Raw genomic sequence first — 141,520 nt, 5'->3', positions numbered from 1 at the left:
TCAAATAATTAACATGCAATGTGATTTGAATTTGGAGTCGCCACTAATCATTTTCGGTAGGTTGATTAGAAACCTAAATAAAATAGCGGGAGAAAACTATCTTATTTCCGCGAACCGGAGATTTTGAATTCGGGGGATTTGGTTACGTCGATTTCTCTAACGCCCTTTCGGTACCATTTTCATGAAAAATATTTGATTTGGCAATTTTGATGGATTTTACTTGAAATTCAAAGATGCAATTTTTTTGGTTTTTTCTTCTTTTTTATGGGGATGTAAAACATTGAACTTTGTACAATATACACCATGGGTGATTTAGAAAGAAAGAAAACGCAGCCAATCACGAGTATTTACAAAAATAAATTAACATGTAATAATGCTAAAATTTGGAACACGTGACATGTCTAAAATAAACAGACAAATGTTCAAACCAAACGATTACATTTTTGTAGATCGAGATGGAAATGATTACCTTCTATTACACAAAATCTTACTCACATACACGTTATAGTTCCCTTCAAGATCTCGGAGTTGGAAGAACGCGGCTGTCGTCGAAAATGGCAAGCAATGGCGTTGTTGGGTGGCGAGAGGCGAAATATGTGTCGGGACTCGTCGAAGATGATGCTCGACTAAAACTCTTTTTTTCACTCTCGAATTTTCTCTTCTGATTTTTCTCGAGAACTCTCTTTTTCCTCTCTAAAAATTCCTCTCAAAAACTCTCTCAAAACTCTCTCAATTCTCTTCCACTCCCCCCAAAAACTCTCTACATTCTCTATCACCAAAATTCTCTTCCACTTTCCCTAAGAGCTCTCCCTCTTTTATAGCCAAATTTCTCCACCCTTCATTCTTCATCTTCATTTCTTCACCTTCCATTTTCATCTTCCCTTCTTCATCTTCATTTCTTCACCTTCCATTTTCATCTTCCCTTCTTCATCTTCATTTCTTCACCTTCCATTTTCATCTTCCCTTCATCACCTTCCCTTCTTCATCTTCCCTTCTTCATCTTCTTTTGGTATTTGCAATACAGTCCTCGAAGTTCCAAGTATTTGCAATGCAGTCCCCGAAATTTTAAGTATTTGCACATACGGTCCCTGAAGTTTCAAATCTTCTCGGTGTATTTTTCCATCCCGTGCCTAGTCTAGACGCATGCTAAATTAAGTGTTCTGCTTGCCCAATTATATGCCAATGCAATGTACGCTAAAAATAAATATGTGAGATGATTTTTTTATAATTGTTATGCAAAAAATCGATTAGTCAAAATTTAGGCGTCAACAAAAATCAGCATTCCTATGCTATTATCTGACAAATCTCTTATTTTAATGTAGCACATACCATAACATTGAAATTCGTATTTCATTTTTCTTATTAGAAACTACTGGCATCAACATCCATCTTCAATCCGATATGCACGTACCGCATGCAAATGCTTGTGCTTAGAGGGAAATTAAATTGTATCTACCAAAAAAGGTGTAATACCTAGGCAAATCATTCAAATATAATCTGTACTTAGTATCGAGGACTTGCCTCAATTTGCACTGACATAAAATCTAATGTCAATTTTAACTAGTTAAGAAGAAAATTGAAAATAAAACTAAAAAAAATGCATATTCAAAGTGACTTTTTCATGTAAAAAATGCCAATTTCGGAGAATAATCGACTTCAGTCATCTTTGGCAACGATTCTAATTATTTAATTATGTTCCCCATAACAGAAAAAGATGAGAAACATATTAGATAAAGTAAATGATTCAGATTCTCGAATTTTGATTATGTTACTGGGAATAGATTCGGAGAAGAAACAAGAATTAAAAGAAAAAATTGATCCTTAACAAGATGAACAAAGTGAGAGGCGCTCACTTTGTTCTCTCGACCCAAAAAAAGAATAAAGCCTCGGGGAAGAACGCTCGACCAGCTAGCTCCCTTCGCTCGTCCATCGCTTTCGTCGCTCAACCAACCAGCTCCACCACCACCATACGTAGCTAACCTCCATCGGCTACCAACCACCTCCGATTGCTGCCTGTTGCTGTCTCTAGCAGTCGGAGAAAAAGGAAAAGAAAATAGAAAATTAAATTAAATTTAAAAATACGTTTTTCAACAAATAAAAAAATATTTAAAAAAATCACTAGATTTGTATTGCATTAAAGTATTTTAGCAATATCATTTTTCTTAACAAATTATAAGACATAAATATTTCATGATTTGATTAAATATGAAAGTATTTGAGTAGTACGGATTGGGTCGAATACCGGTTGGTTATCGATTGGGTCGGATATAGGCCGTTAAATTTGTACTACATGAAAATAGATCAAAATGAGTTAAATAGGTCAATATGAGCAAAACCATATTCGACTTGACCCAAACCCGACCCACATGACATCTCTACTCGTCATTCAATTTCATATTTTGTGTTTCAGACCTTTATAATCTTATTTTTTAAATACTTTACAACATTTATGTTTATCGTAACAAGCAATTTAAGTACAAACTTCCGGAGCAGTACCATTAAGTTTATGTTCAATCCATTTCTACATGATCAACACCATCATGGAGCAGTCTAGGGGTTATTCAAACTTATTTCTTAAGCTAATTTAAGTGCAAATTCGTGGCAAAAATATAAGTGCAAATTGTCTATTGAGATTATTTCTATCTTAAGGATATTGCATATGTCTTCATGCTCCACGAAATAAATAAACTAATTATGAACTATGCATGATCTGTATTCATTTTAGTAGTGATGTTATATAGGTTAACTTTATAGTGATAAGATGTAATTATTTGACTTAAATGAAAGAAAATTGAGAAGAGGAATTGTTCTCAAGAACAAAAATTTTGTGCAATTGCCAAACGTATTTCTGTTTTGGGAATAAAAATTTTGTGAGATTACCAAACGCGTTCCGATTCTCTAAAACTCGTATAGGTAACGTAATCAGAAAAAATATTTTTGGGAATAAAGTCGTTGCCAAACACACCCTAAATGCTCTTTCACGTCGACCAAAATGATGATATTCACCCCGAAAATAATTGAGACCAAAATCAGCCAAGCCGGACCAAGTATTGTTGGCGGATCCCCCTGAGGTACGCTCATCGACGAAGAAGCGAAATAAGCAGAGGCGAAGGAAGAAGGATCGCCAACACTCCCCGACGCAAGCGATTGAATCCAGGACAGGAGCACCGAGGACGTCGCTCGATGTTGTGGGGGAGAATATCACGGTCTGGCAAAATCACCCTCGATCAAGGATCGACAGTAACACTACCAGCCAACCATGCAATGATCCATCACATGAATCAAGTCGTGGTCGGGCATGTAAATCAACCAACATTAATCCCACTTGACCAATCATCAACCAAGATGGTCGAACGAGTGGATCAACGGGATTGTCCGTGCATCAATCCATAGACGATGCATGGATCGTATAGCCCGATTCATTGCACGATGCAAGACTCAATCAAAGCAATCCAACGCACGATGCAGGACTCATGCAGCATAATGTTGTGCATCATGCAACAAGCGACCCAAGCGATGGAGTAAACGACCGAACGAGCGAGTGGGTAGACGAAGAGTCACAAGGCCCCTCGCCTCTCCAACCTTCTAGAATGCACACATGGGTATGTCAACAACATCATTCATGTTAGGATAGGTGCACAATCACGGGGAAGTAAAATGAACGAGAAAGAAAAAATTGAGACATAAGATTTTATCTTGATTCGCCCTTAAACTAGGGCTACGTCCAGCAGAGAATTTCACTATAATTAACATATCGTACTTCTAGTTATATTACTCAATTGGAAGCGAAAAAAATTATATATATTAGTAGCTATTCACGAGCCCAAGCCCAAACTACTAATGAAAAATTATGAGCTTAAATCATAAAAACCCTCTAGTGTCCAAAGAGCGCTACCTCATTGAGACCTCCGTCCCCTCAGCATGGAGCGCGACCTACGTACTTTCCTGTCGCAAGGAAGTATGAATCACACCCCAATAATTCCACCCTAGGAGAGCCGACCAACCCCACCAATGCCCAAGGATTTAAACAAGCCAAGCCAAATGAATAAGACGAGCACTATAAGACGAATAGCGAGCATCCAAGGGTCACATGAGATCTGCTCCTCTTGTATTATAAATAGGAGTGAACATCAACATTGTACATCACCTTGAATCACATTATATCAACCGAATATCAATAGAACGTCATCAATTCTTCCTACGGCTTAATCTCTCTCGATTCACTCTCATTCTCTCCGCCAAACGTGAGTTTTTGCGTGTGTGTGTGTGTGTGTGATCGATCCTCGGATCCGGCTTAGCTCGTGCGCTACATCATTCACATTGACATGAGTTGCCGCCCGGTCGTGGTTCAAACACTAGCCCGTGACATTTGCATGTCGTTTATGTTGCTTGGGGTTGTGTTATGTGGTCTTAGGTAGCTGGAAATAGTGAACCGATCATATTGCATATCTCTAATACGGCATAAATTGAGGGTATGCGGATGGAGAACGCTAAGTCGTGGATTCTTGGAGCTTTGTGTAACTAGTGTTGGATGGTCTTCTTTGCGATTGATGCAATGGGATTTGAGACTTGGATAGTGCACTTGGGCGCCCGAGAATGACTTGACGTGGACCGATTGCGATTGGCCTTAGTATGTTTATATTGTTAGTCTAGTTGGCGTCGTGAAACGCTGGTTGGTTAAATTACAAGTCTATGCTAACCGGCAATCTAGATGTGATTGATATAACCTAATTTCTTTATTAGTATTGCGATTAATAACCTCGTAGGCTCGGGGTATTGTTATCTTGTGCTCTAACCGTGTTTGTTGGCCGAATTGTGCTCTATTAAATGATAAATAGATAGTTTAATCATCGGGCTAGAAGTTTTACTTGCTGAGTATTGTAATCACCCCTTGTAGTTTAAATTATTTTCAGACTAGCTAGTATGCCGATTTCTCCACCTTCCGTTACTCGTATCCTTCGTTATGGTGCTCTCGTGGACTTGAGCTACACTTGGGAGGTAAATGATGAGTCGTACCCTCCATTTATGCTTTACGGGAAGTTGCGATGCACCTTGGGGGTTGATGTAGGACTCTTGATAGGTCGAGTTTCATATCGTTTTATTGCCTTTTATAGGCGAGACTTCGGCCACTAGGTAGGATCGCTCCGATCTTCCCTTGCAATTGATGCTAGTGACGACAATAGCAGTGGTAGTAATGATGTTTAGTAGTAGAGTTTGATGGTATTGAATGTTATACAAGCACGCTTTTGATGTTGGGTGCCACGATAGTCTCTTTTTGATGATAGCCTTGAGTTAGACATATGTTGGTGGCATCAATGGAGTACGCCAATGGTTGTGGACAAGATGGGAGTCGTAGTCTTTTTGTTGTTGTTTGTTGTTGTTGACTTTTGGAAATGAATATTGTACATAACCTCGTGTGTGTGTGTGTGTGTATTATCACAATTTATTGAGTGACCTTATTGTGTGTCTCATCAAGGTTAGTAAACCCTATTGAAGGCCATACCCTTTAAGCGTTGTGCCTACGTCCTTTGATTGCACTTTTATGTCTGTATGACCGACTTGTTTGTATAGTCTTCCACATGTGTCGTATTATATTTAATATCATATTAAAGCAGAGAGCGTTAGTGAGGTAACGGGCTAGGGATGTCATAAGAAATAAGACCAATAAAATAAGAATGCTCAGGGAAGACACTCATTTTGTTCTCTCGACCTAAAAAAAGAACAAACCTTAAGGAAGAACGCTCGACTAGAATGCTCTCCTAGCTCGTCCGTCGCTCTCGTCGCTCGACCAGCCACTCCACCACCTCCGTACATCACCAATCGCCTTCAACCGCCGACCACCTCCGACCACCGCCGCTTAGGGGTGAGCAAAAAAGACCCCCGGGATCGGGACCACCCGGACCAGACCCGACCGGGACCGCCCGGACCGGACCGGACCGCTTCGGACCGGGCCGGGATCAATGGTCCAGCTCCCGATTTTAGGGGGATCCGGTCCGGTTCCCGGTTCCTAAAATTGGAACCGTTGATCGGGCAGTCCGGTTCCCGGCTCCAGGGCCTGAAATCAGACCGGACCGGTCCTCTTTTTTTTAAGGAAAAAAAAAAGTAAACCTCACCTTTTTACTTGTTTAGGTTTAGGGTTTCTTTCTTTACGTTTGCGTTACTGCAGCTTCAACATCACCTTATTCTTCTTCTTCTTCTTCTCCATCCTCTGTATTCCCCCCTGTTTTCCCTTGATCATTCTTTTTCTTTTCCTTTTTTCCCCTCTTCAATTCATTTTCTCTCTCACACCAAGCCAACCCTCACGCGATTGCAAGCGATTTTCGACCCGATTCCCGCTCGACCTAAGCACGAAGCTTTCCATACTCGGTGTACGCAGTTGTCTTCCGTCTCTTCGCAACCCGCAGCTCAACCTCCGGTTAGTGCTTCCATGTACTTTTGATTGATCAAGATTGAATTTTTTGTTGATTAAGTGTAGTAGACAGAAAACCTCTCCACTTCTCTCACTACACATGACATGAGTCCGACGGCTCAGTGTCTTCGTCTAGGAGCCCAACCGCTCAACCTTTGTCTCTCACGCATGCGCGCACCTTTGCTCGACACCTCCAAAGGCTTTTCCCCACACGCTCTCTCTCTCTCTCTCTCGATCGATCTCTCGATCCCTCGCTCGTGTAGCTTGGTGAGTCTTTTTCTACGATGATTTGTGCGTTTTCATTCTTTGAGGTGGATTCGTTCTTTGAAGTTGGTCCTCCTTCGCGATCGCTTCTTGTTAATTTTTTGGGAGTCCCGCTTATTTGTTCTTGGGTTAAAGATGTTCGGCCTTATTTTCTGCGATGCTTGCGTGGCCTTTTGGCACATTCTTACCCGCCTATGGTACCGTGTTGGTCGCGATTGCAATTGTGCTGGTACTTTTTGATGCATTAAAAGCGCCGCGGAACCATTGCCATGTTGTTTCTCATAACCGCGAGCGCCTTTTTGGGCTGCCTTTTTTGGTGGAGCGTTCTTTCTTTTCTTTGGCGACTTAGGAATGAAGGCGATGGAATTTCGCGATCTTCATAGTTGGTATCTCTTGCTGATTTTATAAACATACCGTGGACGCGCACATTTCGAAAATTTAATCACCGGATGTTGTTCTTCTCTTAATGAGGATAGGAAGTCCGGTAGTATTAGTCCATAACAGAATGTTTCCGAAGTTGATGGCCAGCCTCTTCAAAACATATAATCCTTGTTTCGCTTTAACGTGCGACTATCCAAGTATGAAAGCGGTCCACGATTACCGAGCTACTAATAGATAGCCCGGTTCTTCTCGCATTTGCTTCACTATCTCAATCCTCGAAACTGCGAGCATTAATATGTTTGGATGATGTTGCATGTCTTGATTTGCTGTTTTTCAATTCTCTCAATTTGATGCTATTCTCATTCTTTGAAGGTTTTGCTTGTGGTGTCTTTTAAGTAGTGGAATTAAAAATCGATCTCCCTTAGCTTTTATAACTTATAATCTGTTTGATTCGGGTGATCTACCTATATGTCAATGGAAGTGGACAAATCCATTGATGAGATGACTTCGCCAATGGACTCACTAGAACATGAAGGTGAAGAAGTCTTCGAAGAGGAAGTCGACACAAATAAGGTATCTCATGGTTGCTCAACTACTACTGGTAAACGAAAATCATCACAAGCTTGGCTTCATTTTCGTAAAGGCAACAAAAATAAGAAGGGAAAAACCGAGGTATTTTGCAAATATTGTGGCGCCATGTATTGGTATTGTGTTACTAACGGTACTTTTGCTATGTTGAAGCACTTGAGTAGATGCAATAAGTATCCTCGAAATATAGATAAGAAGCAAAAGTTTTTTGTCCCACATAGAGTGGATAGGACTCAATTGACTACGGGAAATACCAAGACTGGTAGTGCTAATGACTTGTCAACATGGGAGTTTGATCGAGAACTTTGTAGGCAAATGCTTGTTCGGATGATTATAGTGGCTGAACAACCTTTTTCATTGGTTGAGCGTGTGGGATTCCGTGATTTTATAAACCAGCTACAACCTCTTTTTGATCCCATCTCAAGATTTATAGTGGCTAGAGATTGCATGAAGTTATATCTTGCTTAAAGAATAAGTTTGAAGAATTTTTTTCGCAAGCTTAAGTTTAGGGTCGCACTCACGACCGATACATGGAGCTCAACTCAGAACTTGAACTATTTATGTCTCACTACTCATTTTATTGATGATGATTGGAAATTGCACAAAAGAATCATCAGTTTTGTGGTAATGTCTAGTCACAAGGGCAAGGAAATTGGAAAAATGATTGAGAAATGCATCTACGAGTGGGGAATAGAGAAACATGTGTCCACGATCACCATGGATAATGCTAGCTCGAATGATGTAGCCATTAAGTTTTTGAAAGCTAAGTTTCTAAAAAATAAGTCGTTGATCTTAGATGGTGAAGCTTTACACATGAGGTGCACGGCTCATATTTTAAACTTGATTGTGAGGGATAGATTGCACGAGATACGTGATTCTATTACACGTATTCAAAATGCTGTTAGGTATGTGAGAGGTTCTCCCATGAGAGCTAAATCATTCCAAGCTTGTATTGAGAGTGCAAGGATCGCTTATAAGGGTTCAAGATGTCTTGATGTTTCCACTAGGTGAAACTCCACTTATCTCATGTTAGACACTGCATTAAAGCTAAGAAAAGCTTTTGAGAGGCTAGAAGAAGATGATCCTTTTTTCTCGGCCGAGCTTGAAGATGAAACTCTTAAAAATGAAGATTGGGAAAATGCCAGAGTTCTTATCATATTTTTGAAAAAATTTTATGATTCCACCAACAAGATGTCCGGGACTTTGTATATAACTTCAAATGATTATTTTGACGAGATAGCTGGTTTATATAAAACTTTGAAACAAGCGGCGAATGCTTCGGATGCTAGAGTGAAAGCCATGGGGGTGAAGATGAAGGAAAAATTTGACAAATATTATGGGAGTTTTGAAAAAGTGAACATGATGGTTTTGATTGCGGTGATATTGGATCCAAGAAAAAAGATGAAGTATGTGCGATATTGTTATAAACTAATCTATGATGATGATGAGATAGTAAATGAGAGGTGCGATTATGTGAGGACTTATATGGAACGTTTGTTTAGTTTTTACGAGAAGTCTTGTGGTTCCGGACCTTCCGGCGACAAAAATTCGTGTGGTTAACTTTTAGTTGATGTTGGTGGTAATTTGGGCGGTTAACATGAGGAAGGTCACAAAGATGAGATTGGTCTCATTGTGGATTTCGATGTGAGTTTCGATGGGGATAAGGCATTCGAATACTTTATGGATGAGGAGAAAAAAGTGGTCGAGGGCAATTTATCCGAGATCGAAAAGTATCTTCAAGCTGCACGTGAAGAAGGTCGTACTCTTGACATTTTGATGTGGTGGAATACTGCTGGCCAAAAGTTTAAAATCCTCTCTTTGATGGCTTGGGATGTCTTGGCTATTCCTGTAACAACCGTTGCTTCGGAGTCTACTTTCAGCACATCCGGTCGTGTGCTTGATGGCTATTGAAGTTCTTTGACTCCTAGAGTAGTGGAAGCTTTGATTTGCGCTCAAGATTGGTTGAGAGTGGTTAACAAGCCGGTCAATATGGAGGAGTGCATCGAGAACGCAGAAAAGTTCGAGTTGGGTAAGTCATGGATATATCTTTTCTTTTGTATCTTGTATTTCTTTTGTATATCTAATAAGTGAATGCTCTTACTAATATCTTGTTTTTTCTATCTTTGGATGATGCTTGTTCGGAGCTTACCGGTAAATAGAGTTTACAAGTTGGTGGAAGGAATATATGGTGAGATTTTCATTTACTAATTTTCGCCTCGGTTTTTGCATCTTATTGGCTAAAGCCCATGCTTAAAAATCAGTCCGCAACTCTTTTGCACTTTGCTGTAAGGGGAAGCATTTGCAACAATTTTGCATGCCATGTGATGCATGTGTATGATAGATTTGAAACCATTAGCATAAGCACATTGTCTTAAGTTCTCCAAACCAAAAGCTCATTACTTGTTAATTTGCTGCTATTTGGAGTTTATTTTGTAGGAAGATGTGAGCTGTTTTATTGCTAAATCCCAACTTACAAGTCACCTATACCTTCCCGATCAACATCCTCTTTCTCCAAGTATGATCCCTTTGAGTTCGCTTTCTATTAATTCCATTTCTAATTCAAAACTAATGTACGTTGCTTATATATGCTTATTGCAGGTTGGCCGCACTTTTGTTTCATCCATCAAATATCAAGAAAGGACTTGAAGTTTGGAAATCTTCCCATTTTTCTATTTCACTGTCATTTTGATTAATTTTCCGTGATCAAGTGTACGTTTTTTTTTTTTCCTTTGGGTATGCTTTCAATGAGCTTTTGATGATCATATGGGGACACGTTGACTTGTTGTTGAGCTTTTGAATTTGGACTAGACTCTAGGCAGTGAGCAGCCTCTTTGAATGGTACAAGTAATGAGTTTTTGATGATCAACCTCTTTATTGAAGATGCCTACTTATAAATAGAATTTACTTGTTTTTAGAGCAAGTCAGCACCCTTGTTTGGAGTTAACTTTCCGTTAATGTTCTGCGAGCTTCAAGTCCCGAGCGGTTTCACAAATATGTTTGGAGAACCGGACCAAAAGTGGGAACCGCCCACTTTTGATGAGCTTTCGTAAATTCTTTTTACAAGTAATGAGTTTTTGATGATGACGCCCTTTATTGAAATTTTTTTTTTGGAACCGCCGGGGAACCGGATCCGACCGATGGTCCGGTCCGGTTCCCGATTCCGGGGGTGGCCGGTCCGGTCCACGGTTCCAAAAAGTGAGAACCGGGACCACCAATCCGGTTCCTAATTTTTTATGGGAACCGGACCGGACCGGGAACCGCTCACCCCTACCGCCAGTCGCCATCTCTAGCCGATGGAGAAAAAGGGAAATAAAATTAAAATAAAATTCAAAAAGAAAAGAAAAAACTATTTTTAAAAAAATATAATTTTTTTATTTTTAAAAAATTAAAAAAAATTCACTAAATGTGTATTGCATGATAGTGTTTTAGCAATATCATTTTCTTAAAAAATTAGAAGAAACAAATATTTCATGATTTGATTAAATATAAAAGTGTTTAAGTAATATGGGTCGGGTCGAGTACTGGTTGGGCATCGGTTGGATCGGATATGGGCCGTTTGATTTGTACCGCATGAAAATAGGTAAAAAATGAGTCAATATGGGCATGGCCATATTCGACTTGACCCATACCCGACCCACCTGTTTGACATCTCTACTCGTCATTCAATTTCATATTTTATGTTTTCGACTTTTGTAATCTTATTTTTAAAATGCTTTGCAACATTTATATTTATCGTAGCAAGCAATTTAAGTGCAAACTTCGTGGAGTAGTACCATCGAGCTCATGTTCAATCCGTTGATACATGATCAGCACCATCGTGGAGCAATATAGGGAATTTTTGGCAAAAATTTAAGTGCAAATTGCCTATTGAGCTTACGTTCTTTCTTAAGGATATTGCATGTGTCTTCATCCTCCACAAAATAAATAGACTAATTATGGACTATACATGATTTGTACTTATTAGTGATGCTATATAGGTTGACTTTATAGTGACAAAACGTAATTATTCGACTTAAATATAAAAAAATTGAGAAGAAAAATTGTTCAAGAAAATAGAAATTTTGTGCAGTTATCCAACACGTTTTGATTATCTAAAACTCGATCGAGAGAACAGAATAAAAAAAAATCAATTCCGAACGGATCAAGAGTCGTTGCCAAGCACACCCTAATGTTCTTTCGCATCAATCAAAATGATGATATTCACCTCGAAAAGGATCGAGACCAGAATCTCGATCGAGTTCGAGCTCGTGGTGAAAACACGATCCGGGACGGAAAGCAAGAACTTTGGAGGTCAATCCGGCACCAACCAAACACGTGGGTAAATATAAAACCAGATCGTGAAAAAAAATAAAATTTTATGTAATACGGTATAAAACGATTTCGAACGGGAATCCGTAATTATTTCCAAAGAGATCAAAATAAAATAAAATAAAAAAGGGAATGCGACTTCTTCGCTTCTCCTTTTTCTCAATTATCTCCAAAAAGCGCATCCGCACGTGCGGCGGACAAAGGGAGGGGCCCTCAAAGCAGAACAAAAAACACAATCATTTTTTTTTTCTCTCTCCCCTTTTTTTTCTTTTACAGCTTCCACCAATCACAGTATGCGCTCACACGCGTGCCACACGCACAAAAAAAAAATCCCCATTTATTTATTTATTTATTCTCCTTTTTCTTGAGAGAAAGAAAATTGGAAAATCGAGAAAAGCTAGGGTTAAATACTTCTCTCTCCTCTCTCTTTCTCTCTTTAAAAAAGCTTACGAATCCCCAACAACAACAATTATTCAATCATCATCCTTCGCACACCCACAAAAAAAAAAAAAAATTTACCGATCGAAGAGGAAAGAGAAGAAAAAAAGAGAAAAGAAAAATTCGTCCTTTCTTTCATTTTTAGGGCTCGAAATTCAGATTCGATCGTGTCGCAGCTGGGTTTTCCTTTCTCCCTCTCTCTCTCTCTCTCTCTCTCGATCTTCACGTCTTCCTCTCGCTCGCTCTCGCTCTTGCTCGCGCGTCCAATCCCTTGAGAAGTTTCCATTAATTCACGAGCTGCTGATTCTTCTGTTCCCCCTCTCGCATTCTCGCGGATTCTTCTTCTTCCCCGCAGCGGACGAGGCCCACGCCCTCCCCCACTCTTGCTCGTGATTTTGCGGCGGTGGTGAGTTTGTTTCCTTTCTCTATGCTTCGAGCTCGCGCATGCGGGCTGCTGTTCTAGGAGATGATGTAGTGGGTTGTGTGAGATTGGCGCCTTTCGTTGTTTTCGCGATTGACTCTGGGTGGAATGCCCTTAAAGATGGTTTTTTTTTTCTGGGTCCGGGGAAAAAGAATGCCGGTGGGTGTGTTTCGCTTCTGGAGGTGAATTGGGAGCTGAAGTGTTTGTGTACCGTGGAATTCAGCTTTCTGGATTTTCTTGCTAGTGCAGTTCGGGGGGTTTTGAGCTGTTTTGATTTTTTTCGTCTTGCAGTGAAGAGAAGGTGATATGAGGCACCAACTTTTGCTGAGTTGAGCGTGCTAACCGAGAATATATTGCCGATTGGAGATCAATTTGGGTCCAGTCATGGACACCGCGAGAGAGTCCGGCGGAATCGCGGGGGTGATTCTGATTCCAATGCGGTTCGTGTGGCCTTCTGGCGGTACGAGTGTGTTTCTGTGCGGTTCCTTTAGCAGGCAAGGCTGGAAATCTTTGATTTTGAATCTGAAGAGGAGAAATTTTTTCAAGTGGCTTGATGATGTGTTTCTGCACTGAACTTGATAAATTGGTTGTCTGTTTCTTTTCTTATTTCAATTATGTGAAGATGGTCTGAGTTTGTTCCAATGAGTCCAGTTGAGGGTTGTACCACAGTGTTTCAGGCTATTTGCAACATACCTCCCGGATACCACCAGGTCAGATTGCTATACTATGCTTGCTTCGCCTTGTTGTTATCTGGAATGCATGTTTATATTCTGGCTGTTTGTACCTTCGTGACATGAAGAGAAGAAGGTACGCATTGCTTCACTCTCTTGTTTATATATGCTCTGAATTTTCTGCACCATTCGTTCGGAGATTAGTGTAGAGCTGAAGTACTTTTGTGAAGTTTGATGGTGGACATTGTGTTAGGCTCTCAGCATGTGAGTTTGATCTGTTGTCATGTAATAACAATTATTGGAGTTTTTATGCCTGTAGGAAGTGTTGGATTCATGAGATTTAGATTTTCTGGAGGAGAACACCTGAAAGATTCGTGAATACTTCCACTTGCACATCTCCTTTGTGCTTACAAATCTTTTGGTTGCAGCTGATTTAGATATTCTGAAGGGAGATTTAGAAGTGTAAAATGTGAGGGGAATAAGGTTGATTTGGGAACTTCTCTCCACTAGTATTAACAAGAAGTTCGCGGTGATTGAGAAGTGGATTTCCTTTCTTCTCTCGTTATTGGAAGCATTTTCTATTATGCTAGTATCTTGTGAGTGATGATAAGATAGTCAAGTTTGCGATGCCTATGAATGTGATTATTTAAATTTAACATGTGGTGCATGCGGGACTTGCTGCATCAGCATAATTCGTTTCTCTATGGTTCAAAGATGCAATTTAGCATACTAAACATCTCGCACATCTTTGGTGCAGTATAAATTTTTAGTTGATGGAGAATGGAGACATGATGAACACCAACCTTATGCAACTAGTGATTATGGGTTAGTGAACACTATCTTCTTGACGGCGGAGGCTAATTATATTCCGGGGACTCCCAGCCCAGATATCCCCCCGGTTTCGAACATGGAGGTTGATGACCATGCACGGCGTTTGGTGAGAGCTTGCGACCAACAGCAATTGTTATTCCTCCTGGCTTCTGTTTTATGTGATTTGATTGAAGTTAACTGGCTGTAGGAGCTGATCTTGTGTCTGGGGAAACTCTATATGGAGATTCTTCCTTAGAGCTAGGTGCTTGTATTCAAACAATCTGATGATTAAATTGAGTGTGTGCATTGCACTTTGTGTTTATTTATTTTTCTATTGATATGTGCATTATGTCTTTCAGACGTCCCTTAAGAATTTCAAAAGTATTGGCCACTACCGGTTCTCTCTTTGATACTGAATCTCTTAATTCATGGCTGAAAGGCTGCTCCAATTTTCCTTTTGCTTGTTTTTACATATGCCTACAGGGATTTTTTCCCCTAATATAGCGGGTCTACAAGTAGACTAATTAGCTTTTTGATTAAAGAAAACTCAGGTCCGCATAACGGATGGCGCATTAATTGAGGCTGTACCAAGGATCTCAGACACTGACTTAGTGGTTTCTCGTCACCGTGTTTCTGCATTCTTGACTAGCCACACTGCATATGAGTTACTTCCAGAGTCAGGCAAGGTTTGGTCACTTGATCTCTGGTTATATGCAACTTCAATTTCCATTTGAGCTTTCTTAGTCAAACTTTCTCCAAATATATATATTCATCACAGGTAGTTGCCTTGGACATTGATTTACCCGTGAAGCAAGCATTTCATATTCTATACGAGCAGGTATTCTTTTCCACATCAATTTTCTTGTTCTTTTTTTTTTTTGTTTGTGTGTCTTGGACTGATTGACTAAGGGTATGTAATTGTGGTGTCCTCACATTAGTTAGTAGAGTTTGGATAGGGACAAAACATCCTCTACAGACAATAGGGCATTTTATTAAAGATTATAGATCTCACAGCGTTCTTAAAGTGCTCGTTTTTGGTGATGTCTTGAAGGATCAAAGAGCCAATTTATTTGTGCTTTTCGGACAACTTTGGTCTAGATTTTCATGACAACATTCAAGCTTAGACTTTTTCTGATGATTTGTTGATGCAATGCTGTCAATCATGTCTGTCTTTCTGTTGAAGATGAAGAATCTTGAATTTCTTTGTTTTTGCTTAATGTCTGCAGGGGATCCCTACGGCTCCTCTCTGGGACTTCCGCCGGGGACAGTTTGTTGGAGTTTTAAGTGCGATGGATTTTATTTTGATTTTAAGAGAGGTAAGTACCTAATGGAGTTGAAGTTGATGTTCACTCAACTTGCATATGCTTTTCTAAGCATATTCTTTTTTTTTATAGCATTCTTCTTCCAGCTCCAAATGTTCCAACCAAAAAATTATGCAGATTTATATGTCCTGAGAGCGAGCTTAAGATTTTTCTCTTATCATCTGAACAAGCCACGTTTCATTACATTTGTATTAATCATTCAGAGGATTCAATAAATCTTCTTTCTACCCTGTAGTTTTTAGGATAGTAATGAGTTTCAAATATTAGATGGGCGTTGAAAGTTGGTAGCCCCTGTTGCATGTTTGGCTCACTTTCTTCCTTTTGATTAAGTTTGCCTCAATTTTCATGGTTTCCATAAGATTGTCCTCCTTTTTCAGCTTGGAAATCATGGATCAAATCTGACAGAGGAGGAGCTTGAAACACACACAATAGCCGCATGGAAAGAGGGGAAAGCATACTTAAACAGACAAATTGATGGGCATGGAAGAGCATTTTCAAGGCCTCTTGTCCATGTGAGTCCTTTAACATCTTGGATCATCAGTCTTGGTCAGGACTGCTGTTCTTTGCAATTTGATTATGTTCTTCCTAGATACGCATCTTTTAAATCAAGTTGGTCGGCGATAAATTGCTCTTATACATATATATTTCATGGAGCCTTTCCAGAGCCCCCCCTTTGAGAAGGGACCATATGGAAAAGGTAGAGGAAATAATGTCTATGAAATTGAACTACATGTGAACCTCCTAGCGGGTCATCTTGAAAATTAGCCTGAACACCTGAAAAAATAGTGGCTGGAGTATTGCTTCCTACCAAAATAAGGTTGATGTGAACCGCACGCGATACTTACTAGCAGTCCATCTTCATAGTTTGCCTGAACTCTTCCAGAAATAGTGGCCGGTGTATATGATATCCTTATCTTGTCAGTTTTTCTTTTGCACCATGTTAGGCATATATAGATGGTACTTCCTGATGGTTGGTGGACGAGTGTATTTTTGGTTCAATATGGTGTTCATGAACTAACATTTTCTCTTGCTTATGAGTTCATGTGTCATTGAGCTTTTGATTTGGCTTGTAGAGTGAGTTTGACTGACAGCTCAGATGGATTCAAACCTTGTGTCTTATACATCTTCGCCGACTTTTTTGTTGTATTTTCTTGTTTGATAGGATTATTCTTTTCTGATTGGTTTATCGTGTAGGCTGGGCCATTTGATAGCTTGAAAGATGTCACTTTGAAAATTTTGCAAAATGACGTGGCATCAGTTCCAGTTATTCATTCCTCTTCAGAAGATGGTTCATTTCCGCAGCTACTGCATATGGCTTCTCTCTCTGGGATACTAAAATGTAAGCCACATCTGTTAGTGAGTATGGCAGTAATAATTCCATTTGATTGCTGATGGAATTGTTAGTTTCTTTGTGCAGGTCTTTGCCGTTATTTCAGACATTGTTCTAGTTCGTTGCCTGTGCTTCAGTTGCCAATATATGCAATTCCAATCGGTACTTGGATTCCAAAAATTGGCGAATCTAATGGACGGCCTTTAGCCATGTTGAGACCTAGTGATTCGCTTAGTTCAGCCCTCAATTTGTTAATTCAAGGTATTACCATAGTTTTAAGTAGGTTTAACTGCCCTGGATGATGGTTGTTTCAGTGTGGAAAGTATGCGGTTTCTACTGCCGGTTAGTTATGGGTACATACTTTTCTGCATTCTCATGATAAAAAAGTTCCGCTGTGATATATGCTTTTCGAAACTTTCATCCTACTTAATTATTCAAAGCTGTTGCTAAGAGGTAGACTTTCTCCCTTCACCTGTGGAAGGTTCTTGGAGGTGGAAAAGCCCAGCCTATGGTAAAAGGTTCACAGAGTGCTTTAAGCCATGCTTGTTGTATTTTGTTTGTTATTAACTTTTTAAAAGCTGAAACTATTGTCTGACCATTGGGAAAGTGTTTTACGTCCATAAGTACTTGTTTTGGTTGCTGATGTAATGTGGATGTTCTAGAGGCAAAATATTAATGACTTGTTTTAAACTTTGGTTTGGTTCTTATGCTATGTAACTGTGTGCTTTGACAGCGCAAGTTAGTTCAGTTCCCATAGTGGATGACAATGACTCTTTGTTGGACATTTACTCCCGGAGGTATGTCATTTCTTTCCACCAGGACTACCTGATTTCCTTCTATACAGAGAAACGACATTAGTGGAATCAGTTTCCTCTTTTGCTTTTATGTTAAAACATTTTGCTTTGACTTTGGCAGTGATATCACTGCTTTGGCAAAGGACAAAGCTTATACCCACATTAATCTCAACGAAATGACCATACATCAGGTACTTCTTTCGTTTGTCTTCTATTTAGCCCTCATAAGTAACTAGCTTGTCAATTTTTTTTTAGCAAAGAATAAACCGATCCTGTGTATGCTCGGAGTTGGTATATTTTCGATGATATTATCAGGAAGAAACTTGTTCCAATTGAATGGCGTTCATTTTCTGTCCAGGAGGGTGGATTATCATTTAAGATTTCTTTTCCTTGTGTGAGCCCTGGCTTTGAGTAGTTTGATCGTCTTCTAAGGCTATTTTCCTTGTGTGAGCCCAGTTTTGGGTAGTTAGATCATCTTCTAAGGTTATCTTTGGATTGTTAAACATTGCTTAAGGTGGCAATGCCAGTTGGAGTACTAATCGCTGCTTGATTTGTGTCTCTTCCTGTTAAACAGAGAATCTTTTCATTCAGTTCTTCTGTCGTCCGGTTTATCATTGATAAAACCAAATTAGTTTTTCTTTGAAGGAAAGAGTATCTGATGAAGGATTTCATTACATGTGATTGCGTGGTTATTTTGTACCATGGTAGGAAGTGTTGAATATGCATACAAATGATGGTTATACCCCATTTCAATGACGATTTCTGTTCTCTATTCCATTTTTCGGTCATGCTGGAAGAGTTTGTACTGGGGACAAAGTGAGCCATGTTAAGCCCCCTGCATACTCTGCTTTCATTCATGAATAGCAGTTTTTATAGCTCTTGAGGTTAGGGTTTTGATGGAATGTTTAGGAACTAGGTTGTTGCAGCTGGTTTTCTTGCACTGAATATACTGAGTAGATACCTATTGGTGGGATTCAGTGTGACAGCTGTTGAAATGTGAAGCACCGTAGGAATGAATCTATTTTCAGTTTGCAGTACAGCTTGAGTGCTCTGCCTGCCATGTTGAGTGGATAGGAATGAATCTATTTTCAGTTTGCAGTGCAGCTTGAGCGGTCTGCCTGCCATGTTGAGCGGAACACATGGAAAAGTTCTTTTGTTGGATTGTGAAGTTCTCTTATCAATGCATTTAGGAACTTCTCTTTGAATCTGCCCAAACTTGAAAATTTTTGTTTGAAAATATTCATCTGCAGTGACTTGCTTCTTTTCTATTATTAGGCAGTGCAGTTGGGACAAGATTCCTATACTCCTTATGATCTCAGAAGCCAAAGATGTCAAATGTGTCTGCCCTCTGATTCACTGCACAAAGTGATGGAGCGATTGGCAAACCCAGGTATCTGTGTTTTATCAGTCATATCATGCGAATGTAAATTACCCTAAATAATGAAGAGATAACCCAAAAAAAAAAAAATCATTCATTTTGTTATGAAATATTACAGTAGCAAGAATTAAGTTAGGTTGATCGACCGAGTCTTCCATTTTCCTTAAGAGTCCTTTCGGAGAAGACATTGAGTTTTCGATGTATACATATGGAGAGCCGTGTGCAATGAAAAATGCAAGCATGGTTTGGGAAGGGATTTTTGCTATGTATTTGAACAAAGAAATTATATACTCCATCCGACTAGTTCCGGGTTCGAGTCCCAGGCAACCCATGCTATATGCCTTGCCCTCGATGTTGTAAACATAGTTGAGAAGTGAGTTATGGGTCTGTTGAGCTGCTCGTTGCTTTACTAATATGCATCGATTTGTCAACGCACATTAGTGCACAAAAACATTTGACATGTGTAGAGCGGCTTCATGTCGTGCTCAAGTCTCCCTAATATAAGAAGACTAATCTTAGCTTGTGCTTTTTGGACATGCTTTTCTGGTTGAATTTTTCGAAGAAGGCAATATATGTCACATCTTGTGGAAAATTCAACTCAAGTGTCTACTGTTTTGGTCTACTTGGGTTCTGCAGTAAGTTGGAACATGCCCATGGTTCCCATGTTGTAGTTTTCCTCAGTTGTCATAGGCAGATAAGCTGTTCTTGTTGTCTCATGCCTGTGTTTTGGACAAAGGGAAAATTTGGCTTCCAAATTGATCAGCATGTTTGCCAGATTGGTTTTGGGTTGTGCCCTAGAGATGTAGTTTTATGCTTTGTCTTTTCTCCTCCTCTCTAATTTTTGTAGTAAGAAAACCTTGGGTTGCTTCTTGGACAATTTAAGTATAATTGTCATGGCTGACATTACAGCAAGATCTAAATATGAACTCTGCATTGTGCTAAAAAGGAGATGGCCATTGCTACAGGTATTAGACGACTTGTCATTGTTGAGGCTGGCAGCAAGTGCGTGGAAGGTATTGTTACACTTGGTGATGTTTTCAAGTTTTTACTTGGTTAGTTAAAAGGCAACAAGCGGAATTATCCGGAAAAAGGATTTGTTCCAACCATCCAGAATTCACAATGTCTAGACTCCAATGGCCGGCCATTCTTCACGATGAGACTTACCACGGCTGACTCGATCAAACTACTCTTATTCAATCCTTGAAATTGGATCAGCCTCTTGCTAGCTGGCTTTTTCAAAATTATTTTAGGCTTGAGATGATGGCCTTCAGAAATTGGAGAATTCATCTCTCTCTCTCTCTCTCTCTCTCTCTCTAGATTTGTGGTAATTCCACCCTCCCATGGTGTTTCCTGTCTCCAAAGTGCTGATTATTTATGGGGTTGTATATGTTTTGGGAGCATTGGGGCATGTAATAGTCGGGAAAGAGAAGGAAAAAAGAACGAAAAGCAAATCATATGGAGAGGGACATTGAATTATTAGTCATTGTGTATTTGTGCATATTTTTTATGTCAGTGGGTTCCAGGTTTGTGAATATTTTTGTCGCAGTTGAATATGCCAAGGAAACTATTCAACAAATGAACTGAAGATGCATATGCATATGTGAGTCGATATCCGCCTGCATATCGCGTTGGCGAACAACCTCCAATCTGTGATGTGTAGCATACATTTGTCAATCCAATCGGTCCTAGTATGGTCCTAGTATCTGCATCCCGCATAACGTGAAATTAAGTAGCCATACTGTTAGAAAAGTGGGATGTGGCGAGAGATCGGTACAATCCAATAGGACCTGGAGCCGCTGACAGACACTGAAGTTGATGATATGCCCGACTGTCTAATAGACAAGGCTATGTGTGGGTTTTTTCTTCTGCTTTGCTGGAAGTGGCAATAAGAGTATCATCGGCCAAAAGTTGCAATTGACAAAATCCAAGAATGACCTGCTGATCGAAAGTGGGGATGATATTCTGCATATGACGTGAGTTTGTACTATGACCCACCCAAGTTAAAAGGCAAAACATTTGAATGAAATGGTACTTGTGTTCTGTATGATTCAATGCTGTTATCGTTTGTATAGAACTTCTGAGCTCGCGTAAGCGCCTTTGACCGCTCTTCGCGCGGAATTCGTCAGGACAGCTCCCACTCAATGTAACAGCAGATGAAGAGCAGCTGTGAAGCGACCATCCAATAGTTGATCAGAGCTCAACAAGAAAGGCGAGCCTAAAGCTTCTTCTTAAGGAGCCCTTGTTCACCTTGTACGGAGCAAACCATAGGCGGGTTCCATAGCGCAAGCCACAACTCACTTGTTATGAACAACTTTGTTTGTCAAGAAAGTAGCATCAACTATCGAGCACAAATGCCTATTCCGTTGTCGAACGTTTATTTCACAAGAGCGAGGTCAAAAAGCTTCTCGTTCGCCCACGAATAATCATCAAGCAATTCGTAAACTCAAAAGGGCATTAACGATGATAGACCCCTTTATTCTAGTCCATAAAGTGTTTTCTTCGGGAGCCGGAGGAAATGCACATCCATCTGCGGCTAGGTCTGAGAGAAGAACTCCTTCCAAGTTCCAAGGATGGCGAAATTTGAGTAAAAAGAATTTCTCATAGCTTCAATGCTTTGGACATAACATTCCAATTGTTACCCAAAACATAAAGATTACGCGTCCAGGTGTCGGACATACTATAAGGTTTGTGTTAAGTATCTATTCAATGAGTATTTGTGTACAATTTTTTTTTTTTATATCATTTGCTATGACCCCGCTAGTTTGGGATAAAGGTGATGTTGATATTGATGTAGATATCATTTGTTATTGCCACTACAGTAGTGTTAAAAATAGAGGATGTGAATGTACCTACGGACAACATGCACATGTCGGCGTCCGGATCTCAACCATGAGATAATGCTTACGATAGCATGGGAAATCGGACAGTCTGATCCGCAACCACATAAATCCGATTCGCTAATTTTATCCTATACCAAATTTGGATTAGATATTTTCCAAAAAATCATCCATTATCTTTTGCATATTTTGAGCCCATATTAGGAATTATAGTCTCGAAATCTGCATACAATAACAGCGGAGAGTGGCTAAAAATAACAACCGCCTGCTTATGGCACTGAAAATAATCCCTTATTGCACCAATTTAGTTATGGCTGGAAAAGCCGAGAGAGCACAAATAACTGAATTTGGGCAAGAGGGTCCTCCCAGGACTGGCCACAATCAGCTGAGGAAGTCTCCCTAATGATCTTTGAGATCTGGGATCGATAGAAGGCCATTGTTCTTGAAGAAGTCAATGACCAAGTCGGGTCTCGCGGTCTTGAAGTTGACATGGTCGGACACAAACAACGGCCATTCAGGAACCAAACCACACGACTTCGCGAGGTACGAGACCGTGAAAGAGGGTTGATTCGAGGCGGCGGCGCTGGAGTTTAATCTGAATGTGGGAGGTGAAAAAGGAGGGCGGTGAAGCAGGGTTTGCCAGAGCGAACTTGCAATCTATCTCTGCTTTACAACCACCATGCAGAACATCAATGCATATTACAGCGTCACAGTAGTTGTAACAAAGCACAACCACCTTCAATCTGTCACACTGAAAGAGTGCTGTGTATCAGAAGATTCATTTCAGACTCCCAAGCCTTTGGAGCTATGGTTTCCTCATGCTTTTTGGCACTTTCCTCAAGTTTCTCAATTTGGGAAAACTTTGCATAAATAAAGAAATGAACCGGCACACATGAGCAACTTTAAGGGAGATTATGAAACAATGGACATTGTCCCATGGTTGCACCAGAAAAATGGTAGGCGGCTGTTCTCCATCGATACACAATACAGGTCGAAAGAATCAACAGCCAAGATTCATGGAACCAAAGTCCCCATTGCCATATGCTTCTTCTCCCGATATATATCCAGCAATTCCGGAGCTTCCTCGAGATGAGGGGTCACAAACTTGTCCAGGAAATCTTCTTCCGAAATCGTCAACAGGAAACTCAAGCCAACCTTCGTCTTCATCAAGCCATGTGACGACAAATGTTTGAAAAACAAACATCGGGGACGAATCCGTTTTTCTAAGCTCATGGACATCAACCAAGGATGTCCATGAATATATGATGATTCAAACCCCATTTCCTTGACAAAGAATCCCATCACTGCCATTATTTTTTCCTCGGATAACATCAAGCACCAAGGACTCTTCACAAAAGCACTCATGGCATCATCTCTAGACCAACCCCACCTGCCATAAGCATCGAGTTTCCTCTCCCACGTCGATTCGCTCATCCCCACGACCGCTAACATAGCCACAGCGAACTTTGACATAGAAGGATCATCAAAGCCCAATCCCTTGGTCTTCTCCAGAATTTCCTCAAGGCGATTGTACGACGTCATCAGCGTCCTAGACTGACATTTAACTAACCACACAATGCTCGATTCACGCACTCCATTGTATCTCAAAATCTTGACAATGGGATCAACTGTAGCCTCGAAACCTTGTATCAATATTCTCGGACTGCGTCTAATAGCCACAATCGCGTACTTATCGCCCCCAAGGAAGTCCCGAAGCCTACCGAAATTGGGGATGATGTGCTTCTCTAAGCTCCTCCTCAATACGTAGGGAGCACAAGTGATCATTGTAGCCAGATCAGAGCCGGAAAAGCCGACGGAGCGCAGATACTTCAATTTAGGCAAGAGGGTCCTCTCAGGACTCGCCAAAATCAGCCGAGGCCACTTCCTAATGATACCCGAAATCTGGGATTGAGAGAAACCATGGCTCTTCAAGACATTAATGGCCGCGTCGGGTCTCGCCGAGGTTTCGAAGACGACGCGGTTGGAAACGAACAACGCCGATTCCGGGGACAACCCACATGAATTCACGAGATAAGAGAAGGCGAAAGAGGGTGGATTCGAGGCGGCGGTGGAGATTAATCTGAAAGCGGTGGGCGAGAACAGCGGGCGGCGAAGCAGGGTTTTAGAGAGCGAACTGAACATGGGACTTAGACTGGGACAAACGGCGAGTACAATCAAAACAAAAAAGAATCACGTTCGATTCGACTGACCTCTCTTCTTCCTTCTCTCTCTCGCAGATTCTCCGTCGATGAAGATAGAATTTCCAGTCCCCGAACACGAGACTTCAGAGCTTCCTGAAAAGAGGGCAAGAACAACGAAATCCTAAATCTATTGAAAATTCGACAAAAAAAAAATCTATTAAAATTATAGCAATCCAACCTTAAATCTTTTATATTTATTCTAATTTAATCCATTCAGCTAATTTTTTTCCTGAAATCGCTCACGTGAATGTTAATCCCACTGACGCTGAGATGAATTTTTTTTAGCAATATCATAACAAATTTTATGATTTGATTTATTTAATTTTGTCTCTCCATCTCCCTCTCTCTTTCTTTTATTTTTTTTTTACTTTTTTTCGTTATCGCTGGCGAGCTCGGCGTCGCGTTGGCGAGGGTCGAGCCTTGCCAAGGCAGCCAGGGAGGTCAAACCCTCACCAAACTCGAGCAAGGGCAGACCTCGCTGGAGGCCTCAAGGTCGACCTTCTTAGTTCCTCTTCAAACATACAAAGAAGCATGTAGTCACGGTTGAGCTTGCGGTTCCACATCAGCCTTTGACCTCACGGCCTCTAGCAAGGGCCGCCCTCCTCGGATCTAGCAAGTGTTAGACCCTCGCAGCCCGGGCGAGGCCCGGGCGGCTTCTGGCGAGGGCTCGACGCCCTCTAGCCCGGCCTGGGCGAGGCCAACCCTTGACAACCGTTGTCTCAATCCATGCCACGCCATCCCAACTCCGACAAGAAAAACTAAACCTCTATTTTCAGTTTCAGTTCATTCTTAAAAACCTTCGTGGGAATACAACCTTTTGAATTCTGTTGAAATTATGCCTTCTACTAAAAGGGAATATTCGAAACTACGTGATCCGGAAAAGCTAATAAACCAACATTTCTTGCACAAGCTTGAACAGCGGCCGGTGAAATCAGCTCCGTCACAAGATGGCCGAATCGGTTGCAGCAAATTATAGCATATCACTTCTCTTCTAGCATCCCCCACAAACACAGGCATGCATTAGAAAGGTTAAATGATGGTAACTTCAATCGGTCCGTAGCATCAACGAACACATATCCGTCTCGGCATGAGTCCGAGATATGAGGATTGAACCATAGCAAATGAAGTCCCACTTTAGGAAGCTTTCTGTTGAGAAGGTTGAGAACCTCGACGCCTCAACCGTGTTCCTAACTCCGCAGCAGCTAACAGGATTCAATCTTCAAGAGACAAATCACAAAACAGGATGTGCTTAGAGTTGCCAACCGGTACTATAGTCTGAAAGCTCAAAGGAATCCAGCGACTCGGCGGATTGCTCAGATGCCATCTACAATGCGTGATCCTGCGGTCTTGAAGTTGACACGGTTGGACACGAACAATACCGATTCAGGAGACAACCTACATGAACTCACAAAATAAGAGACGTGAAAGAGAGTCGATTCGAAGTGGCGGCGCTGGAGATTAATCCGAGCGTGGGAGGTTAAAATGGCGAGCAGTGAAGCAGGGTTTGGCAGAGCGAACTTACAATCTATCTTCACTTTACAACCATCATGCAGAACACCAATGCACATTATAGAGCCAGTAGTTGCAACAAAGAACTCAAGTTTTAACCTATCACACTGAAGAGTGCTGTGTATCAGAAGATTCAGACTTCCAAACCTTTGGATATATGGTTTCCACTTTTGTCAAGCTTCTCAATTTGGAAAATTTACGGAATCATGAACAACTTAACTTTCTGATCTTCCACAACAAAGGATCATATAGGCCATACTTTCAAACTAACATTAAACCTCAAGGAATGGTATACAGGAAGCCTACGAATAAAGAACCAACTCAAAAGGGAGAGTACGAAACAATGGACATTGTCCTACGGTTTCATAAAATATGGTAGGGGTTCTCCATCGATACACGACACAGTTCGAAAGAATCGACAGCCAAAACTAGAGACACAAAATAAACACTATGTCTACCTAAAATGAAAGAGGGACAAATGAATTATTCGGTACCTTGTGCTACTTCATGGAACCAGCAACCTCATCGCCATATGCTTCTTCTCCTGATATATATCCAGCAATTCCGGAGCTTCCTCGAGATGAGGGGTCACAAACTTCTCCAGAAAATCATCTTCCGAAATTTTCAACAGGGTAGTCAAACCAACCTTCGTCTTCGTCAAACCATGCCACGACAAATGTTTAAAAACCAAACATCGAGGTCGAATCCATTTTTCTAAGCTCAGCGACATCAACCAAGGATGTCGCAGAACAAATGAAGATTCAAACCCCATTTCCTTGACAAAGAATCCCATCACTGACATTATTTTTTCGTCCGACGACGTCATGCACCCAGGACACTTCACAAAAGCTCTCATGGCATCATCTCTAGACCAACCCCACCGGCTATAAGCATCGAATTTCCTCTCCCATGTTGATTCGCTCATCCCCGCGACCGCTAACATAGCCACAGAGAACTTTAGCGCAGAAGGATCATCAAAGCCCATCCCCATGGTTTTCTCCACAATTTCCTCGAGGTGATTGTGCTGATTTATCATCATCCTAGACTGACACTTAACTAACCACACAATGCGTGATTCACGCACTCCGTTCTCTCTCAAAATCTTGACGAAGGGATCAATTGTAGCCTCGAAACCATGTGACAGTATTCTCGGATTGCCTCTAATAGCTGTAACCGCATACTTTTCGCACAGGAGAAACTCCCTAAGCCTACCGAAATTGGGGATGAGTTGCTTCTCTAAGCTCCTATGCAACAAGTAGGGAGAGGCAGTGATTATTCTCGCCAGGTCAGAGCCGGAAAAGCCGACAGAGCGCAGATAGTTCAATTTGGGCAAGAGGGTCCTCTCAGGACTCGCCAAAATCAGCGGAGGCCACTTCCTAATCATATCCAAAATCTGGGATTGAGAGAAACCATGGCTCTTCAAGGCGTTAATGACCGCGTCGGGTCTCGCGGAGGTTTCGAAGGCGACGCGGTTGCAAACGAACAATGCCGATTCCGGGGACAACCCACATGAATTCACGAGATAAGAGAATGCGAAAGAGGGTGGATTCGAGGTGGCGGTGGAGATTAATCTGAGAGCGATGGGCCAGAACAGCGGGCGGCCAAGCAGGGTTTTAGAGAGCGAACTGAACATGGGACTTAGACTGGGACAAACGGCGAGTACATGTACAATTCACAACCAAAAAAAATCACGTTCGATTGGACCGACCTCTCTTCTTCCTTCTCTCCCTCGCAGATTCTCCGTCGATGAGGATAGGACTTCCAGTCCCGAACCCAAGACTTCGGAGCTTCCTTCTACAGCACATGGAAATCTTCACCTCTCCTGAGGAAATTTACAATAAATAATGCACAACAAATAAGAAACGTTTAAGAAGTTTGGGATTTATATAAGTTACGGATCGAAATGTAAGGGACAATTGTCGAAAGGATAAAACAAAAACAAACAAAAAAATATCTTAAATCTATTGAATTTGTATCAATTCAATCTTAAACCATTTGCATTTATTCTAATTCAATCCATCCAGTCAATTTTTTCCTAAAATCGCTAATGTGTTCTACGTGACTTCACCGACGCTAAGATAAAATTTTGTTAACAATATCATACTAAATTTTATGATTTATTTAATTTTGTCTCTTTTTTTTTATTTTTCTCCAACGAGGGTCAAGACTCCCGAGGGGCTAGCATGGCGAGGGTCGAGCCTCACCAGGGCCGTGAGGGAGGTCAAACCCTTGCCAGACTTGGGCGAGGGCAGCCCTCACTAGGGATCTCGAGGTCGACCTTCTTAGTTCCTCTTCGAACATAAAAAGAAGCACGTAGTCACGGTTGAGCTCGCGCTTCCGCATCGGCTTTGGTCTCACGGCCTAAGCGAGGCCGAGGCGGCTTTTAGCGAGGGCTCGACCCCGTCCAACCCAGCCCAGACGAGTGACATTGAGCCTCGCCTGGCAAACCCTTGCCAGCCACAACGAAAAAAAGGAAAAAAGAAGAAGAGCAAAATAGAAAATTCATAAATATTCGAAACTACGTGGTCCACAAAAGCCAATGGACCAACATTTCTTGCACAAGCTTGAATGGTGGCTGGTAAAATCAGCTCCGTCACAAGATGGATGAATCGGTTGCAGCGACTTATAGCATAGCACTTCTCTTTTAGCACCTCCCACAAACACAAGCACGCATCCGAAAGGATTAATGATGGTAACTTCGATCGGTCCACAGCATCATTGAACACATATCTGTTTCGGCACGAGTCCAATATACAAGCATTCAACCATAGCAAATGAAGTCCCACTTTAGGAAGCTTCCGGTTGAGAAGCTTGAGAATCTCGACACCTCAGGTGTGTTCCTAACTCCGCAGCAGCTAACATGGTTCGATCTTCAAGAGACAATCACAAAACAGGATGTGTTTAGAGGCGCCTGCCGTTACTACAGTCTGAAAGCTCCGAGGAATCCAAGTGATCCTTCTATCAACTGCTCGGCGGAATGTTCAAACACTTACAATGCATGATCCCGCAGTCTTGAAGTTTTTTTTTTTGACACGGTCTGGGATTCGAACACTCGACCTTTTGCGAGAGGAAGAGTGCGCGAAGCAGCAGCGCCACCCAAGTGGGTGGTGACATGCAGATTCAGGAGACAACCCACGGACACCCCAGACCAATTCACGAAGTAAGAGACCGTGAAGGAGGTTTGATTGGAGGTGGTGGCGCTGGAGATTAATCTGTGCGTGGGAGGTTAAAATGGTGGGCAGTGAAGCAGGGTTTGCCAGATCGAATTGACAATCTATCTATGCTTTACAGCCACCATGCAGAACTCCAATGCACATTGTAGAGTCACAGTAGCTGCAACAAAGAATTGAAATTTTAACCTGTCACCCTGAAGAGTGCCTTGCATCGGAAGATTCAGACTTCCAAACCTTTGGACATATGGTTTCCTCAATTCTTTTTGGCACTTTCCTCAAGCTTCTAAATTTGGAAAAATTTCGGGCAAATAAAGAACGAACCTGCATAACACGAAACAACTTAACTTTCTGATCTTATTAAGCCCACAACAAAGGATCATATAGGCCACGCTTTCAAATGAACATTAAACCTTAAGCCAAGGAATGCAGGATGCCTACAAATAAAGAATCAACATAAAAGGGAGAATAAGAAACAGTGGGCATTCTCCACGGTTTCGCAAAATATGGTAGGGTTCTCCATCGATATACACCATACAGTTCAAAACAATCAGCAGCCAAAAGTTGAGATGCAAAATAAGCAGAATGACAACCTTAAATGAAAGAGGGACAACGAATTATTTGGTTCGCTGTGCCACTTCATGGAGCCAGTACCCTTGTCGCCATATGCTTCTTCTTCCGATGTATATCCAGCAATTCGGAGCATTCTCGAGTTGAGGGTTCACAAACTTCTCCAAGAAATCTTCTTCCGAAATCGTCAACAGGGTAGTCAAGCCAAACCGGTCACCCAGAAGAGTACTGTGTTACAGAAGATTCAGACTGCCAAACCTTTGGATATATGGTTTCCTCATTCTTTTAGGCACATTCCCAAAGCTTCTCAATTTGGAAAAATTTTGCGCAAATAAAAAATGAACCTGCATACATGAGCAACTTAACTTCTTGATCTTATTAAGCCTAAAATCAGGGACCATACAAAACCTCAAGGCAAGGAATACAGGGAGCCTACGAATAAAGAACCAACTCAAGGGGACAGTACGAAACAATGGACATTGTCCCATGGTTGCACAAGAAAAATGGTAGGCAGCTGTCCTCCATCAATACACAATATTGTTCGAAAGAATCAACAGTCAAAATGCGACACAAATAAACAGAATGACAACCTTAAATGAAAGAGGGACAAGCCAATTATTTGGTACCCTGTGCCATTTTACAGAACCAGAGTCCTTGTTGCCATATGCTTCTTCTCCCGATATATATCCAGCAATTCCGGAGCTTCCTCGAGATGAGGGGTCACAAACTTCCCCAGGAAATCTTCTTCCGAAATCGACAACAGGGAAGTCAAGCCAATCTTTGTCTTCGTCAAACCATGCGACGACAGATGTTTAAAAACCAAACATCGAGGACGAATCCGTTTTTCTAAGCTCAGTGACATCAACGTAGGGTGTCGCAGAAGAAACGAAGATTCAAATCCCATTTCCTTGACAAAGAATCCCATTACTGTCATTATTTTTTCTTCGGATAAAATCATGCACCAAGGATACTTCACAAAAGCACTCATGGCATTATCTCTAGACCAGCCCCACCTGCTATAAGCATCGAATTTCCTCTCCCATGTCGATTCGCTCATCCCCATGACCGCTAACATTGCAACAGCGAACTTTGCCTCAGAAGGATCATCAAAGCCCATCCCCTTGGTTTTCTCCACAATTTCCTCGAGGTGATTGTACCGATTTATCATCACCCTAGGCTGACACTTAACTAACCACATGATGCTTGATTCACGCACTCCATTATCTCTCAAAATCTTGACGAAGGGATCAATTGTAGCCTCGAAACCTTGTGACAATATTTTCGGATTGCGTCTAATAGCTGTAACCGCATGCTTTTCGCACCGAAGGAAGTCCCGAAGCCTGCCAAAAGTGGGGATGAGATGCTTCTCTAAGCTCCTAGTCAATAAGTAGGGCGAGGCAGTGATCATTCTCACCAGGTGAAAGCCGGAAAAGCCGACAGAGCGCAGATACTTCAATTTGGGCAAGAGGGTCCTCTCAGGACACGCCGAAATCAGCCGAGGCCACTTCCTAATCATATCCGAAATCTGGGATTGAGAGAAACCATGGCTCTTGAAGGCGTTAATGACCGCTTCGGGTCTCGCCGAGGTATTGAAGACGACCCGGTTGGAAACGAACAATGCCGATTCCGGGGACAACCCGCATGAATTCACGAGATAAGAGACCGTGAAAGAGGGTCGATTCGAGGAGGTGGTGGAGATTAATCTGAGAGCAGCGGGCAAGAACAGAGGGCGGCGAACTAGGGTTTTCGAGAGCGAACTGAACATGGGACTTATGGACTGAGACAACGGCGAGTACAATTCACAAGCAAAATCACATTCGATTCGACTGACCTTTCTTCTTCCTTCTCTCCCTCGCAGATTCACCTTCGCTGAAGAGAACTTCCAGTCACGAATGATCAAAAAGACCCCACAGTTTCCTGAAAAGAGAGTAAAAATTTGGCAAAATGAGACAAATGATACGTCAATTTTGACCGATGTATAATGGAGTCGCTCGACTTTTAATTTAATATATTTTATATAATCCACAACAACAAAAAACTATATTGAACATCATTAATAGCTTTGAATATGTTAGAAATCTGGACATATGATAATTACATAGTTACATATTAATAGTTGGAGAATTACATTGTATATTGGGTCAATATTCAAAGGTCATTTGTATTATTATCCCTAAAAATAACGAAGAATAAAATTACACCAACCAAGTAAGGATGCTTTGGTCATTGGAACTATGATTGACATATAATAGGATACAGTGAGATACCAAGTTCTCCCGACAATAAAAGTGGATATATTTAATAATATCAAGTGTTTGGTACACTTCAAGATAAGATTATAAGTAACAAAGTATCCAATTAAATTAATTGAAAGCTAAGGAAAAATCCTAGATCTAGGAATTGTGGCCATCGCCTCCACAATGGCCATGATCTACTACGGCAACCACTAATACCGCGATGTAGCAACGATGCAAATCGGTAAATTTGAAGCCGTGACAAAGAGAATGGGCGGGGATTTCAGGCGACCACCAGAATTGTCCATGCTTCATCTCAAATTAATCAAGATATGCATGGTTGACGATACGAAAGATTTACAGGCTCTTCATCGCCATCTTCCCCCTCTTCCATAGAGAAGTTTAGTACCTCCATGAGGATTATAGTGTCGTGGCAGAGTCCTGATTTTGTCCACAATGATATTGATCATTACCTCAATGAGGTGGTGCAGGCGAAGCCACAGTTCTAGCCACCAATGTCTGAGGTGGTGCCAGCATTGCTTTCATTGAGGGTTAGACCCTTGATTGCTTCCACCCTTATCTATTGCTGGTTAGACCCTCATGGCCTCTAGCGAAGGCTTGAGCCTTGCTAGGGGCTCGACGAGGCTCGACCCTTGCCAGGCCAGCCTTGGCAAGGCCGACCTTAGGTAGGGACGGGGAGATCAATCCTTGCTCGGTCAACCATCGCTAGCCACAATGAAAAATAGAAAAGTAAAAGAGAAAAATAAAAAATTCAAAAAAAATTATTAAATTGTTCACGTCAATCAGACAGGTCCCACGTAGGTGGATTAGCTTCCATATTAGTAATTTCTGATATTATACCTAGATAAACTGAATTAACACAAATACAAAAGGTTTGGGACTACGTTAGCAGAAAAAAAAAAGGTGTAGGATGGAATTAACACAATTGCAATAAGTATAGAATTTTTGTTGGTAATTTTCCCTAGTTCTAAACTTTTTCATGTTTTTTCAATTGAGTCTATCCTATTAATTTGTGAAAAATCGCTAACGTAGATAATTTTATAATATTCTAGTATATATTTTTTTTATAAAAAGACAAGGCTATTTCTACCCCTATATGGCTAAATCCACCCAATTTTAACCAAAAAGACAATCTCCCTTAATCTTCAATTGAAATTTAAGTGGTGGCCCTAAATTTATCCATTTTCTTTCTCTTTCTAGTTTTTCTATTGTTATGTAGGATCTAGTTGCAACTATAACTAAGAATTTCACATGTTCTGCTTTTGTATATTGCGAGCGCTATATATATATTAACGTTAGGTTTTCCTTTCACAGAAGCTAGTTTCGTAAAAAAAAAAAAAACTTTGAAGAAACCCTCTATCAAAAAATAAAACCACACTTTCATTTTTCAACGTGAAACTCTACAAGAAAATGCTCAAAAAAGAAATTTTTTTCCAATGCCAGTCAAATCTCATCATTTTGGATTGACAAAGGTAATATCATCGATCAAGTTTTTATGAATAAAAGTCAAAATGCCTTATTGTGCATAAGTTTTTCACGGCAACGATTTTTTAGAATATTCCTAAACATTCCTTTAACGTATCACGTGCTTTGTGTGAAAATATCTCATCAATAGGAAGGGAAAAAAAAAGACATTCTTTTATGTGGTAAGTGGGAGACTATATATATTTTCCAGGAAATTTCTCTATACAATAAGAATTGTTTCTATGGAAGTAAAATCTAAATAAAATAAAATATTGCATTAGATAAACACAAAATATCCACAATAAACAAAGACAAAACATGTGAGATGCTTAACTATGACAACTAGATCCTAAATAGAAATAGAAATAGAAATAGAAACAAATAAAGGCAAAAAAAAAGATGGACTGGGGACAACCATTTTAAGTTGCAATTGCATGATGGAGGGAAATTTTGTCTTTTGAGTGAAGAGCAGGGTGTATTAGTAATATACAGGGTAGAAATAGCATCGCCCTTTAAAAAAAATACTTATTTTTTTATTTTATTTTATTTTTCCTTTCGTTTCGTTTCTTTTGTTCCTTTCTTTTATTTTCCTTTTTCCTTTTTTATCTTTTATCTATTTCCTATGTGGCACAGGCCTGCGATGACTTGAACGTAGAAAGAGCTAATTTCGAAGACAGTCCGTGCGATTTTATGTGGTAAGAGAATATAAATCACTGATGAGGTCGATACTAATCAAATCGGATGATGAAATGATTCAGTTTGGGGAGGCTAGCCCAAGATCCCTAATTGTAAGCAAGGGCTTTGCGAGTCGAGTCGAAGATATCTGATGGTGTGACGACCGCAGTTGCCAGATCGAGTAAAGATACCATCTCCATTGTTGACGTTCACTGGTTTCGTGAAATAGACTTGGAGAACGATGAAACAAAATGGATAAATCGAACACATAATCATGTTTTTTCTTTTCTTTCACTTTTCCCGTTTTTTTTTTTTTTACCCTTTCTTCTACCTCCAGGCGACCTGACCAGATCTACGCGCTGCACCCACTACGCCACCTCTATTCAATCCCGAGTGTTCTATAGCAACTCCGACAGATTTCAAGCGAATCTAGGCGTCTCTCCGCATCAACAGGTCCCGGCGACCTCCCAGGTGCCGGTCAAGATTTCCAGTGATCCCCAACAAGCCTCTAGTTTCCTGGTGGTGCCTCAACGCCTCATCACTTCTTGTGGCCACACCGAGGCGCTCATCCAGCAGCCTTGCCCGAGATTCTGAACCCGCGACAAAGCATCATTGACGACCAACACGTAGTCAGACACCGCCCATGCTGACCACCGTTGTGAGTATAGCGGCCACCAAGAATCGCTGTAGGCCGCCAAATCCAGCCACGAGCCCATCATTGCCATCCGCCGATTGCAGAGCCAATCCAATCCGATCTGCATGGCGAGGCCAACCTAGCCCAGGCCAGATCTAGGGAGCTCAAGACTTGCCATGGACGGTGAAGCCTGCCCTCGCCAAGGTGGACAGCGAGCATTGGGTCTGCAAGTGGCTTGAAATCAAGTGATCTCGTCACAAGATGGATCAATCACTTGCAGGAACTTATAGCACAATACTTCTCCTTTAGCATCTCCTACAAAGACAAGGAGGCATCCGAAAGGATTAACGCCAGTAAGTTCGAACCCATCTCTTTGCCTTGACACAAGTCCAAGATATTAGGATTGAACCATAGCAAATGAAGCCCCACTTTAGGAAGCTTTCCGTTGAGAAGCTTGAGAACCTCACCACCTCAAGTGTCTTCCTGACTCCGAAGCAACTAACACGATTTGATCTTCAAGAGACATGATCACAAAACAGGATGTGCTTAGAGGCGCTTGCCAGTACTGATAGCTGAAAGCTCTCAGGAATCCAGGTGATCCTCCTATCAACTGCTCAGTGGATTGTTCAGATGCTTTCTACAATGCCTGATCCCACGGTCTTGAAGTTGGCACGGTTGGACATGAACAACACCTATTCAGGAGACAACCCACACGAATTCATGACGTGAGAGACGGTGAAAGAGGGTTGATTCTAGGTGGCGGCACTGGAGATTAATCTGAGCATTGGAGGTGAAAATGGATGGCGGTGAAGCAGGGGTTTGCCAGAGGGAACTTACAATCTATCTATGCTACACAACCATCGTGCAGAACACCAATGCACATTATAGAGTCACAATAATTGCAAGAAAGCACACAATATTAACTGGCTTAAGTATACTACAAGTTTCACTACAAGTGTCAAAACTTGCGTACGGCGCCAAAACTTTCAAAACGATCACTTAAGTACCAAATTTTTTGAAAAACGATCACTCAAGTGTTAAATTTTTTGAAAAACGCTCATTTCAATGTCAACTCCAGAGAGGCACTTCAGCTAAATATAAATAAAAAAAGATCACATCGGATTTTCGGCGAGATACATTAGCTCAAATCGGAGTTGGCGCTGAAGTAAGCGTTTTTAAAAAAAATTGGCACTTAAATGATCGTTTTGAAAGTTTTGGCGATTTTAGTGTACTTCAACCAATTTTAACCTGTCGCCTTGAATGGTGCTGTGTACCAGAAGATTCAGACTTCCAAACTTTTGGATATATGGTTTCCTTATTCTTTTTGGCACTTTCCTCAAGCTTCCCAATTTGGAAAAATTTCGGGCAAATAAAGAATGAACTTAACTTTTTGATCTTATTAAGCCTACGACTCAACTTCAACAAAGGCCATGCTTTCAAATTAACATTAAGCCTTAAGGCAAGGAATGCAGGAAGCCTACGAATAAAGAACCAACTTAAAAGGGAGAATAAGAAACAATGGACATTCTCCAGGGTTTCACAAAATATGGTAGGCATTCTCTATCGATACACCATACAATTCAAAAGAATCAGCAGCCAAAAGTTGAGACGCAAAATAAACAGAATGACAACCTGATGTGCGCATGGGCGAGTGATTCCGTCGGTAGGACTTGAAGGATGGTTCTGATGTGTCGGATGCTCCCACATCGCAACCTTAAATAAAGAGGGATAAGTGAATTATTTGGTTCGCTGTGCCACTTCATCGAACCAGTATCCTCATCGCCATATGCTTCTTCTTCTGATATATATCCAGCAATCCGGAGCTTCCTCGAGATGAGGGGTCACAAACTTCTCCAGGAAATCTTCTTCCGAAATCGTCAACAGTGTAGTCAAGCCAAACCTGTCACCCTGAAGAGTGCTGTGTTTACAGAAGATTCAGACTCCAAACCTTTGGAGATATGGTTCCCTCATTCTTTTTGGCACTTTCCCAAAGCTTCTCAATTTGGAAAATTTTGCGCAAATAAAGAATGAACCTGCATACATGAGCAACTTAACTCCTTGATCTTATTAAGCCTAAAATCAGGGATCATATAGGCCAAGGTTTCAAACGAACATTGAACCTCAAGGCAAGGAATACAGGAAGCCTACGAATAAAGAACCAACTCAAAGGGAGAGTACGAAACAATGGACATTGTCCCATGGTTGCACAAGAAAAATGGTAGGCAGCTGTCCTCCATCGATACACAATATTGTTCGAAAGAATCCACAGTCAAAATTCGAGACACAAATAAACAGAATGACAACCTTAAATGAAAGAGGGACAAGCCAATTATTTGGTACCCTGTGCCATTTTACGGAACCAGAGTCCTCGTTGCCATATGCTTCTTCTCCCGATACATATCCAGCAATTCCGGAGCTTCTTCGAGATGAGGGGTCACAAACTTCTCCAGGAAATCTTCTTCCGAAATCGACAACAGGGTAGTCAAGCCAATCTTAGTCTTCATCAAACCATGCGATGACAGATGTTTAAAAACCAAACATCGAGGACGAATCCGGTTTTTCTAAGCTCAGCGACATCAACGTAGGGTGTCGCAGAAGAAATGAAGATTCAAACCCCATTTCCTTGACAAAGAATCCCATCACTGCCAATATTTTTCCTTCGGACAAAATCATACACCAAGGACACTTCACAAAAGCTCTCATGGCATCATCTCTCGACCAACCCCACCTGCCATAAGCATCGAATTTCCTCTCCCACATCGATTCGGTCATCCCTGCAACCGCTAACATAGCCACGGCGAACTTTGACGCAGAAGGATCATCAAAGCCCATCCCCTTGGTTTTCTCCACAATTTCCTCGAGGCGATCGCACGACGTCATCAGCGTCCTGGACTGACACTTGACTAACCACAAAATGCTTGATTCACGCACTCCGTTGTCTCTCAAAATCTTGACGATGGGATCAATGGTAGCCTCGAAACCTTGTAGCAATATTCTCCGACTGCGTCTAATAGCCACAACCGCGTACTCATTGCCCCGAAGGAAGTCCCGAAGCCTACCAAAATTGGGGATGAGATGCTTCTCTAAGCTCCTAGTCAATAAGTACGGAGCAGCAGTGATCATCGTCGCCAGGTCAAAGCCGGAAAAGCCGACAGAGCGCAGATACCTCAATTTAGGCAACAGGGTCCTCTCGGGACTCGCCACAATCAGCCGAGGGCACTTCCTAATCACACCCGAAATCTGGGATTCAGAGAAACCATGGCTCTTCAAGGCGTTAATGACCGCGTCGGGTCTCGCGGAGGTTTCGAAGACGACGCGGCTGGAAACGAACAACGCCGATTCCGGGGACAACCCACATGAATTCACGAGATAAGAGAAAGCGAAAGAGGGTGGATTCGAGGTGGCGGTAGAGATTAATCTGAGAGCGGTGGGCAAGAACAGCGGGCGGCGAAGCAGGGTTTTAGAGAGCGAACTGAACATGGGACTCAGACCGAGACAAACGGCGAGTACAATCAAAACAAAAAAGAATCACGTTCGATTCGACTGACCTCTCTTCTTCCTTCTCTCCCTCGCAGATTCTCCGTCGATGAAGATAGAACTTCCAGTCCCGAACACGAGACTTTCAGAGCTCTCCTGAGAAATTTGCAATAAATAAGCAAGAACGACTAAGAAATCCTAAAAATCTATTGAAAATTGCCTAAAAAAAAAACAAAAACAAAATAAATCTATCTAAAATTGTATCTAATTTAGTCCATCCAGCCAAATTTTTGCCCGAAATTACTAACGTAAATATTAATCATCTTACGTAACACCACCTATGCTGAGATGAAATTTTTTTAACAATATCATAATAAATTTTATGATTTATTTAATTTTATTTTTTCTCTCCCTCTCTCTATTTCTCTTTTTTTTTTACTTTTTTTCGTTATGGACAGCAAGCTGGGCGTCACGTTGGCGAGGGTCAAGCCTCCCTAGCGACTAGGATGGCGAGGGTCGAGCCTTCCCAAGGCCGCAAGGGAAGCCAAACCCTCGCAAAACTCGGGCAAGGGCAGCCCTCACTAGAGGCTTCGAGGCCGATCTTCTTAGTTCCTCATCGGACATACAAAGAAGCGTGTAGTCACGTTTGAGCTCACGGTTCCACCTTTTGAAATAGGGGAAAATTAGTAGAGTTCTAAATAAAAGGCAAAATATTCGAAACTACGTAGTCCACAAAAGCCAATGAACCAACATTTCTTGCACAAGCTTGAACGGTGGCCGGTAAAATCAGCTTTGTCACAAGATGGATGAATCGGTTGCCGCAAATTATAGCGTAGCACTTCTCTTTTAGCATCTCCCACACAGGCATGCATCCGAAATGATTAATGATAGTAACTTCGATCGGTCCATAGCATCAACGAACACATATTTGTCTCGGCACGAGTCCGAGATATGAGGATTGAACCATAGCAAATGAAGTCCCACTTTAGGAAGCTTTCCGTTGAGAAGCTTGAGAACCTCAACACCTCAAGTGTGTTCCTGACTCCGCAGCAGCTAACAGGATTCGATCTTCAAGGGACAATCACAAAACAGGACGTGCTTAGAGGTGCCGGCCGGTACTATAGTCTGAGAGCTCAAAGGAATCCAGTGACTCGGCGGATTGCTCAGATGCCATCCACAATGCGTGATCCTGAGGTCTTGAAGTCAACCCGGTTGGACAAGAACAATACAGATTCAGGACACAACCTACACGAACTCACAAAATAAGAGACCATGAAAGAGGGTTGATTCGAGGTGGCAGCACTGGAGATTAATCCGAGCGTGGGAGGTTAAAATGGCGGGCAGCGAAGCAGGGTTTGGCAGAGCAAACTTACAATCTATCTTCGCTTTACAACCATCATGCAGAACACCAATGCACATTATAGAGTCACAGATAGTGGCAACAACGAACTCAAATTTTAACCTGTCACCCTGAAGAGTGCTGTGTATTAGAAAAGATTCAGACTTCCAAACCTTTGGATATACGGTTTCCACTTTCCTCAAGCTTCTCAATTTGGAAAATTTACGGAATGAACCTGCATACATGAACTACTTAACTTTCTGATCTTATTAAGCCCACAACAAAGGATCATATAGGCCATGCTTTCAAACTAACATTTAACCTGCACAAGCTTGAAAGGTAGAAACAATGGACATTGTCCTACGGTTTCACAAAATATGGTAAGGGTTCTCCATCGATACACCATACAGCTCGAAAGAACCGACAGCCAAAACTAGAGACACAAAATAAACAGTATGTCAACCTAAAAATGAAAGAGGGACAAGCAAATTATTCGGTACATTGTGCCACTTCACGGAACCAGCAACCTCGTCGCCATATGCTTCTTCTCCTGATATATATCCAGCAATTCCGGAGCTTCCTCGAGATGAGGGGTCACAAACTTCTCCAGGAAATCTTCTTCCGAAATTTTCAACAGGGTAGTCAAACCAACCTTCGTCTTCGTCAAACCATGCGACGACAGATGTTTAAAAACCAAACATCGAGGTCGAATCCGTTTTTCTAAGCTCAGCGTCATCAACAAAGGATGTTGCAGAAAAAATGAAGATTCAAACCCCATTTCCTTGACAAAGAATCCCATCACTGACATTATTTTTTCGTCCGACAACGTCATGCACCAAGGACACTTCACAAAAGCTCTCATCGCATCATCTCTAGACCAACCCCACCGGCTATAAGCATCGAATTTCCTCTCCCATGTTGATTTGCTCATCCCCGCGACCGCTAACATAGCCACGGCGAACTTTGCCATAGAAGGATCATCAAAGCCCATCCCCATGGTTTTCTCCAGAGTTTCCTCGAGGTGATTGTGCTGATTTATCATCATCCTAGACTGACACTTAACTAACCACACAATGCGTGATTCACGCACTCCGTTATCTCTCAAAATCTTGACGAAGGGATCAATTGTAGCCTCGAAACCATGTGACAATATTCTCGGATTGCGTCTAATAGCTGTAACCGCATACTTTTCGCACAGGAGAAACTCCCTAAGCCTACCGAAATTGGGGATGAGGTGCTTCTCTAAGCTCCTATGCAACAAGTAGGGAGAGGCAGTGATTATTCTCGCCAGGTCAGAGCCGGAAAAGCCGACCGAGCGCAGATAGTTCAATTTGGGCAAGAGGGTCCTCTCAGGACTCGCCAAAATCAGCCGAGGCCACTTCCTAATCATATCCGAAATCTGGGATTGAGAGAAACCATGGCTCTTCAAGGCGTTAATGACCGCGTCGGGTCTCGCGGAGGTTTCGAAGACGACGCGTTTGCAAACGCATAACGCCGATTCCGGGGACAACCCACATGAATCCACGAGATAAGAGAATGCGAAAGAGGGTCCATTCGAGGTGGCGGTGGAGATTAATCTGAGAGCGATTGGCAAGAACAGGAGACGGCGAAGCAGGGTTTTAGAGAGCGAACTGAACATGGGACTGACCTCTCTTCTTCCTTCTCTTCCTCGCAGATTCTCCGTCGATGAAGATCGAACTTCCAGTCACGAACGCCAGACTTCGGAAATTTTCACCTCTGCTGAGGAAGTTTGCAATAAATAATGCACAACGAATAAGAAACTTTTAAGAAATTTTGGAAAATTGCCTAAAGGGTAAAACAAAAATAAAAAAATCTTAAATCTATTGAAATTATATCAATTCAGTCCTAAAATATTTGCATTTATTCTAATTCAATCCATCCAGTCAATTTTTTCCTAAAATCGCCGACGTGAACGTCAATCGTCCCATGTGGCTCCACCGACGTTGAGGTGAAATTTTATTAACAATATCATAATAAATTTTACGATTTATTTAATTTTATCTCTTTTTTACTTTTTTTATTATTATGGCCAGCGAGGATCAAGACTCCCTAGCGGCTAGGATGGCGAGGGCCGAGCCTCGCCAAGGCCGTGAGGGAAGTCAAACCCTCGCCAGATTTGGGCGAGAGCAGCCGTCGCTAGAGACCTCGAGGTCGACCTTCTTAGTTCCTTTTCGAACATACAAAGAAGCATGTAGTCATGGTTGAGCCCACGCTTCCACATCGGCTTTGATCTCGCGGCCTGGGCGAGGCCGAGGTGGCTTCTGGTGAGGGTTCGACCCCCTCCAGCCAGCCCTAGCGAGGCCGACCTCACCCAAAGACAGTGAGATCAAGCCTCACTCGGCCAACCTTACCAGCCACAATGAAAAAGGGGAAAAAAGAAGAAGAGCAAAATAGAGAATTCATAAATATTTGAAACTACGTGGTCCACAAAAGCCAATGAACCAACATTTCTTGCACAAGCTTGAACGGTGGCCGGTAAAATCAGCTCCGTCACAAGATGGATGGATCGGTTGCCGCAAATTATAGCATGGCACTTCTCTTTTAGCATCTCCCACACAGGCATGCATCCGAAATGATTAATGATGGTAACTTCGATCAGTCCATAGCATCAACGAACACATATCTGTCTCAGCACGAGTCCGAGATATGAGGATTGAACCATAGCAAATGAAGTCCCACTTTAGGAAGCTTTCCGTTGAGAAGCTTGAGAACCTCAACACCTCAAGTGTGTTCCTGACTCCGCAGCAGCTAACAGGATTCGATCTTCAAGGGACAATCACAAAACAGGACGTGCTTAGAGGTGCCAGCCAGTACTAAAGTCTGAAAGCTCAAAGGAATCTAGGTGATCCTTCTATCAACTGCTCGGCGGATTGTTGAGTCGCTTACAATGCATGAGCCCGTAGTCTTGAAGTTGACACGGTTGGAGACGAACAACACAGATTCAGGAGACAACCCACACGAATTCACGAAGTAAGAGACCGTGAAGGAGGTTTGATTGGAGGTGGTGGCGCTGGAGATTAATCTGTGCGTGGGAGGTTAAAATGGTGGGCAGCGAAGCAGGGTTTGCCAGAGCGAACTTACAATCTATCTATGCTTTACAACCACCATGCAGAACTCCAATGCACATTGTAGAGTCCCAGTAGCTGCAACAAAGAATTCAAATTTTAACCTGTCACCCTTAAGAGTGCTTTGTATCAGAAGATTCAGACTTCCAAACCTTTGGACATATGGTTTCCTCATTCTTTTTGGCACTTTCCTCAAGCTTCTAAATTTGGAAAAATTTCGGGCAAATAAAGAACGAACCTGCATAACACGAGCAACTTAACTTTCTGATCTTATTAAGCCCACAACAAAGGATCATATAGGCCACGCTTTCAAATGAACATTAAACCTTAAGCCAAGGAATGCAGGATGCCTACAAATGAAGAATCAACATAAAAGGGAGAATAAGAAACAATGGACATTCTCCACGGTTTCACAAAATATGGTAGCCATTCTCCATCGATATACATCATACAGTTCAAAAGAATCAGCAGCCAAAAGTTGAGACGCAAAATAAGCAGAATGACAACCTTAAATGAAAGAGGGACAAACAAATTATTTGGTTCGCTGTGCCACTTCATGGAGCCAGTACCCTCGTCGCCATGTGCTTCTTCTTCCGATGTATATCCAGCAATTCGGAGCATTCTCGAGATGAGGGTTCACAAACTTCTCCAGGAAATCTTCTTCCGAAATCGTCAACAGGGTAGTCAAGCCAAACCAGTCACCCTGAAGAGTACTGTGTTACAGAAGATTCAGACTGCCAAACCTTTGGATATATGGTTTCCTCATTCTTTTAGGCACATTCCCAAAGCTTCTCAATTTGGAAAAATTTTGCGCAAATAAAGAATGAACCTGCATACATGAGCAACTTAACTTCTTGATCTTATTAAGCCTAAAATCAGGGACCATACAAAACTTCAAGGCAAGGAATACAGGGAGCCTACGAATAAAGAACCAACTCAAGGGGACAGTACGAAACAATGGACATTGTCCCATGGTTGCACAAGAAAAATGGTAGGCAGCTGTCCTCCATCAATACACAATATTGTTCGAAAGAATCAACAGTCAAAATTCAAGACACAAATAAACAGAATGACAACCTTAAATGAAAGAGGGACAAGCCAATTATTTGGTACCCTGTGCCATTTTACGGAACCAGAGTCCTCGTTGCCATATGCTTCTTCTCCCGATATATATCCAGCAATTCCGGAGCTTCCTCGAGATGAGGGGTCACAAACTTCCCCAGGAAATCTTCTTCCGAAATCGACAACAGGGTAGTCAAGCCAATCTTCGTCTTCGTCAAACCATGCGACGACAGATGTTTAAAAACCAAACATCGAGGTCGAATCCGTTTTTCTAAGCTCAGTGACATCAACCAAGGATGTCGCAGAACAAATGAAGATTCAAACCCCATTTCCTTGACAAAGAATCCCATCACTGACATTATTTTTTCGTCCGACGACATCATGCACCAAGGACACTTCACAAAAGCTCTCATGGCATCATCTCTAGACCATCCCCACCTGCTATAAGCATCAAATTTCCTCTCCCATGTCAATTCGCTCATCCCTGCGACCGCTGACATAGCCACAGCGAACTTTGCCTCAGAAGGATCATCAAAGCCCATCCCCCTGATTTTCTCCACAATTTCCTCGAGGTGATTGTAACTATTTATCATCACCCTAGGCTGACACTTAACTAACCATGCAATGCTTGATTCACGCACTCCATTATCTCTCAAAATCTTGACGAAGGGATCAATTGTAGCCTCGAAACCTTGTGACAATATTTTCGGATTGCGTCTAATAGCTGTAACCGCATGCTTTTCGCCCTGAAGGAAGTCCCGAAGCCTACCAAAAGTGGGGATGAGATGCTTCTCTAAGCTCCTAGTCAATAAGTAGGGCGAGGCAGTGATCATTCTCACCAGGTGAAAGCCGGAAAAGCCGACAGAGCGCAGATAGTTCAATTTGGGCAAGAGGGTCCTCTCAGGACACGCCGAAATCAGCCGAGGCCACTTCCTAATCATATCCGAAATCTGGGATTGAGAGAAACCATGGCTCTTGAAGGCGTTAATGACCGCTTCGGGTCTCGCCGAGGTATTGAAGACGACGCGGTTGGAAACGAACAATGCCGATTCCGGGGACAACCCACATGAATTCACGAGATAAGAGACCGCGAAAGAGGGTCGATTCGAGGAGGCGGTGGAGATTAATCTGAGAGCAGCGGCCAAGAACAGAGGGCGGCGAACTAGGGTTTTCGAGAGCGAACTGAACATGGGACTTATAGACTGAGACAACGGCGAGTACAATTCACAAGCAAAATCACATTCGATTCGACTGACCTTTCTTCTTCCTTCTCTCCCTCGCAGATTCACCTTCGCTGAAGAGAACTTCCAGTCACGAATGATCAAAAAGACCCCCAGAGTCTCCTGAAAAGAGAGAAAAATTTGGCAAAATGAGACAAATGATACGTCAATTTTGACCGATGTATAATGGAGTCCTCGACTTTTAATTTGATTAATATAATTTTTAAACTTTAACTCAATTTATAATATAATTTCTGAATTTTTATGTTTATTAATATGATCCTTTAATTTTTAAAATACGTTCAAACTTAATCTGCGAACTTGAATCAATGGAATAACTATATTAAACGTATTTCTTCAATTCAAGATTAAGTTGAATATATTTTAACAATTCATAGACTATATTGATTAAATTAAAAGTTGAGAGACCATATTGTACATTGAGTTAAAACTCAAAGACTATATTGATCATATCAATAGTTTGGGGACTACATTATATATTGGATCAATGTTCAAAGGCCATTTGTGCCATTATCCCTAAAAATAATGAAGAATAAAATTACACCACGCAAGGATGCTTTGGTCGTTGGAACTATGATTGACATATAATAGGATACAACGAGATATCAAGTTCTCTGGACAATAAAAGCGGATATATTTAATCATATCAAGTGCTTGGTAGACTTCAAGATAAGATTATAAGTAACAAAGTATCCAATTTAATTAATTGAAAGCTAAGGAAAAATCCAAGATCTAGGAATTGTGGCCATCGCCTTCACAATGGCCATGATCTACTACAGCAACCACCAATACTGCGGTCCAACAATGACGCAAATCGATAAGTCTGAGGCCATGACAAAAGAGAATGGGCGGGGATTTCAGGCGACCACCAGAATTGTCTATGCTTCACCTCAAATTAATCAAGATCTAGATTATTGACAATACGAAAGATTTATAGGCTCTTCATCACCATCTTCCCCCTCTTCCATAGAGAAGTTTAGTACCTCCATGAGGAATATAGCGCCGTGGTAGTCCTGATTTTGTCCACAATAATATTGATCATTACCTCAATGAGATGGTGCAGGCGGAGCCACAGTTCTAGCCACCAATGTCTAAGGTGGTGCAAGCATTGCTTTCATCGAGGATTTATCGAGGGTTAGACCCTCGATTGCTTCCACCATATCTATTGCGGGTTAGACCCTCATGGCCTCTAGCGAAAGCTTGAGCCTTGCTAGGGGCTCGACCCTCGCCAAGCCAACCCTAGCAAGGCCAACCTCACATAGGGAAGGGGAGATCGAGCCTTGCTTGGTCAACCATCGCTAGCCACAATGAAAAATAGAAAAGTAAAAAGAGAAAAATAAAAATTATAAAAAATTTATTAAATTGTTCACGTGAGCGCATACGGTGCCACGTAGGTGGATCAACTTCCATATTAGTAATTTCTGACCAAAATTAGCCGGATAAACTGAATTGATACAAATGTAAAAGGTTTGGGACTACATTAGCAAAAAAAAAAAATAGGTGTAGGATGGAATTAACACAATTGCAATAAGTATAGGATTTTTATTGGTAATTTTCTTGAGTTCTAAACTTTTTCATGTTTTCTCAATTGAGTCTATTCGATTAATTTGTTGAAAATCGCTAACGTAGATAATTTTATAATATTCTAGTATTTTTTTTTTTTAAAGACGAGGCTATTTCTACCCCTATATGGCTAAATCCACCCAATTTTAACCAAAAAGACAATCTCCCTTAATCTTCAATTGCAATTTAAGTGGTGGCCCTAAAATTATCCATTTTCTTTCTCTTTCTAGTTTTTCTATTATTATGTAGGATCTAGTTGCAACTATAACTAAGAATTTTAACCTATATATATATATATATATATATATATATATATATATATATATATTGAGGATTGATTGTAAATCTGCAAAGGACATTTTGCAGAAAGATATTTTAAATATTGCCTCTAAATAGATTTTTGCACGATGGCAAGACATCCTCTCCGTTTTTGACTTTGACATTGAATTTATACACGGGGATTCAAACTCTCTTCCCGATTTTCTCACACGCGAATTTTTACGGGGAAAGAATCCTCAACCATGCCCCCTAGAAAAGACAAAGGCAAGAGCAAAGCTCCTGCCCCGATAGAAAACCAAATAATTCCCGTAAAAATGACCCCCATTCGGAGCTGGCTTGAAGCCACCCGGTCTTCGGAGAAAATTGTGACCCAGCCACAACCAAAATTACCTTCCGGACCAGGACAATCATCCTCAACCAAAATTTTGAAACCAACAGGCTCGGGAGAATCACCCTCAGCCCTTATCCCTTTTGACAAACTTGCTATGATTCCTCCGGAATTTTTGAAGCAACCGGGATACGAAGTAGTGATCCCAGAAGAGGTACGATCTCCTTCACCTTTGAAACCAAAAAATATCTCAAGTGAGGTGGTTCTTCCGACTTCGCTAACCCCTCAAAAGACTGCTAAAACCAAATCCAAATGGTTCCCCAAACACTTGGAGAAAATTATATATATATATATATATATATATATATAGGTTTTCCTTTCACAGAAGCTAGTTTTGTAAAAAAAAAAAAACTTTTAAGAAACCTAATATTAAGAAACCCTCTATCAAAATAAATAAAACCACACTTACATTTTTCAAGGTGAAACTCTAAAAGAAACTGCACAAAAAGAAATTTTTTTTCCAATGCTAGTCAAATCTCATCATTTTGGATTGACAAAGGTAATATCATCGATGAAGTTTTTATGAAAAAAAGTCAAAATGCCTTATTGTGCATAAGTTTTTCAAGTGAACGATTTTTAAGAATATTCCTAAATATTCCCGTAACACATTACATGCTTTGTGTGAAAATATCTCGTCAATAGGAAGGGAAAAAAAAAAAGAAAGACATTCTTTTATGTGGTAAGTGGGAGACTCTATATATATTTTCCAGGAAATTTCTCTTTCATTTAAGAATCGTTTCTATGGAAGGAAAATGTAAATAAAAATAAAAAAATAAAAAGATATATTGCATTAGGTAACACAAAATATCCACAATAAACAAAGACAAAACATGTGAAATGCTTAATTATGACAACTAAATCCTAAATAGAAATAAAAATAGAAATAGAAATAAATAAAGGCAAAAAAAAAAAAAAGATGGACTGGGGACAACCATTTTAAGTTGCAATTGCATGATGGAGGGAAATTTTGTCTTTTGAGTGAAAAGCAGGGTGCATTAGTAATTTACAAGGGTAGAAATAGTGTCACCCTTTAAAAAAAAATTACTTATTTTTTATTTTATTTTATTTTCTTTTATTTTCCTTTCCTTTAGTTTCTTTTCTTCTTTTCTTTTATTTTCCTTTTTCCCTTTTTTCTCTTTTATCTATTTCCTATGTTGCACGGCCGGCGATGATTTGAATGTAGAAAGAGCTAATTTCAAGACAGACAGTCCACGTGGTTTTATGTGGTAAGAGAATATAAATCACTGATGAGGTCGATACTAATCAAATCGGATGATGAAATGATTCAGTTTGGGGAGGCTAGCCCAAGATCCCTAATTGTAAGCAAGGGCTTTGAGAGTCGAGTCGAGTCAAAGATATCTGATGGTGTGACGACCGTGGTTGCCAGATCGAGTAAAGCTACCATCTCCATTGTTGACGTTCACTGGTTTCGTGAAATAGACTTGGAGAACGATGAAACAAAATGAATAAACCGAAGACATAATCATGTGGATAAATCGAACACATAATCATGTTTTTTCTTTTCTTCCACTTTTCCTTTTTCTTTTTTAACCCTTTCTTCTACCTCCAGGCGACTGACCAGATCTAGGCGCTGCGTCCCCCAACCAAGGGGAAGCTAATCCGCAGCACCCGCTACGCCACCTCTATTCAATCCCGAGTGTCCTATAGCAACTCCAACAGATTTCAAGCGAATCTAAGCATCTCTCCGCATCAACAGGTCCCGGCGACCTCCCATGTGCTGGTCAAGATTTCCAGTGAGCCCCAACAAGCCTCTAGTTTCCTGGTGGTGCCTCAACGCCTCATCACTTTTCGTGGTCACACCAAGGCGCTCGTCCAGCAGCCTTGCCTGAGATACTGAACCCGCGACAAAGCATCATTGACGACCAACACGGAGTCAGACACCGCCCGCGCTGACCACCGTTGTGAGTATAGCGGCCACAGACCAAGAATCGCTGTAGGCCGCCAAATCCAGCCGCAAGCCCATCATCGCCATCTGCCGATTGCGGAGCCGATCTGATCCGCATGGCGAGGCCGACCTAGCCCAGGCCAGATCTAGGGAGCTCAGGACTTGCCATGGACGGTGAAGCCTGACCTCGCCAAGGTGGAGAGCGAGCATTGGGTCTGCAAGTGGCTTGAAATCAAGTGATCTTGTCGCAAGATGGATCAATCACTTGCAGGAACTTATAGCACAATACTTCTCCTTTAGCATCTCCTACAAAGACAAGGAGGCATCAGAAAGGATTAATGCCAGTAAATTCTAACCCATCTCTTTGCCTTGACACGAGTCCGAGATATTAGGATTGAACCATAGCAAATGAAGCCCCACTTTAGGAAGCTTTCCGTTGAGAAGCTTGAGAACCTCACCACCTCAAGTGTCTTCCCGACTCCGAAGCAACTAACACGATTCGATCTTCAAGAGACATGATCACAAAACAGGATGTGCTTAGAGGCGCCTGCCAGTACTGATAGTCTGAAAGCTCTCAGGAATCCAGGTGATCCTTCTATCCACTGCTCGGCAGATTGTTCAGATGCTTTCTACAATGCTTGATCCCGCGGTCTTGAAGTTGGCACGGTTGGACATGAACAACACCTACTCAGGAGACAACCCACACGAATTCAGGACGTGAGAGACCGTGAAAGAGGGTTGATTCTAAGTGGCGGCACTGGAGATTAATCTGAGCATTGGAGGTGAAAATCGATGGTGGTGAAGCAGGGGTTTGCCAGAGGGAACTTACAATCTATCTATGCTACACAACCATCATGCAGAACACCAATGCATATTATAGAGTCACAATAATTGCAAGAAAGCACACAATATTAACCGGCTCAAGTATATTACAAGCGTCAAAACTTGCGTACGATGCCAAAACTTTCAAAACGATCACTTAAGTACCAAATTTTTTGAAAAACGATCACTTCAGTACCTAAACTTTCAAAACGATCATTCAAGTGTTAAATTTTTTTAAAACGCTCATTTCAATATCAACTTCAGATAGGCACTTCAGCTAAATATTAATAAAAAGACGATCACGTCGGATTTTCGGCGAGATACATTAGCTCAAATCGGAGTTGGCACTCAAGAAGCGTTTTTCAAAAAAATTGGCACTTAAATGATAATTTTGAAAGTTTTGGCGCTTTTAGTGCACTTTAGCCAATTTTAACCTGTCGCCTTGAATGGTGCTGTGTACCAGAAGATTCAGACTTCCAAACTTTTGGATATATGGTTTCCTTATTCTTTTTGGCACTTTCCTCAAGCTTCCCAATTTGGAAAAATTTCAGGCAAATAAAGAATGAACTTAACTTTTTGATCTTATTAAGCCTACAACTCAACTTCAACAAAGGCCATGCTTTCAAACTAACATTAAGCCTTAAGGCAAGGAATGCAGGAAGCCTATGAATAAAGAACCAACTTAAAAGGGAGAATACGAAACAATGGACATTCTCCAGGGTTTCACAAAATATGGTAGGCATTCTCTATCGATACACCGTACAATTCAAAAGAATCAGCAGCCAAAAGTTGAGACACAAAATAAACAGAATGACAACCTGATGTGCGTGTGGGCGAGTGATTCCGTCAGTAGGACTTGAAGGATGGTTCTGATGAGTCGGATGCTCCCACATCGCAACCTTAAATAAAGAGGGACATGTGAATTATTTGGTTCGCTGTGCCACTTCATGGAACCAGTAGCCTCATCGCCATATGCTTCTTCTTCTGATATATATCCAGCAATCCGGAGCTTCCTCGAGATGAGGGGTCACAAACTTCTCCAGGAAATCTCCTTCCGAAATCGTCAACAGGGTAGTCAAGCCAAACCTGTCACCCTGAAGAGTGCTGTGTTTACAGAAGATTCAGACTCCAAACCTTCGGAGATAGAAGGTTTCCTCATTCTTTTTGGCACTTTCCCAAGGCTTCTCAATTTGGAAAATTTTGCGCAAATAAAGAATGAACCTGCATACATGAGCAACTTAACTCCTTGATCTTATTAAGCCTAAAATCAGAGATCATATAGGCCATGGTTTCAAATGAACATTAAACCTTAAGGCAAGGAATACAGGAAGCCTACGAATAAAGAACCAACTCAAAGGGAGAGTACGAAACAATGGACATTGTCCCATGGTTGCACAAGAAAAATGGTAGGCAGCTGTCCTCCATCGATACACAATATTGTTCGAAAGAATCCACAGTCAAAATTCGAGACACAAATAAACAGAATGACAACCTTAAATGAAAGAGGGACAAGCCAATTATTTGGTACCCTACGCCATTTTACGGAACCAGAGTCCTCGTTGCCATATGCTTCTTCTCCCGATACATATCCAGCAATTCCGGAGCTTCCTCGAGATGAGGGGTCACAAACTTCTCCAGGAAGTCTTCTTCCGACATCGACAACAGGGTAGTCAAGCCAATCTTTGTCTTCATCAAACCATGCGACGACAGATGTTTAAAAACCAAACATCGAGGACGAATCCGTTTTTCTAAGCTCAGCGACATCAACGTAGGGTGTCGCAGAAGAAATGAAGATTCGAACCCCATTTCCTTGACAAAGAATCCCATCACTGCCAATATTTTTCCTTCGGACAAAATCATACACCAAGGACACTTCACAAAAGCTCTCATGGCATCATCTCTCGACCAACCCCACCTGCCATAAGCATCGAATTTCCTCTCCCACATCGATTCGGTCATCCCTGCAACCGCTAACATAGCCACAGCGAACTTTGACATAGAAGGATCATCAAAGCCCATCCCCTTGGTTTTCTCCACAATTTCCTCGAGGCGATTGCACGACGTCATCAGCGTCCTGGACTGACACTTAACTAACCACAGAATGCTTGATTCACGCACTCCGTTGTTTCTCAAAATCTTGACGATGGGATCAATGGTAACCTCGAAACCTTGTAGCAATATTCTCCGACTGCGTCTAATAGCCAAAACCGCGTACTCATTGCCCCGAAGGAAGTCCCGAAGCCTACCAAAATTGGGGATGAGATGCTTCTCTAAGCTCCTAGTCAATAAGTAGGGAGCAGCAGTGATCATCGTCGCCAGGTCAAAGCCGGAAAAGCCGACAGAGCGCAGATACCTCAATTTAGGCAAGAGGGTCCTATCGGGACTCGCCACAATCAGCCGAGGGCACTTCCTAATCACACCCGAAATCTGGGATTGAGAGAAACCATGGCTCTTCAAGGCGTTAATGACCGCGTCGGGTCTCGCGGAGGTTTCGAAGACGACGCGTTTGGAAACGAATAACGCCGATTCCGCAGACAACCCACATGAATTCACGAGATAAGAGAAAGCGAAAGAGGGTGGATTCGAGGTGGCGGTGGAGATTGATCTGAGAGCGATGGGCAAGAAGAGGGGACGGCGAAGTAGGGTTTTAGAGAGCGAACTGAACATGGGACCTCGACTGAGACAAACGGCGAGCACAAATTCACAACCAAAATCACTTTCGATTCAACTGACCTCTCGTCTTCCTTCTCTCCCTCGCAGATTCACCTTGCTGAAGAGAACTTCCAGTCACGAATGATCAAAGGCTCCAGACATTCCTGAAAAGAAAGTAAAAAATATGAACAATCTCATTCTCTGATTTTAATTCTGAGAATAAAAAAAAATGAGAATCGCATTTGGTAACGCAAATAAATTTGATTCTAATTCTGTTTCCAAAATCAGTTTTAGAACAAAATAAAATGAAGTCTCACATCTTTCACTTTTCATTTTCAATTCTCTCATCATTTTCCCTCAACCTAATAAAAATAAAATACAACAAAAATAAAAAAATTCAAAAAAATTGAAATTTTTTTAAAAATCACAAAAAAATTTAGAAAATCTTTAAAAATATAATAAGCTTATATTAGGCTAGTTTGACCTCATTTTCATAAATTTGGGCCTAAATTTCCTAGATTTTATAGATTTCACTCTTCCACAAAAAATGTCACAAAAGATAATAGCATTCAATATATGGATGATAACATATATACTTGTAGACGTGCGTCACAAAATGTGAATATCTATACGTGAAGCTAAAGATAAACGGCCACTTGGATTTAGGACATAAGCTACAAAATGATAGTGAAAGACTTGTACTTCATATTAAGGAGGATAATTTTTTTTTTTGTAGTGGATAATTGGATTATTCGGTTGCTATGTTTTACGTATTTTGGACAACGCAACATTTAAAGAAAAAAAAATGAGTTATTAATATGAGAACTGTCCCATACTTCGATCGAACTTCAAATGTAATGTATTAAAATTTGTGTTTCATTTATGGCATGCTAAAAAAAATAATGTATTTTAAATTTAGTGTGCATTGAAAATTAGTCTTCAATTTAGGATGAAATTTTATAAAGTAACTACATAACTATTTGACTTAAATGAAAAAAATTAGGAAGAGAAACGGTTTTTTTAAATAGAAATTTTGTACAGTTATCAAATGCGTTTCTATTTCAAAAACAGAAATTTTGGACAGTTATCAAACACGTTCTGATTCTCTAAAACTCATCCAGGAACAAAATCAGAAAAAATCATTTTAATCAGAATCAATTTTCCGGAACGGAATGATTACTATGCATAGCCTAACCAACCGAGAAGTACGGTGCAAGTATCAAAAGTTGCGCAGGCGCTCACTATCAATATCGTTTATCCCAATTTCTGATGTTGGGGGAAAGAAAATATGTGATAAAAAAAAATCCAGCAATGAAAAATATTCTTCTAAATATGAGGAAAATAAAATAAGTTTTCTTCATTTTCTTTATCTCTTTGTCTTACGCTTCTCTCTCGCGTGAAAAAGGAAAATCAATTTTCGAAATAAGAAAACCTCCATCTCCATCTCTTCTGGTTCTCTCTCCTCACAGCCTCTACGGTTCGTTCTCTCTCTTCGAACACGAACCCCAGATCCATGAAGCACTTGAGGTCCTCGAACTCGATCTCCGATAGGTTCTTGCTACTCTTGCTCGTCTTCTTCTTCTTCTTCTTCTTCTTCTTCCTCCTCATGGTCCCCGATTTCTTGTTGCTCCCGCTCTTGTTCTGCGACGGCGACTCCTCTATTTCTCCTTCGCCCTTGGTCGTCGAGTGCTCACTTGCGAAGTCCGACACTTCGTTGCCGAAGAGGATGGTCTGGAGCTTCGGAGTGTCCGCGAGGAGGACCGAGTTCGGTGAGAAGGGCTTGCTCTCTCTCACCGATGCTTGAGGCGGCAAGGCGAGCCATCAGCTCGCCGATCGATAGCTATCACGTGAAAGAAGAAAGAATTTTAAAAAAATAAAAGAAAAAAAAAGATCAAAGAAAATAATTAAAAATATTGATTTAAAAAATAAAATGATATTAAGAAATGTATACGGTGAAAATTGATTTTCCTTGCTAAACGACGGAAAATATTTTCGGTTTGTTTTCACATTCCAGCCAAACGCCAAAAATATATCATTTTCCTGAAAAATAACTTCTTGGAAAGTATTTTCCAAAAAGACCACATTTTCCTCAAAATATAAGGAGCCTTAGTGTCAAAAATTTCAAAACAATGACTTTAAGTGCCAAAATCGATGAAAACAAGACTGAAAAGTTGTGCAGAAGAGGCCTTTATTATGATGTCCACGTCCGTGCAAGCGATCCTTGGTCGGCATTTACATCAGAAATTTTTTAAAAATTAGTTAGATGAACTGAATTGGTACAAATACAAAAGACTTAAGACTACATTCTCAAAAAAAAAAAAAAATCTAGAGCTGAATTAGCACAATTGCAATAAGTATGAGACTTTTTTGGTAATTTTCTCAAGTCTTAATCCTTTTCATGTTTTGTTAATCGAGTATATCTATTCAATTTGGACGAAAATCTCTCGCGTGGATGCTGGCCTTCTTATATGGTATGAGCGGCGCTAATATGGGTAACTTTAAAATATTTCTATCATTTTCAAAGCGGAAAACGCTATTTCCATCCCTATATGGCTAAATTCACCCAATTTTAACCAAAAAGCCAAAATCGCCCTTAATTAATCATTTGCAATTTAAGTAGTGACCCTAAATTTATTCACTTTCCTTCTCTTTCTAGTTTTTCTATTTTCATGTAGGATCCAGTTGCTGCTTATAATTAAGATTTCAGGCGTTTTGCTTTTGTTTATTGTGGGCACTATGTTTCCTTTTTAATGTTATATTTTCCTTGCATAGAAACTAGTTTGGTAAAAAAGAGAAGCACTTTTACGAAACCTATTAATAAGTAACCTCCTATAAAAAAAAATTCAAAATAAAACCACTCTTACATTTTCCAACGTGAAACTATGAAAGAGATTGCACAAAAAAAAAAACTCTTTTTAAAAAGCTAGTGAAATCTCATCATTTTGGATTGACAAAGATAATATCATGGATGAAGTTTTTATAAAAATAAAAATAAAAATGCCTTATTAGGCATAAATTTTTCACGTCAATGTTTTTTTTAGCATAGACCTAAATATTCCCGTAGTGTCTTGTATGCTTTGTGTGAAAATATCTCGCCAATAGTAAGAAAAAGAAAAGACATTCTTTCATGTGGTAAGTGGAGGACTCGATTTATATATATATATATATATATATATATATAGAGAGAGAGAGAGAGAGAGAGAGAGAGAAAGACATACAAAATCCTCTTGATATTCATAAAACGGTTGTGCACTATGAGAAAATTGATATATATATATATATATATATATAAGTAAAATGTAAAAATATAAAAGAATATAGGGCATTAGATATACACAAAATATCCACGATAAATAAAGACAAGACATATGAAATGCTTAACTATGACAACTAGATCTTACATGAAAAAAAAAAAAAGGATGGATAGAGTGCTACCACGTTAAATTGCAATTGCATGATGGAGGGCAATTTTGTCTTTTGAGCGAAAACAAGGGTGGATTTAGTCATACATTGTGTGGAAACAGTACCTCCCTTTCAGGAAAAAAAAATTATCTTTTTTACTTTCTGTTATAATCCTTCTTTTGTTTCTTTTCTTCTGTTTTCCTTTTTGCTTTTTTATATTTTATCTTTTGTCCGGTGTGGCACGACCGGCCAATGGTGACTTGAATGTAGAAAGAGCCAATTCCGAAGACAGCCCACCTGAATTTATGTGGTAAGAGAATATAAATCGATGATGAGGTCGACAATGATAAGACCAGATGATGAAGTGATTTAGCTTATGGAGGGAAGCCCAAGATCCCTAGCCGTAAACAAGGCTTTGAGAGTCAAATCGAAGGTGTCGGATGGTTTGGACCGCCGGGGTTGCCGTCTTCCATTGTTGAAGTTGACTGGATTCGTGGAAATAGACTTGGAGAATGATCAAACAAAATGGACAAATTAAACAAGTAAATACGTAACCATGTTTGTTATGTAGTGTCGGGGCGAACTTACAATCTATCTATCTATGCTACACAACCATCATGCAGAACACCAATGCATATTATAGAGTTACGATAGTTGCAAGAAAGCACACAAATTTTAACCGACTTGAGTACACTATAAGTGTCAAAATTTGTGTACGACGCTCACTTTAATACCAAAACTTTCAAAACGATCACTTAAGTACCAAATTATTTGAAAAACGATTGCTTAAGTACCAAATTCTAGTCAAAACGGAAGGAAGACCAATGATCATTCCCGTCAGGTCAGAGTCGGAAAAGCCAACCGAGCGCAGATAGTTCAATTTGGGCAAGAGGGTCCTCTCAGGACTCGCCAAAATCAGCGGAGGCCACTTCCTAATGATACCCGAAATCTGGGATTGAGAGAAACCATGGCTCTTCAAGGCGTTAATGACCGCGTCGGGTCTCGCTCAGGTTTCGAAGGTGACACGTTTGGAAACGAATAACGCCGATTCCGGGGACAACCACATGAATTCACGAGATAAGAGAAAGCAAAAGAGGGTGGATTCAAGGTGGTGGTGGAGATTAGTCTGAGAGCGATGGGCAAGAACAGCAGGCGGCCAAGCATGGTTTTAGAGAGCGAACTGAACATGGGACTTAGACTGGGACAAACGGCATTTGAAATCACTCTCTTTCTTAAAGAATCTCCCTCTGAAAATAAGATGTCCAAGAATCTCCAGTATTTCCCGACGGAGTTTGTGTCCGCCAGCTCGAATGCGCGGTTTCCTTGCAGTTTCAACAGATAAGGAGTCCATAGGATGAAACCCCAATGAGCTACAACCGGGTGGTGTTGATACATGGTAGTAATGTGAAAGATGCACCCGCAAAACAGCTTCAGCAAAAAGTCGATGGAAATCGTTCAGGTCCTTCCCTTGTGGCAGTCCCCTTTGTTTTCCTAAAGCTATGTGAAGACGACATTCGTGATGTACCTTGGATCTTGGCCGTTCCAATTGCTACGGCAGGGGATAAGTCGGGTCAGACCCCTTTCACATTTTAAGGACAGTAAGAGATTAAGCTAGTAACAATTTGAGATTAAGATACCAAAAAAATGTGTTGAAAAGCTAAAAAGCAGCCAATATTTTTGTTTCGTTTCGCTCAAAAGTGTTCCCATTCTGAAAAGTTAAGTAACCATTTTGATTGCAGCCTAGACAAGTACAGTCTGTATTAGGTGAGGAGCGAACAAAATAATTACATAGCCGAGATAAGTGTTTTCGAAAAAGCGATAGTTCCATTAGACTCTTTTCCTGTGATGCACTCTCTTTATTCTTCGCGTTCTAGAGAAAACATCAAGTCGACCTGCCGGCCTCCGAATCTAATGCCTATTCATCAGCTCACGACGAAGACAGCGAGCAGTAAAGCTTCCACTGATTCGCATAATTGCCCATTGCCTACTTACTCCAGCTTATATGTATAAAGAGCTCTGTTCTACAAAATGTCAATTATCTTGAACCATTTGCTTTTCTGGGGAGGATTGTCCATCCTTATGATGTGAGTGCGGCATGGAGAATTATGAAAAAGAACAAAACTCTGATAAGAATTGTTCCTATGAAGAGCGGACAGCTATGAGGCCCTTCTTCAAGCTCTCATCAACGTACCTGAAAAGCAGTGATGACTTTGGCCAGGTTATTGAAGAAGTGAACGACCAAGTCGGGCCTCGTGGTCTTGAAGTCGACATGGTTGGACACGAGCAAAGCCGATTCAGGAGACAACCCACATGAGCTCGCGAATGAGAGACCGTGAAAGAGGATTGATTCAAGGTGTTGGCAGAGGGGATGAATCCGAGTGCAGGAGGGAAATATGGTGGGCAGTGAAGCAGATTCACGTTGGACTGCGGAAGTCCTCATACAGCTCTTGTTCAAACTGCCTATGCCATTGCAAAAGAGGAAACAAGACAATATTTCCTCACTAAGTATTCTTGGCACCCTCTCTCTCCTCGACCGGGCAAACTGGAGTTGTGCTATGTCACGTCTCATCGGAATTTCACGGCTCCAAGCATGACATACCATTTCGAAGGAGCTAGTCTTTTCCTCCCCGAGAGAAATGTCTTTCAGCTCCCGGACGATCGTTTTTGCTGGATGGTGATACCTATAAGTGATCGAGGACCCAGCGTACTCGGAGCACTTCAACAGGCGAATTATCGGTTCTTGTTCAATTTTACAGCATTCACGGCTTCTTTTGTACCCGAATCGTGTCGATTCACATGAGAATCAAATCAATCGGTCAAGGAAAGAAACAATCGGGCACCGCAACGTATAAGATCCTCTATGTGTGCTTCTCTTTTGGATTTTCTGTTGACAAGGATCCAATGAAAAATACCTTTTCCTTAAGTTTATTCCTTTATATGCACACCTTTTGTTGTTTGCCTTCTTTGAGAGAACATAAGCTTTACCTATTTTGTCGTGGGTTTGTATGGAGAGGCTAATACACTCTCTGCAAAATGGCAGTAAAAACCAGTCTAACTCTTGTCCTTTGAAGCAAGTGGGATGAAGCTGATCGACTATATTTGATAATAAGGCTACGTCGACTTCGCGAAAAATAAAAAATTTAGAAAATATTTTTCTAAAAATAATTGTTTATATGTTTGAAATAATTAGTCAAAAAAAAATATTTTCAATGCCGACAACAATTTATGCCTACATATTTTCATTGACGATGAAATTTTTCGTTGATTCATTTTTATAAGCGATGGAGACGATCATGTTTAAGGGAGCGTTTTCAAAATTATTCTTTTCATGAAATAAACGGAGCCGAGCCTCAACGTGGCTCAAAATTCTTAGACACAAAGTGTCTAGATTCTAGGTTTAGATATTGTTGGCTATGAGAAATATGCCCTTCAGATTTGCAAACAGTTCGTGTGGATTGTCGGACTGAAGTTTCTTCCGGTTCATATTATTTACTAGTTTGGGTTTATGTCATCTTATATTAGTAAGAAGAGACCTTTGTTGAAGAAGAGATAAGAACAAGAAGTTACGAGTCAAAGAAGTGCAACAAATATTAATTGGACCACCTGAAAACTTCCCGTTGGCCAGTTGTTCACAAAGTTCAGGGGAATACCCAGAGTTTTATGTTTTACGTTTTACTTATTCTGTTAAGAAAAAAGATTGCGATGCACGTACTTTGATTTTTTTTTCCTTAATATAAAAAGCTTGAAACACTTGGAATGGTCTTATAAGTTGGGTTCTTTTTTTTCAAGACAAAAGAAAGTTAAGTTCGGGGTTAGATAAATTTATTTTCCCCCAACTTGACTTAAAGCTTGATTTTTTTTTTTTAGGTTCATAAACCACCGCCCAAATAGTTTGGGCTAAAATTAAGGCCTATAGATGTTAATGTTGATAAAAGCTCGAAATCAATTGGAGATTGCCTTATATTAATTTGTTGGCATAAAAAAAATTCATCATTTTTAGTACAACATTTGGACTGGTACTTATCAACCTCCGTTAAATTTTTCTTCAATTGCCAACTTTTCTTTACCCGGTTTTTTTTATTTCCGGAATTTGGCACATTCAAGGCCTAAGTTAAGTTACAAATGGTGAAATTACCGACCTTTTGGCAAGGTCCCTTTGCTGCACCATTCAAGGCAGATTTGTCTTGTGCCAGGCTTCTTCTTGTCTTTGTAACTACTTTAGTGCAATGTAATAATCTAGACTTTGGTTCAAAATGCATAATTATGTGTTTAAAACTTTCAGTTATTGTTCAATTGGTCACACAATTAAAATTCCCAAATTGGTATCCCCTGACACTTTAACTCAAATCAAAGTTTTAATAGGCCAAGCTACATGGTAACATTTATCAAATCAGTTTGGAGTCGAAGTTGATTTTTCAACTTAAAAGTCTAGGGATAATTTTTCTACTTTTAGTCAAAGAAGTTATTTTTTGAAATTAGAAAAATTCATTTTGTCAAAATTTAAGAACCATTTCACTGCTATTATGACACATCTTTTTATCAACATTTCTATAAAAAAAATTATTATCGACGGCCGAAAAATTTCTACTTTATTTTTAAACTTTTTAAATTTCTTTAAAAATACTTTTTATTAATTAAATAATAAAAATTTATTTTTTATTTTTTACTCTGATGATCGGAAACGGCAACTCGGCTGTGGCGGCCAACGAAGTGGTCGATGGTTGGCAACAGGGGGCAGCGGTTGGCAGCGGACGTGATCGCTAAAGATTGGCAAAGACAGTGGTTGGTGGTTGGTGGTCGGCAAAGGTCGGTGGTGGTCGCAGCGGCGGTGGTCGGCGGTCATGGGCGGCGAACGGCGGTGGTTGGCTACCCGGAATAGTCGGCCGGTGGCGAATGGTGGAGGTCTACGGTGGGCAAGAACGGGCAATGGTCAAGGGTTGGTAGTGGTCTTGGGCGCCCGCCGATGGAGGTCGGCGATGGGCGGTGGCCGACAACGGTCCACGGTGACAAAGCTTGGCGGATGTGGGCATGATAGAAAAGAGAGTGAGGCGTAATAAAAAGAAGTTAAAGCGAAAAGTACTTCTTGAGTTGGAAAAGCTATGTTTTTTAACTTCTCAAATTGGAGGAAAAACAACTTAAGAAATGAAAATTCACTTCAAAAATGGATTATAAAATGAATTTCTGCTTCAAAAGTTACATTATCAAACAAATTTTTGCTCCAGAAACATTTCTAGATCAAAAATCCACTTCCAAAAGTGTTATCATGCGCACCCTAAAATAATGGCACCGAAGCGAATGTGTCTTTTTTTTTTTTTTTAAATTATGACATTCAAGTGATTAATAAAAGTCACGTCACCGGCTGTCCAGCATCGAGTTAGTGACACTTACATAGTGTCATTTGTCGAGATTATTTTCTTTCAAGTTTGACAATAACATACGTTCTTGTTGTCTGAAACGATGTCCCTCTCAATTGCTGAGTAAACTTTGATATCCCATCCCACCGATCATAACTGACGGAGCGAAGTGAAAGACCGTAGCGCTCGCAAACCTCTCCAAAACCAAGATTTTCCGAGACATTCGATAAACCGTGCTTAGCTAAAGGCGAGGCTTTCCTCCAATTCAACATACTCTCAACAAACAAAAACTGAGGATTCTCTCGAACCCCGATCTCAAACATCATCGGAGAATAACCCGACGGAGTTTTATCTCGAGGACAAATCTCAAACATCATTGAGAAAATTTCCCAAACTAGCTCCCGCGAGACCGAACAGGAATCACACCACTAAAAATTGACTTCTTTTGCAATAGGGCCATCTCCAATCTTCACCTAGCCGAACTCATAGCTGCATTTCCCGGATTATTTGTTTCTTCCCAGGAGCTTAGGAACCATTTCTTACCTGCCTTTCGATCACAGGAGTAACTTTGTTGCGATGCTATGAGAAGGCCAAACCTTATCTGAATCTTGGATCCCGAATCTTGGTCCTCGAGTCATCTGGGGACCGAATCGGGGTCGTGATGGGGCTTCAAAATCAACGAGCTTTGACGCAGAAAGAGCCGATCCTGGAAGATTGAATCGCGCTCTGTCAACAGAAAGAAGTCATTGATGCACGGTCTATCAATGACCGCAATGGGCACTTCAACAAGAAGATTGAACGTGCCTGTGGTGAATACACCCTTGAGATTAAAAACAACCTTGAGCGATGAACTGCTTTGCCTGACTGAGGTACTTGATGGGTGTTGCCTTGGATTTTCTCCTGGATCTTATTCCTAGTGGTGTAAGTGCACTGAATCAAAGCAAACAACTTCTGCTGCTTTTCTCCGCTATTGCAAAGTCACAAATTGTAGAATGGAACTTGGAAACCCCTTTCGTAGTGCGCCTGATGTTGGATTTTGAGTTTCAGGCCCATCTTTTGAAATGTGATTTGGAGCATAAGCAGAGTTATTTGGGACCTTCGTGAATGAATCCGCATGCCTTGGTGGGTATGAAACAGAGTTACATGTCTATTATCTTAGAGGTTCTTAGACTGGTTTTCAGGAATGTTGTCTAGTAAGTACAGGGGTCCAGAAGCCGATGAACCAACATTTTCTGCACAAGCTTGAACGGGGGCTGGGAAAATCAGCTCCGTCGCAAGATGGATGAATAAGTTGCGGCGCTGTATAGCATAGCGCTTCTCCTCTTTTAGCATCTGCTACAAAGACAGGCGTGCATCCAAAATGATTAATGCGGGTAACTTCAATTGGTCCATAGCATCGTAGAACATATCTCTGAGTTGACTGGAGCCCGAGATATCAGGATTGAAACATAGCAAATGGAGTCCCACTTTAAAAAGCTTTCAGTTGAGAAGATTGAGAAACCTCGACACCTCAAGGGTCTTCCTATCTCTTCAGCAGCTAAAATGATTTGATCTTCAAGCAACGTGGTCACAAAACAGGACATGCTTAGCAGCGCCCGCCAGTACGAATAGTCTGAAAGCTCTGAGGAATCCGGGTGATCCTTCTATCAACTGCTCAGCGGATAATTCAGATGCTTTCTACACTGCATGTTCCAGCAGCTTAACAAGGGAAAAGAGGAAACCTTTCTCACTTCTCTGACCAGATAGATGAACATGAATCAGTTGCAGCATTTCCGCCATTATCTTCTCCTCTGGTCCATAGCATCCGGCACACATTGTGTTATGCAAACAACAGTTGAAAAAAGCTCCAGCCTCCTATGAAACGACATCATAGGAAAACCAACATCTGTATCTCAGAAACCTTGTGTTTCCCCATAATTGCACTTTGAGACTCCATAGCCTCGAGGGACAAGTAACTTCAGGTTCAGGATATCAGGGAAGTGTTCAACGCAGCAAAATCCTCAATAGTGACGCATCGAAACATCAGAAATTCAATGGACTAGTATGCGCAGTGACATCCTCATTAAAAGATGCTGTGGATCACTTCTGTTTCAGTACAGAAAACAAGTTTCAACTCATTGATTTAAGAGATGCCGCCAGGCACCGATCACTTCTGTTTCATTTCATTAAATTGCAGGCACAGTTAAAAAATTCCTCTATCAGTAACTGATTAGAAATGGGCTATTCCTCATATATAAGTGAACTTAAAGGAATTACAAAATCAGCAAGCTAGCTACGTAAGTGAATGCAGAGAGAAGGAAGAACCAGGCACGTCCCCGCTAGGCCCAAGCTTCCATCTTTAGTTAAGGGCTTTCACAAAGGAGTATTTTTCCATTGGTTTCATGGTCATCGGAATCATTCAGTTTCACAAAGTACCCAAAGTTCGGATGGTAGAACTAGTACATCCGAACCATTTGCAAGACCGATCTTCTCATTATACAGATCCAACAACTCGGGTGCTTCCCCCAAATTAGCAGTCAGAATCTTCTCCAGGAACAACTTTTCCGACACACCGAGGAATCCACTCAAGCTACGCGTCGTCCTGATCAGACCTTTAGACAGCAGAACACGAAACACCAAACACCAAGGAACAATTCGCTTCTGCAAGCTCATCATCATCATTGTCGGATGCCGCGCCATGTATAGAGGGTCAAGCCCCATCTCATTCACGAAGATGTCCATCACCCCTGTGATTTTACTCTCCGACATCGACATACACCACGGATTCCTCCTAAAAGCAAAGACAATGTCGTCCTCGGACCAACCCCACTTGCCAAAAGCATCGACCTTGCTCCTCCATTTCGACTTGTTCATTCCCCTGATTACCTGCAAAGCCAGTATGAAATTCGTCCTCGAAGGATCGAAACCCATCGCCTTCACCCGACTCACCGCCTCGTTGAACCGCACCTCCGATGTTAACAACGTGCCCGGCTGGAACTGGACTAACCGTCTAATCTTCACCTCAGGCACTCCACAACCCCTCAGAATCGCAATGCTAGGAACAAGCAGCGTTTTAGGGTCACTATACAAAATCTTCGGATTCTTCTTGATGCATGTTTGGGCCTTAGCATCGGATTGAAGCAAACCGCTTATGTATTCAAAAGTGGGTATCAAGTGATTGTCTAGGCTCCTGGTCAGAACCGCCGGAAGAGCAACAACGAGTTTGACCAGCTCTTGATCCGAAATGCCTCTAGAGTGCAAGAAGTCGAGCTTCGTCAAGAGAATATCTGGGCTCGAGACAAGCATCTTGGGGTATCTCCTAAACACGCACGAGATTTGAGTCCGAGACAAACCTCGGTTCCTGAAGACCTCGAGGACCGCATCTGGCCTCGATGGGTTCGCGAATTGCACGATCTTGGAGGCGGAGAGAGCGGATTCCGGAGACAGCCCGCAAGAGTTGATGAGGTAAGAGACCGTGAACGAGTGCGCCTTCTTCGAGGAACTCGAGACCGGCCTGAGCAGCAGTAGGCGGAGAGCTTGAGCTTGAGCTTGAGCTTGTTGTGGAGGAAAGGGAACCGAAGAAGCCCCGAGTCGAAGGAGGGCTTCGCGAGCGAGACGGAGCATGGGCTTTGAATCCGGCGACGGACGGCGAGAACGGGGCACGAGGACGATCTTGATTCTGCTATTTTGACGACGAACCGACCCAGATGTTGTTCCTCGCCCTCCGGTTATGCGTCGTCGTTTTTTGCCCACATCGGCTCATGCCTCGAGCCGGCAAATTTCAAATAGAGTTTCGAGTCTCTCTCGCCTTCTCAAAAGGTCGTACAAGAGGAACTTCGTTTTAAATTCGGGCCTAACTCGCCGACCAACCAAATCTTCGCCCGTCGGCGAGCACGTGCATATCATGTGCTGATTTCCGCGACACGATCAGAGACATACACATTCAAAAGCATTTCTTTCCTTTTGATTTCATCTTCACTGTTCATCATCTTCTTCGTTCTTCCTTATTCCCGAACATTTCAAAATCAAAACAAGCAATTGGCTCACCAGAGAAATATAAAAATGTTTACAAAATATTAAAACGTTATAAAAAATTATTCATGTCGGCGTTGGTTGTGTCAACGTATGATGAATGACGTTCACGTCGGCAATTTCTCGCCAAAACGGCAAAATAAATAGATTCAAAATTGAAGATTTAGGACTAAATTGACAAAAGTACAATAGATTTATAATTTTGTAGATAATTTTTCCCTAGATTTCTTAGTAGTTTTAGTTATATTTGGCTATGTGAAAATCTTTTAATTATGTGTGTTTGCTTTGGCTCTATGAAAATCTTTTAATTATGTGGGTTTGCGTAGTAATGAATGATACGGATTTTTAACTTTGATGTTTCTTTTTCCGAGACCATCGTTTCCAAAAAGTCATAAACCTATTTTACTATACGACGGCTAATTAAGTCATAAACTTTTTAATTTAGTCCTAAACCTTTTAATGATTTTTCAATATAGTCCCTCCAACTAATCCGATCAGAAATCACAATATGGACAAGGGTCTTCCTACGTGGCACGACCACTATTTAACAATTTCATGTCAGAATTAATCAATGGGATTACATGAAAACATATCAAAATGTTTAAGACTAAATTGGCCAAACTGAAGAGTTCATGACTGAATTGATCGCTAAACAATAAGATTTAGGATTAAATTGATCAAATTAAAAAATTTATGCCTGAATTGGTCGCCATACAATAGATTTATTACATTTTAGACGATTTTCCCTACACTTTGCTCCTTAAATGTATTATGTATGTAGTTAGCTTTGCTTCTCTTTGGGTCTAAAATCACGGCCCATTATCAATCGAACCCACAGCCTAAAATCGCACAGGAAATGAACTCGGCCTTTGCCAGAATTCAACCCTGAACGGGCTCGGAGAGGAGTCTTTCATCTTTTGATTCCATTCTACGATCTAATTCCTACACTTTAAATTTCTGGAAGAGTGTGTTTGTTCGAATGGAAGTATTTTTTGAGAATTAATTTTCTGAACTTTCATCCGTTATGCTCGCGAAAATGATTAAGTCAAACGGAAAACACTTGTCGGTTAATGGAAAATTCACGCATATAATTAGAAAAGCGAATTCCTAAATCCAAAGATGCGAAAATATTTTTCGAAATTAATCATCTAAATTTTTTCTAATATTTTTATTATATATTTTTATTTTTCATTTGTTATTTATGATTTTTTTTTTTTCGTTTTCTTTCTTTCTCCGCCGATCGCCTAGCCTCGGCTACGGCCGGCAACCGGCCAATTAAGGAAAACTAACTATTTTCCTGAAAATTGATTTCCTTGAAAGTATTTTCTATTATCATGAAATCTTCCAAAAATCAGAAAACGTCTTCAGTCAAAAATAACGAAATAAAGGAAAACTAATCTAATTAGCGGAGATATTTTCCTTCATCGAGTTATGCAGGAGTCAATTACTGCTAACTGAGAAATGCATAACACCATATGGACGTCATGAAAAACTGTAAATTCAATCGATCAGACGGTAGTAAAGCAATCGAATTAATAGAGATGGTCAACAGTTATCGTTGACGAGTCTTGCTCAGGAAATTGAAATAATACTCGTTCAACCAAAAATGCGTTTGCGCTTCCTTCATAAAGATCATGCAGTTAGTTATTTAACATCCGTGGTCACGTAACAAGACTTCATCCTTTCATAACGATATTTTCAAAGGTTGTCCTTTTCATTTAATGGAAAATTTGATTTTTGTTCCGGTCTGAACGTGGAAGATGATAGACCGAGATATCTCCATTTTGACATCTTCTGTCGGACTTAAGTAAATCCTTAAATTGCTTCGTCTGAGGCCTCGTCCCAATCCCGGGATTCTTTGAACGTAAAATACACAAAGGGTATTCCCCGCCATCGGAAAAGAAAAAAATATGATTGGCAATGGGAAGTGCAGGGCTTGCGAGCACCAACACATAACAAGACTTCGTCCTTTCTAAAAATGTTTTCAAATTGTCCCTTAAAAGTAAAATTCTAGTGGGTTTGGTCTGAACGTGGAAGATGATATCTCCATTTTGACATCTTCTGCATACTAATCGTAAACGAAAGACGTATTAGCATGTGTAATTTTTCATTGATCGAGATTTTCTCCTTTTGCTCCTTGACTTTTCTTTTTCCCCATCCCATTTGTTAGAATATTGACATAATAAGCCATGCCTGATCAAACCATTTAAGCTTTTAAAATAATCAACGGTGATCTTATAAAATCTCACATAGCATTAAAGGAAGAGAACCTTAGTTCAACTCTTCCTGCTCCTTATTTGCCCCCAAACCCCTGCCCTAGTCGCTCCCTCTCTCTATTGTTGTTAATCACACGTACAGGATATAGGGTCTTCGACCATCGATGGCCTCCAAACCCCTACCCAAGTCGCTCCCTCTCTACATTGTTGTTAATTATACGTATAGGATATAGGGTCTTCCATCATCGACGACGTTGAATCTCGAAAAAAAGAAAGAGAGGTCGAGTCGATCGGGAGCAATTAGTTTCTGGTCCGGTCCAATCCCCTCTAAGAACCGGGAACCGTATCGGACCGAACTATGCGTTTCAATGAAACCGCTGGATTATTAGTAGAGGCGAGCAACACGAATTTTAATTTTAATATATAATTAAAATTAAATTTACATTTAAAAACTAAAAAATAACCGGTGGATAATTAAGTTTATATTCAAGTAACAAAATAAATAAATGAAAAATAGTCGGTCGAGTCGGGGTGGTAACTGGAAATCGGATTGAAATTCACCGATTCTAATTTTATGAAATTGAGAACTGGACCAAACCACCTAATTCAATCGGTTCATCTTGCTTACCCCCTAGAGTCGATGTTGAGGCAAGACTCTTGTGTACTCTTGTCTATAGTTCTTGCGAGGGCAGTGGTCGACGGGTGCGTTGCCAAGCTAAGGGTTGAGGAAGGAGAGAGCAGAGTTTTAACATTGGCGATTTGGATTTAGCATCCATGTATTTTTTTTCCTAATATATATTTTTTTTTTTTTGGTCAGAGGCTTGGCTAAGTTGAGCTGATCAAAAGTTGTCTAATTTCTTTTTATATGAATAACATATTCGGACTCTTTAAACTCCTGACCAACTGTCATAAGATCTAGCAATGCCCCACGTTAATAATTATTAAAGATTAATAAAGTGTGCTTGCTTTGGGAAAAAAACTTTGCGATAAAATTAAATGCTTTATGGAAAAAAATTTCAAGAAAATGTTTTCCCGCTTTTCTAGTTAGGGAGTTTGTCTTCCGAACTTTAATCATGCATATTTTCTTTGACCGTAAGTAAAATTTTAGTTGTTAAATCATTTTAAGCAAACCAAATGCGTGAAAATCCGGAGAATTGATTTGAGGAAATTTGTTTCACTCGAGCAAACGCGCTCTAAATTTGTGCTCCTCAAGTGACCCCGAGAGAATGCGTTAATATACCGAGCCGAATCCAGTTTTCGACCGGTGTTTCACAAGATCACGAGTGTTCGATCCATGTTGCGCACACGCGGAAAAGAAAATTACCCTGAGTTGGGAGTAACTTGAGAAGCACTCTACCACAAAAATACACAATGACTATGCCATTAATACAATCTTTCCTTTTGACAAAAAAAAAAAAGGAAAGAAAGAAAGAAGAGAAATACCATCTTTCCTGAAAAGGAAGACAGATCCCTATTCCCCTTTACACTACGGGGCCGCGACCCTCATCGGCGAAATGACGGATCTGTCCAAATATCGGGCCCAGATCTTCGGACACGCAGCCAGAAGACAAGGCCATTTCCGACATTCCACGAGAACCCCCAACCCCCGCCCCCAACCAGAACACCCCAACAGCTCGTTGGTTACCAGTTCTAACTCACAGACTCGTTCGTTAGAAAAACCAAAAAGAGAGAAGCAAAATTTCGATAAAGTAATAATAACCGATCCAGCAGGTCTACTGCTAACTTTTTTTTTATTTTTTAATTTTTTTTTAGGAAACGCCTCCTAAAATTTGGCGCGTACGTAAACCACCGCCACGTCCCCCGCCACCCCAACTCCCCACGCGCGCACGAGTGTGGAAAGATAATAAAAAACGAAGGAAGGGTGTGGGGGGGCCTTCGAAGGAAAAAAGGGAAACCCCGGAAAAGACTCATGAAAAAACTGAAGGGGGGGCAAACACAGCATCAGAGTGATGAGAGAGAGAGAGAGAGAGAGAGAGAGGAACCCACAAAAACCAAAACCAGAACCACCAAAGGAGGGGGAGAGGGCACAGTCCTTGTGTGCTTGAGGAGAGAAGCTGAAGGCTGAAGCAGAGCACAGAACCAGCCAATCCCTCTCTCCTCTCTGTCTCTTTCCGTATTGTCTCTCTGGGTCTCTCTCTGCGGGTCTGTCTGCGTGTGAAAAACAGTAATTCTTGGAGAGAGAGAGAGAGAGAGGGGGGGAGGGGAATTTAAAGGCCACCCGTTTGATCGGAACCATTTGATCGGAACCCATTTCTCGAGCCAGCTGAGGAGCACTTGTGCCACTTAGTGCCGTATTTCTCTCTCTCTCTCTCTGTCTCTCTCTCTGCTGGGTCTGGTTTCTTGAAGATCGTCCTTCGTGTCCGTACAATGGATGGGTACACTGGGGCCCACGAGGGCACGCGGTCGGATCCTTCGCCGGAGTGGCCCGACGACTCGGGGGCCGAGACGGGCCTCGAAGGTGAGCTCTGTCTCCGCTCTGCATTTCGGGTCTCGGAGGGAGGGTGAGAGAGGGAAAAAGTTTGGATTTTTGTGATCGGGGTATGAGTGCGTTGGGAGGATGGGAAATGGGGGTTTGATCCTCGATTGCGACAAAAATGCAGGGCCTATGTGGGAGCTGGAAGTGGGGGGCGGCGGCGAATCCGACCCGGCTTACCCGGAGAGGCCCGATGAAGCCGATTGTATCTACTACCTCAGGACTGGTTATTGCGGGTACGGCGCGAGGTGTCGGTTCAATCATCCCCGTGATCGGAGCCCGGTAACTCTGTTTGGAATTTGCTTTTTGTTGCCATTTATTGTCTTTCAGCTCTGATTTTCGGCTTTCCGACGTGATCACGTGGCTTTGTGAAGCCACTTTGGGGGCGATCTTGTAGTTTGGGGTTATTACTATAATTGATAAGGTGGGATTGTCCATTTTTGTCCAACTTACTAAATTTGATTTTATTGGCGATGGATTTGAAAGTGATCAAAGCATTGTTAGAAGATCTATATGGCTTCGTACAGAGGTGATGACCCTTATAGGTTTGGTGATTGTTGCTATTGAAATGCAGATGTCGAATCCTGCGCAGGTCATAGGAGTGACAAGAGCTGGTGGAGCAGAGTTCCCAGAGCGAGCAGGCCAGCCGATCTGCCAGGTATTCATATACGATCATTTCACTTGTTTAATGTTGCACAACTTAGTTTTCACTAGGAACAATGTTGAAACTCTTTCAGCTCATGCGTTTACAATGTTGAATGATATTTCTTGGTCTTGTTCCAACAGCCTTTCTTCTTCTTCTTCTTCTTCTTCTCATGTCTGACATAGATTATATTTTGTTTTTGCAGTTCTATATGAGGACGGGTACGTGCAAGTTCGGTGCGTCCTGTAAGTACCACCATCCCAGGCATGGGGCTGGTTCCAGTAGTCCTGCACCGCTAAATTACTATGGTTACCCCTTTCGTCCGGTCTGTATTTGAATGCAGCTTAAGATCCTAGTTCTCACATGAGCTGGATTTACTCTCATGCTCACTGAACAGCATCCACGATTGTATGGCAGGGTGAAAAAGAGTGTTCCTACTACGTGAAAACTGGACAATGCAAGTTCGGTGCAACATGTAAATTTCACCATCCACAACCAGCGGGCATACACGTTCATACCCCATCACCGCCACTTCAAGTTGCACCAGCACCTATCCCTGTAGCTGCGCCTTCATCGTATCCAGCAGTGCAATCACCATCTGTCCCACCATCGCAGCAGTACGGGTTAGTCATGGCCAGGTCTCCTTTGGTTCCCTCATATGTTCAAGGCCCTTATGGTCCTATGCTGGTTTCTCCGAGCATGGTTCCATTTCCAAGCTGGAATCCTTATCAGGTTGGTTGATGAAATCCATTTTTCTCTCACTTATGTCAAGATCTAAGCACATTTTAATCAGTTATCTCGCTTGCTTAGGCACCTGTGAGTCCATTAGCCTCTTCCAGTCCTCAAGCTGGTTCAGGATCAAGTTCTGTTTATGGGGTAACGCAGTTGTCTCCTTCTGCACCGGCTTTTCCATGGCCTTATCAACCTTCGCCTTCGTCTCTTGGCCCCTCAGTCAATGGCCGGAGAGAGCAATCATTTCCAGAAAGACCCGGGCAACCTGAATGCCAGCATTACATGAAAACAGGGGACTGTAAATATGGATCGTCATGTAAATACCATCATCCACAGGACATGAATGCGTTGAATGTAAATATTGTTCTTAGCCCCACTGGTCTGCCAATTCGTCCGGTAAGAATCTCATTCCTGCTTTCTGTCTTAGCTGAGATTTCTATGAGAAGTATGGACATAGTTATATTCAAGATTGAGAACAGTTGTGGCTAATGGTGAATCAAGTCTTCTGGATGATTCATTAAGTTTCTTTCTGAAAGAGGAATTGTGGGCATTGAATTAGTGCATACAGATTTGCCAAGTTAGCTATACAAAAAGGAGAGGGAGGAAAAGAAAACATATGTACAAGTCTGAAAGAGGAATTCCTGTTGCACAGTTTTCTTTGGCCTTAGGGCAATTCTTGGTCTACCTATTTCTAGTTGGATCTGTAACTTAATATGCTAGATGCTTTGAGCTCTAAACTAATAAATTTTGTATGGAATAAGATGGATATAATGGTCTTCCTCTAGTAACTACAAAAACATTCTGTGAACCATATAGTGTGTTTAAGTGTAGCTTTAAATCGTTTCTTGTTCCCATGGGTTTTTGCTGCATGTTCAATTATGAAATATTGCTGCATTGACTTATTAAGAGGTATGCTCAACCATCAAATGACATTTCAAAATGAATTATGCTTCAGATAAAGATGGGTAGTTTTGGATCACATATTTTGCCCTGGTCGACTCTTTTGGCCTTTTGAAACTGTTTGAACTGTTCATTGAAGTGCGGATGCCTAGGGAGCTAAAGATGATGGAATTGTTTCCGCTGTATACTTGTGGACAATATGCCATGTTCTTATTTCTGTGTGGCAAATGGACAATATGAAGTAAATTATATATGACCAGTTACACGTTATCGTGTTATATGACATTGAGTATGGGAGATGCTTGCTGCAAGAAATATGTAATTGACTTGCTAGTTTTTGTAACAGTTATAGATGTATGCTCCTTATGAATTTGTCAAGTGCTGTTGAAGGTGCTAACGCTACCGAAAAATATAATGTTCTTCACCTTTTCAATGTCTAATTTGTGATTCTTAGGCGATGAGGACATTTGAAAGGTTTAAACTGTTTGATGATCTTCCATTCAAAGTCACTGGCTCAGCTGCAGTTGCAATTAAGAAGATGCTGTAAATTACTTTATGTAACCAATATTTCAAGGGCTATGGTAATCGTTGTCCAAAATTGCTGTTTCTTTTGTTTAGGAGCTGGGATAGGTACTCCTATTTTGATAGCATATGATTAGGTATTATTCTCACAATAAACCATGGCTACTATTTTGAACGTTGTCTTTGATATCTTTGTAGATCTTTTTGTACTGATTAGTGGAAAGGATGCAACAATCAAAACACATCGGGTACTATATTTTGCGGAAATGTCTTGATTGTTATGGTTTATCTGGGTTTTCCACCCAGGTTGCTAATTGTGGAATAAGCTGCAGGCCACGGCTATTTGACATTATTCTTCTTTTTTCTGCCATTTTTCTTTTGCTTCTTGTCTAGTGTGACCAATTGCTAATTATCTTTTATCTTTTTGCTCCCGTGAGTTCCGATCAAGCTGCATCTGTAATATGTACTGTGTATGTGCCATTTTGTTCATTCACTGCTATTACTTGTCATTGTGCTTATGGCTCTAAAAGTTGCGTATCTACAGTACTTGCAACGGTGAACTTATGTAGCTGTTTCTTTTGCAGGGCGCACCTCCTTGCATGCACTTTGCACGTGGAGAATGCAAATTTGGTCTTGCATGCAAATTTGATCACTCGTTTGCGCCTCTCGGCTACAGTCCCTCGGCGTCTTCTCTCGGAGACATGCCCATCACTCCCTTCCCTGCTGGGTATTCCTTCGGAATGCTCGTTCCGTCATACTCATCTCCAGAGTCGAGGGCCGAAATCATCTTCGGACCCACAGATGATTCTCTGCCCACAAGATCATCTTCAATGACGAGCATGTCGGTTACATCGGTTGGGTCAGCACGTCCAAGTAGTGGGCCTGCGCCCTCCCAAATGCATGATCTGAGTTCCGCAAATCCAGCTAGCTGCAACTCCAAAGAGGGTCATAGCACTGGCTAAAAGAATTGTAGCAGGACTTCTCTGGCTCCTCTCTTTGGCCGACCTTCCACGAAGTGAGAACCGTCACAATTTTCTTATGAGCAATTCATCAGATAGGTGACATTATTTCTTTGTAGCTCTTAGGTCATCTCTCTGCTCATAGGGCCGTACCGTAGTCTAGGTTTTAAATAAGACATGGCCAACCTTCAAAGATAAAGCAAAACCCATCTAGTCATCCACCTTCCCTTGCAAATAACTGCGAAAAGCTTCTGCAGTCAATAGCATACCCACCCGGATTCTACACGTGCTTGTTATTTATATCCGATTCTTTCCCCGAAATGGGAAATTCCGGTCCTTAGGCATTCATTGTGGGAATTGAGTGTGTGCCTATAAGCCTCACCACTGAGGCAACAAGCTTCAAAGTGAAACTCGAGATACGCTTGATCTTTCTAGTTTTCTCTGTTCGTCCTGGGTCCATCTGTCGACCGAGGGCATTGCTGCAATGCAAATTTCTGTAGAGAAAGATGTAACCTTTTGGTTTTGTGCCAATGAAGGATAGACTTGATCCTTTATACTATTTACAATATACTCATACGAGGAATACAATCAAGCTTTGTGATCACTTTACTTTGCGTAGCCTCACAAGATGCATTTTCCTTTATATTTTGATCTATGTTTGTTTCTGTATGTTAACGACATCCTTGTGGCTAGGAGGTTTACTATTCTGCAGATACAGAAATCCTAAAGGGATTATCATTGCCAGTTCTATCTGGCAGAACTCAAATTGACTTCCGGATTTTTAGAGTTACCCATGCAAATAATCCATGTCTACATGTCATGTTCAATCACATTTCCGGCGGTTAAAAAACTTTTGACATTCGGCGGGAATTCGGTCACAGCAGAGATGAACTTGCTCTCCCCTGTGAAGCGGGAAGAAGATTTAACGAGTTCGTCCGTGCCATGGCTGCGATCACGAGCATTCCAACAGAATGTAGCAACTACTTGAAACTAGCGGGTACTCTTGGCGGAATGGGTAGATCCTCTCGCGAACTATGTGAGTTTTGGCGACATGCGATCGACCTTTCCGACCTTTTCGCGAGGAGGGATAACGAGCGTGACGATCTCTCCAAAGAAAGAGATGCGTGCGTGTAGGTCCAACTAGGAGAAGAGGGGGCAGAAAGTTGTCGTGGTCACTATGGTTGAGTTCTAACCAAAAGGAGTTATGTAAATGAGACATGAGTGTACATATCTTCCCGCTCGAAGCAGGTGAGATCTCCCAATGTTCACATTAATTGGCAAATTCCTGATGCGATTGATTATATGTCTACCTAACCATCACATATTGACAGGAATCAGTAGCTAACAATTTTCCCTTTTTTTGGCTGAAAAATCCTGTCTTTCACAACCAAGAAAGCCAAGACATACATCAATCGAATAATCCTCTTGTATGGACATCGGATTTGGACTTGTAGGAGCCAAATCAAAAGTGCGAAAAACTCAATTTTTAAAGGAAGAACAACAAAAACACTGCCTTACTTTTCATGCCTCTACTTTTTTGTAATGCATTTTTCAAGCCTCTAAATAATAGCCAATCATGGAAAGATTGAATTTTAACCCTATTTTTCTCAAGTTTCTCGAAAACCCTCGTCTCTCCGTTCACCACCGTTAGCGACATTATCATCCATCCTCTTTAGCCTTTGATTGTGGTGCAATCCACAACCTTTGTGCACATCATCTCCGATCGCCGCATCTCTCGTTCCAGTGCAGATAGCATTTTCCTAAATGAAGGGACTAAAAACTGATTCATGATGTAAAGTGGGATGTAGAGTCAAAGCTCAAGTTTTGCAAAGATGTACTTTCAAAGTAAAGGTGAGTTTTTGGACTCTGGGTAAAAATCGAAGCATGTTTTTATTTCTTTTGTTTTTGTACTTGCCCAATTTTTAACTTCCTTTTTTTTCCTGGAATTCAGATGAAAGCGTGTAAAGGCGCTACTGAATGAAAAGCACATATGGTCAAAAGCTCATTGTTTGCATGAAGCAAAATGCATGTGCGCACGTTGAGTTCATACAACATTTCAAACCCTTTGAATTTTGTTTGTTGTTGTTTCACTATGCTTTGAAGAAAAGATGTCACCTCAAATGCTAAACAGCCGAAAAGAGAGACTATATGTATCGTGCTTACATGCAAAGATGCTCCATAAACCCTAGCAACTTATATGCAGGATACGAAGCACCAGCCAACCATGTCATAAATCAAACATGGTGGCTGCTGGAGATTTTCCGACGGAAAATATATATCATAAGATGAATGTAATGAGCAATAATTGCATCAAAATAGTCAACAGTCCGATATCTTTTTCCATCAAGCATGGATTACATTAAAGCTTGACGATGATGTGAATTACACGTGCACAGCTACCGAAAGATCCTAAAAAGGAAAAGTCAAATGAGAATTCATGGGACGTAAGAACACGATCAACCTCAAAGCCCGCACACGCTCTTCAAATGACAAAGTCGCATTGCACCTATATCAGTAGAGGGAGTATCCTCCATATTCTACTGAAGCTTCCCCGTAGTAATTTGGCGCAGCTTGAGGAGAGAAGCTGTAGCTACTACTCTCGGCCGCGGTGCGTGAGCTTCCCGCGCACCCCTCTGCGGTCTTCGCGGGCACCGACGGGCCACTGATCACGGAGGCGAGCTCGCCCGAGTCCATCCCCCATGCCGTTTGATCGCTGCTCCAGAGCTCTCCGGCACCAAATATATCACCTCCTGAGTCAGTGACGACATCTTGTGGAAGCGAAAAGTCATCATCCTCAAAGTCTCCCATGAAATTTGAAGCGCTGGAGTAGTTTCTGATAGCATTAGGCTTTGCATTGGGAGGGTCGTCAGCGCTAGCAGGAGGTCTCAAGCAGTTGTCAGGGACAATACAGTTCAGGTAGCCGGAGTTTGAATAATCATCATCTCCCAAGAGGAAGAAGCTGTTACAGTTGCTATCTTGGTTTGCATCAGAGTCATCACATGAGTTGGTGTCAGGACAAGTTTCCTCGTAGGACTGGTGTGGCATCATGGCAGTCTCGTAAGTGCTGGTAGGCTGAGGTGGATTGCTGTGACTGGTGGGTCGGTTCTTTGCTTGACTATTGTTGCTGTTGGCGGCGGCGGCGGTGGTGAAGAAGTGTGAGGAAGGTGTTAGAAGTGCTTGGACCTCAAAGGGGCTAAGAAGAGAGTGAAAGCTATTAGGATTTTGAATTTGGTGATGGGTATCGGAGTAGATGAAGTTGGTCCTTGCTTGTGTGCCTTTCATGGAGAGAGCAGCCCGGTCATAGGCCAGGGCCGCCTCCTGGGCAGTGTCAAAGGTGCCAAGCCAGTGCCTCTCCTTGGTGGCGGGGTCCCGGATCTCCGCCGCGTACCGCCCCCAGGGCCGCCGCCTCACCCCGAGGAACCGACCCGGCTCGGCCTGCTTCCGGCGGCCCCGCCTCTCCCCGGGCTGCGGCGGGGCGGTGTTCCTCTGGAGGATGCAGAAGCCCAGTTGAGCATAGGCTGGCTCAAGGCCTTCTGAGTGTGTCTCTGAGGCCTTGGAGGTGGACATGGACGAAGAGCTTGTAGGATCTTGATCGGTGTCTCTTGGAGTTTTGACTACGGTTTGAACAAAATGGTAGAGAGAGAGAGAGAGAGAGAGGGATGCACTGGAGGAATATACAGCTGAGTTACACTGAAGTCTAGTAAGAGCATGGAGTGGAGAAGAGTTGCACTGAGCTTTTATAAGGACGGGGATGTGATGCCCCATATTAATATATTCTCTTTGAGAGAAGGAAAATGCTTTTTTCTAATGGTATTGTTAGAAGACGATATAATCAAGCTCTGAATTCAATCTTAATACTATTAAATTTCCTCCACCCATCACCCAAAATCTTTTATTCCATTGTTTTGAATCTCACTCACAATTCTTTCAAATTTGCGGATAGCGACTGTGCTAAGGGCTACATTCTGAGATTTATACTCCATTATTGTGTATTTTACATAAAATATATGTAGTTAGAAATAATTGATAATATTGTCGATCATCAAATTAGCAGGTTTTTTGAAAAAAAAAATTAAAAAGACTCTGTTTCGTGAATTACATAACTTATAGATTTAACCACAATAAAATCAAGATTGATAAAATTATGTGCTCTCTGATGAAGTTTAATGTAAGTCTCACTGTATCTTGATATGTGACTGATACGACTGAAAGGTTTTTTTTCCTTTATTTTTTAAGATTGAAGAAACGGACGTGTCGACACGTCATTTGTTGGAAATCTTTCCCCTTTTCCACCCACTGCAAGTTCTCTTCTTTTCTTCCGCCTTCTTCAATCAAATCCTCGGGCATTGAATTATCATAACTTGTATTTAGACGTATGGACAGACTTTAGAATTCCCTTAATATTTCTCAGTTTCTGCCTCGAAAGATTTTATAAGACCACAATCAACTTCTCTAAAAATTTAAGCTTATAGAAAAAAATGTGATTTAATATTTATATATTTCAATAGTACTTTTTAGGTTAAACACGACTGGAGTTAGAACCTCTCACATTGGTCTACATAAGGATAATTATCTAAAACTTGGTAAGGCACCCTAAGATATATGCAGACTATAAGTAAATTTCACGACGCGTCGTCTTTTCTCATGATATGTAAAAATCGTATCTCGAAAAATAAATATTGACTTATTAAATATACTTAATAAGTGCGCTTGTGCGATGCTTGCGTCGTATATTTAAACAGAGAATACCCATTTGCGGATTCAGTTGTTGAAATTCTAAGCCGGCTGCAATTTTTATATATTTAGTACAACATTCTCTCACTCATATGAATAATCATTTGAAGATTAGATAAGATAACAGCTAAAATGTTGAAAGGAGCTGGTTAATGAAAAGTCAATGTACTCATATTCAAGATGAATCTTGGGTAGATAAAAGCCAGGACAAGGAAAAAATTGGAACATGACATGAATTTTTTGTCCACATTCTCCTTGAGAGCATCAAACTTTTGAAATTTCCAACATACTGAAGTCGGTACAGCATCATATTTAGTATTTACTTCTTCATGTTGCCCATGTAGAATCCGCATTTCGTGCACAGAATTTCCCTCAGTCACCCCCTTAAGACATCTTTGTTTGCTTCAGGATTTTCAAAGGGAGCAGTTGAGATAATCTCCAACCAAGACAAAGTATAATCATATTTTTCTATGACATTAAGAAACTTCCTTTTTCTGGACCTCCTCTTGTCCTGTGTCATTGAAATTGGAAACAAACCCCACATCAAATTACAAAACAAAAACAAGTTCCTTTTTCAAAGTGGGGGTCCAAGAAGTCAAAGCTCTAGTGCTGTTTCATTTGTTTTCTTACGGAATTTATCCATGGATGTTTCACAATAAACGAGAATAAGTAGTTGTTTAATGTGCTGATTTTTGTTTATTCCATGCCTTAAAAATGTTGTCATTGGAAGCTAAAATCTTTAGCATTTTTTAAGAATGTGTGAGAGAGCTTAGCAAAAGTCTTTTGCTTAGTCTGGTCCTACCTAAAAAATTCCATGGAAAAGGACATTTTCTAGCACAAAAAAAGAGGAGAAAATTTGAAGGTTTTCAGTGTAAACCTTCTCGACGTTTCAACGACAATCGTAGCATATCAAAACTATTCACATATGAGAATTATTACATGAATGTAAGTACATACTAAACTAAATCTGTACCGTCGAAATTAGTGATCCCATGTGGACCCCACTCGGGTTCCACATGGACCTTATATAATCTTTTCGGTGAAATATCATCTTGTGTATCCTTGGTTACTTAACCCCCTCCCCTCTTTTGATTACTTAGAGTCCATCCATTTCCCTTGCTGAATAATTGTGATAGCATCTTTAATTAAGTTCCATAATGATAGTTCTCAAGAGAGAATACTTCATGTCTTTTGGAACTGCTATTTTTTCATATGCACGTGATCTTCTTTCACCTTTGAGCTCAAGTTTGTACATTGGAATTTGTATATAGCAATTTTCACGTAACAATTACCGCCATTTTTCCTCATTTTTCTAAAAAGTGAGGAGATAAAAAATTAAATGTTGGGGGAAAATGATGATGATAGTTCTCACTTCTCAAGAACAGATGCTAGGTGCGAGAAAATTTTATCACCATTACATTTCCCAAAACTGATGCTTTTGATTGTCATATAATTTTCTTTTTCTTTTCTATTTCTTTAAATTTTATAATATACAATCAAAAGAGAGGGGTCAGCTTATTTGAACTTGATCATAATAAAAGGAGCAGAAAAGGGCTATAGTCAAAAAGAGCAATCAAAGCTCAAGAAAATTATCTTTTTTTTCAAAAGCAAATGTGGATTAAACTGCCCAAACAAGAGGCAATTAGTGGGGCACTCAAAAACCCTTTTTTATATTGAAAGTTCCAACAGGAAAAAAAAAACAAGCATGATTTCATCCCTCCTTTTTAATTAATCTTTCACGTACGTAAATGGCATTGGGAGTTACATAAACTATAGTCATAAATTCTTAGGGGTTTTCATTGGGCCTCTTGTCGTTTCCTGTAAATGCATCTGATGTTTGCCCTACGTACCATCATCAGCGGCCGTGCATTACCCTGACTAAATGATTAAAGCGATATTGATTAAATAAGTCACGTTAACGCGTACGTTAATGACGCTGTTAAGCATACTAAGAAAGTCACTGGAGAAAATATTTTTAGCATAACATGAGTATGATATTTTGTAAAATAATCAAGCCACCGTAGGTAATTGTTTACACAAGCAGTCAAATCATACGTATTATCAATGAAATGAATTCAGTCACTAAAATATAGGAAAAATGACACAAATAATCTCTGAACTTTGGCTTAATGTGAATCTATGAATTTTTAATTTATTCAATGCGGTTCATCAACTTTAACTCAATATGCAGTGTCATTCCTGAACATTAAATTTGTTTAATATAGTCCATGAAATTTTTTATTAATGTTCAATTTAATCCATAAAATATACGAAAATATTCAATATTGTTATTCTATTAGTTCAAATCCGAGATGATATTCAACATTTTTGTACGTATCACATTAGACAAATTAAAAATTTATTGCACGTAAGAATTAAGTTCATGGATCAAATTGAATAAACAAAAAGTGTAGGAGCCGCATTGCATATTTAATAAAAATTTAGAGATTATTTGTGACATTATCCTTTTACATGTGCACAACATGGCCCTCTTAATTTTGTTTATGCACGACATGAACTAGAATCTGTGACCTTTGACTGCTCCACTAAAGATTTCGATTTGGGAAGGGGGACATGCCTCGCATTAACTGAAGTGGACCCGATGACATCGAATGGTCTCAAGAAATACGGGACTCCATATGTAAGAGTCGACATGTAATGAACTCTATAAAAATGTACTCTTTTTTCACTTTATATTAACTTAGATATAATGGTGGGTCTCTTCGCATTATTAAACTCTTTTAAAAACTCGTCATGATTCTGGATTAATAGAGATACGCTTGAGCGATCTAATAAATTGACTTGCTAATGGGTAAAATAAAATCGATACATGCATAAATAGCATATCCCTACAAATTGGCAAAAGGATGTCTAGAGTGTCAATATTTGTGCACGACACTCATTTTGATATTAATATTTTTTTGGATCACTTTTTCTTTTGGTTAAATTTTTTGGATCACTTAAGTGTCGATCTTTTTGAAAAACGATTATTTTAGTGCCAACACCGATGAGTTTCGCTGGAAATCATACGTCGCATCTACGTGGTTCGCCAAAGGATCCAATCAGCAATAAAAAATGTAAAAATCAATAAAGAAATTCCATGTCATATTAAAAAATTAAAAATAAGCTAACAATAGAAAAATAAGGCAAAAATTAAAATAAAATAAAAAATTCCACAGCTAGGCGAACTCTCACTGGACGAGGTTGGCCTTGCCGACCCTAACAAGGCCACGGCGGGGTTTGCCGAGGCCCCCTCCCCCGTCCCCCACCCTCGCCAACCATTGCCGATGATGGTGGGGCAGCAAATTTTTTTTAATCTTATTTTTTTGTTTAATTTTAGTTTTTAAAAAAATTTAATTTATTTTTAAGTATAAAAGTCCACGTGGACTGATTTTTTTTTTAAAAATTGCCACGTAATTTTAAAAAAATTAAAAAAACAAATGACACATAATTAGTTGGCCGAAATTTCTCACCGTTAGCACTAAAGTGATCGTTTTTTTCTCCGATTTGACACTTAAACGAAAAAAAAAAAAAAATAGCGCCAAAGTGAGCGCAAGCACTTCAGGTGTCCTTTTGCCCATAAAAATTTGAAAATCGGCTAAAGGGACTGTTATAAGCAAACTGCTGGGTAAAACTCGCGCTTGAGCATCTCCAGTGACTCATCCTCACGCGAACATTACTCTATATACATGTACAAAGATAGATACTTACGTTGTACTTGACAAACACGCTGTAATTGCAATACTTTCAGAGCCCCTTTTTGGCAAACTGCCCCGCTGGCTTCACGGTATTGCGACTTTAAATGGCGAAATGCATACTTAGCCTCTTAAAAAATTCATTACACAAAACATATCAGATTTAGGAAGATGATGCTTGTAGGTATATAATTTTTGCTAACAAATGGTGGATCCATGCCTTTTCCAGTCACTTGACTACTTTTTGTTATGAGTGGCTATTGAAATAATTAAATATTAAATCATACATTTATCTAACGACTTAAGGTTTTAGAATAGCTGATAATGTTCTTACAAAATCTCACTGTAACTATCCCGAGTCGGTGTTGCTTGGAGTACTTTCCAAGGCAGTATTCAAGTTTAAGGTAGTTTTAAACTGAAACTCCGAAATAGAAAGAGCAAGGTTGGCCACTACCATCACCACGAGCACCGGACAAACCTGGAACTGGTATAAGCATAGAGCTTGTTGGAAGCGTGAGAGGACGTGAAAGTTTCTTCGGATGGGAAGGTTATTGCTGTGAAATTTGCCATTTAAAGGGGACAAAAAAGGGCTGGTCAAGTCCCATCTGGGTAAGGAGCCTCATCCCATAACTTTTCTAGACGAGGAGGAAAGAAATGGAAGTGAAGTAGTGGCCCTCCTGTGGGAAAACCATCGGGGTAGGGGCCAACCATCCGCTTGCTTTCTGTCAAGTTTCTTCTCTTGACAAGAGGGTCAGGAGAAGCTGACAACTTTTTACATCACATTCTCCAAGCACAAGCACACAACCAGCCCCTCCTCCCTTTCCCTCCTTTCTTTTCCCCTCTATCGTTAAAGGGTGCCCGGAATTCTGGGAAAAAAGACAATTTTGTTCATAGGACTTGGACTTGGACTTTGACGAGAAAGATAGAGAGAGAACGAGAGCTCTTGAAAGAACTGTTTTTGAATGATTCAATCTTTGTCAAGATTGAACTTGTGTGGGTGTTTTTCTTGCTCCTTGGGGTTTTCTTCTTTTTTTTTTAAGCCTTTTCATGGTTTCAGTTTCCGTGCTGCTGCTTTTTCTGGTCAAACGCACGCATGTGTCCCTCCACCAAAAGCCAAGAAATCCTAGTGGCACTACCCTATATGCCGGGGTTGTGTCACCCATTTTTCAATTCGGCCAACTTGTCCTCCCCTTTTGGACCCAAAAAAAAAAATAAAATTTGTCCTCCCTTTGCTTAAGCAAACGCCATTGCGTTTTAGTTTGCTCATCACGGGGTCTTACAGGTGCCAAAAGTTGCCTAGTCATTCTCCTCACCGTGAGCATCCACACAAGCAAATTTTAAAGCACTTACTACAACCAAATGATTAAGGTTCTTTTTCCGAGGTATTGAATCTTGACTCCCGTAGTGAGATCGGTGGAATGTGTTAGGAAACCCTTTATAATATTTTTAAAATGGAAAAATCAAATGCTGATGATGTGTTTATTGATCGAGTAAAACCGGATAAAAGATGCACAAACCATTATGCAAATGATGTCCTAACAAGATATGCAAATGTTATGTGTTCTTTATTGATGATGAGCAAAGCTTTAGACGTAGATATGTCTATAAGTTGGAGGTACCTAAGTAGAAGGTAAACAAGCCTAAAATGGAATGTTGGATAAAGTTTGATAAGACCTTGGTTAGGTGAATAACGAGATAGACCTACGATTGTCAATATACTTGAAGGACCTTGGATATTAGCAGTTTACTTCATGAATATCATCACAATAATATAGGGATATCAATGAAACTTGCATGTGAATATTGTCAATGTGTTTGGTATTTTCAGACTCTATGTGAAGTCTATTTAGATTCAAAGAGTATTGAGACTTAGACATCATCATCCGACCAATTCGGACTCATAAAATATAAATATATAAATATATATAGTGATCTCGCTCAAATTTCACATTCAGAAAGTAATGATTTTCAATCTCAAATCTTGATGTTGCAATATAACTCATCAAACAAAACATCTTGATTGATTCACAATATTTATAAAGGCAAGCTAATCATTCCAAATGAAGAGCCCTACTTATGGAAACCTAGTTTTAGTTGTATTGGCGACTGAAGCAATGGGGATTCCAATTTCATTTGTCAACAGCTACTCAATCTCCTTGAAGCATTCGTGTTCAACGGGTTAATTGGAGAATGATCCTTTGAAAACTACGGCGAGATTGGAAGTGCATGAGTATAAAAGGAAACCAAAGTGCTAAAGAGATGAAAATAAAAAGGTCCAAAGTTCAAGAGAGCTATAATCTTTCGTGCTTGTCTTTCATGAGCTTCTTAATGTAACCTTTCTAGAAGTGTTGGCAGTGTAATAGTAGTGCTTGGGTGTGTGATAGTGTGATCTATTAGTTTTAGGTATAAGTAGCACCATCTTTACGTGTAAGCGTTTCAGGTAGAAGCAACACGTATTATGCTATAACTTCAATAACATTTATAGTGAAATTCAGCTAGTGGACTATTAGCGTGCGAGAGTAGATGTAAATTTATACTAAATCGAACCACTATAAATTTTGTGTGCAAATTCTTCTATATCTTAACTCTTATTTTTTGTATTTTGCACGCTAGCAAATTTGATTATAGTACAACCTCTCTTCTCACGTGATACTAATCTTGACTTGTCTAATTCTGCATGTTTAGTGAAGAGTTTTCAAAATCACCTATTCACCTCCCATTGGTGATAGTGCTAGCCACCTCACAACATTTTAGAAGTTCAGTATGTACCTGATTAGCTCGACTTCCATTTTTATAAAATGAGACGGTGCTTTGGAGTTCAATCGATCTTATCACTAATCGTTATGATACATGTCCATTGACCTGAATGGGAAAAAAAAAACAAAAACCTCGTCCTTTTAAATTTTTTTGGTTCTCCCCCACTTAACATCGGTCGTGTTTTTAAGAATTCAATTGACTCGAGCTTCATCATTTCAGCTTTCTTGGGGAGGGATGACCACGAAGGAATTGATTCGATCAATCGAGCAGCGGAAATCAAACTATGCTGGGACTGTCGGAGGTGAAATTGACACTGTGACTCCAAACAATTCTTACATCCGTCGTCATTCATCCGACCCGTTTTCACGAAAGAATTTCGTAATAGCCGCAGAGGTGACGGGCACGTAAGTGGCCAATCGAAATGCTATTCGGATGCTACGCGACACATATCCATCCGAATCGGCCTTCCTCGTCTTCGATTGAATTGTATACTGAACTCAGGAAACTCTTTCTCCAATGATTCCCCAACTAAGAATGACGAACGAGTCTCCACGCTCGAATCATTCGGACCTGATTTCTCGCCGACTCTTTCCGTTTCGGTCAATCAGGGATCGACAACCAAACCCGCCCCTGCCAAACCCCCCACCTCCTCAAAGCCCCATCCCCTAGGACGTGAGACACCCGCCATCAAGCTTTTCGACCCGACGTGACACGTGGATACTGTTGCCACGCCATCGGCCCTCACGTCGCCGGGCCCCGCAGCCTGACGTGTCAGCCCCTCCTCCCTGCGGGGCACCCACCCCCAGATCGTGGTTGTCGGGGAATCCGGTGACGTGGCGCCTTGTACGGCCACGTGTCAGTATGCCAGCCGTGGGATAGGTTATATCTGAGTGCCCCCACGTACGAGGAGGACCAGGAAAGAGGCAGTGAAAATATTCAGAACCGGTGAGGTGCGTCTGATTGATGAACCGGTGGGATTTGACGGCTAGAGATTGTGAAGGTGGGAGAGCGTTACTTGGTCTGGCGGTGGGGCGCAAATCACCGGATTTTGTTGCTCCGACGCCACCCACCCAACGTGCGCTACGCTCGTGCACAGAGGGCGGAAGTGTAGCGTCAAGAAGACAACCTAAACGGAAGGACAAGGCATTTTTGTGTTCGGTTTGAAGAGGAAAAGCCTATGAAACGTTTCGAGTTCGACTAGAGTTTCTCGTGGGTAAGAAAGGAGCTATATCGGACCAGGCCCATCCCTCAAGTGGTCGGGTCTTTGTCACTCGATGGAGGTCCATAATTCCTGTAAAGAGAGAACAACTTATTCGTGAATATGACATTTTTGGAATATCATGTTCCCATCCATCCAAATCAATAATTTTTTCTTTTGGACGAGAGCATACGTGCCTCGCAGGATTTAGTACTTTGAGAATCTTTCAACGCGTTTTGGATGGGGTTTCGAGCATCACTCGCTGCCAACCATTCGTTGGCAGCTCATATAAGATACGATTGAACCGGCGAGAGCGGTTGCAACCGGAACAAACCAAAGCGCAACCGAAACGTCCCCAAGGGAACAAAGTACAAAGGTGGCCCAGTGAAACATAGTGACCTCAGAAGAGAGGACTCATTGAATCTGGGCAGGTTGACATATTGATCTGTCAAACATTGTTTGTCTAACGTGCAGGATCCGACACGACTCTTGGGGAATCGCCTGAGAGTTCCCTTTCCTACCAAGCAGGCTTCCTCGTCGTGGTTGGCTCGACAGGGCAACTACCCCAATGAGTGTATCAGTGCTGTCTGTACTCACTAGCAAGATTCACGTTTCTGCAGCGATCGTTTTCCAGAGCATGTTCACGCTCTGTTGACAACACAATAGTATGAAAGAAATGCTCTCCTCATTTATCTTCTTTGGGTTGCGAAGGAACCATTTGCACCAAAAAAGTGACCAGGTCATTAACACGGAGAAATTCTGATGAAACAGAAACCCAAGACGTTCGCGGGTCATTAGCACACCGATTGTTCTCCTTGGATGCTCATTATAACACGAAAGCAGCTTTTCCAGAAATCATGCTTCCCCCCACTGGAGGTAATGGTGCTTGCCTCGTAATGAGAAGGATCTGGGGTACAACTATTGCTAATGGAATCGTTTTTAGAGAAACACTAACCTACTCTCTTGCATCTGATAAATTTTCTGACTAGACCATTTCATCGGTAGCCCGTCTGGTTAGATGCAGCCCGTCTGGTAGAATTTTCCATGGACCCCCAGTTCTGACTAAAGTAATCATTGCGAGCAAACCAGAAGTTAACTGCTTTTTAGGAAGTGCTGCGCCCCGTCGGACACAAAGATTCGGACAGTCACTCCTTCATGTTGTCACTCCTGGTTTCCATTAGCCAAAAAGTGAATATGCGCCCTCATTTCAGGTTGATGAAGCATCGATTTCATGAGAGTCCTGTTAGACAAATTTGTACTCGAGATATGCCCAATGGGTCATAAAATGCAGAAGACAGACAAGACAATACCTGTAAATCTGCACCCTCGTTTGTACAAATTCTTTTGAAGGCAGAGTACCACTACCACTTTCCTGATGACATACGAGCAGCTGCTTAGCTGTGCGCATAATCCAACTGCAGTGGAGTAATAAGACATGTTTGTGAGGGAAGCAAGAGAATGGCAGGCATAGAGCATCAAATTAGAGTCTTCAAATCATAAACTAAATGAATCAAACATAGTTACCAGATAATAGATTTCAATGGCCAGACAAAGGCAAGCTATTTCCACTGAGGCCATCTAACCGAATCCGTGGATCCCTTGTTTATATTTGAAGGACCAGTTCTCCCAGCAGAATCATGCCACACCATCTCCAACTGACAAAATTTGAAACATAATCCCACTTACTGCGACTCAATTGACAACAACAGAGAATAAAATCTTAGAAATAACAGGATATGTGGGATTTCCGAGCATTTGCTTGAAAAGTCACTTCATCAGATTAGCGAAAGGAAAAAAAGAGAAAGGCTCTTCATTTTCTTGATGGGAATTAACTTCACCCAACCCACAATAATTTCCAAAACTGCATTTGGTACTGGTAACTAGTAATACCTTTTACACAAGAAAGAACATTATGGAACATATTGTCGTTGGGAAGCTAAGTCGACATTGGATTAAAGGATGGGCAAAATAGACGTAAAGAATCTAGAGATTGCAATAGGATGCAAAAGCACTCTGAAGAACGTCAATTTGACCCACAACGGGGCCAAGGTTTGCCATTTTGCATCATCTCTGCATGTTTCAATATTCATTTATACTCCATGCATTATCAAGCTTCAAATGGTTAAAGATGTGAGAATCAGAGAGAATCTAACAGATGTCTACCTCTCCAACAATGACTGTGTCCCCTTCCTTTACGCCTAGTTTCATGAGAGTCTTATTCACACCACAAGCCTCCAAAACGTGCTGGAACCTTTTCTCTGAATCAACATACCTGTTATAGAAAATATTACCAACACTTCTCAAGTGAAGAAATCATACTGGACATTTCATGAAATGGATCAGAAGGCAATATGCAAAGGAAAAGGATTTTCTGCCAACAAAGATAGAACCAATCTAATCCCCACAAACATATATGTCAAATTATCTGGTTCTCAAAGGTACATATAAAAAAAAATACAACATCAATAAGATTTGCAACATGGCTTCTCATAACTCCAACTCCTACAAAGTTCCTAGGTTCCCCAAAAACTTATGATTATATGATTGGACTCTGTCCAGAAAAATTGATAGTGAGTTTGCAATTCCGGATAATTAGTTACTCAAAACGAAAAATATGAACTTTAACTGATTAGTCAGCGATTCAAACATATGTGGGGAGCACATGTGCCAAGAATAAGGGGACAAGTAATCCAATTTTGATGGTATGCGCTCCATTCTTCCTCTGTATGGCAAATCCCAGATTGCCATGACTAAACAAGCTAGTCTCTTCTTAGAGTTGCATTACACAATCTCAATATAAGCACTTAAAAATACACCATGCACAGATAAGATGCTCCAAACGGGGAAAAGGGAAAGAGAACTATATAGCATTGCTTAGCAATGGCCATTGAGTAATCAACATCCTACCTCCAGTTTGTCATTTGAACAAACCGTCGTAACCCAGATCCAATAACATGCCAAGTGTGCGAACTGCTGTCGTGAGTGATTTCAAACTCACTAATTGAAGCACTTCTTTGATCTTTTACCTTTTCAGCTACATGGTTCAGACTGCTGGGATCCACCCAACCTAATGCAAATAAAACTCATCAATAGTCCATAGAGCAAATGAGATGGATAAAAGAAAGATCATAGAAAAATACTTGTTCTGTAACCTTCGCAGGGAAAACAAAATGAGAAAGCATTAACAAGAGACATATAAGAAAAAGTGTGAGATTGCTAGATGGAGAAGCACATGAGGCAACAAGCCTGACCTTCAATAGTGCTCTTTGCTTCCTTACTCCTCTGTAGAACGTCATAAGCAGCAGAAATTACTCGATAAGTGCCTTCTCTTTTCACTGCACTCATACAGAAAGTTTGAATCCTGCGAGCTTCCAGCCTTTCCTTGAACGATGGCCATCTCTCATAGGCCTCTGGAAGATCCATTTTGTTATAGGCAACTATATATGGCTTTTCAGCAAGTTCAGGATTGAATAATTCCAGCTCAAGTCGGACAGCATCAAACTCAAGCTCTGGCTGCTCTGATGATCCATCAACCACGTGAACCTAAGGATCAATTGTATCAGTAACACATCAACTAAGATACAACAGCATCAAGTCGAAATGAGTAATTATAGGCAAGCGTTGACTTTCCATCTCTGTCAATGAATTTGTTTAACATACTTCCCTATGCCATTAGTCATGAGGCTTTCACCTCTCTCTCTTGTCACCTTTCGGGTACATTAGCCATCCGACAACTTTGAAGACAAGACATTTTGAGACAGGTGAAGCATACTAAACAATGAAATGATGCCACACTAAAATGTGAACCAAGGACAGCTTATTTGTACCCAATTTCAACCCAATAAAGCTGAGTCATTTGTGCCAAAAATAATTGGGAAGCACCACAAGGAGACAGGGCAACCTGCTGTTTCAATCCATCAGCAAATCATATTCAAAGAAATCTACAATCTACAGTGAGGTCATGATATGTTTGGCTTCAAAGGTCAAAACCAGAATAGAAATGAAGCATCCAATAAGAAAACTCAGAACCCCCAACTTCAAACCTTCTGCAGCTCGTGGGATCAAATTAATTTCTTGAAATGCAACAAAATAAAATGCAATGCATTACCGCAAAGCGAATCCTCAGTCTTCCTAGGTACTATCCCAGTTGAGGGGGGATAGAAATCGTAAAATTTTTGGCTAGTAACAAAAGACAACGTATGCAGTCCGAAATCATAAAAAGCCCCAAGATACAGACAAATGCATGAGCTGCACAATAGTCTGCTTACTAAAGTGTGGACAACAATGAGAATCAAGCTTTAACAGGGAGCATACCAGAGTAGAGCACCTCTCTGTGTGCCGTAAAAACTCATGACCTAGACCAAAACCTCGGTGCGCTCCTTCAAGTAAACCTGGTAGGTCTGCCACAACCATGGTAGAATCATAGTCAAATGATACTACGCCCAGATTAGGTAGTAAAGTTGTAAAGGGGTAATTTGCTATCGTCGGCTGCGCAGCACTTATCACACTTAAAAAGGTGCTTTTTCCTGCATTAGGAACACCAATAATTCCGACATCCGCAACAAGCTTCAGCTCCAGCTCTAACCACCTGACAGAAAAGACCATCCTTAGCTTCATTCACTTGAGGAAGCCTTTTGAGGAGAACCTTGATTAAAACTACACTGAAGTTAATATGCCCAAATAACAAAGCTCAATAAATCATGATGCACTAGAGCCAGTTCATGATGACATAAGGCCTCCTTTCAGCTATTGCTGGCAAACCAATCTTATGTTTCCATTCCTCAATAATGAACTTCAACATAGAATTTATTGCGTTTCTCCAGAAAATTCAACTTGAAATTGCTATGATTGTGGGTGACTGGCAATTAATCGGGCTGAAGTTTTGGTTCTTTTTCATAGTCATTCATGTGCTTGCTCAATCACAAAGTAGGATACACATTGCTTGTCACTCCCTGAAGGTGCTAACGACATACTTTTTACTGACAAAAAGGAAAAGAAATCAACCCTGGCCAGCACCTGTATTGTACATCGCGTTGCATATACGACTATCCAAATAAGTTTTCACAGCTATTTGTCCACAAAAGTTACATCCTGTGTCAAACCAGAGCAGTTATCAAAAACACCGTGTAGCAAGACAAAATCAATCTGCAATGCTACTAATCTGCCCAAAAGGGAAAAAAAAAAAACATATGAACCACGTTATGGCAAACCAAGTATTTATCAACGATCTACAAAGACATGGTATGGTTTCTGAGATAAAAACTCACATCTCTGGACCCTCTTCACCATTCTCAGCTATCCGAGGCACCTTATTCATCCCTGACTTGAACGAAGCATTCCCTCTCCCTCCTCTACCACCCGGCAACAGCAACGCCTTCTGTCCTGGATTCAATAACTCCAACAACACCTCCTCTTTCCCCGCCTCTCTAACGACTGTCCCAGGGGCCACCTTCACCACAACATCCTCACCCTTAGCCCCAGCCATCTTGCTCCCCTGCCCATGCCTCCCTCTCCCAGCCCTGAAATGCACGCTGTTCCTAAATGGCAACAATGAGTTCATTGAACTGTCGACTTCCAAGTAAACATTCCCTCCTCTCCCTCCATCGCCACCTGACGGCCCCCCCAAAGGAACGAACTTCTCGCGGCGGAATGCCACGACACCATTGCCACCATCCCCGGCTTTCACATATATCTTGGCTCGGTCAAAGCACCTCATCACTGCCGGCACCCCCTTCTCCTTCACTTGAGCTTCCTCATCATCTAATTCATCCTCCGAATCTGCCAAATTCACAGCCTTGCCGTCCTTGAGCCCCGTTTTTTTGCCAGCAAAACAATCATTTTCATCGTCATCATCGCCAACAGTGTAGAGCATTGCCATGACCTTATTACCATCACCATCGTAACCACTAACTATCTTTCCACCGTCAAGCCCTAACACTTCCTCCTCACCTTCAAATTCTCCATAATCACTATCTTCTTCTTCTTCCTCCTCCTCCTCTTCATCGTCATCATCATCATAATCGCCACCATCATCTATTCGAGCACTCGAGTTTCCTTCAAACACATCGAGGGATATATAGTTAAACGCCAAACCCCGATCAGTCCCATCTTCCAGGTCATTATAATCATGTTCTTGGCCTACTTCACCACAGACGCCATCAACTCCAGGATCAACTAGGGCAATGCGGGAATCGGAGAGCTTCACTTCGCTCACGGCATCAATAGACGCGGCCAAGAAGTCCTCCCTGGGAGGGAGGCGAGTGTAGGTGGTCGCCTCGGGCCCGGGCCTCGCCGGAGCGACCGGTCGAGGCGGCGGCTCGCAACGGGTGCGGAGGCCTGGCTTCTCGGACCGCCGGCGAGGGCGCGGAGGCCTGCCGTTGTTGGGGCGCTTTCGGGATGCGCAACGGGCTTGGAATCGTGGAGAGAGACGGATCAGCGGGGACGTCGAGGCCATGGCGGCCATTTGCGGAGGCTTTTTGCAAAGTTGAGGGAGGGAGAGTTTCCGCCGTTCGAAGGAACTCGCGCGGAGGGAAGTGGATAACGTGTCGGAAGACGGCGGATGAAAAAGAGGGGAACTTCTCCAGGTAGCTGGGACTTGGCCATATTCATCAGATGAGATTTGCAGTGACTTCGACTGTAATTCAATCAAATCCGGCATAATAACATATGGTTCCCGAATTTTAGTTCTATTCACAATTTGATCCATGAATTTTTAATTTATGTAATATGATTCATAAATTTTAATTCAATGTTCAATATAGTCCCTATATAATATGAAAAATGCTTAAAGATTCAGGGTAAAATTCTAAATAAGGACATGAAGTGTTTAGATTGTTTAAAAAAAGAATATGATTGAAGGATATTTTTGTCATTTACTTTTTAAATTTACTTATCTATTTTTCTTTAAGCCATTTCTTTTTTCTTTTTCTTTTTCCCCCCACCAGGCCACCCATCAAGAGTTGTGTTACAATATGGTTACTTTTGGAAAGAAGAGTTGTCTTCTCTTCACTTATATATTCACATTATGTAGCTTTTCATTTTACACTTAAAAATTTCATAACTTCAATTTTCGTTTTTCTCAAAGAAAATACTGCCATCTTCTCCAATTGTTTTCCTAGAAATATCTTAAAGAAATATCAGAATTGCTATCCGATATTCTCACCGTGACTTTGTTGTATCCTAAAAAATATTTGCCAAAAACCATTAGCAATGTTATGGGGCCAATAAATCTTTAAAGAGAGTGTTATCATGCCCGAAAATCTGATTCTGTCGCTCATTCCATTTGCTAAATTTCCTAACGATCCCAATTAACTTCTTTTGAAAATGAAGATTTGCGTCCTAATTAATCTCTTTTGGAAATGAAAAGTCGTGTTAGAATATAGTCACTTTCGAAATGAAGAGTTATCTTCTCTTCACGTATATATTCACATTACGACTCTTCTCATTTTACATTTAAAAAATTCAGAACTTCAATTTTGGTTTTTCTTAAAGAAAATACAGCCATCTTCTCTAAGGAAAACAAAACAAGAAAAAAAAAAAAAAAAAGGCAAAAAAAAAAGAAAAGAAAAAGAAAAGAAAAGGCAAAAAATAGAAAAAAAATTCAAAAAAGTAAAGGACAAAAATGCCCTTCAAATATGCGATTTTTTGAAATAATTTAAGTACTTCAGGCTTTAATTTGAAACAAGGTCCACTTTAGACTCTTATTTGAGAAAATAAGAGTACTTCAGCCCCTTTTTTTGAAATTTTTCCAAGATTCGAGGACTATATTAAATATTAGACTAAAGTTTGGAGACCATCGAGAGACTTGCACCTTGGACAAGAGTTTAGGGACATTTGTGCCATTTTTCAATTAATGGTACGTTGGTTTTATGGAAAACTTAAGATTTGGAAAACATTTTTCGAAGAATGATTAGTTATATATCATAGAAAAATTAGTCAATGAGAAAATACTTTCATTGTCGATACCAATTTATGTCTAACTATTTTGGTGAGTGATGAAAATATTTTACATTCATTCATTTTTGCAAGCGATTATTTTTTAAATTTTTTACGCATTCTAAAATTCTATCATTTGCTCCCAAATATTTGCTTTTTGTTACTTTGGTTTGCAATCCTTGATCGACTTTCTACCTTTGAAAGGATTGGAAGATGAAGTGGTGATGGCTCTGCTAGCCCATTTTGCTTTTTCTGCAGACAACACATTGAGGCCAGACCTTGTATTTGCATCGACCGCCCCTCGGAACACCTTCACGTCATCCCGACTCACCCAGCGAGAGGCAACAATACGACAAGCAAAATTACTAAGAACGAAAGCCATATGGATCGGGTCGAGTACGGATCAATTGTGTCTCGTAAGGGATCTACTCGACCGGACCCAACTACATGGCTGGTTGATGTCGGAAATCTTTTGCGGTACAATAGATTATGTTATCGAGTCGCGCATGGATCGCTCAAATTCCGTCACCGAAAAATAAGTTGTAACATACCGATTTACAATGTTTGGCGGTATTTCCATTATGTTATTCTGCCTTTGATCCGCAGAAAGGGAACGTGTAGAACGAAGGTTGCTTCATGCCTCAAGTAAAATCAAAATCAAAGAGCAAAATCTCCCGCAAGCAAACAGGAATTACGCAGGTCAACCATTTTTGCTGATTTGACTACAAACGCCATGAAGATGATGGAAGAAACAACCCAAATAATACATCAAGAAATTCATCTTCACCGGAAAAAGCCTTCGCCGTGCTCGGAAGGAGTCGAGCCGCCGCTCCGAATCTCATCTCATCCCTAGGGGGTGCGGGGGAGGGTCGTCCTGATCATCATCTTCATCTCTGTCCGGCGACCAGAGCACCTTCCCTGTTGGCTCGGCAATGGAACATCACGTGAATGTTCACGCGCGGCCACGGACCGACCGGGACTAGAACCGAACAAGAGCGCACCGCAAGGACATAATCAGCGGTTGCCCGTCCAGGCTAAAGGCCTCCGTCGGGCGCATCGAAATCGGGACACCAAGCCCGAGACTTCCGCCGCATCCCATCGGCTAACCTCGATGCCCGAGCAGCTCTGCCCTCGGGAAACAGCCAACCCATCAGGATGCTCTCGCTGCAACCGCTTCGGCTTCGAATGCGAGCCTCGAGATCCCACCAGGACCAGAAAAAAGCCCCAGATCCACCCGTTTTAGCCGGTAAAAACAGTTTAACGAAACATTCAGCACGAGAACGCGAGCAAGATCGCCTCTTCGGTCGCCCAAACCTCGCAGCCAGAGCAAACTCTCCGCTCTCCCCTCACAAACACCCAAGATCGAGTCCGATATGAACACGATAAAGGGTCGATCTGATGCGGAGAGGGAAGCGAGTTCACCGACCCACGAGGCGATCCCGACGAGAAAGATCTGCACAGAGCGACATCCACAGGCACGGCCTCGTCCTCAAGGGTCCTTTAAACTGCTTTTGCCGGTTAAAACAGGTGGATCCGAGAGATTCTCCGCTCCGGGGCACGATCTCCGAGGCTCGGATTCGGAGCAGATGCGGTCGCCGGCGAGCGAGCTCCGATGGGAGCGACCGTCTCTCAGAGGGCAGAACTGGTCGCCGCCATTGAGGTTAGCGGATGAGATGCGGTGAGGAAGGCCGTGCGGACAAGGAGACTATATATACGCACGCAACGCAGTCGACTCCCAGGGCAGTACGGATGACGCGCGTTTGGAGAAGGGCAAAGAATATCCGGTCGTACCCTGTTTGCCAGATACGGCGCAATCTACATAAGGCAAAACTTGAGAATACGGAGATCATATACGGTTTGGGATGCGAAAATTACACTGTACGGAACGCGGAAATTAATATTAGTTATGAGATATTTTAATTGTGTTATAAATGAGAAATTCTTGTGCATATTAGAATGTAAACATTTCAAATTACAGAGTTTCACAAAAACACGAATTATATCTTTTAGAAGATGGGTTAATTATTACGCAGTTGTGTCAAAATTTAAGGAGTGATTAACAACTTTTTGAAGGTGAGATTCATCGGGGCAACGATGTCAAAGCTCGAGAGAGTTTTGCGCAATTATCTTGGCATAAAAAAGTTTTTCATGACACGGTATCATGGACGTTTAATAGTATGAGTATTTTCAAAATATCATAATCACCTTTTAGATTATTTTTGTATACAATAAGAATATGTTGAGTTTATGGGGCAAAATTAAGAATAAAAAAAAGGTGAAAATGGTTGAGAATCATTTGGTGATTTTGATTGAGAAATGTGAGGTGGAAATTGGAATGATATTTATTGTGTGTTTATTTCCTTGAAAAGGAGGTGATCTAGCCGCACCTTTCGGTACCACTGCATCTAGTACTTGCACTTTGGCTCGGACATTTTCTTTACCCCTTCTTACCTTGAAAAGGCAAGGGCACCTTGCGCTTTAAATCGATAATCATATTTCGGCAAACCTAGCCTCCTCCCCAAATCGTGCTTGCATTTTTTATTGCACATGGCTTTCCTTACGTATACATCAAAAACTTGGTGTCTTCCATTTAACGACATTTGATTGAGAAATATGAGGTGGAAATTGAAATGATTTTTGTAGTGCTACCGTGCTTGTTTCGCAAAAAATAAATGATTTAGAAATTACTTTCCCAAAGTTGATCGTATTTTTTACAAGAAAATATTGTTTCCATTCATGAAAAATCGTTGTCGATGCTGAAAAGAAAATTCATCGACTCATTATTTCAAGAAATAAGAGCGATTATTTTATCAATTTTTATTTTTCACGAAATAAAGAGGGTCTTGAAAATAGCAAAAATTCAAGCGAAAAATTGTTCAAAAAATTTCAGAAAGAATTTCCAACGAATAAATTCTCACTTCTTTTCTTCAACCCCGTGAGAATTCGCAGAGCTTTCTCAAGCTGATAAACGTCGATACATAAACCGAACAAGCTCGCGAGCTGAAGCTGCGATAAATTATCACTTCAGTTTCAGTCCAATCCTCCCATCTCCGGTTCTCTCTCTCTCTCTCGTGTCTCCTCGGTGCAATGCGCTTGGCCTAGGGTTTCCAGTTCCATCCACTAGCGAAGTTCCATTTCGCTCTTGCATGTGGGGCGAGGTCTGATTTGAGCTTCGACTTCGGCCACGACAAATCCGATTCAGGTTCCCTCCCTGCCGCACGCCGCCATGTACAACGGTTCGAGCGACGGTGAGAGCCACGAGGCGTCGCAGAGGAAGATCCCCCCGGCGTCCTCCATGCCCTGGGTCCGTAACCTCCGTCGCTTCATCGGATCCGGTGCCGGACTCGGTTCCGAAGCCTTGATGGGTCCGTTTTATTGCCTTCTCACTTTTGCATTCGTAACTCCGCTCAAGCGGGATTTGGTTTCTCTCTCGATGTAATGCATTCGATACGCTACGAATTCTTCCATGAAACTTCACCAATTGATCTTAGGGTTGATCATGGTGTTATGCATTCAGCTGAGGCATCTTATCTATCCAATATTGGCAAAATTGGAGCTTGTAAAATGGTGAAGAAAAGATTTTGACCTCTCGTTTCGGAAGTGACCTCTTAGCATTCTTTTCAACTCAAGCAATTAATGATCTGCAGGGGCTTTGTGTTGGCGAGAGATTGTATTGTTAGTGGCATGGTGCTTTGGACTTGAAATGTGGTTGATGAGTTGGTGATATCGGATTCTTTGATTTCCCTGTTTGGTATATTTTGTCTTGATTTCCAATAACATTAAAGCCAGCATAGACTCTTCTTTGAATTTAGGGGTAACATGAAAATGAAGAGTAAATGTGACCCTTTTTTCGAGACTAATCTTGAGGTGTCTAATGGACAAGTGGGAATTAGCTCCATTTTTCTAAATGGGGAAGAAAAAAATGTCATGAGCTCTTATTCTTCCTGTTTAGTTTTGAATCTTTCATGACATATCAGCTGCTATGGTATAAAGCCGAAGGGGCGCTCAGCTACTTTGGGTGTAGAGACTTGGCCACAGTTTTTGAAACATGCCTGTTCTGAGATAGTTAAGTAGGATAGATGAAGTTTTTCAACTGTCATCCCTCCATCCTTGAACGGCTTGCATGCACTTGCAAACTATAACATGCAAATGGAGTTGATCATGTTCTTGTTTCTCTCCGTTGTAGAGCTGGAGACCAAGAGGATTTTGCTTGACATATTCAAGGAGAAGCAAAAAAAAAGTGCTGAAGCTGGCACCATTCCAAGTTTTTATAAGAAGGTATGGAATAGAATTATTTTGAATGGCTATACAATTCTTAGTTGTTCATTCCGTAGGTATTTGCATTGTGTTTTGCTTTCACTAGTTGAACTAGTTCCTGGACAGCTGGTTTAAAAGTATAAGGGCAGGAGTTTTCCTTAATTATTGTATAATTTGACTTCATTTCCTTGGTATACATATATTTGTGTGATGACTAATCAATTCCGATTTTCTACATACCCACTTAGAAACCCGAAGAAGGATCCATCAGTCATAGAGTACAGAGGCTTGCAAAATACCGGTTTCTCAAGGTATGTATTTGTTGTACTGGCAACAGAGTTCTTAAGAAATCTAAAGAAGCTTCCAAGTAGTTTGTACTTTTCTTTCTTCATGAATTAACATTCGGATCTTTTGCAGAAGCAATCGGATCTTTTGCTTAATGCAGATGATCTGGATGCAATGTGGGTTTGCCTGAGAGAAAATTGTGTCATCGATGATGCTACAGGGGCAGAAAAGGTCTGTTTATTTGAGCATTGTCCATTTTTGTGTACTTTTTTTTACTTTGCATGACTTTGTCTTCACAGGTCTTCGGTGCTCTTTGCATTTTGTGAATGAAAGTTACTGGTGGGATTTATTGTTAAATTTTGGTCAATTCTTAGACAGAGCAATTCAAATGTTTTCTCCAGGCATTACCCCTTTCTTTCTATTTTATTTATTAATTGTTTACTTGTTGTAACGCTTTCTCATCTCCTCTTCCATGTATTCGAAAGCATGGAGCTTTACATTGATGGACAGCTGTTTTCTGAATCTTACAATATCTTTCTCAGTGGTACTCTATATCATTCATCTTCAAATGCAATTTGAAGATTGTTTTCTCAGTGACAGCTACTGGTGGTATTGCTGATTTTTTATCGTATGCTTAAAGATATTGAGTGAAATGTATGCTCCAAGCAATACCCCCTCCTTTCTAATAAGTTTCTTATTACTTTGTTAGAAAAAAAGAGGTCCCTCCTTGCGCCTCTTTTCAAAAGGTTGTTGCTTTACACGTATAGGCAGCTTTTCTTTTAGTGTTGGTAATGATGGTTTCTGAATGAGTTATAAAGATTCCTTCATTTTCAGATGAACTATGAAGATTTTTGCCATATTGCATCTGTATGTACGGAGCAAATAGGCCCCAAATGCCGACGGTTCTTCAGCCCTTCAAATTTCATGAAATTTGAGAAAGACGAGTCAGGACGAATTGCCATTCTTCCTTTCTACCTCTATGTGATGCGCACGGTATGTCTTACTCATCGATGCCTCCACTGAAAATTTGATTGTCGGTGGAGTCCACTGGAATAGTTGATCGTTACTGTATAATCTGAAAGTGCATAGTGAATAAAAGTAGAAGGCGATTTTGCATTAGCATGGCTGGTGAATTGGTTATTGAGCATTGGCTGTGTAGATATTGACTCCTGCCCTGTGTGTTGGATATGGAATGGTAAGGGATGCAAAAATGCCTATAATTGGACATGAATGCTTAGGATTGATGTGTAGCAGATTATTAATCCTTATCTGTTCTTGCATATTTCTAATGTACTAAAACAATTCTTTTATCAATGAATTTCTGCCTTGTCAAGAAAAGGTAATGCTTGTGGATCATGCTATTCTCGTTAGCAAATTGCAGAGCACAATATTAGGCTTGAATCAGTCATGTAGAACAACATATAAGTCTATCTGTTGCTAAAATATATATGTTCTTTCTTCTTCAGGTTTCACTAACACAGGCCAGAATCGATATGAGTGAGCTAGACGAAGATTCTGATGGTTTCCTTCAACCTCATGTACGATACTGCCTTCATGCTTCTTTTCTATTCTACTTCTCTATTTTGTCTGAGGACTTTTATATTGTAGTGTCATAATGGTATTCGTCTAACTGCTATCGCTTGTCTGGATTTGTGAAGTAGCTGACTGTTCTGGTTTTGTGTTTTAGGAAATGGAGGCTTACATTAGGGGTCTGATTCCTAATTTGGCGCAGCTACGAGACATGCCTGCTGCATTTGTTCAAATGTACTGCCGCATTGCTGCACGCAAGTTCTTCTTCTTCTGTGATCCTCATAGACGAGGTATGTGGCTAGATCTTATACAGGTAGTGTTTATGGTGTCTCCTTTATTGAAGCATGATGGGAGTTATATGTGAATCTACTTGTTATCAAAGCTTTTTTCCTTGTGTTGACCACTGTGGCACACTTGGAATAATCTGTGAGGTTGCTTGAGCATTTCCTTTTTATGTTGGTTACTAAATCCGGTATACTAGGGTATGTAAATAAAATTTCTGGTCGTACCAGTGACCTCTTGTTGCTTGATGATGGTCAAGATTGGCAGTTTTCTAAATGCTACAAGATGAAGTTTATGGATTTATTGAAGTCAGTGTTGACCAATCTTAAATTCCAATTGAATCGGCAATAGTATCACTGTGACATACTAGATGCCTCATGTAACATGACTATATAGATGTAGTGGATTAGTTTTTCTTACATTCTTTTCCATGTAAGGATTGGATATTTGGATGTTTAGGTCTGAACTCTGAAGTTCCTCTTCTGTTAAAAGAAGCTGACTCCGTAAATTCTTTCCAGGGAAAGCATGTATAAAGAAGGTGCTGCTTAGTAACTGCCTTCAAGAACTTATGGAATTGCACCAGGTAGATATAAATGTAGAGTTTCTTGCCACTTTTCAAATGTTCTCATAAAACAGTTTTAAGTTGTAGTAGACTTCAATCCTCCTGTTTTTTCCTGTTTCCCCAGGGCTGCAGACTATTTACTCACCTTTTTTTTGGGAATTCCTATTCCTGATGATAAGAAGGCTTTATCACTTGCACATCCTTTTGCTGTCACCTAGTTCTCATTTTAAGTTGGAGAAGTTCTTTTGTACTTGCTTAACCTGACTCGAGCAAATGCCAGTTTGGTACGCCACCTGGTACAGCTCTGAGAAGGAAACTTGCTGAAAAGTCATCCAGAAGCGTCTTATTGGCTGAATTTTAGTAGGTGTCTGAATTCTGTTGACAAGATTTTGTCCCGCACACATTTGGTTCTTCTAACAATTCGTTAGTAGGGAGACTTTATTTTGATGATAGCTGTTGGTGGATGCCCGTTCATTTCCTCTTGTAGACTGGGTAGAAGGAGCTTAACGTATACACCCGTTGGTTTATACTGTTTCGCATTATATTGCAATTCTTGGTTTGGAATCTTTTAGAGGCCTTGTCAATTGAATCTTCTCGTATGCCATTACCTGTAATTGATCTCTTTTAGAAAGCTAATCACCCCCCAGGTGCACTTTGAATTATTTGTATTAGCTGTTAAATGTTAGTGAGAGGCTGCTCAGCTTTAATCGTCAATGCTTTAGGGGAAGGTATTGGGAGGCTGGGGATCGGATAAGTGTTGTGTCTAGCATCAGAGGATATCGGTCAAGAATCTCTTCTCAATGTGTAGTGAAATCCATTTGCTAGCAGAATAGAAATAAACACTTGCATGAGCTAGTTAAGAAAGGAAATTTTTAAAGCTTAAACTAATCAATAAGTCAATCACTTATTTTACAGTTAAAGGTTAATTTATTGATATTGAAGATTTGTATTGATGCTTAGGCATTTTATTTTCCTAATTTTGCATCAGGAAAGTGAGGAAGAAGTTACTGACACTGAACAAGCTGAAAATTGGTTCTCATTGACGTCTGCACAGCGCATATGTGGTGAGTGCTTTGAATTTCTCTATAATTGTTATCCCTCTATCTCCATGTAGTTGATATCATCATCACATTTGATTTTTCATTTTTTCCTAGATATGTTCTTGGCACTTGACAAAGATATGAATGGAACGTTGAGCAAGCAGGAGCTCAAGGAATATGCAGATGGTTCACTAACAGAGATCTTCATCGAAAGAGGTAGGGAACAAAGTTGCTTTCCCCGTGCTACTTGCAAAATTCTGAAAATCTCAACTTCCACTTCCAGTTTATCCGCTGGCTTCATTTAATTTGTTTTCTTAATGTTTCCTTTTAGTATTCGATGAGCATGTACGTCGTGCGAAAAGTGGTGGAGGGAATTCTAGGGAGATGGACTTTGAGAGTTTTCTCGACTTTGTTCTGGCACTGGAAAACAAGGACACTCCTGAAGGATTAATATATCTGTTTCGGTGTCTTGATCTCCATGGAAGAGGATTTCTCACAACGGCTGATATTCACTCTCTGTTCAGGTCAATATTTACTTCAACTTTCATAATATTGCTTTTGATTGCTTCCATGTCCTAAACCAGTTTCCTCTTAGTATTTAGCTTCTTAAACTTCATTTAAAGCATTATATGTGGTGATAAATGTGTGTTGATTTCCATCTTCTTTTCGTCTATGTCATATTGTTACTTAAGACTATATTCTTTATGCCCAATGCTCCGAATTGGCAAAATTATCTAGTTACTTTCAAAGTCTGCTTTGACAGTGTGAAAGAGTCTGAAGACATACCTTTTTATAGTGTCATATCTGAGCATCCTAATAAAGTGGATTTGCAAAATGGAAGAAAAGAGGGGAAACATCTGTATGTGGAGATGTTACCTGATACAGTCTTCCTATAGAAAAAGTTCTGCAGTTTCCTGCTTGCATAACTCAAGGAAGTTGTGCAAGTCTCAAAGTTGCAGGGACATGATTATTGAATGTAAACTCTTGAGTGCCGAAATCCTTTGATTTACAGACTGTAAGGCTTGTTTTTGCAGTGGGGGGTGTAGAGGTAGAGAGGGTCATAAGAGTTGTAAAATATGTTTAATGCCATGGGATGAGAAGAGTGCTGGACCAATTTTTCATCTATGGTTGGGCAAACTACTGCGTGATTTGAAATCCTCCTTTTTATTTTGAGTTCTGTTAAACTTATGCTCTCTCTCTCTCTCTCTCTCTCTCTCTCTCATGCTTAATTATTTCTCAACGGACAGGGATGTGCATCAGAAATGGATTGAGGGTGGGAACTATGAACTGTGCATCGACGATGTGAGGGATGAAATCTGGGATATGGTTAAACCTGCTGACCCGCTGAGTATCACATTGGCTGATCTTCTGGCCTGCAAGCAAGGTGGGACAGTAGCCAGTATGCTCATCGATGTGCGTGGTTTCTGGGCCCATGATAACAGGGAGAACCTATTGCAAGAAGAGGAAGAACCTGAAGAAGAATGACCAAGCATGTCCCCCCATTGTTGGAGTGGTCCCTAATGCTAACCCCAGTCTGATGTCTGAACTAAACTATCGGTTGTGATTTCTAGTTTGCCTTGACCCTGACTGTGTATTGCTGCTTTGGCATGTGTAGTTATTGTGTAGGTTAGATCTTTTGTAACTGGCTTCTTGATTTCATGTTTCTTTGGATAATTCGGTGTAATTATCAAAAGAAGAGAAGTGTAGTATTCCATTCTGGATGTAGCCTCCTTTTGAAAGCATTGTCGATAGCCATCTCTTCCTTGTCCCAAACTTAATTGGAAAAGGGCAGAGAAGGCCGATCAGTGCAATCGATTGAATCTGAACATTTCCGCAAACTTTTCTTAGTTGCCATAGTTCTTGCTGGTCCGACATGGAATTCTTTCTATGCTACCGTGAGTCGATTTGTTTTGTGGACTAGATTCTCCTTGAACATGTATAAAATTTATTGATATTTGTAGTGATGTTGCTATTGGTGGTAAAAGTCACGTTATTAATCAAGAATGCATCGAAATGAATTGATAAGTGCAGAAAATTTAAAGTTAACAAATGGTAAAATTGCTTGGGTGGCCGGTATCAGCAGTCTGCCTGTCGATACTGTGTTATCCTGAAGATAACCATGGGGATTACAAGATTAAAAGTTGTATAGTCTGGTATTTGCTAAGCAAGTTCTTGCATTTGGTCGAATGTACTGAGATATGGAAATGGATGATTCGGCCAGACAACATCACCCAAGCTGATGTGATAACAAGCGTTCGCCGTCACAATTTTTTTCAGGTGCTTCTTGTTATTCCCTACATAAGTCCTACATAGCCATTTACCCTGTGGGGTTGCAATTTAGTTAGGTGATGTTTTGGGATACAATTTTTGGGCACCAAAGCCAAATGTACCTTCCTCATCAAGCAAAAGGGAGGATATGCACATCAAGACTAGAAAGATAGATTTGATTCAACGTCACAAATGATCACTGTATTGACAAGACAATTTCCAAAGGTCATAGAGCAGTGACCTTATTGGTCAGGTGAGTCTGGGAAAACTAGTGACTATTTCAGGGGCCACTTAGCAAGGGTGAAAGCAAAGGCACTTGGGAATATCCTTACCGCAAATCCCCCAAGGCCTCTGTAATTCTCCAAGGAGCTTTTGGCAGAAGGCATTGCACGCTTGGTTCTCACACTTGGGGAAATCGTAGTCCTTCCCACACAAACGTCCTGTATATTTCCCTAATGCCACATTGCCTAAAAGTGAAAATGACACAGGAAAAGCAACAAAGTTAGGCTTCTTCCTTATAAGAAAACTAAAAAATAAGACCTTATCAATGCCAACTTATAGTTCTGATCATGAAGAGCATGAGAAATTAGAAGCATACAGCAGAATAGAGCTAGCACAAGGATTGCAGCAACTTGGAAGTTCTTCATCTTCTTTTGTTTCTATTTTTCTCTTGGTTGTTCTTTCCTACCCTTGGAATTTTTCTGACTTGTGTATGAGTACGAGGGAGGAATTAGGTGAGCAGCTTATTTATATGCTGAAGAAATAGATGTTATACCGAAATTTCGGAAGCATGCCACATTTTATAAATGAAGAGGATTAACTCTTGTAATATCAGTGCTAACATAACAGTCACCGGGAAGTAACGGTGGCATGTGGGCCGCGAGTTGTAATGGAGAGAAAAGGGATACTACCCATTATGGACTGCACTCGCGTCATTTGCATGATACACATTGCAACAAATTTTGCACTTGAAATTTGGAAATTTTCAACTTATGGTTGACTTGCTTCTCCACACGTCATTGTCAATTTGTGACGCGAGTGCTTTCGACACATAAAATATGTACGTGAAGCTAAGCTATCGCATATTGTCCAACAAAAATTAGGACTTTATACACAATTTCGTATATAAAAACGCAACAGAAAATAAAAACACTTTGTCATTAAGAATTGACTGGGTAATTGCCCTTTTCTCTGAATACAACTTGTGGCCCACGTGCCACCATTACTTGCAAAAATAACAGTGACCGACAGTTACGGGAAAAAATATCCAAAAAGTCATAAATCTATTGTATTTATGTTAATTTCGTCATAAATCTTTTTTTAGTGTCAATTCAATCCCAAATCTTTTACATTGATGCCAATTCCATTCTAAACATTTTTATTAGTACCAATTAAATCATAAACCTTTTGTATCAGTGCCAATTTAATCCTAAGATTTTTTTTGTATTTGTACAAATTGAGTCAATCGAGTCAATTTTAACCCGAAATTGTTAATGTGGATCTCGATTATCCTATGTGGCATGGCCGGCGTTAACGTGGACATTTTTTAATACTATTTTAATTATTTTTAATTTTTTTACAAAATAATATAAAAATATAAAAAATATAAAAAATATAAAAAATATCTATGTCTGCGCCGGCCATTACACGTAGGACAACCAACATCCATGTTAGCTATTTCCGATCAAAATTGACAGAATTGACTCAATTGGTATAAATGCAAAAAGTTTAGGACTGAATTGACACTAATCCAAAAAATGTTTAGAACTCAATTGATACTAGTAAAAGGTTTAGGACTCAATTGGCACAATTGTAAAAAATTTAGGACTCAATTGACACCGAAAAAAGGTTTATGACTAAATTGGTACCAATACAATAGGTTTAGGACTTTTTGGACACTTTTCCCGACTGTTACTTAAGTGTTTTCCTTGGAGATTTCTGTTTGGAATGCTTTCATGGTTTACCATGGCATTAAGTTCTTTTAAGTTCAGGAAGTACATTTATGTCTGTGGTTGACTAAAATTTTAACACCCCTCCCAACACATAAATGACTTTCCTACTCCTCAAACAACATTTAAGTGTTACAAATTCTCTATTGAATGAGGCACTGCTTTATCAATCAATGTTGATATCAACATGATAATTATCAAAGATACTAAAATCAACAAATTGACCGATCTTATAATATATAAGGATTTTTTTCATTTACCATTTTCATTATTGTACTGTTTTACTTATGCAGTGTAACACTTTGTAATACCTTTATATAGGGGAAGTCATCTCCATAATGATAGCATTGAGATCAAGAATCAAAAACTTTTGTTCTACATGTCAGATCAGCATCTTCATGCTAAAATTGACCGAAATGATTGTATTGGAAAATCCCTCAAAGGTTTAAGACTACACTGGCTAACTACACCGGCAAAATTGAAAAATTTAGGACTGAATTGACATCTATATAATAGGCTTAGAACTAATTGGGTAATTTACGACTAATTAGGGGAGCAGTTGATAGCACCATGGACTTGCCTAATCCGCAGTTTGTTTGCCACCTGACTAAGAGATCTGTCTCTATTCCCACAAACCTGTGTCGACAAAAGCTGCTACCACGTTGCAATTGGTCCGAATTTAATCGGCTAATTATAGATGGATAGAACTGATGGAAGTTGTAAGAATCTGGCAGCTTTATCCAACCGACTTGAATTTTCCTACCTCGCATGGCTCGTTGTTCAGTTCTTGTGGTTTCTTCTCATGTTAACCAAAAGCAAAAGAGATTAATGGCACGATTTTTAAACTTGAATTTTGATTAATAATAAGAAAGAACCCGCTTGTTTTAGTTTTATTTCTTCTATCATCCACAGGTTGGTTTGCGTGCACAACGAGATCAAGTCAAGTTCTCTTCCATCCTTAGTCCAAGGGCGATGATTGCTCGAAATGTCCGATTTGTAAGAAGTCGAGCACAATCAACATGGCATCCCGGACATTTTCCAACTTGTGTGTAGTCAGTTCATCAATTAACTTCGTCATTATCATCTGCCCGTGCTATATTGTCCATCCACCTCCTGTGCCTATATGGCTCGTCCCGGAGAGAGATGACGCTCCGATCGCAACAAAATCATGTGGTATTTCGAGATATAACTCTTCCTTACATAATTCAGTTCGAGATTAGTGATATTTTAGAGAGAGAGAGAGAGAGAGAGAGAGAGAGAGAGAGAGATGTCACAAATGATCAACTTTATTGAAGACAGGCTACTCAGAAAAGCCAGGGAAGGAGCATCTTAATTAGCAAGGTTGAAAGCAAATGCACTTGGGTAGATCCTTGCTACAAATCCCCCAGACACCCTCTATGGCTCCAATCTTATTAATACAGAAGGTGGTGCAAGCTTCATCCTGGCAGTTGGGAAAATCATAATCCTTGGCACAAACATGACCAGTATACTTCCCCACTACCACCTCGCCTTCATGCCCGCCCACCCAAAAAAAGAAAATAATAATAATTGAATAAAAAAGTTAGATTTATGCATAATACATATACAAAAAGATATAAATAAATAATTAGAAAACTACGTCTCTGGCAAACGAAACTTACTTGTCGCTAAGAACAGAACGAGCACAAGGATTGCTGCCCCTTGGAAGTTCCTCATCCTTCCTTTTGTCTTTCTTTTTATATTCAGAGTTTCAAATGTTGTGGGTGTGAGATAGGAATTTGGGTGAGAATGGTGTCATTTTTGTATACTCAAGGAGTGGAGAGATGTACAACCAAGTATGGAAAAGATGCAATATCCGCTGTATTGGGAAGGAAATTCAATGCAGGATTACCTTCCCCTTCTCTATGTTCTCGCATTGAATGAAAGTCACCCTTCACGGATTCTCTGTTTAGCACTCTAATGAAAAGGTTTATTTTGTGTTACTTAGCATATCAGGAAGGTTCACATCGTTTTGTGCTACTTTTTCCTAATTTTTCAGTAATAAACCAATTCAAGCAGAGATTTCCTTATTTCCTGCAAGGGAAAATGACATAAATGATCTGTGAACTTTGGCACGATATGCAATGTTGTCCCTAAAATTTTAATTTGTTCAATATGGTCTTTGAATTTTAACCCAATGTGCAATGTGGTCCATGAACTTTTAATTTGTTCAATGTAGCTCCTGAACTTTTAGTACATGTTCAATTCAGTCCCTCAACTATATGTGTGACATCCCGAATTTTCATAGTTAGAAAGTAAAATAAACCCTATAGATACATCCTTTGAGAAATTCTTCAAGGAAGCTATTTTGAAATTTTACAGGAGTTACTTCGATGTTTCATAAGGGAACGATTGATTGATTTGTTTAGGGAATTTTTGGGAAATACTATTAGAAAGATATAATAGGAGGACGTAGCTTATGAATTGATAATTGTAAATCAAATAAATCAATGTTAAGCTAAATTGAACTAATAGTAAGTTAAATTTCTAAAGAATAAGAATGGGGTCAATGCTAGGTCAATGATAAATTAATTTTCTAAAGAAAAGGATGAAGTCAATGTTAAGTCACTACCAATAAGTCAATTTTCTAAATGATAAGATCAATGCTATTTTCATGCATTAAATAAGGTTCATTAATTAAGCATATAACTGGACCAATCGAATAACAATAAGTGGCTATTCTAGGAATCTAGGGTAGTAGCCTAAACAAATGGATTAATAGGAAGCGAGCTCATTAATGAAACTTGAAAAATAAGTTAGAAAAGTCAAATACCATAAATGTGTCCATATTATGAGAGAAACTTGATGAGCAAGTTGCTAATAAAGAAAAATGAAAAAGAAGTAGAAAATAATAAATACATTCCTAATTACCATGAATGAAAATACATTAACAAGATTAGTAAAGTTAATATGCTCTCCAATATAGTAAAATGAAATGTCATTAATAATCGATTTGAAATGCTTTCTTAGAAACTTATATAAAGAGACAAAGGTCGACCAACACGAGGACGGAGTACATCACGTCAACCGGCTCGGCGAACCGCCCGCCCACGCCACCATGAGGGATGGCATGAGCTCGGATGGCGCCCTATGGACGGCACCGACGGCCTTTGTCCCTTGACGGAGGTCGATCGTATTCTGAACTCGCTAATTGTCTTTAATTAGTAAGGTTAATTTAGAGATACTTAGCTTGATCTAATTAATAAACTAGTTAATTAAGATTGTAATCAATATGATTAAAGTTTCTTGAACATTTGGACCAATGGAAAATTGCCAAGAACCTATCCTAGGATCAAGATAACAAGTGGAGCAATAGAGAATGATAAGAGGCTAGAGACAAAGCTATTTGGTTAGGATTGTTAGGTGGCTTCTTATTAGAATGATAAGTGGCCATTAATAAATAGGTTTTGAATTCAAGAAGCTTCTTCATTCAGATGTTTGGTTTTTTAGGGAAAAATCTCACTATTAAACTTGAGAAATTTTTAGAGCAAAGTCATGAGGTTGTTCACTATATATAGGGGTGGTTCCTCTCTTGAAAAAGACTAGCCAAACTCTCGCTACTTACCCCCTCCTTAGCCGACCACCTCTCCCTCTCTTCCTCTCCTCTTGCTACGCCAAGCTCCACCGCCACACTGCCTCATCGCTGCATGCTGGCCGCCTCACACTTGCGCTGCCTCACCACCTCAAGCCGCTCGTCCGCCATGCACGCACTCCCACCGCCACCTCAACTATCCACCGTAGTCGCCACCGAACTCACCATTCACTTGTCGTCATTGTCGCTCCACCGCCTTTCCCTCGTTCTCATTTAATTTTATTAAAGAGGTAAACTAAAGAGGTAAATGAGATTTCTAAATGTAATACAATAATATCCGCTTATTACTTGATTTAGTGTTGCATTTTTGTATGATTGCATGCGTTCATGAATTTCATGGTATTAACGACAAGTTTTTAGTTAAAATTGCATGGAAAGGGGTTCGAGGACGCTGAGCGAGGAACAATCGAAGATGGATTAGGAGTTGCCAAGGCCAAACGGGCCGGCAAAAGACCCATCCCAGACCAAGTCATGTCTAGAACCGGTCCCACCCGGCCCGAACAGAACCGGCTCGATTTTGCTTGGGGAACCGGGTCGGTCTGGAATGGTTCCAGACTAGACCGATTTGGTTCAACCCGGCTGGGTGCAAAACGGGGCTGATTAGCCTAGTCTTTGGTGGTTCAAGAGGTTGATTCAGTTTTGAGCCTCGTCGAAATGTTTTTTCGGATTGGAAACGATTCAATTAAACTCTCGTCCCGCTTCGTTCCGACGTTTTGCACATTGGATAACATGAAAAGATAATATTGATGCATGCGTGTGCAAGTTTGTGGATGGCATTAAAAGACATCTACATGCTTCCGTTAGCTCGAGAAGCTACGGGGTAAGGGCTCGAAGATAAACGACGTGAATTTAAAGTGGCCATTGTTCGCTACAACGGAATTGATTACTATCATCAGCCAAAAGTTTACTTTAGGCGATGGCGTAGATGTCGTTTATCAAGTAATTGAATTACATTTGCCGTCGTACACATGTAGTGATGATGTTCCGCGCTACCAGAAGTCTCGATATAACCTCGAGAACAACAATGCCCAAAAAGTAAAAAGAAAAAGTATATGCATTGTTGCATTTTAATGCTTGGATGAAAATGATTCGATTGATGATGCATGACATGTCCTTGAAATGAATTTCAAGGTAGTTACATGCTAAAAGTTTTTTTTTTACATCATTGGATTGGGTATTATTCTAATATTCCTATCTTAGGCCTAGAAATTTCATTTACTAGGCTATCTGCTCAGCCCAATATTTTTCAGGAAAGAAAATGGAGTTTCCACGAGGTCCACTGTTTGGGTACCCTGCTCGTATGACCCACCTCCGCCAAACTATAATTGAAGTAGAAATTGATACTTCTGTATCATTGCAACCGTATGGATCGATGTGGGATTGGCACATAAAATACCTGTTGAGTTCGTCTCATGGCATGAACAAATGCGAGAGGGCATGATGAGAGGACCACTGCGAAATCTTAATATCCATGGCCCATCAGGACCTCAAGGTAGAGCAATGTCTTGAAACGGATGTTGCTGAAGAAGTAGGGCCATCCTGTCCTCCGATGAGTAGATGGTCTAGCGGATTAGTGAGATGAGTGAATGATTGGATAGCCTCCAACAATTTTTGGTGTATAAGATAAGTTGGGAGGTGAAGTGTTGTGGGTATACTAGGATGAGTGATATGCGTAGCTTTCCTAAATTTTGGGTTGTAAAATAGAATAGGAAAGTTAGGCTTAATATGAGGAGTATTAGGCGATGTACAAATGGTATGGGATGCCCACCATATATAATATTAAGAAGGTTTGTAAATGTCTTGGAAGCTGCTATGTCTGCTATTTACATGGGGTAGTAAATCCTATACATTTAAGAATAAAGGTTGACAGAAAATAAGGAAATATACTAGAATTAAATTTAGTATCTTATAGTTGAGAAGTCGATGGAACTAACACCTAGGGGTCTTTAGGCAACTCTATGACAGAGAGAGACCATTGGTAATTCAATTAGCAAATTAGATGTCTAAGATAAAGAATAACGGGGCCGGTCCTGAGGTTGTCACAAACACAATTGTTAGATCAATGGAAAGATAAGAGAGAATAGAGAAAACAATACACGAGGATTTAGGTGGTTCGATCCGAGTTGGTATATACCCCACTTCATAATGAGAGGAGGTGATGACCCAGATATGACCAATGGTGATTTGCAGGCTTGAATCGAAAGCTTTCTCACACTCAACTCCCAAATTACACCCTTTTCACCTAATATTTTAGTCAATCTTTTAAGAGTTTTAATTACAACCCTCTCAGAGAGAAACCCTAAAACTATCCTCAAGAGGCCCTGCTTGTGTAATACTAATGCAATGTCACAAACTAGGTCAAGAACAGACTTGAATCTTGTGTTTTCGAGGGTTTGCGGTGTCACTTGGCGCTAGCTTCATGCCCAATGCACTTGGTCCGGATGCCCGCCAAAGCTGGCCAAGCGACCTGCGCATTGTGGGCGACCATAGTCTAACTATGGCTATGCACAATTTATTCTTGCAAACTCATTTTTGAACCCATGCTTGTCTTCCGCGTCAGCCTAGCTTGAATCGTTGGCCAAAACTCAAGACATTCTCAAAATGGTCAAACTATTGAGATCGAATGTTCTAATTTATCGATCCTAATGAGTTGGGTTGAGTGAAAATCTTGATCCCAATGCAACATATTCAATGTGGCTATTGGTAAGTTGAATGGTAATATATCATATCTTGTTGAAAAAGAAGAAGGGATTATTGGAGACTTCTCGGTAGGCAAAACTCGATATTAAGTGGAAAAAAGAAGAAGAATTCTTAGAAAAAGAAACTTCTCTGGATATAGTTTCCTTGAGCTTTTATACCAAAGACAAATAATGAGATTTCGTATTTTCAAAATCCGGATTTATGCAACTTATTTAACCTAAGACATTTTATTAGACGTTTTGGCAAGCGTGCAAGCACAACATAGGATATAACTGTAGTCTACTTGCAACTTGAATATAGGATAAAACTTAGAATACAACATAGAAGGTGTGAAGTATATGCTTTACAGTTATGTTTTATCATCGGTATGGATGTGAAGAATATGTTGCATTACAATGAAGCTATCATGCACTATTGCATATATCATACTTCATATGATAGTTGTTAGTTCTAGCATTATCACCTAAAAGGGGTAAATAGGTAATTTCAAAAGATTTTAGAAATCAATGTGGAAATTCAAACGGATAAGATTAGAGCTTCATTCAGAAGATGATTGATAAACAAGATTGAAGGTGTCCTCAAATACATCAGCGTGCGCAATATCGCTATCACGTAATAATAGAGAGTCGAAAGGATAGAGAAATTGCATAGAGAGTTTATAATGGTTCGGCTTTGGTCAGGCCTACGTTCATCTCTTTATGCTGATAGCTAATTAGCTGGATTCCACTAGTAAATAGCTCAAAGGTTACAACTCGGTGATAGCTCTTGAGTCGAAAGACTTCTGGCCTAACACTCGAATGTTTCTTCTCTAAGTATTACAATGTTTGGATCAAAGATATATAAAGAATGTAAGATTGTCTTGATCTTGAAATTTAGAATTCTGTTCTCTTGCTCGTTCTTACTCTTCGACTTGAGATGTCCTTTTATACTCTTCCATCTTCAACTACCCATTACAAGGCATCTAAGGATCACTCCCCAAACTTCCCCGTTTGGACGAGACTATATCAAAAAGATCTCGTAGCCATTGAGGTCGACAATGGAAAGAATTCTCTATTAGATCAAATTGCCCATACAATCGTGATCTTAGGGTTCCATAGATAGAGTTCTTCATTAGATGAGTCATCCTCGCTTTCTCTAATCCATGTCCATGATTGATCTTCAAGTTTGAGAATCTACAAGAATGATCTAGCTTGATTTGGTAGCCATTGTGATGATGTAATATTCCAATTAAATCATCTTATTGATATCTATTGATACTTTGGTCGTTGCACATGAAATACTCTCTCGGACCTTGAGTTTCATTCCAACATCCGAGCGCTCCGCTCAATATCCGAGCTCTATACAAGCATTTGAGTCCCTCGAACATCGTCTTAGCCTTTTCTCACAAATTCAATCCTGTGTAGCTTACACCTTTGGACAATCTGCAAAACAAGTATTCCATTGCATTAACTTAGATACAAAAGATCATAGATTGTTTTGTTAATCTTCAAAATCAATTAGGGTTTTTCTCAACAATACTTTTACGGATGAAGATATCGTATAGTTTGTGGAAGGCGACAATGGGTTCTATACAAAAAATTCTAATAATTGGGGCTCTGTTTGTTTGGAGGAGAATGAATAATTTCAAAAATATCTCGTAAATCTCTCGCAAAAATGAAAAAGAAAATCATCATCAACGAAATATTGAGACAAGAATAAAAATATTTTTCATTGGCTAATATTGTCAAGCAATATATGATCTTATTAATAGTACATGTTAGGTGATTTTCTTTCAGGTAATTAAACAGGAAAAATTTCAAATAAGAATCCAAAGTGCTTTTATTTTCTTAAATAAGGGTCCGAAATGGAAGTTGTTACAAATAAGTACACGAAAAGCCCTCATTTTCTTAAATAATGGTCCGAAGTGGACCTTATTTTGAATAAAGGCCTGAAGTAGCCATGTCAATCTCAAAAAAGGCTTGACCTCACTGGCCAATCAAGGGAATTTTCATCATTTTTAATTTTTTAATTTTTTCCTTTTTCTATTTTTTATTCTAAAAAAAGTCTAAACTTAATAAGAAATCAAAAAAAGAGAAAATAAAAAAACCAGACAGGAGGGCTAAGACGTCCACCTGGGACCACCAACCAGAGGTGAGGGCATGCAAGCCCTTGCCAAAAATAGGAGAACCAAAAATGACTGGAACGCCACCGCGTCAATGATTTCCGGCCAAACTTGGTCGAAAGGACTACATGGGAAAATCGTGGTTTAAGATCGAATTGACCAAATTGAAAATTTGTAAGTCTGAATTAGCCATCATAGAATAAATTGAGGATTTTTTGGATAACTTTTTCATTTTATTTTAATCTGATGTTGTGTGGTGGTGTGTCTGATCAAAAGTTTTACCTATAATAGCCTGTAAATAGGCAATGTGGAGTCCAATAAGGATTATTCTAACCGCATATCAATTTTTGAACATGGAAATGCAGTTGCTTTTGCTTTATGTTCTTCAATTTCTTGCACCTTTCCTGCATTGAATATTGAATGCAGCCAAAACCAAACTTCTCGAGATCTGTTGCCATCAACTTCTTGAAACCTAGAATTGAATGTTCGAATCGTTTTAGACCTAAAACATCAAGAACCAAGATCAATTCAAGTTCCCTTGGATCTGTTTAATTTAACGCAGAGCAAGGATTGCAATTGCACAAAATTTCCGGTGCGCTGATGTCAAGCGACCGCTAACATAGCGTTCCGGGCATTTTCCAACTCTCATAAATTCAGCACAATCAGTTTATAGATTTACTTCATCAATACCATGAGGATCGGCCTCTCGTCCCATTGTCAATCTATGCCTTATGCCCCGATGGCTCGTCCTGGGGAGAGATGAAGATCCGATTGCAATAAAATTACGTGCTATTTCGAGATAAACTGTTGCGGACATAATTCAGATCGAGATTAGTGATACTTGGAGTGAGAGAAAAAAAATTCACAGAATGATCTCTTTATTGAAGGAGGGAGGGAGCATTTTCACTTAGCAAGGTTGAAAGCAAACGTCCGAGGATTTATCGTCACTACAAATCCCCCCAACCCCATCTTTGGCTCCAATCTTCTTAATGCAAAAGGCGGTGCGCGCCTCATCCTGGCAGTTGGGAAAAGCATTGTTCTCCCCCACAATCGCCTAAATAGACTGGTACCGGTACACGACACGATACAACACTAAATGCTGGCACATCATTTCTTAAAAATAGAGAATTCTAACACGTCGGGCGAGTGCCCAAACTAATATGAAATCACACATTAACCCAACAAGGTCTATCCTTTTTTAAGCTTAAAATGACTCATTATGACACGACAATTAGACAAAATAGCACGAAAAAATGTTATATGCAATAACCAATATGTTATATAAGAGAATCAATATGAATTAATTTTCAAATAATTCGAAATGTATGATGAAATTTAACAAAGTAACTAAGTAATTATTTGACTTAAGTGACAAAAATTGGGAAGAGAAATTATTTTCGGTAACAAAAATTTTGTGCAGTTACCAAACGCGTTTCTATTCTAGGAATAGAAATTTTGTGCGATTACCAAACATGTTCCGATTCTCTAAAACTTATCTAGGGAACAGAATCCCAAAAAAACAATCTTAATCAGAATCACTTTTTCGAATTAAAATCGTTGCTGTGCAAGCCCTTAATTGCCGCTAAAAACAGAATGAGCACAAGGGTTGCAGCAACTTGGAAGTTCTTCATCCTTGTTTTGTTTTTTTTTTTTTTTTTTTGGGAGTTCAGAATTCTTTGGTGTGTGTGAGATAGGAACAGGGGGTGAATGGTGTTATTTATATATGCTGAAGGAATAGAGAGATATACGATACAGATTCTTTTGTGCATTGGGCAGGAAATTCAATTGCGATTTACCTGCCTCAATTTTGTGATATGCGCATCTTCTTATTTGGGGTATATAACGTCAATTCATTTAAGTTGGTGGCCATGCGGCTTGACCAAAGTTCAATCGGTTAATGTTGGTCTTTTTGCTGATTCTTGGTAATAAACCATTTCAAGATAAAAAAGAATCAGAAGTCTAGGAATACATGCTTGGACACTGAAAAAAACATTCGAGCACCCCTTTTGGGGCGGCATTAACTGAGACGGATCGCGTGAGCTTGTTAGAGATCGCTTCATTATCTAGAAAAACCGCCTGCTCGGCGCGCATCTGCTTATCTGACAGTACAGTGCATTTGGTCATCCGATTACTCTTTGATACGAAGTAAATCCCCGATCTGCTTCAAGTACCAACGGCTTGATTTCACGGTATTTATCGTCGAATACAACTAAAATTTGATTCTTGCTGACTGCCGCGTGCATATGAATAATTTTACATATTCACGTAAACATTACAGTTTGTTATACTGCACTAGGATTAGCCAGATCCACGCTAATTACCTACTAGATGACTTGATTGACGATGTACCACAAGTTATTACCTAATAGGCTGCAACCGTTTGACTTGTATATACAAAAGAACGCATACATCACAGTATTTGTCTTACGTGGCGGTCCTTCGCCTGATGTTCATACTCGTTCCCCACTGCCTTCCCACGCAAGAGACTTTGCGGTCAAAGTGAGTATAGATCGGCAAGGGTCACGCCCATCTTGATACCACCGAGAACTTGTTCATTATTCTGAAGGATCCTGTGCTGTGCTAAACATGAAAAGGTTTCCTCGGGGTGGGCGCTCTATTTTCCATGGATTGCAACCTCTGCTTGAGATGGAAAACCTCAACCTGCATTGCAAGTGGAAAATGATAAAAACAAAGACACGGCATCAGTGCACCATCGAAGAAGAATTGCCATTATGGGGGCCGGAAACAGCAGTAATTGCAACCCAACATGAGTAGAAGCTAACCCACATAATGGTGAAGAGGAATTACACCATGGATTCAATCTGCTGCGACATCGCCTTTTCTCCCAGGCACTATTCGTTTCTTTATTTAAAAGCATACGAATCTCAAGCTATTGAAAGCAATTCTTCCTCCATGTATTGAAATTTCTAAAAGTGGAAAACGAGAGCCATACCTGAAGCTGGAAAGTCCTAGCTCTTTCTCCCGCAAGGACTCCTCTAGTTGAGTGCAACTCCTAAGACAAACAATTAAGATGACATCATAAGCGATATTTCACAGATGAATACATCCCCATCAATGTACAATTTATGTGCACCTTTTGCGTGTCATCCAAAACGGCCTTGAGAAAGGCTACATCATGTTCAAGCCTAACATTGTCAGAGTGGACAATATTGGATAAACTGTTTGCTTCTTCCTGAGTAAGCTCTATATCAGCCAGCTTTTCCTTCAGCATCTCCATCTCCTTCAGAGTGTCAGCCAATTTCTTCTCCATCTCCTGTTTGGACTTGAGAACAGAGGAGAAGCTTTTCTCTGTAGCTTCTTGGTTTGCTAGTGCAGCTGCCAACTGTCCTTCCAATGTACCATTTTTTCTGATAAGGGAGGCTATTTTTGTTTCATAGAACTGGTGTATGCCTGAAGTAGAGGCAGGTGCTCCAACCTTGCAATTAGTTTCTGCTAACACTAAGTCATCATTGTTGACCAGAAGGCTCTCATTCCCATTGTTGTGGGGACTATGGTCTTCATCTTCAAATGCCAACGCTGTTTCTTCCCCAATGCTTTTACATCCATTGGAGTTGGTTTGGACAGTATCAAAATGGTTTTTCATGTGCTCTGCTGCCTGAATCAAACACCAGCAGTCAGGTAATGTTGATGCATAATTCCTTAATCTTGATAAGCAGTCATCAGCAAAAGAAACATCTGCAGTCCGCATGATTAGACCTAGTTCCATTCCTTTCTGTGAGTTTTCCCACTTAAATATAAAAAATGAAAAAGAGGAAAATGATGCACAACAAACGTTCCCTGGGGATTAATGCTGGAACCCTCTTTAAAACGCTTTTATGGACCCCCATCTCTCAGTCAGTGCCATAAATACTTTGAAGACAAGACAATGGATCAGAAGCTCTCTCTATTGAGCAACATTGCTATATCCTAGCCCTTCATATATAGTGGATGCACGCATTCCAACAAAAATTATAGAGGACACCATGGAAGGCTTTCCCTTTCTTCTGCAACACAACCACTTCCATTCATCTTCCCAAGAATTAATAGATATTTAAATACGAGGAGTTGGCTGAAATAACAAAACACCACAAGCTTCTATTTTTCCAAAGTAGGGATTTATTTTCTCCTCCCTTATCCATCCTTCTCGTTTTTAAGGGTGTTCCGGGGTTCTGTTTTAGTGGAAAGGAGATGGTATGACTACACGAGGTTGGCTTGATAAATCTGGGTTTTAAATTTGTGAAAATTCTGATGTAAAGGAAAAACAACTATTAACCAAAAGATAAAGGCTTTTCATTCTATGGAAGCACACAGAAAATAGAATGTAACACTTCAACCTAAGCCATTCAGCGGTATTGAAAATGACAATTAAACTGTGAAAATATAAATCTGGGTTTTTAAATTGCGAAAATTGCGATGTAAAGGGAAAATGACAATTAACCAAAAGTCAAAGGCTTTTTGTTCTATGAAAGCACACAGCAAATAAGCAAGAATATTACACTTTCAACTTAAGCCGTCCAGCGGTATGCCACTAACCTGCAACGACGAACCTTCATCTTCAAGACGCTTAGCTAGCCTTAGAGTCCTGCTATATTTTTCTTCATTACTAAACTGTTTCCGAAGTGAGACATTGCCAGAAGATGGATTTGGATCAGTGAGTGTGGACTCCGACAATGACTTCCTGCCTGAACCATGCTGCTCAATGGTAGATGCTAGACTTTGTCGAGCAACTGAATCAACTGAATGCTGTGAAGAACCATTGCTTAGTTGAGTAACCACACCTTTAGAAGAAGATCGTCTCCCAAACAGTGGTCCAGCGGCTTTTTTGGCAACAGGTCTTCTGTCAATTGTGCTCTCATTCGTTTCCACAGCTAGTACCTCAACCTGACAGAGAAGTTCAGAAATCAAAAGAAGTCCACTGGAAAAAACATAGAAATCAGTGGAAGAATTGTCGGTTTCAAAAAGATTTAAAAATATCCTAACCTGATTTGATGGCTCTTTCTTGGTCCCCCCAAAAGCCACAAGAAAATCTTTTTCCTTGTGCTGTACAAGCACGAGGCTGAACCCCTGGAAGTTATAAAGATTGTGAATAATATCAACAGGCAATGTTAACGAAAAAAGGTAGTCCTGCCACATGCTAGATATGTACTGCAAAACAAACAGCATGCTGTGCTTGAAACTATTACATGTTGGCATGGCATTGCCAATATACAGTGATATTAGATAAGAGTTGAGAAAGAAGGAAAAAAATTCAGGTAATATCCTCCAGCGCAAATCTTGTGTGAAGAAACAGGAAAAGGAAACATATAAATCACCTTGTTGGTGGCAATGGAAGATGGTGGTGATGCAACAGCTACAGACCACTCCTCTTTTAACGCATCAAAGACGACCGTTTCTAAATGTCCTGGAGAATTTTGTTAAGGACATAGTCAATATGCAAGAAGACACAATAATTTGACAATTGGGAACACCAATGAGAACTTCAATCTTAAGTCTCTTTCTCCAATCCACTATTTAACCAAATTGATGCACGCTTGACGAATAGAAAGATATATTCAAAAAATTCCCAGTGCCACACTTCTTCAACACTGTCATAAGTCGTTTACTCATTAGAACTAAAAGGAAAAACAACAATTTTATAGAAAGTTCCTAACATGATTATGACGCTTCGAATCACAGAAGGGGTGGTTTTCAAATTCTCTCATCCTCCAGTTAATACGTTGAGAAGAAATGTGGAGTTAAAAAAGTGTTCTTTAATTTTTATTTGGCCCTAATCAGAATGGCTATAGTCTAGCTGGGGCCAAACGTATTAAATGAGTATAGTTTACGAAGTTTAAGAGTATTAGCATAGAGACAAAAAGTATCTCTAGCCAGTGATGCATACTTTTCTTCTTGCTCCCACCCCCAGCAATGTACCATTTGGTTCCACACAAAACTCCACAGCAACCAGCTCTTGGTGATGGATGGAAGCCTCGAATCTTGATTCTTGACCAAATCATCTAAACAAAAAGGTCAACCAAAAGCTGGTGAATTTAATTTCCAGTTGAAGACAAGAATGCTAATAAAGTGAGTCTGGGACAATGGTAACTTAAGAGACTGAACACACCGTTTCAAAGTTTAATGAATACATGTCATTCAATGTTTTGGATTTTGATGATCCTCCAAAGATAAAAATCTTTTTATCTTCATAGAGAGTAGCAACATGATTGGATCTTGGAGATGGCCCTGAACCCCTGCATGTGTGTGAAATCTGGGTTATGACACGAACATGACGAATAGATGTGCAGAAAAAAGAAATCCACCTACGTGCAATGTAAAGGAAGCCATGTCAATGATTTCAAATCAAACATATGTAGATCGTTTAGCTTTCTCCTTTTAGCGTCTTCACCCCCGAAGAGGATTAAAACAGAATTTGCTCTGACCACAGAATGACCACTACGAGAAACCTGCAATGCAAATTGACTTCATGAAAAAAAAAAAAAAATACCAGCATCATGGGCCTTCATTGCTATATTTGAGGCCCTTTTGACAGATCAGGGAAAAAAGGACAGAATAGACTATAAAGTCAGGTAAGTTACACAAGTAACTAATTCCATACTCAATATTACACAATTACTATACTAATCGAGGCAACGTAGGTTAAGGAGCCACTTGTGTATTGTTGGTACAATAACACCAAACACCTATGGGAAAATATTAATTTGTGCAAATACGATGCCACGCAAACAAAAGTTTATGTGATGCACTTTTTAAGTAACACTAAAACAAGTTTGTGCCAGATAAGTAAGATTTCTGATCATGTAATGTCATCTATTCTCGGATGGGAGCTTTTATCAAGGAGAACACAAAAGCTGGTGACAACCTTTAATTCCAGGATATATTTGGACACAAATGGAATGAGCAAATGCAGTGAACATAAGACAAGCATTCAGCTGTTGCTGAGGTGATCAATCAAATCACCATCATCATCCTTATCCTCATCATCAAAGTGTGCAGAATTTAATCAAAGTATTGTTCATTGGAGTAAACAGGTGTACCGGTACATCCCCTTTAGCTTCCATCAGAGACCAGCACTCCATTTCAGTGTCGAACACCCACACTGTGAAGGCCCAGTGCAGTAAATTTAGCACCAAGTGGAAAAACAAAAAAGGAATATGAGTACATCAGCGAAAGAAAGATTTTACCTGACAATCTATCAGTCCCTGGTTCAGTTTTCCCTCCAATTAGTAGCACCTTTTTCCCCCAAGAAACCTAGAAACGATAAAAAAAAAAAAAAAAAATTTCCTTAGCTCCACAGCTTCCCAGCAGATCCTTGCAAGACATTATCAAATGGTAATCCTATCTTATTGCTATGTTTTAGCTTCTGGAGGAGCCAGAAGCTGCTGAATTTTTTACTTGCTAGTATTTTTTTCCTTGCCACTATTGAATTCTCAGCCCGCATGCTTTTTCATGCCCATTTCAAAATACAATGGAAGATTTCTACTCAGACATCCTATCAGCGATTCTGCCCTTGTAGAACTGTTTCTTGGATATAGTCACATTATCACTTTAGTGAACTTGGCTGATTTTTCAATTTTCTATCAATTACTCTGTGGGGAAAAAGCCAAGAATAATCATGCACCTGTCTCCCATTGATTGTGTAGTAGTTCCATCACTAAAACTGTATTATTGGAGAGGGTTCAATCCTGAAATATCCTTCTATTTCCAGAAAGTTTTTTCTCCGTGCAAATCTTATTTGTAAGCTTCCAGATAACTAAATACAATTCTTAGAAGACATAAAATAATCGTATTGAACTGATTCAAATTACAAAATGCTAACTAGAAGCGTCAACAGTTTAAGTGAAAAGAAGGATTGATAGGCAGTATGAGAGCTAATCATACCAGAGAATGACCGCGACATGCAGGAATTTTTAAAGGGAGACTGCTTGGTGACAGGTAAAGTTTTGAAGAAGCCGCCGTCCATGAAATTCTGTCAAAATTAAGTACCTGAACAAGGAAAAGAGAGCCTTCATTGCTCCATTTAACAATTTGTAGATCGCAGAGATGCATAAACTAATTTCAAAGTCAACATGCAATGCTCAAGGCAATAATATCATACCTGAACATCATCTAGGAGGCCATTTCCAGATTCACCACCTACCACAATCATCTTGTTCTCAATTACTGTTGCCGCATGCTGCTTGTCAACAAAAAAGGGGAACATATAAATGGATGTTAGCTCCAGTGTTTTCACATATAAGCTTAGTCAACAAAATGCACCATAAAGCTAAGGGTAAAAGTCCGATAGATCTTACATTGAAGCGTGGTGTTGGCGTCTCCCCTGCTACTGCTAAACCCATCCAATTCTCAGAGCTTCCAGATATATAGCTACTAATCTCGGGGGCAGAGGAAGGACTCTGCAAATCATCTTCATTGGAACGATCACTGGCAGGCACGGCACCTTCATTCTGCAAATGGCAAATAAGCTCAGTTTCTTGCAGCCTTCCCTACGAATTACTATCTAAAACCAAGCTGGCATCCTCACATTTTGATTGTTTACGCGTTTTATGTGCTTCATAGGACTTCTAGTACCCTGCGTCGAGTCTGAAAGCTGCACCTTCTTGACCCTGTCACGACATGGCTACAACATTACGCAAATAACCAACACATGCAACAACTAACCATATAATCTCTCTTCCAAAATTTTCACCACGCAAATGAAGATAACCTTGTCGAACGGAATTAGCATTGTAGCTCAAACCTTCTACAGTCTACCTGACTAATTTACACGGCGCTGCATGTTTCTGCTATCAAGCGATCTAACAAATCTCTCGAATGAACTCACACCCACCGACATTCGCAAAATAACTCGAACCTTCTCACAGCGAACCACCGAAGAGATTTCTACAGTAAGCAACAACATTCAACTGCCAAAACCAGAAACGAAACAGCGACTCACAACAACCACGGAAGAACGAGAAACGGAAGCAACGTCCGAACGCGCATTACCTCCCGAGCTTCATCCTCCGGCGCGAGATTCCAAACATCTTTCTCCTCCTCCTCCTCAAGAGCTCAAACCGCGAGGACCTCTAGAACGAATCTCGACGCCGAGGCATCCACACTCCAGAAGCTCGAAACTCAAACCTGGACCAGCATTAGCACGAGGAGCGCCCCCAAAACCACTCTCTTCGAAAACTTCGTCGGCGGTGAGCTCACTCCCGTCGGAGAACGGGGCGAGCAACGGCGGGAGGAAGAAGATCAGGGCGGCGGCGAAGGAGAAGGCGAAGCAGGACTCAGCATCCGCTCAGTGCGGACGCCAATGGAGTTAGGCCACGGTGAATGGTGATGAGAGAGAGTCGAGCGGGAGGGGGTGCTCTGCTCGTGGCTATGTGAGCTGGGAGAGAGAAACAGACAGAAGACGCGCAGATTAGCACGGACCGTCCCCTCTCGTTTCCGAGCTGGGCTTTGGCGTTTTCCGCTTTTCTTCTCTCAAATTGAGTTTTAAAAACCAATAAGTTCAAACTTAAACGAGCATTCTTTTTCGAGTTCTAAGCTCTGGTTCGCTTCAGAATATTTTTTAGACTTTCGTGAAAATAAATAATTTTATAAAGTTTGTTTTTTCAAAAACAATAAATTGTATTTCTAATAAAAACAAAGAAAACGGAATTTATTTTTCCCCATCGGGAGAAAAAAAATACTTTTTTATTCATTAATTATTTGAGGAGATACAAGCGATCATTTTCAAAAAGTATTTTTCGTGAAATAAACATTTGAGAGATGATGGACATCTAAATTGAATTAACATGTCAAACAGATTGAATACCAATATAATTGCACTCGTCACGTATGAATACGCAACACATCCTTTCTTATGTTAACTTTTCATATCTCCAAATTGCATAAGCTTCATAATCATTGATAGCCAACCCTACTCTCACGACCAATATCAAGGTCGAGGCTCGCTTGACGAAGGGTCGCCTCTATTTATGGGATGAAGGTGCGGGAGACACACAGGAAGGCGATGGCTGCTGCTCCGGATCTAGCCATTGAAAGAGATGGCGACGGGTGCTCCATGTTTGGCCATGGGAGCTCCTCCGCGGCCGAGATCAAGGCCGAGCTTGTCGCCACGGCGAGCCTCGTCGGTGGGTGACGAGACGAAGCTCGGTAAGGGGGGGGCCAGCCATTAGGCGGGTAGAGAGGACAGAGGAAATCGACGAGCGAGAGACATATCGCATTCACATTTATCTCATCTCCACATGGGAATTATTTCATGTTGGTCATATCCTTATTATTATCGGTAACAATAACTAGCTTGACATTGCTTTATAAGAAAATAAAAATTAAAAGAGAGAGAGAGAGAGATGTGACCGTTGGATGAGGATGAGGACGGATCGGTACAGCACTGTGCGCTAGGAGAGGACGACGTCCTGACCAATTTGCATTAAATTCGTGCGGTTTTGGCGGGCCAGACTCGTACGCTGCTCCCTGCTGCTGCTGCCTACTTTTCGCCTCTTTTTGTCGTTTTCTCCTTTTTCATTTTTTTGGGTCAGGTTTTTATTTTTTATTTATTTAGTTAACTGTGTTTTCAATTTTTTTTATTGGGACTTGGGCCGAGTCGCTGACTCGTTGACTCAAGTGGGCCCCAGAATCTCCATCAGGATCGTTCCCCTTCCCCTCCCACGCGGCTCCAGAGACGGTGTGGTGCACGCGCGACGGATGGATCACCACTACCTATTTTGTAGGCATGGCCACGGACTGGAAACTGCTTATTTATGTTCATGAACCAGCGGTTCCGGTTCCAAGATTAGGGAGAATCGGAACCGATCCCTTAAGGGGCGGTTCCGAGCCGGTTTAGAGCCCAATTCAGATTCAAAATCGAAAATAGAACTGTCGGTTTCGGTTTCGATTTATGAATTTAAAAATTAAATTGTAATGAATTTGTAATAAAATTGTGATCAAATTATTAAATTATGAAATAATTGAAATCAAATTGGGGGGAAAAATGAGAGAGGAGGGGCTTGAACTTAATGAATTATCATTAAGCGCATACAAGAATCAAAGTTCGTGTAGTTCTTTTACCTTTGTAATCTCATACTTACCTCATCCTCAATCGTTACTACCCATTCCGGTACCAGTGGCGTTGATATCTCCGTCATCAAAGAATTCGGCTTCATTATTGTGATCTATCTCTTGTTGTCTATATTAAGCATTTATCTAATCATCAACACAAGCTTGACCCTCCACCGAATCCGAAATTAATCTTGAACGTCGTCATCCAAAATAATTCTCCAATGCTAAATGTTTATTCTACAGCAACTATCGAACAAGGGGTTACAAAAATTTGTTTTACAATGAAAGCAAGAATTAGGTATTGGGTTGAATGCATTTTCCACTAATCCAATATTATAAAATCTATACTGCATTTAGATTCATCAAATTTAAAAAAAAAATGTTAGATGGCTTTCTATTTAAGAATTACTTCATATTGCTCTCTTTTGCTTTTTTTGCCTATGCATCAGAAGTTGGTACCCTCTACTCATTTTACCTATGTTCCAACTTTGTATGTCACTAGATTGAAAAGATCCACTATCACTTAGATTATATTTACTATGGAATTCATTATATAATTTTATTATTGCATTTTTAACCATTGTTTGTATAGTTCTAATATTTACACTCTATCAATTAAATGTAAACATTCATAATGCGCATTTAAGTAATCACCTAAACCATCTAATTTGGAACGTGGATAAAAAACACAAGCAACTAAATAAATAATACAAATTTCGTTATAATAATGTAGCCATTTTGTTTGCATTGCTATAATAGTGTTATTTAATTTATCATCATTTTTATTTTCTTGAAAAACTCTAACAATATTAATATAGTCTATTAAAAATAAATGCGTAGTAGGATAATAAACACAAGACAAAGTATAAGTTACATCATTAAAAACTTTTAAAATATCTATTTTTTTTTTTTACAAATATCTCATTCTTGTGGGTATAAATTAATTTGAGTTATATTATCTAAAATAACTGCACATACTAAATCTTTATATGCAAAAAATTCATTAAGCAACTCATAAGTGAAATTCCAACAATTTGGAACATCTCTTGAAAATCTTTTTGGTCTTTTTCCGTTTGCTATACAACATTTTAACCATTCTTTCATTTTTTGGGAATGTTTCCATAAAATTTGAATTGCTATTTTTGTTAGGTCGAGAAAAATATCAAGAGTTTTTAAACTATCTTATACACATAAATTTAAAACATGACAAGCACATATAACATGAAAAAATTGTCCACCAAAAATGGGTTTACAAATCTTTTCTAGTTCAACAATTGAAGTAGTATTTGCCGCGGTATTATCAAAACCAATTGAAAAAATTTTATTAATCAAATAATCTTCTTCTAAAATTTGTCTAATTAATCTATAAATATTATTTACCATATGCCTATCATAAAAAACTCTAAATGCAATAACTCTTTTTTAAATATTTCAATCATCATCTATCCAATGACATGTTATACCTATATAAGAATGAGATTGCCAATGATCACTCTAAATATCGCTACTTATATGCACACGTCCATTAAATTCATAATAAATTTTTGTAAATCTTTTTTTTCCCTTTTTATAAAGATCTTTAACCATGCGTTTAAGTATATTTCTAGGAACACGTTTTGCTTGTGGAGCACATGTATTTTGTATAAATTGATTAAAATCAAATGTTTCACCAAAACTAAATGATAAATGTTCAACGAAAATAAATTTACCTAATTCTTCTTTTTAAGTTTTTTCATTATAATGAAATAAAGAAAGAGTGTTATGATTGGTGTAACCAGAAATTTATTGTTGATTGGTGTCAATTCCCGCTTGGGTTGGATGTTTCGTCTTAAGATGCCGTTTAAATGTTCTATATCCGGCTCCACCTGTATATTTGTATATTATCTCACATCGTTTACAAACTACATCATATATTTTTGGACATATATCAAATCTTTACATCTTCTCGAAGTGGTCCCATACGTCTAATGTAAACTCTTGCTATGACTTCTTTGTTGTTGACATTTCTTCGATACCGGTAGGAGGATGAAGTTTGTGTTTGGACTTACTTCATATTGAGAATAATGTTGATTTTGTCATCTACATCAACATCAATTCCCCAATCTTCATAATCACGAGAATTAAGAGGATAATCAGATTCCCCCACATTGTTCTTGTCCTTACCACTTGTTCTACTTTCACTTGTCATTTTTTGAGAGAATTAAGAGAATTGAGCGTATTAAGAGAATTGAGAGAATTGAGCGGATTGAGATGATTTGAGAGAATTTATGTGAAAAAAATGAGAGATGGGAAGGGGTATTTATAATGGTTAGAAATTAGTAAAGAAAAAAGAAAAAAAAAGGTGGGGGGGAACGGTCATCACATTCAAAGGGGGAGAGCCGTTGCTTGCAATAACTCTTTCCCTTTTCTTTTCTTTTTTTAAATTTTTTTTTAATTATTTTTATCCAGGATTTTTTCTTATTCGGAACCGGCCTGCAGCCGGTTCAAGTTTTGAGGAATCGTAATCGGGCCCGTATGCCACGGGCCTATTCCGGTTTGGAACCGCGAGCTCGGTCAATGGGCCGTTTCTAGGTTTGACCCGAGCCAATTCCGCGCCCAATCCGGCCCGTAGCCATGCCTATGGCTTTGGGCTTTTGGATCGCTTCCCGTCCGCCCTTATCGTCTAGATCGAGTCGGACCGGATCTTAGCTTGTGTATTATACAATAAAAACTCTTTAATCCAATACGGGACTTATGATTTATCGTGATTTCATTTACGACCTTACAATCATCTAGTTATACTAACAAAATATGATGTCTTGACTTTTTCTCAGTATTTTCTCTCTCCTACGCGGCACATTAACCTTATCAAAACATGATACATAAGATTGAAACGATTTAAAACATGAAACATAAGAGACGGTGTTGTTTTGGCCCAGTTCCTAATCTTTGACTAAAATCTTAATTAATTAGATAAAAAAAATAAGAAAACTACGTTTTCTTTATAAAAACAAAAGAACACAAAAAATAATTGAAAAAGTCAAGGGTGGCTGGCCCCGCTGCTATCGCCCCATCGTCGCCAGAAAGGGCCTACGAGGGCTTGGCTACGATCGGTTGACCCTCACTGACCGCAAGCAAGGATTCGACGAGGCGACGAGGGCTTGCAGCCCCTGACTTTTTTGTCCTTTCTTTTTTGTGTTCTTTTTTCGAATTAATTTTTTTACATTTCGATTTAATTAGGATTTGGTTAAAACTTATAATTATGGCAAAAACGATGTAGTTTTAGTCTCAAATTTCATGTTTTAATGAGGTTGATACCATGTGGGAGAGAAAAAAAAATCACATATGAGAGAAATTGATGGAAAATGCCACATCGGCTTTTTATGTTAGTCTAATTGAACGAAATTAACAGAAAAATTCGACTGCAATAATTTGACAAGTTTTAAGACTTAATTGTTAATAATCGATTTATTTTTAATTATGCATTACTAATTTGAGAATAGAGACATTCGACGGCATCACGGTCGATAAGCGCCATGATCAGACTAGTCTAGGAGCTCAATTCGTGCACGGGTCCAAAGCAAGTGCGGGGTCATTTTCTTCAAATGCGGATTCGTTCTCGTTTTCCTCGTTTTATTGAAGTGGTGCTTCTTTTACAAGGGTGGTTTTTCAGTCTTAAGATTGTTCAAACCTTTTCACTTGAGCTGTCCTAATCTTTGTTTTTCTTCTTTTTTTTTTCCATTCCGTCAAGAATCGATTTTACTGTTGCTTGCTTGCTTACGAATAGAGACTACACGATGAACGAACTTATCCTTGCGTTCCCTTGGCATCGGGAATATCGGCTGCTCGAGTCGACCGATTCACCGCTCGTGAACAGGAATGATATGAGCCAAATGGTTTTGAGCCGGACCATTGACGCTAATGGTTACGCCAAAGCACTCCATAATGATATCATTTGAGAGTTGGCAAAGATAAAACGGCACAAAATGATATCGGTCGTAGAGACCTACGTTTATAGGGGAGCGGCAACAAATTTCACTGTAGAATAAGTGGTATACGGAGATTACAAACCACACTCGAGTCACTCAAATTCTCTTAGTATTTCTCACTCCCAATTACGTCAAATAATCCATAAGTGTTTAGTTCTCATAATTCATAATGAAATAATTTCTCAATCTCACAAGGGAATTAGACAAATTTTAAACTCATAAGATTTTAATCGGCTTTGACAATTGAATAATTGATGTAATTCTACGAGAATCTTTGACGCTCGAAAACCTTCTGCCAATCACTCAAAACGGTGTTACGAGATCTTTCTACGATAGCCAACCGCCAAGAGCAGCAACTATACATATAGATTGCACCAAGGGATGATCGGGCCGAATTCTACTTGGGAGGGAAACCGTGTGATTCGGTCAATCAAGTGCACCTTGGACTTTCCTTTCTTGACCATGACTTTAAGATGAACTAGGGTAGTGGAATTTGAGTGTTTAATTTCTTTATCTTTCTCTGCCCGAACTTCCACGTTAAACTTGCGGATAAGTCTTATCTCAAGTTGCTTAACTTGAAATCCGCAACAACATCCTAAAATTAACTCCATGATTCCATATAGTTCATTTGTGTCGGATCTCTTTATGGGCTTAAACTCGAGACATATTTCAGCATAGGGCTTTCAAAGGAAGCGCCTGCAGAATACCAGAGAGCCTTTTTAATTTGAACTCGCATTTTATTAATATAGTTTAGGCTTGAGTTCATGGTCTTTTCTCGCCAGACCAACCGCGATGGTAATTATTTTCCACCCGAAACAAGCGTCGATTATGAGATTTCTTCCTAGATTAGAGGCCCACCCGACCATCGATTTACCATTTATTGGGAGACACGCAACAGAAACTCGATATCTTCGCTCATGGATATCACTAAGTGGGAGCTCCAGTTCGAGCTCATTAATATATCAAACTAGATCCTCTTAATTCAAAAGCTTAAGCTCAAACACCACATTAATTCTCCGATATGCGACTTATCTAACATAACTTACACGTACATCCTAACAATATCTATGATCTCCCTATGACTTCACCAATCAACATAGTCGACATCATAGCCGTTGTTCCAGCCGCACTGCCGCGGCCACGACGTCTTCTCCATGTTCCCAATCATGAGGTTGATGTTCGATGCTGTTGGAGGAACCCATCAATGTCACCGAGCTAGCTAGAGCTCAGTCGTACTACGACTGTGGGATGACGAACTTTGCGACTCGGCTTGACGGCATTGATTCTTTTTACGCCTATTTTACGAATCGGGACGACTCTCGTCTTCCATCTGCCTGGATTTTTTTCAATTGTACATACCAAAAGCACACAAAATGACTCCAATTCTTCACTTAAAGGTCCAGTAGGTCTGCCATTTTCTTTTCTTCCTGGTTTTAACCAGCCGGGGCATAGTCAACAAGAAATGGCAACGGAAAATCGTTTTCTATCACCAATAGGCAAGCGGCTCTGCTAGTAAAGGAATTTGTGGGGTGGGGACGTTATAATCATACATGCGGGGTTCAATTTCCGTGTTCTGTAAAGAGACAGAGAAAAAAAAAAAAGAGTTTCTATCTTTTACTATTGGTTGTTTCATTTCCTGGCTAGAAAATGGTATCTTAATTTTCTTGTGGCCATTGGATTTCTCTTCATGAACACTTTCTTCTTTTGGCCACAAAGGCACATTGAGATCATTTCACGAGGGAGAGTAGAATAATCATCTATAAAGAAACTCGATTTTATTAGCTAAAAGAGAACTCGTTACAGCAAAACATAAGCTCGCAAGCGATTAATTAGGATAAGATCATATGGGAGCTAGTACATAGCGAAAGATAAAGTGTCGTGAACCCAACTAGTAGCACAAGTGATAGTCCTCAAAACTCGTGTGGCTCGAAATCACACTTATTAGTAGCCTCCGCGCGGTTGGCTGAGTCGATCAGACCCAGATAGCTCCGGCTTGGATAAGCCTCGGGATCAAGGACTGGTTGAGGTGGAGGCTCATGACCTCGTTGGTCCCCCCAACCAGCTCGCCGCCGATGAACACAGCGGGCACGGGCGGGCTGCGGCCCAGCCTCGAGAGGGCCTGCTCTATCTCCCTCCCCCGAGGCATCTCGTCCACCTCGTAAACCACCGGGTTGACCCCCCTCTCGCTTAAGAGCATCTTGACGGTGTGGCACATGCAGCAGGTGCTCCGGCTGAAGATCACCACCGGCCTCTCCGCCACCATCCTGTTGATTCTATCCATTGGCAAAAAGCACAAGTTAGTGATGGTCAAACGCGCCGAGCTGCTCAAAATCGATAGCCCCTTGTTATCTCAACAACGGAACGCGAAATGTGAAGAGAATTCGTGAGAGGGAAAGCTTTTGAGCTTGTGAGAGATGACGATTCGAGTTTTGATTAGTTTTCGATGATCATTGGGAGCTTATTTATATTGGGTTCGAGGTGGGTAGAGGATTTTGCATAAGGGGGTCGACAGATGAAGGAGAATGAGAATGTTCTTCTAGATATTGCCATAGATCGAATGATCGTGTTTCGACAACGATTTTCATGTTGCGAATAGAGAAAAAAGTTGAGTTCCGCAACGATGACGATTCTTTTCTTACGGAAAAGCTGTGGGGCGTGTCCTTTGTACGGCGTACCCTTTTTTTTGGTTCTCGTCGTATTGCTTGCTTCACATTGTCTTTCTTTTTTTTTTTTTTTTGGTCGGAACACATTGTATTTCTTCCCTAGCATTGCCCTAATTTTGAAAGGTGCAATAATTTTCGGGACTTTATTTCGTACATCGATACTATCCCGGTGTCTGAGGTCGTGGGTAGTCTCTTGTTGTGCGATATCTCTGATTGATTACATCTATGCTTATATGTATCACTTAGATTGGTAAGCTTATTTAAAATAGAAAAATAAGTATTTGCTTGGTGTGTACTTTGCATTACAACGAAGGACAAAGCGATGAAGGATATATATATACATATATATATATATATAGTTTCTTCTTTATATTCGTAATTTAGCATTACTCTCTTGAGTTGATATCTATATCTGTAGGCTTAATCAATTAGAGATATAATGTAAAGATTACACATAATCACTAACGCCCACAAGTAAACGTTTAAGTAATAAGCAAGATTGCTTGTATGTAACTATGTTTATAAGATAAAACCCAAAATTTTATGCATTCTATTGGTATTATCTACAAGAAAAAACCTCGAACTCTCTAGACTCAAATGAATAATTATTCTCATTTCTTCCTCTTATGTTCAATTTTTAGAGTTTAGCGTAATTTCCGAAGAATAATGCAGTGGCGACTTATTTTTCTGTATTTGCTTTGTTTCATTCACCATCCAGTTAAAGTCACACGTAATCTTAACACAGCAAAAAAGAAATTGGAATGCTAAGATTGAACACGCTGTTAATTAACTCGCTTACCGCCCTAATAAAACTTAAACGCGCCATCGTTCAAATTCAAAAAGACTTCTTACTGTTGTCGATGTCGTCGTTGTGTTGTTAAAATCATCATTATTACTATTCCGCGAACATCTACAGAAGTACCAATTTGCAATTGCAAGTTGCGCATGTAAAGCGAGATCTTAAGGAACCAAAAGGTGTTCCGTAACGAGTCCTTTTCTAGGAGTACAATTATTTTCCATGTTAACGTGGGCTCTTTTTCTTGCACTGTATCTATCTCGGAGGCATCTGCTGAGTCGGAGAAGGGGAAAATGGGACTCATCCACTTGGGACCGAACCGAAATGCACAGGATTCTTTTATTCTATTCCTGAAAAAAAGAATTCGCGAAAAAGAAACGTTGGTGAAATGATTTCTCGTTCGCGGGTTTTTTTTTTTATAAAAAAAATCGGATACCAATATCTATTTCACGAGAAAAAGAAAGAATAAATAGCAATCTTACGACGAGAAAAGATCTGTTTTCTCTCACCATGCATGACAAAAAAAAAAGTATGGCTTCCTTAGAAATTACGAGAAAGATTTATTCGAATATTTATATCGAGTCAATGAATTTTTTTATTTTTAACAGATTAATATTAGAGTTTTTTTTTTGTGGCTTTTTCCTATAGAGTGAACGCAGAGAACTTTTTTGACCGGGAAAAAAAAAAGACAGAACTTTAGACGGTTTTGGGACCTGGCGTCACTTAAAAAGAGAGGTCCCAAAACAAAAAACAAGAAAAGGAGATAGATGTAATGAGGTCCCCAATTTTATCTCCTTTTACTTCTATTCTTGAATATGTGATTTGCTTTGCTTTCTTTATGCATTGGATTTTGACTCCTCGTATACGCGCCGCGTCTATGATCATCAAAGTATATGAGGAGAATTAACATAAAGTTCATAAATCAATTGTAATTGTGTCGATTCGATCTTAAATTTATTTTTGTTGTCAATTCATTCCCGAACCTTTTGTATTTGTGCTAATTCGGTCTATTTAGCCGGTCGGAATTGACGTGGAGCTACCGGTGCTGACGTAAACTAATTTTTTGTCCAAAAATAATTTTTAAAATATCAATTTTATTCAAATTACATTAAAAAATAAGGTTTGCTTTTCTTTTAAGAAAAGAAAATAGCGAAGCAAGTGGGGAGGTTTGCAAGCCCTCGCTGTAGGGAAGGGCCGGCAAAGGGCGAGGGATGGCTGGCGGTCCTCACCTAGATTGGGAGAGGACCTAAGTGAGGACCACCACCCTCGCATCGCTTGGCCCTAGCGACTCTTGCCGACCAACCACCCCCCGGTTGGCCCTTCTCAGCATTGGTGGGGTGGCGGTGATGCTGCTTCACTCTCTTTTTTTTTTTTGTATTATTAGAAATTACCACTTTTTTTTAATATAATTTACATCAAATTGATATTAAAAATCATTGTTGGACAAAAAAAAGTCAATGTCATCGCCAGTCGGACTAATGGCCTGAATTGACATAAATACAAAAGATTTACTACTGAATTGAGAAAAAAAAATTTAAAACTGAATTAACACAATTGCGATAAGTTTAACACTTTTTTGATAATTTTTCCACGTATGTGAGTCGCAAGAGTTATGGCCAAGAAAATTGAAGAGGTTCGAAATGACTTTTATTTAGGGGTAATTACAGCTCTTTATATCAAATGACATTCTCACATTTTAAAACCTATATTTTGCATGGGGAAATGCTTTCACGACAAGATTATCAAGGACGGCACAATCAAAACCGTAGATTTACATACTATTACTGCGTGTTTTGCATAAAACACTAATTAATTAAAATATTATGTGCATCGTCAATTGTCAGGCTAGCGACTTCCTTTTGCATATTCTCAACTTAAAATAATTTTCTAAGTTCCGACCAAAAAAACCTAAAACGACTTATTTGCCCTCGTGCATGCGCAAAATTTTCACCTTAATCCCTGGTCAGTTATCACTCTCTTCCCAGCCCTTTCTTTCTCCTCACGCGCAGCCGCATAACTAATCAGCGACTGAGAGCCGCCCCACAGGCCACAGCATTTGAGCTGCCGCTCAGCGCCACAGAGTGATGCTAACGACGACACCCTCGCCCTCACCCGCCTCCCCGCGTCCCTCCCTTGACATCCCTGAAACTGTCTGCCGCGAGATCGTGCTGGGCTTGCAATGGCAAAGCCAAATGAGCTCGGCCTAAGCTTGCAGTTCACAGTCGTTGAGGCTGTACGAGGTCGGTCTCGAGCTCACAAGGGCTGAGGCCAACCATGAGTTTCCGGGACAAGCTCTCGAGCCCCGCAAGCCATGTAGCAGAGTTCGGCCATGGCTGCTAAATCAAGGTCGTTCGACCTCGTTTTGGTCTTGGCTGGCATGGCTACCGTTGACCACCGTTGACCGCCTCCAAAGGTGTAACAGAGGCATGCATAGTGGAGAGGGGGAGACATGTTAAGGGTGTGTTGGATCGAGCAGACCTCTCGGGTGGGGAGAGAGAGTGAGTGCGAGTGGATTTTTTAAGCGTGGGGGTATTTGGGAAATAAGACGGTAATTTGGTAAATTATGTGTAGGCGAGAGATGCAGCTTGATTTTCATTGTGAAAAAGTTAGGATGAATTGTAGGTATTAAAACGTGACTATGGTATACAATATGAAGTAAAATGCATCATAGTTTTTGCAATTTTTCCTATAGTATATAATTATTTGAATAAGTTTTGATTTTAATTTGATATTTGACATTTCACGTGTTTATGCATAGTATCGATATTCACATATATCGAGAAAAATTACCAAAATAGTCATAAACCTCTTGTAATTGTGCCAATTCAGTTCTAAACATTTTTTGTGCTAATTGAGTCCTAAATATTTGCATTTATATTAATTCAATCCATCCGGCTAACTATGGCCAGCCGACACTATAGTGAATGCCACCAAAGAGTGATGTGAAATCGACTGGCTGGAGGAAGAATGAAGGAGAAAAAAAGGAAAGAGAGAAAAATAATAACAATAAAAAAACATTAAAAATGCTAAAATGCCATTAAAAATTATTCACGTTAGCGTTGGCTGGTCAAAGTTGGCCGGATGGATCGAAATGACACAAATGCAAAAGATTTAAGACTCAATTGACACAAATGCAAAATTTTTAGAGATTGAATTGGCATAACTACAATAATAGGTTTATGACTTTTTTTGGTAATTCTTCCCATAAATATGTAAAGTACTCGGAATGGTTTTGCATTTCTTGAAAATAAGGCGACTTGCTTTTTTTTGGAAAAATGGGAATAGCTTTTGGGTTTTTTCCAATTTTAACAAGAAAATGCTGTGTTGTTTTCATAAAGGATTTGGTTCAGATTTGGTTCATCTAGTCTAGATCGATTATGATGTAAATTGACACTTTAGGGCAGGAACTTCATCATATTGAATTCGATGGCCGAGATGCTCTCTCTTTCTCTCTCTCGCTCTCTAAAGGATCTTATCCTTATTTAATAGGATGGTCATGTAAAATGCTTTTCTCATCCGTTCAGAAGAAAGCGATCTTCTAGCACTTCTTTGCAAAAGGGCCAACGAAACGAAAAGATGAGAAGGAAGAAAGATTTGCCATTCCATCCACACGTTTCAGAGAGATAACGTTCATGAAAGGTCGAGATCACGTACCAATGTATTCCCCTCGTGAACAAAATCGCGTCGACGCGGAAAAAAGATACTCGACTTCGACTTTTGTTTTTGTTTCCCCTACTTTTTCCAATGCGTCGTCGCGAGGTCGAATCTCAGCTCTTTAACGTTGATGGGGCACGCGAGAAGTATTTGCCCATATGCTCAAATTTTTTTTTTTAATGTTCTTCCGGCGAGGGAACCTTGTTCCTCCAGAACGCCGCTAGTACTCGCACTCAAATCTGAAACTCTGTGTTTTTGTGATGGAATCTTGAGGGTTTGGTCAGGATTCTATTTGGTTGAAGCTTACTGAGCTTGCTTGTTTGTCAACATGGCGGCAAACGCATTACTAATATCCATGTGCAATGAGTAAGGCTTCGATAATGGGATGGTGTACGTGCATGTCTATTTCTCTCCGTCAAGAAACGCTTCTGTATAAACAAGAATTGATAGCCGATGATTTTCCTGTATAGATCGCTGATGTGGATACCGGCCGTCCTACGTTGCACCGCCGGTATTGACATGGGCAACTTTTGATAAGATTTTAATAGTTTTTTGAATATTTATTTATTTTTATTTTTTTTTTTCCTTTTTATTATTTTTTCTGTTTTTCTTTTTCCTTGTTCCCTCTTTCTTTTTGTTTTTTTTTTCCCTTTTTCCTATCTTTTTTCCCTCCGGCGTCGGGCGAGGGCAACCCCTGCGGGCATCCGGCGAGGCCACCCCCGCTGATGCTTGCTGAGGACCACCCTCACCGGCCCTAGTCTGATCCAGCAATGGTCGTCCTCCCTCAATGCCTGAGGAAAAAAGAAAGCAAAAAATAAAAATAAAAATAAAAAATAAAACCCAAAAATAGCCCATAACAACAAGTCCCAATTGTTATGTTTCGGACACATTTTCTTGAAACATTGCGGAAAATAATCATCCTCGCCTATTCGGAATTGCACTTTGCACCGTCTAATCTTAAAACCCTACGCTTTCGCATCTCGATATATGAAAAGAAGAAGTTACACTTTTTAAACAGCAGCTCTTTTTTTAATGATTTTTCCCAAACGTTTTCTTAGAAAAATTACCAAAAAACTTCTAAACATATTGTACGAACGCTAACTTGGTTCTAAACCATTTAATTTGTTTGAGTTAGTCCTAAATCTTTCTACGATTTGCCAATTTAATCCTTCCGATCAATTTTGACAAGAAATTGTTGGCGAGGACACTAGCTATCCTACATGTCAAGGTCCCTAACGTGGACAAATACTTGTAATTTTAAAAAAAAAATTGAGTTTTTATGCATTTACTTTTTTCTTTTCGTTTTTTCCTTCTTCATTCGTCAACCGATGGGCCTCAGAGATGGTCGACAATTGGCTATAGGTGAGGTTGATCTTGCCAGCCTCTCGAGAGGTTGCATCGATAGCTTCGAGCGCAAGTGTCAAGTTGCTAACCAAAGTCGAGGCTCAGCGACTAGCAGAGGAAGAAGGAAAAAGAAAATATAATATAATATAATATAAATAATTAGAAAAATTTAAGAAATTACAAAAGTTGTCCATATCACAGTTGGCTGTGCCACGTAGGACGATTGGTTTCGTGTTAATAATTTCTAACAAAATTAACCTAAAAAGACTAAAATGGTAAATTGTTAAAAATGTTAGAACTAAAATTGAATTTTTATGCATTTACTTTTTTCTTTTCGCTTTTTCCTTCTTCGTTCGTCAACCTACGGGCCTCGGAGATGGTCAACGATTGGCTATAGGCGAGGTTGACCTTGCCGGCCTCTCGAGAGGTTGCATCGCTAGCTTCGAGCACAAATGTCAAGTCGTTAACCAAAGTCGAGGCTCGGTGACTAGCAGAGGAAGAAGGAAAAAGAAAATATAATATAATATAAATAATTAGAAAAAATTAAGAAATTGCAAAAGCTGTTCATATCACAGCTGGCTATGCCACGTAGGACGATTGGTTTCGTGTTAATAATTTCTAACAAAATTAACCTAAAAAGACTAAAATGGTAAATTGTTAAAAATGTTAGAACTAAAATTGAATTTTTATGCATTTAATTTTTTTTTTCATTTTTTCCTTCTTCATTCGTCAATCGACGGGCCTCAAAGATGGTCAATGATTGGCTATAGGCGAGGTTGACCTTGCCGGCCTCTCGGGAGGTTGCATCACTAGCGTCGAGCACAAGTGTCAAGTCGCTAACCAAAGCCGAGGCTTGACGACTAGCAGAGGAAGAAGGAAAAAGAAAAGAAAATATAATATAAAGAATTAGAAAAAAGTAAGAAATTGCAAAAGTTGTCCATATCACGGATGGCTGCGCCACGTAGGATGATTGGCTTCATGTTAATAATTTCTAGCAAAATTAACCTAAAAAGACTAAAATGGCAAATTGTTAAAAATGTTAGGACTAAATTAGCCAAATTAAAAGGTTTATGATTGAATTATCATATGTACATTACGTTTATGAATTTTTTTTTATAATTTTCCCCAATCTTTTAGGCCCTGTTTAGTTCAGCATTTGAAATGAGCTTTGCGGCTTTAAAGTCCCTTGGCCAAATGCAAATGATGTTTGGCTACTTTTTTGACTCATTTTGAGAAGATGCAATTGCATCTCAAATGCTCTCTAAAGGCTCTCTGTTCCAGGATGTGTGGTGAAGTCTGGATCTTTAAAACATCACAATGTAAAATGTAAGGTTTTGAGTGAAAAAGGTCGATGGTCATTCTTTATAGGAAAAATTTTACATAAGGGCTTGAAGTGATATCAATGTCTCAAATAATGACTTAAAGTAAATCTTGTCTCAAATAAAGGCTAAAGTGCCCTCCTCATTATTTGAAGGGCCTGAGTAAGGGTATTTTTTTCATTTACATTTTCTTATTTTTTCCCTTTTTATTTTGTTTTTTCTTTCTTCCTTCCTTTTTCCCCCTTCCGACCACCGGCGAAAATGAATGAAAAAAAAATGAAAAAAGGAAAAATGAAAAAAAATGTAAATGATGAAAATACCTTTGCTCACATTATTTTTCAGACAATCAAGGTACTTCAGATTTTTATTTGACAATTTCCATTCTTTGCACTTACATAACACTTAATAACTTAATGGGCTGGCCAATGTTCTTCTAGGCCATATCTTGTTTTTATTTTTTTTTTTCTTTCTTCCTTCCTTTTTCCCCCTTCCGGCCACCGGCGAAAATGAATGAAAACAAATGAAAAAAGGAAAAATGAAAAAAAAATGTAAATGATGAAAATACCTTTGCTCACATTATTTTTTAGACAATCAAGGCACTTCAGATCTTTATTTGAAAATTTCCATTCTTTGCACTTACATAACACTTAATAACTTAATGGGCTGGCCAATGTTCTTCTAGGCCATATCTTGACCCAACCTTTGGGCCTAGAAATTTCAAATGGCCCGACTTGAGTCCACTTAATATGGTATCTAGTTTGGAGCTTTACTCCCTCGTGGGTTTGATAAGGCCATCGGTAAGGATTCGCTTCACCCGGGGACATTATCCTCAACAACACCCGACTGGTCGAAGTGAAGTTTCGAATGAGCGTTTTTCATTGCACCATTCGTTCATTCCTCCCGCCTAAACAGGAAGTTCCTTCTCTAGTCTTTTGTGAAGAAACACAAGTTTAGGTACGCAAATTCCAATGCTATCAAGCACCGCACTAACCTTCACGGGTTTGCAAGGCTTGAGCTTAAATAGTGAGTGGATGACCCGAACAGATGCCTAACCTTTTCGTTCAATGACAGCGGGAAATTGAACTCCGGCCAATTCCGCTCCTTAACTGCTAAACCGGCTCTATCGGGTTGGCCTTTTTCTTTCCCGGGTGCGCAACCACGAGAGTTTTTCATCGAGCATTGAAGAGGAACACGAGTTCTTGATGTAGACTGCAGGCAACACAGCACAAAAAGAAAAGGGATAAGGTCTCGTGCGAAAACAGACCGCCACATTTGTCACAACCTAACGAGATAAAAAGGCAAAAGAATAAGAATGCGAAGGCGGCCCGTGGCATCACACAGATTAGGGCAGAGCTTGGGGTTCCTGATCCATTAATAAAGCACATGTCCCTCTCTCTCCATCTCTATCTCAACACACAGACAGACACAAATCTTTATATGATTCTTATATAAAGGCAAGGAAAAGGTAGAGGGAGAGGAACAATGTGCATTGTACCCAATAGCCACACATCTCATCCTTTTTGGTGTTGCTGTCGCAGCTTTTGTAGATACCAAGCCATCTCCAAAACCGCCCCCGCTCCAAAAAGTTGAAGTGCCACAAATTCCCCATGTTATCAGACAAAACATCATGGGCACAGGCGGAGATGGCATTTTCATTTATATCCATATCTCTCTATCTGATCTCGTAACGCAGACACAGTTTCGTGGGCAAATATTAGTATATTGTTCTGGCTATAATTTGTTCTATTCGCCAAGATCTTTGCGTGGGAATCAGTAGAGGTTCTGGTTGTTCTTGGTGTTTCTGGCATCTGGGTTAAAGAAGGTTGTAAGCACAGTGCCACCCTCCTTTCGTTGGCGATTAGCACGTGCATGAATCTTAACTCACATCGCTCCTTTTGCTTTTTGTTAGTTTAAAACGATTAGAATCCCACCACCAATGATAGGCTAATCGCTTCAACACTTGGCAAGCCCTATTGTGGGGCTGGCTTCTGTTTATATACGTTGCTTTAGCTTTTTAGTTTGTATTACCATGTATCTCTGATTGATTGGATATGATTCTAAAAACTGATCCTAAGAACTGCTTTCATGGTTTGATATGGTCTGCGATGCATTGAACTGCCGTTTCTTTAGGGTTTTGCTTCAGCAAAGAAATGGTAAGTTGAGTGTTAAGAAATGCTTGACCTTTAGGGGTTTTATTAGGCGGTTCCACTTTTCAAAATTTGGAGGGCTTGTTTAAGCGTGTCTTATCTTTTTGGGGCTCAAATTCTGGAAGTCCTAATGTTGGCATTCATCATAATATGAAATGAAGAAGCTATGTTGTAATCCTTTAGGCTGTGTTTGGTAGCAAGAA

The 141,520-nt window shown here is 40.3% G+C and overlaps 13 protein-coding genes, 1 long non-coding RNA gene and 1 other non-coding gene across 21 annotated transcripts; 5 read left to right on the top strand and 10 right to left on the bottom strand.

The window, feature by feature from the left end:
* Positions 1 to 12,417: 12,417 nt before the first annotated feature.
* On the top strand, positions 12,418 to 20,735 carry LOC115751754 (sucrose nonfermenting 4-like protein). Of its 3 annotated transcripts, XM_048272691.1 has the most exons (15): positions 12,421 to 12,792; positions 13,100 to 13,197; positions 13,234 to 13,303; positions 13,432 to 13,519; positions 14,238 to 14,417; positions 14,833 to 14,976; positions 15,069 to 15,128; positions 15,517 to 15,606; positions 15,990 to 16,124; positions 16,807 to 16,951; positions 17,030 to 17,203; positions 17,676 to 17,739; positions 17,858 to 17,927; positions 19,012 to 19,126; positions 20,080 to 20,735. In XM_048272691.1, the coding sequence occupies exons 2-15, from the start codon at positions 13,194 to 13,196 to the stop codon at positions 20,169 to 20,171; spliced, it is 1,431 nt and encodes a 476-aa protein (XP_048128648.1). In that variant the 5' UTR covers positions 12,421 to 12,792; positions 13,100 to 13,193; the 3' UTR covers positions 20,172 to 20,735. The 3 variants fall into 3 exon arrangements, with proteins under 3 accessions (XP_030545595.1, XP_030545594.1, XP_048128648.1); XM_030689735.2 differs by having other exon boundaries at positions 12,418 to 12,792; positions 13,100 to 13,303; positions 14,842 to 14,976; XM_030689734.2 differs by having other exon boundaries at positions 12,420 to 12,792; positions 13,100 to 13,303.
* A 2,230-nt stretch (positions 20,736 to 22,965) lies between these two features.
* LOC115751793 lies at positions 22,966 to 24,093 on the bottom strand. Its single transcript, XM_030689792.2, has one exon. It carries the CDS (start codon positions 24,091 to 24,093, stop codon positions 22,966 to 22,968), a length of 1,128 nt encoding a protein of 375 aa, XP_030545652.1.
* Positions 24,094 to 26,058: 1,965 nt separating this feature from the next.
* On the bottom strand, positions 26,059 to 41,829 carry LOC115733543. The gene is made up of 3 exons (XM_048277937.1): positions 41,686 to 41,829; positions 40,894 to 40,964; positions 26,059 to 27,232 (listed from the first exon to the last, which is right to left on the bottom strand). Exons 1-3 carry the CDS (start codon positions 41,827 to 41,829, stop codon positions 26,167 to 26,169), a joined length of 1,281 nt encoding a protein of 426 aa, XP_048133894.1. The 3' UTR covers positions 26,059 to 26,166.
* Positions 26,078 to 40,962, bottom strand: LOC125312880. 2 transcript variants are annotated; one of them, XM_048272698.1, is made up of 3 exons: positions 40,923 to 40,962; positions 29,992 to 31,239; positions 29,556 to 29,745 (listed from the first exon to the last, which is right to left on the bottom strand). In XM_048272698.1, the coding sequence occupies exon 2, from the start codon at positions 31,164 to 31,166 to the stop codon at positions 30,039 to 30,041; it is 1,128 nt and encodes a 375-aa protein (XP_048128655.1). In that variant the 5' UTR covers positions 31,167 to 31,239; positions 40,923 to 40,962; the 3' UTR covers positions 29,556 to 29,745; positions 29,992 to 30,038. The 2 variants fall into 2 exon arrangements, with proteins under 2 accessions (XP_048128653.1, XP_048128655.1); XM_048272696.1 differs by lacking the exons at positions 29,556 to 29,745; positions 40,923 to 40,962 and adding an exon at positions 26,078 to 26,119 and having other exon boundaries at positions 29,992 to 31,355.
* A 1,136-nt stretch (positions 41,830 to 42,965) lies between the features above and the next one.
* LOC125312882 lies at positions 42,966 to 44,740 on the bottom strand. Its single transcript, XM_048272702.1, has 2 exons — positions 43,414 to 44,740; positions 42,966 to 43,160 (listed from the first exon to the last, which is right to left on the bottom strand). The coding sequence occupies exon 1, from the start codon at positions 44,581 to 44,583 to the stop codon at positions 43,456 to 43,458; it is 1,128 nt and encodes a 375-aa protein (XP_048128659.1). The 5' UTR covers positions 44,584 to 44,740; the 3' UTR covers positions 42,966 to 43,160; positions 43,414 to 43,455.
* Positions 44,741 to 50,277: 5,537 nt separating this feature from the next.
* LOC115733394 lies at positions 50,278 to 52,362 on the bottom strand. The gene is made up of 2 exons (XM_030664046.2): positions 51,085 to 52,362; positions 50,278 to 50,410 (listed from the first exon to the last, which is right to left on the bottom strand). Exon 1 carries the CDS (start codon positions 52,257 to 52,259, stop codon positions 51,132 to 51,134), a length of 1,128 nt encoding a protein of 375 aa, XP_030519906.2. The 5' UTR covers positions 52,260 to 52,362; the 3' UTR covers positions 50,278 to 50,410; positions 51,085 to 51,131.
* A 9,823-nt stretch (positions 52,363 to 62,185) lies between these two features.
* LOC125316742 lies at positions 62,186 to 88,137 on the top strand. Its single transcript, XR_007199827.1, has 4 exons — positions 62,186 to 62,197; positions 74,395 to 74,406; positions 85,917 to 85,918; positions 88,003 to 88,137. It is a non-coding gene; the product is annotated as an uncharacterized LOC125316742 (long non-coding RNA).
* On the bottom strand, positions 63,118 to 64,788 carry LOC115751789. The gene is made up of 2 exons (XM_048285905.1): positions 63,452 to 64,788; positions 63,118 to 63,419 (listed from the first exon to the last, which is right to left on the bottom strand). The coding sequence occupies exons 1-2, from the start codon at positions 64,601 to 64,603 to the stop codon at positions 63,405 to 63,407; spliced, it is 1,167 nt and encodes a 388-aa protein (XP_048141862.1). The 5' UTR covers positions 64,604 to 64,788; the 3' UTR covers positions 63,118 to 63,404.
* Positions 69,182 to 74,087, top strand: LOC115751761 (zinc finger CCCH domain-containing protein 58). The gene is made up of 7 exons (XM_030689744.2): positions 69,182 to 69,706; positions 69,849 to 70,003; positions 70,314 to 70,379; positions 70,570 to 70,689; positions 70,782 to 71,096; positions 71,175 to 71,492; positions 73,103 to 74,087. Exons 1-7 carry the CDS (start codon positions 69,616 to 69,618, stop codon positions 73,478 to 73,480), a joined length of 1,443 nt encoding a protein of 480 aa, XP_030545604.2. The 5' UTR covers positions 69,182 to 69,615; the 3' UTR covers positions 73,481 to 74,087.
* On the bottom strand, positions 75,989 to 77,141 carry LOC115751773 (ethylene-responsive transcription factor ERF086). The gene has a single exon (XM_030689760.2). The coding sequence runs from the start codon at positions 77,042 to 77,044 to the stop codon at positions 75,989 to 75,991; it is 1,056 nt and encodes a 351-aa protein (XP_030545620.2). The 5' UTR covers positions 77,045 to 77,141.
* LOC115751787 (GTP-binding protein OBGC, chloroplastic) lies at positions 86,648 to 92,421 on the bottom strand. The gene is made up of 8 exons (XM_030689784.2): positions 91,129 to 92,421; positions 90,176 to 90,449; positions 89,113 to 89,404; positions 88,769 to 88,928; positions 88,025 to 88,133; positions 87,386 to 87,516; positions 87,172 to 87,276; positions 86,648 to 87,028 (listed from the first exon to the last, which is right to left on the bottom strand). The coding sequence occupies exons 1-6, from the start codon at positions 92,322 to 92,324 to the stop codon at positions 87,421 to 87,423; spliced, it is 2,127 nt and encodes a 708-aa protein (XP_030545644.2). The 5' UTR covers positions 92,325 to 92,421; the 3' UTR covers positions 86,648 to 87,028; positions 87,172 to 87,276; positions 87,386 to 87,420.
* A 4,313-nt stretch (positions 92,422 to 96,734) lies between these two features.
* Positions 96,735 to 103,471, top strand: LOC115751762 (probable serine/threonine-protein phosphatase 2A regulatory subunit B'' subunit TON2). The gene is made up of 12 exons (XM_030689745.2): positions 96,735 to 97,161; positions 97,983 to 98,074; positions 98,302 to 98,364; positions 98,471 to 98,569; positions 99,173 to 99,331; positions 99,805 to 99,876; positions 100,026 to 100,158; positions 100,669 to 100,733; positions 101,701 to 101,776; positions 101,867 to 101,968; positions 102,084 to 102,276; positions 103,000 to 103,471. Exons 1-12 carry the CDS (start codon positions 97,023 to 97,025, stop codon positions 103,235 to 103,237), a joined length of 1,431 nt encoding a protein of 476 aa, XP_030545605.2. The 5' UTR covers positions 96,735 to 97,022; the 3' UTR covers positions 103,238 to 103,471.
* On the top strand, positions 102,601 to 102,719 carry LOC115751814. Its single transcript, XR_004016678.1, has one exon. It is a non-coding gene; the product is annotated as a small nucleolar RNA snoR104 (small nucleolar RNA).
* Positions 103,472 to 116,539: 13,068 nt separating the features above from the next.
* Positions 116,540 to 123,795, bottom strand: LOC115751782 (acyl-CoA-binding domain-containing protein 4). 4 transcript variants are annotated; one of them, XM_048283199.1, is made up of 17 exons: positions 123,542 to 123,795; positions 123,366 to 123,465; positions 122,902 to 122,983; positions 122,672 to 122,824; positions 122,476 to 122,553; positions 122,259 to 122,363; positions 121,562 to 121,628; positions 121,415 to 121,476; positions 120,684 to 120,823; positions 120,484 to 120,610; positions 120,262 to 120,376; positions 119,693 to 119,781; positions 119,361 to 119,444; positions 118,914 to 119,261; positions 117,475 to 117,996; positions 117,334 to 117,393; positions 116,540 to 117,041 (listed from the first exon to the last, which is right to left on the bottom strand). In XM_048283199.1, the coding sequence occupies exons 2-17, from the start codon at positions 123,401 to 123,403 to the stop codon at positions 116,961 to 116,963; spliced, it is 2,151 nt and encodes a 716-aa protein (XP_048139156.1). In that variant the 5' UTR covers positions 123,404 to 123,465; positions 123,542 to 123,795; the 3' UTR covers positions 116,540 to 116,960. The 4 variants fall into 4 exon arrangements, with proteins under 4 accessions (XP_048139156.1, XP_030545635.1, XP_030545636.1 ...); XM_030689775.2 differs by having other exon boundaries at positions 123,366 to 123,502; positions 123,543 to 123,795; XM_030689776.2 differs by lacking the exon at positions 123,542 to 123,795 and adding an exon at positions 123,085 to 123,283 and having other exon boundaries at positions 123,366 to 123,512.
* A 7,364-nt stretch (positions 123,796 to 131,159) lies between these two features.
* Positions 131,160 to 131,945, bottom strand: LOC115751796 (monothiol glutaredoxin-S2). The gene has a single exon (XM_048283201.1). The coding sequence runs from the start codon at positions 131,673 to 131,675 to the stop codon at positions 131,367 to 131,369; it is 309 nt and encodes a 102-aa protein (XP_048139158.1). The 5' UTR covers positions 131,676 to 131,945; the 3' UTR covers positions 131,160 to 131,366.
* Between the last annotated feature and the right edge of the window lie 9,575 nt (positions 131,946 to 141,520).

This window comes from Rhodamnia argentea, chromosome 1, assembly GCF_020921035.1.
Source record: "Rhodamnia argentea isolate NSW1041297 chromosome 1, ASM2092103v1, whole genome shotgun sequence".
Taxonomy (NCBI): Eukaryota; Viridiplantae; Streptophyta; class Magnoliopsida; order Myrtales; family Myrtaceae; genus Rhodamnia; species Rhodamnia argentea.
This window is presented reverse-complemented; position numbering and strand designations above follow the sequence as displayed.

Coding starts and splice junctions, on each gene's coding strand:
- LOC115751754 (XM_030689734.2), top strand. CDS start 13,194: ATGGACACCGCGAGAGAGTCCGGCGGAATCGCGGGGGTGATTCTGATT. Junction 13,304..13,431: donor CTGTGCGGTTCCTTTAGCAG/GCAAGGCTGGAA, acceptor AATTATGTGAAG/ATGGTCTGAGTTTGTTCCAA. Junction 17,740..17,857: donor TTGGACATTTACTCCCGGAG/GTATGTCATTTC, acceptor TGACTTTGGCAG/TGATATCACTGCTTTGGCAA.
- LOC115751793 (XM_030689792.2), bottom strand. CDS start 24,093: ATGTTCAGTTCGCTCTCTAAAACCCTGCTTCGCCGCCCGCTGTTCTCG.
- LOC125312880 (XM_048272698.1), bottom strand. CDS start 31,166: ATGTTCAGTTCGCTCTCGAAAACCCTAGTTCGCCGCCCTCTGTTCTTG.
- LOC115733543 (XM_048277937.1), bottom strand. CDS start 41,829: ATGCCTGTGTGGGAGATGCTAAAAGAGAAGTGCCATGCTATAATTTGC. Junction 40,965..41,685: donor CATTGGCTTTTGTGGACCAC/GTAGTTTCAAAT, acceptor AAATTTCCGAAG/TCTGGCGTTCGTGACTGGAA. Junction 27,233..40,893: donor GAAGAGAAGGAAGAAGAGAG/GTCAGTCCCATG, acceptor CATCGCTCTCAG/ATTAATCTCCACCGCCACCT.
- LOC125312882 (XM_048272702.1), bottom strand. CDS start 44,583: ATGTTCAGTTCGCTCTCGAAAACCCTAGTTCGCCGCCCTCTGTTCTTG.
- LOC115733394 (XM_030664046.2), bottom strand. CDS start 52,259: ATGTTCAGTTCGCTCTCTAAAACCCTACTTCGCCGTCCCCTCTTCTTG.
- LOC115751789 (XM_048285905.1), bottom strand. CDS start 64,603: ATGCTCCGTCTCGCTCGCGAAGCCCTCCTTCGACTCGGGGCTTCTTCG.
- LOC115751761 (XM_030689744.2), top strand. CDS start 69,616: ATGGATGGGTACACTGGGGCCCACGAGGGCACGCGGTCGGATCCTTCG. Junction 70,380..70,569: donor CAGGCCAGCCGATCTGCCAG/GTATTCATATAC, acceptor TTGTTTTTGCAG/TTCTATATGAGGACGGGTAC. Junction 71,493..73,102: donor CTGGTCTGCCAATTCGTCCG/GTAAGAATCTCA, acceptor TTTCTTTTGCAG/GGCGCACCTCCTTGCATGCA.
- LOC115751773 (XM_030689760.2), bottom strand. CDS start 77,044: ATGTCCACCTCCAAGGCCTCAGAGACACACTCAGAAGGCCTTGAGCCA.
- LOC115751787 (XM_030689784.2), bottom strand. CDS start 92,324: ATGGCCGCCATGGCCTCGACGTCCCCGCTGATCCGTCTCTCTCCACGA. Junction 89,405..90,175: donor CAGAGAGGTGCTCTACTCTG/GTATGCTCCCTG, acceptor ATTGATCCTTAG/GTTCACGTGGTTGATGGATC. Junction 88,134..88,768: donor GTTCAAATGACAAACTGGAG/GTAGGATGTTGA, acceptor TTTCTATAACAG/GTATGTTGATTCAGAGAAAA.
- LOC115751762 (XM_030689745.2), top strand. CDS start 97,023: ATGTACAACGGTTCGAGCGACGGTGAGAGCCACGAGGCGTCGCAGAGG. Junction 98,365..98,470: donor CAAAATACCGGTTTCTCAAG/GTATGTATTTGT, acceptor GATCTTTTGCAG/AAGCAATCGGATCTTTTGCT. Junction 100,734..101,700: donor AACTTATGGAATTGCACCAG/GTAGATATAAAT, acceptor ATTTTGCATCAG/GAAAGTGAGGAAGAAGTTAC.
- LOC115751782 (XM_048283199.1), bottom strand. CDS start 123,403: ATGTTTGGAATCTCGCGCCGGAGGATGAAGCTCGGGAG. Junction 122,984..123,365: donor CGGAGGATGAAGCTCGGGAG/GTAATGCGCGTT, acceptor ATGTCGTGACAG/GGTCAAGAAGGTGCAGCTTT. Junction 120,824..121,414: donor AAGCTAAAGGGGATGTACCG/GTACACCTGTTT, acceptor TTTGCATTGCAG/GTTTCTCGTAGTGGTCATTC.
- LOC115751796 (XM_048283201.1), bottom strand. CDS start 131,675: ATGGATAGAATCAACAGGATGGTGGCGGAGAGGCCGGTGGTGATCTTC.